A 121,896-nucleotide genomic window follows, 5' to 3' on the forward strand; every position below is an offset into this window, starting at 1 on the left:
TACAACGTCATGTGGCTAGATAGGGATTGATTGGGGGGGGTTGCAGGGGAGGCTAGCTGAGAAGCGCCCTCACAAATGTGAGGCCATCCAGTCATGACACCCTGTAGAGAGCATAGTTGCCTCTTAGTTGTAGGGAGATACAGCATGTGTGGAATGGCATTTAATGAAAGAAGGCATTTCTTCCCGCATTTCTTATCACATCCTTAACCTAATCTGGATTCCACCCTTGAAATACACCTTGGTGATCTGGAACTCATTTTCATTTGCATTAATTATTTTTACCTGGCAGTTTTGTGGGCAATTATTGTCAATAGGACAAAGTAGGTAGACATAAGCTTACCTTAAGTATGCATAATCATTAGATCACATGCATTTTGTCATGTTACTTGTTTTTGTTATATATGAGATGTAAATAAATATAATAATAATATATTAAATTCACTTCTTGATATTGCCTGATTTATCTTAGAATCAGCTGCCAGCTTATTAACTGTTTCACACACAACTCAAAATATGTGCAAGATATACAGACAGTGTACTTATGTTCATGAAGCCGATTCATGAAGGAGCATAAGATTTCTCCAGTGGCCACAGTGTGCTTCCCTTCATTATGAAGTCCGTTATATGGTATATCTTGTTTTTTAATATGGCCACATCAGTGGCAGCATAAAAAAAATTGTAAAATAGGAGTCTGCGAAACATGTGATAATGAACATGAGTCTTCCTTCCGCAGGATACTTCAACCTCTGTCTGTCTGTCTGTTTAAAGCTATGTCTCTCTCTTTCTCTCTCTTTGTGTGTGTGTGTGTGTGTGTGTGTGTGTGTGTGTACACAGCTTGACAAGAAATGGAGAGAAATAAAGGCAATAGAATAATTGGAATTGTTCTCTTTTTTTCTTAGTGAAAGCTACAGTAAACAGTCCAAAAAACTGTGTGCCAGCACATCAGCCCATCAAGGGTAATGACAAAAAAAGCCAATTACAGAGAACAGTAGGCTTGATAATTTTCGATTAACAGCTTTCCTACCACTCAATGAATTAGAAAAACATCTAAAACTCATTAACACTTGAAATCTGAATGAATCTGATTGCACTTAATGAATGAGTTCTGTCCAGAAAGTCAAATGTGGATGAAGCCCGTTTAAAAAGTATTCAGAATTTTTCCCCAGAAACATAATTCCTTATAGGTATTTAAATTTATATCTTTAATATTTTTTATGAATAATAGTTTTTATTTGGGCAACAGGGAGTTACATATGCAACTTAATAACTTTTGAAGCAACTGACATATTCCTTACGTGTCATCGCTGTACAGTATAATTCAGCTATGTTTTTGGCACAAACACAGCCCACAATGTCAATAAATTGAGAGCACTTTTATTTACATTTAGTGCAGAGACGAAGGCTTAGAGGGAAGAGGGATGGTGTGATGAGTTGGCTGCTTACGAGTAAAGCAGCATGTTTGTGTAAAGAGAGAGAGAGAGAAAGAGAGACAGACAGACATGGCCACATACTGTAAGGGTCAAATCAGTGTTAGCCAAGGTCTGCTGAAGTGAAGTGAGCATAGTCTGTGGGCAGAGAATATCAATGGAGCAGGAGACTTTTCCATCAGGTGCCAGAATGTTGCTGGTGTCATGGTGCTTTCTGTGACCTGTGGTCACTCTAAAGGTTCTTTTGTGCTTTAGCCTGTAGTGACAGTGCTACCTGCCAGTACTCTTTTGTGAGATCTAATGTGGTGATGAATCGTACACTTCACAGACAGACAGACTGTTGGACTTCAATACACTGGTGCATTGCCATACAAATTTAATCCCTTCTGGATGCAAGTTTGTAACTTGAAAGTTTGTATAGTGAAGCACATAAGCGAGAATATGCATTAGCCACCCAAAAAAATATTATCAAATGCTCAAATTTTTTATATTGTCAAAGCTAAATTTTGGGTCCCTACCTGGGGCATTTGCATAGCAAAGGTCCATTGGACTAGATTTAATTTCTAGAAGTCATTGTCATTGGGCTGTGGCACCACAACAGTGGGCCAAGACCAGAATCTAGAAACGGATTACAGTGGAACCTCAGATTACGAGCATAATTTGTTTCGGAAGCGGGCTCATATTCCAAAAAACACTCTTAAATCAAAGCACATTTTCCCATAAGAAATAATAAAAATAAAAATTATTTGTTCCAGAGCCCAAAAAAATAAATACATAAAAATAATTAACACAAAATATAAATAAAAAATAAAAAAATTAGCCTGCACATTACTTTAAAAAAAGTAAAAAAAATTTAAATTTTAAATAAAGTAAATTTAAAAATTTAAATCCTGACAGATAAGTGTTTTCATTTATGCGCACAGGCGCTGTGTGTGTGTCTGTGTGTGAGTCTGTGTTATGTGTGTGCGCGAGTGTAATTTGACACTGTGCCGGTTGTGTGTGAGTCTCTGTTTCACACACACACACACACACACACACACACACACACACACACACACACACACATTAAAGGCGAGAGAGAGTGTCAAATTACGCACGCACACACATAACACACACTCTGCAGCGCAAGAGAACAAAAACACACACACATAACACACACACTCAGATGTTGATTATACCAGTAAGAGACGAGCACTAAGACCCAGCGGGGGAGATGAATACCCGCAGCGCAAAAGAGAGAGAAAAACCGTTGGCTCAGTTGTGATGACGCGACGCTTGGTGTCAAAACATGAAGCGCATGCGTTACACATGATACTCGGTGCTCGTAAACCACGAGAACGCTCGTTTTTTAAGTAAAAAATTATTAAAAATCTTTGCTCGTCTTGCGGAACACCCGTAAACCGCATTACTCGTAATCCGAGGTTCCACTGTATTTTATTATGGTTTTTTTTATCTTTTTTTTTTTTTATCCGTAAGCATCCTGGCCATTTCCCCCTCAATGGCCAGGCATCAAGTTTGATGTCTTTATATGAGGTAAGTGCATAGGCGGCAGCAGGTTTTAACAGGTTTACATGCCAGTCAAAAGTTTGGACACACCTTCTAAATTAATGGTCTTTCCTGATTTTTTTATTTCTTATATTTTTCTTTGTTTTTAGTTTAGTTTTCAACATTGTATATTAATACTGAAGACATAACGGTAGTCATGCTGGTTAAGTAAGCCCACAATTTTGAAAAAGTCATTAACAGTGTCACCAGCAAAGCACCTCCAGACCATCAAACCTCGTCTTTTCTCTTTACTTAACTGAGTGTTCCCTCAACGAGTGAGCTGGCCGAAGCCACTAACCCAAACACCTTTCCCCAACAGGGTGAACACCTAACAACCCCTCCCGCAAAGCATGATGGTTACTAATTAAAACCCTGTCCATGCCACACTGCCCCCCCCCCCCCCCGTCCCCGGTCACGATGGCGAACTCAGTCCTGGAAGCGTGACGGTGGTCGGCGCTGGCGTTGTGAACGCCGAAGTCTTTTGCGGGGAAGGAGGGCCGCAACCCTCTCCCTGAGGCGGACCGGCCTCCACAGAGTTTGAGGTCTCGCTGGCGTTGGGCTGGTAGGGCGCGAGACGGTCCCGGTGGAGCATGACCACTCGCGACCACCCCGTCAACCTCACCCGGTAGACTACATCGGAGAGCTGGGCAATTACCGTACAGGGGCCCACCTAGTAAGACATCAGCTTAGGCGAGAGCCCCCTTTTCCTTCCCGGGGAATATACCCAAACCTACTCCCCAGTAGCATAGTCTCGCCCTCGGCTGTTAGTATCATACACACGGCGCTGCTTAACACCGGCGTCCGCCAAGTGTCTACGCGCCAACTCGTGGACACGGAACAGTTTGTCTTTTAGGGAACAAAAATAATCCAATCCAGGCTTCGTGGGTAAATCAGATTGTGGAGGTGGCCCGAACACAAGGTCCACAGGCATGCACAACTCGCGCCCGAACATTAACGCAGCTGGCGTCAGCTGTGATGACTCCTGCACTGCTGTGTGATATGCCCAAAGCACGAGAGGCAAATGTACGTCCCAATCCTTCTGCCGGTCGCTGGTCAGCACGGCGAGTTGGGTGGTAAGCGTCCGATTGAAACGCTCCACGAGAGTCACTTTGTGGATGAAGGGCCGTGGTGCGGGTCTTTTTTATCCCGAGACGCTCGCACACCGCCGCAAACACCTCCGCCTCGAAGTTGCGCCCCTGATCGCTGTGTAACTGCTCCGGGGCGCCGAATCAACTGAACACCTCATCCACCAGCACTCGAGCCGTGGTGGAAGCGCTCTGGTCAGGAACAGCAAAAGCCTCCGGCCACTTGTTGAAATAGTCCTTGGCCACCAGCACATACCAGTTCCTGTGATCGGAAATGGGAAACGGCCCGAGAATGTCCACGCCCATACGCTCAATAGGTGCCCCCACCCGAAAGTCTTGCAAGGGGGCTCGCGAGCACTGGGTAGGGCCCTTCTTTGCCGTGCAGACGTCGCATCTGTGAACAAAGAGTTCACTATCTGTGTGACAGCCCGGCCAGTAGAAGCGAGCGCGCAACTGCCGCAGCGTTTTAGTTACTGCGAATTGTCCCGCACCCGCATGCCGTGAACCATTCCTAACACACATGCCCGCAGAGTCCGCGGCACCAGCAGCTGAAAAGATTCGCCAGCACCGCACGGCTGTTCCCAGTGGCAGTGGAGTAACCCCCCCAGCCACCCCCCCACCCCCCCAGTTTAGTTGATTAAACTGCGAGTGGAGAGCTTTTTCCTCTGGTCCCAGGTGAGCAACCGCGGCATAATCCGGTCTCTGGCCCGCGTTAACCCAACCTAGTACCCGCTGCAGCACCAGATCCTTCTCCTGCTCGACAATTAGCTAATCATAGTCCATCTGTGGCACAGGCGAAACGACTACAGGCGATAGTTTAGTGCAGCCGAGTTAGTTCAGTAACTCGGCTGCACGACGGCTTGGACGGCTGTTTACTGACGGGGCTCCGGAGGACTACCCAGGGAGAATGTTCTGATTCACGGGGGTCGGAGAGTGTTCGATGTCACAACCACTCACGCGCTCTTCAACCCGCTCGCAGTACCGACAACGCTCTTTGCTGCACGGCCGGCGGGATAAAGCATTGGCGTTAGCATGCAGTTTTCCCGCTTGGTGCTGAACGGTAAAATTATAATCCTGCAATCGCACGAGCCAGCGCGCTAACTGCCCCTTGGGCTCTTTAAAACTAAGCAACCACACCAGCGAAGCATGATTGGTCTGCAGCAAGAAGGATTGCTCGTATAAATACGGCCTAAAATGTTTAAGGGCCGCGACGACTGCTAGCAGCTCGCGCCGCGTGACGCATTAATTCTTCTCCGTTCCAGACAATGCGTGGCTGAAGTAGGCGATAGCACGCTCTTTGCCCTCGGAAACCTGAGACAGGACGGCCCCCAGCTCTACATCGCTTGCGTCCACGCTGCTACGCTGCATAAGCTCGGCTATTATTCTCGCTCGGTCTGCTAATTCCGGGTAGCCCCCGCGCGCGAGACATCTTAGGTCCATAGCGAACGCCCCCAGTGGCTCCCCCAGTGGTCCAGTGCCGGAACCTAAAGCGCTGGCCCCGTCAGGGAGGGTTTTTTTCCTTCTTAGCTGTTCTGCTACTCGGCGGCCTACTTGAAAAGTTGTCCTCCAGAAGTCCTCCGGATTTCCTCTGGGGTGCGCTCTAACCCGCTACTCTTCATCCCACTTCTGACACCAATTGTAGCGTTTTCATTGCTACGAGGGAACTTAGAGAGACGAGTGAGCTTCCTTGCTGCCCAATGCAAATGGCTGGGAGTAGTTTATTCAGCACGGTACGACAGTCACCTAAACAGCACATTAACAAATCACACACGATCAACAGGACACACTTCTAACCCACACCCTGGCCGAAGCCACTAACCCAGACACCTTTCCTCAACAGGGTGAACACCTAACAACCCCTCCCGCAAAGCATGATGGTTACTAATCAAAACCTCGCCCACGCCACAATGTTTTAGGTTGTTCAACACTTTTTTTTCATTATTTACTACATAATTAAATGCACGTTATTTCATATTTTAGATATATTTAGTATTAATAAACTGAAAAAAAAAACACTGAAGTGGAAGGTGTTAAATAACCCCAAATATATTTTTTATATTTTCTATTCTTCTGAGTGCCCGCCTTTTGGCATTTTCTCATAATTCTATTTGTTCAGTTATAATTTCAATGTTTTCAGTATTAAAATTCAATGTTGAAAAATAAAAAAATTAAAAATAATAATTGAATAAGAACTTTTGATGAAAATTAATTAGTCAGGGCATTCCAGGAGTACAGTATAATCCAATAAATACTGAAGGATAAAAAAGGCTGATAGACAAGCAGAAAAAAAGATGGAGAAAATTTCTAAAGGATAGGATGAGAGGAGACACAAGAATGAAAGAGAAAAAAGTTTGTAGTTGTGGTGGGGTGGGAGAAGTGTGAATCAGTGAAGGCCATGTGCTTTGTGCAGTGGCTTTTTCTGCCTTTATACAAATTGAATAGGTGAATAACCTCCTGTAGTTATAGGAGGATACACTCTTATTACAGTATATATTTATTGCATCAAAACATTTATTCTGTCTTACCAAGGGGACAAATCATTGCTTACACACTAAAAGACAGTGATATTATTATTATTATTATTATTATTAATAATAATAATAATAATAATAATGATAATAATAATATCACTGTCTCTTAGTGTGTAAGCAATGATTTGTGTGTAAGCAATGATTAGAACCCATTGTAGTTTTACATGGATTGGTATAATATTTTAATATCCTCTACATCCTAAAACCCAGACTGAGGAAGTCTATACACGCTATACCCTTTCAATTTGCTTCTTTGTCAAAATAATTTATTTGTTTAAGTAATACAAAAGATCATGCATTTAATATCGTACTTTATTACCATCATGCAAACTGACAGGTCTAATTTGTGCAATGTTCTTTTTTTGCATTTGAAATAAATATATTGTTTATTTTCTGTTTCATAAAATTTTCATCTGCACTTACACCACGTCTATGACTGCTTTATGTAAGAATCCAAAACCAGACCTGAGGATGGCATTCCACACTATGCAACAAGTAGGGGCCATACCCCATACCAGTTGTCTATGAAAAACTAAGAGCACACAAAAATGAAGACAGCTGCACACCATCCAGCAGCAAGGAGTGTACCTTGCTATTCAGATGGACATTTGCAGAGATACAGTGGTGTGAAAAACTATTTGCCCCCTTCCTGATTTCTTATTCTTTTGCATGTTTGTCACACTTAAATGTTTCTGCTCATCAAAAACTGTTAACTATTAGTAAAAGATAACATAATTGAACACAAAATGCAGTTTTTAAATGATGGTTTTTATTATTTAGGGAGAAAAAAAATCCAAACATACATGGCCCTGTGTGAAAAAGTAATTGCCCCCCTTGTTAAAAATATAACTTAACTGTGGTTTATCACACCTGAGTTCAATTTCTGTAGTCACCCCCAGGCCTGATTACTGCTACACCTGTTTCAATCAAGAAATCACTTAAATAGGAGCTACCTGACACAGAGAAGTAGACCAAAAGCACCTCAAAAGCTAGACATCATGCCAAGATCCAAAGAAATTCAGGAACAAATGAGTACAAAAGTAATTGAGATCTATCAGTCTGGTAAAGGTTATAAAGCCATTTCTAAAGCTTTGGGACTTCAGCGAACCACAGTGAGAGCCATTATCCACAAATGGCAAAAACATGGAACAGTGGTGAACCTTCCCAGGAGAGACAACTCATCCGAGAGGCCACAAAAGACCCCAGGACAACATCTAAAGAACTGCAGGGTTCACTTGCCTCAATTAAGGTCAGTGTTCACGACTTCACCATAAGAAAGAGACTGGGCAAAAATGGCCTGCATGGCAGATTTCCAAGGTGCAAACCACTTTTAAGCAAAAAGACTCGTCTCAATTTTGCTAAAAAAACACGACGAAACAAAAGTTGAACTTTTTGGAAGGTGCGTGTCCCGTTACATCTGGCGTTAAAGTAACACAACATTTCAGAAAAAGAACATCATACCAACAGTAAAATATGGTGGTGGTAGTGTGATGGTCTGGGGTTGTTTTGCAGCTTCAGGCCCTGGAAGGCTTGCTGTGAAAGATGGAACCATGAATTCTACTGTCTACCAAAAAATCCTGAAGGAGAATGTCCGGCCATCTGTTCGTCAACTCAAGCTGAAGCGATCTTGGGTGCTGCAGCAGGACAATGACCCAAAACACAACAGCAAATCCACCTCTGAATGGCTGAAGAAAAACAAAATGAAGACTTTGGAGTGGCCTAGTCAAAGTCCTGACCTGAATCCTATTGAGATGTTGTGGCATGACCTTAAAAAGGCAGTTCATGCTAGAAAACCTTCAAATAAAGCTGAATTACAACAATTCTGCAAAGATGAGTGGACCAAAATTCCTCCAGAGCGCTGTAAAAGACTCGTTGCAAGTTATTGCAAACGCTTGATTGCAGTTATTGCTGCTAAGGGTGGCCCAACCAGTTATTAGGTTCAGGGGGCAATTCCTTTTTTACACAGGGCCATGTAGGTTTGGATTTTTTTTCTACCTAAATAATAAAAAACATCATTTAAAAACTGCATTTTGTGTTTACTTGTGTTATCTTTGACTAATAGTTAACGGTTTTTGATGAGCAGAAACATTTAATTGTGACAAACATGCAAAAGAATAAGAAATCAGGAAGGGGGCAAATAGTTTTTCACACCACTGTAGATCCCCAGCTCAGCATGCAGTGGAATCACTTCTGGAGTTCCAGGATCGAGTTTCTGCTAACCATGAAGCTAGCTCAACTCCATATGGTGGTCAACAAGGTCTCAACCAAAGTTAAGGCCCCTTTTTTCTCAATTAAGACATTATGTCAGAATAATATCATGTTAGCCATGTTTGACCTGAAATAAGTCTTATAGATAAGAAACTTGTCTAAGATAAAAAAAAAAACAAAAAAAAAACTTGCTACTTTAGTCCTATTATCTTGGAGATATTTCTTGTTAGCCCATAGATGCTTCCTGTTAGCTCAAAGATGCTCAATGCCAGCCCTGTTTTACTTGAGCTCTGATCTAATTTGGCTTATCCATATAGACCCAGAACCATGCTATATATGTATGATTTCTTGCCTTAGTCTTGCCTTAGTCTAACTTATCCAAGCACTGTCTCAGCCTAACCCAGTTACAACCTCTAAGGACAACTAAAGACATACTGCACGTTCCACCAGCTGGGTTTAAGAGCAGTGTGCTTCTTCCACCACCTTGCTTCAAGGACATTGTGTTTGCTCAGCTGCCAAGCCTCAAGACTATTGTTCCTGCAATGCAGTTTTGAGAGTGTCATGCTAGCTTCCCTGCCAGACTTTTAAAACATCATGCCTGAAGCACTCCCCAGCTTATAGATCATCATGCTGGCACTCCTGTCTGGATTTGAAGATGTTGTACTGGGAGTGTACCCCAGTTTAAGAGCATTATGCTGGCACCCCTGCCAGGTTTTAATGACATAATGTCTGCAATGTATTCTTGTATCACAGATGTTTTGTAGGTGCCACCACCCAGCTTCAGAAATGCCATGCTGATGCCACCCCTGGCATTGAGGGGGTTGTGCTGGGACCAAGCTTTCCTCAAAAGCTCATTAAGCAAAATCTCAAGTCTTGACCCAGCAACAATGCCATGCTCCAGTGCCATTCCTGTGCCTGTGTCAAGATCTGGCCCCAAGCTCATGCCAAGTTCTGCTGGTGTGCTCCTGCACTGTTCCAGCCCATAAGTATCAAAAGTGCTGTGTGTGATATTAGCTCACAGTAGCCATAAATTAAAGTTTGCCTTAAATTTGAGCATGGTTTCTATATATTCTTTATGTTTTATGTATTACTGTCTAGAAGAATGGGTTTTTAAAGGTTTTTAAAAATGATTAAGCATGTCCCTGATAACAACTAATACTACAATCCTGTACTCCAAAAACCATACACGCATCTCTCTCTTTCACTTTTGACTAAGTGGCCTTTTTAATGATCTATCACATACTATTAAACACATTGAGCACATAAATGCTTCATCAATTATATTTTGAATGCAAATGTTATGCAGTTTCTTTAGGGAATGTAATATTTTATTTTAAAAAAAAAAGAAAAAAGTACTTGAAAAGGCTTTGTTTCAAAGAATATGCTGGTCTAAATTCACAAACTCGTTTGATAAAAAAAAGATTATAAAACATTATATTTTGCATTTGGTGTGCTTCCAGACTCTTTATGCTCCAAAAGCTGGGGTAATGTATGCATGGCTTCAGAGCATTCGTTCTCTGCTCCATTTGGAATCTGTCTGAAGCTGCATAATAAAGTGCTTTTCATGGAGGCACCAATGAAGTACAGCTGAGGTGAGAAAACAGTGATGCAATTTTATCTAGCATCTGCTGCTTACAGTGCCCTCTTCATAAGACCCACTAACAGCTCTATTAATAATTGAATAATCACTATGTACCCTGATTTGTTAAACTAAATATGTAATAGGCTGCATTTTAATGTTGTTGTCTACTGTATGTATGCAAAAATAAAAAATAAAAATTAAGAAAACATTGAAGGTCCAATGTCTGTCAAAGAAAGAAGTCCAGTAAGTACAAATAATCGTAGTGTATTTCTGATTTATTAATTTTTTCTGTCTGAATTCCTGGTCATAACAGCTTTAGTGATTTTAGCACTATGGGTAAAATATTGCTTATTTACAACAGCCATATAAACAAGAAATGAATATTTAACAACTAACATCTCAGAAACAATATGCTGGCCAAATATTTAATGTATTTCTCTCTGTCAATAAAAATAGTTCCCAAAGAGCAATAAATAGACTGACAATTTTAGTGCAACAAGCTATAGCTAAAATTGCAATTTTGTGTAGTGTATATACTATAGACCAGTGAAATGTACAAAACAGTGGTACAAACCATAAAATTTAACTGTTCTAAAAAAGAACACAATTTGTGCACTCTTGTAACTATGCTTGTCCTGTTAAATTAGTGGTCTGGTAATAATTAAACTCACTTACAAATATTTTTTGTGGAAAGCCAAACAAAGCAAGTTAACCTTTTTTTTTGCGTTCTGCTGCAAGATTTATTAAAGACATACTGTGGCACCATGGGTCCCAAGAACATTCGTAACGCTTGTATTAATTGATTTACCGAGATTACACAACACAGGGCTTTTATCTCGCCTGCTGGTGTTAACAAAACCAAAGAACATGAAAGACACTGTTATGGGAACACAGACTCAACAGACAACATCTTAGTAGTGAACCCAACCGGGCGTTTTATTGAAAGTAGGTGAAGTATTGTAAACACAGAATGAGTGAACCGGAAAGTCTTAGCTGTATTGAGAGTGGAGCTGGTGGACGTGAGTCGGCAAACTGGTGGAGTGATGAATGGATCGGGAGCACGGAAAGGGAGGCAGGAACAGGAACCAGGAGACGAGGAGACGAGGAGAAATGGACGACATTTCAGAGATGCTGAGTGAGGGGAAGTGAGGTGTATATACTGTAAAGTGTGGTGCTAATGAGGATCAGGTGTGCGCTCAGAACTCAGGTGATCGGGAACGTAGGGTGAGGGTGGAGCCTGGTGTTTCCGTGACAGACACATAAACAACACTTTTTATACCAAACCCAAATGTGTTTTATTTACAACTATTTACAAAATATTTTGGTGTGTATGTAAATGGATAGTTCACTGTATACTATGTGAGTGTGTGCATGTTGAGGTGTGGGAGTATTGTATAGGCCTCACTGTCGAGTCAATCGGGGAGCACAATGAGAAACAAATGCTGTCCTGTGATACGGTCCTAAAGGTGAGTATTCCAATTTTGATGTATCCGCAAAGAGAGAATTCACAAAGAAGAATTCACAGTCTTATGCAGGTCTGGGGGGAAAAAATGGCGACCGGTCATTTGTTTATAAACAACACTGGACCGTTGGCCTCTTAGGGCATTCACACCTATCCTTTAAACATGTTTCCCTTTGTGATTTGGAGAGAACGTCTTGTGAGGTTAAAAACACAAAACCAAAACAGCTGATGGGGTAATACATCATATGAGAACAGATTATAATGATTACAAGGACATATAAAAAATTATCAGCAGATTTATATATACAGTTAGGTCAATAAGTATTTGATCGCCCTGTGATTTTGCAAGTTCTCTTACTTAGAAATCATGGAGGAGTCTACAGTTTTCAGCATAGGTGCATTTCCACTGAGAGACAGAATCTAAAAAGAAAAATCCGGAAATCACATTGTATGATTTTTTAACAATTTATTCGTGAATTACTGTGTCGAATAAGTATTTGATCACTTGCTTATCAGCCAGATTTCTGACCCTCAAAGACCTGTTATTTTGCTTTTAAATAGTCCATATGCTTCTTATGGAGCCACTCCCAGCCACAACCCATTTTTAGTGCTCTGACTGAGGGAAGGAGGCTTTTGCCCAATATGTCACAATACAGTACATGGCCCCGTTCATCCTCTCCTTAATACAGTGCAGTCGTCCTGTTCCCTTTGCAGAAAAACACCCCCATAGCATGATGCTTCCAGCCCCATGCTTCACTGTAGGTATGGTATTATTGGGATGATACTCATCATTCTTCTTCCTTCAAACACGGCGACTTTTTAAGACCAAAAAGTTTTACTTTGGTCTCATCTGACCACAGGACTTTCTCCCATGACTCCTCTGGATCATCCAAATGGTCCCTGGCAAACTTCAGACGGGCCTGAACATTGGCTGACTTAAGCAGGGGAAACCTTGGAAACGATGGTCCCAGCTCTCTTCACGACCTTGATATTTTATATATAAAAGTATGTAGCTGTGTTACATGTTATAAAGAAAGGTATCAAGAGGAAAACAGAGTCACTTTTAGTTTTGATTCAAACCTGAAACCCAGAAGTTAACAAGCAGCTATTCTATAGCAGAGTAAGTGGAAATATAATGAGAATTTTATGTTATTTATAGGACTGTCCACCCCTATGTTTTATTCTCCATCTTTTGGCTACATCATACTGGTAAGAATTTAAAACTACTTTCACCTGTTAATTGCACCTGTCGGTCGCTAACTGCCAGTCACCAGCTGTGCCGGTTGCAGCCAGTTTGTTCTGCCAGTTGTGGTAGGATAATTATTGGAGGAGCCAAATAACTGGTTAAATAAAAACATAAATCATCTGTTTATAATACATTGTGTATGCTGAACTGTGATATAAAACCAATATCACATTAGAGATTAAGGTGTATTGCTGGATATTGCACAGCTGTGGTGCCTTTGATATCCAGCACTCCCTCTCGTGTGATATTTCTTTAGCTATGCATTCGATATCTGATTGACAGATACACACAGATGGATGACACTAAACAAATGTCTTTTTAGCGAGATACATTTAGAGCAATTTTGAATTTTCTTAAATTACTCCCCCATCTTAAATAAAGTATTTTGCAGCTTGTCAAAGGACAGTTCTAAACTTGTTCAATGCATATTGAACTTGGTATTGGTAGTTCTACTTAACAACCTTTTATTTGGAGCTGGCTATGTGTAAAAAATATATATATATAATAAAACTTTGCTTTGGTCAGAAAGCATCCTGACATCTGCTTTGTGGATCTGTTTCATTTCCCAAACACAAAATCACACACCATTGATTTTAATTAGCAGGGTTCACAAACCCCATTTGTTGCCCTGTTTAAAGATCAGTGGAACACAGAAATATCAATTTATTTTTCCTGATTTTAATTATACTTTTCAGGCTTCATGTGAGGTAGAAATAAAATGTTGGAAAGTCTTCAAAGGTAAAAATAATATTGTCCGATAATATTTTAAGATTACGTGTAATTAATAGTTATGTGACTGCTATATTAACCAGCAGTTAATGAATAGTGATTTATTTAATTAATTAATGTTAATGAAATAAACACATGCATTTAGAATTTATGTGAAAACAGAGTGTGACATTTTAATTATAGTCAAATTTATCTAGTAGTTATATTTATATTTAAAAAAAAAAAGCAAAAAAAATGGGTTTATTAAAGCTATTTCACATTTACCATTTTTAAATGACTTAAACATTGTTAGTCAAAAGAGTCAAAATAAAAGAGCATAAAAAAGACTTGGTATTTGTTATTTCTCTTTTAAAGCATGTATTTCTGCCAATAGAAATGAGCATGGGCATAAAAAAGAGCATAAGAGCATGTTAAAACTGACTTAAACTTTTTATTTACTAATTTTGGTAATAACTGAGATTTAATTGCCTGGTAAAATAAAGTTTATTTAATGGAAACACCAACTACAGTATAACCTGATGAACATTTGCTTAATGCCATCCCACTGACATTCAAACAGAACATAAATAGTACTGAACTCTATAATAATGTGAGATTGGCAGTTATCAAGGTTTATAATACATTTTGAAAACTTTTTAATGAAAAATCTTTTAATAAAAATGGAGTAAGCACACATTTGGAATCAAAAGACATACGATATACTGCAAAAGAAAAAAACCTTATGTAACGTTTTATTGCTTAAGAGTTCCCTGATCGAACCCAAATTCACATCATATGTGTCTAATGCTACTTCCCATCAAATAAGACATCTGTGTGTGGGGAGTTTGCATGCCTAGGCATGTATATGCAAAGATTAGAATCTTTTATTTGTGTGTGTGTGTGTGTGTGTGTGTGTGTGTGTGTGTGTGTGTGTGTGTGTGTGTGTGTAGCAGATAGATAAATTGATAGAAAGACCGAACTATTTCCTGCAATTATGTTATGCAATAATCTAGGTTATGCTAATGAAGATGCCTAGGGTTAACCCTAACCCTAACCCTTCTTGGAGACCTCTAATAAAAAAAATAAATAAATAAATTCTAACAACCTCAAAAGCACAAACTGCATTAATGAAGCTTAGAATTTGGAAGGAGTCACAACTGAATAACTTGACAGTAAATTTAGGAGATATTTCTCATCTCATTTCTACATTACTTTTAAAATTAAATGTGCTCACAGCTGTCCTCAGTGTGCCGATTAAAGGCGCCATTCCATTCGTGCCTTTAAAGTCCCATGCCACTCCTCACGCTTTTAGCATCCGCCACACGACTGTGCTCTATAGTTTTTCCAGGTCTAGACAGACAGACCTACAAACAGACAACCCAACAGACACCAACCTACATTTCCCGCCAGGTTTTATAGTGCGGGGAGAAGCCCGAGATCCATTAACAAGGATTATCCACTAGCCCCCCCAGTGAGCTCTGGAGTGAACGAGAAGCGGTAGGAGATTCAGGCGCACGCCACAGTTTTTATATGTTGCCAAGTGATCAACAGACATTCCATCCAGACTGATTTCCTGCTTTTTTTAAGGCTTCACTGTGACCCTGATCAAGAACCATGGTTACTGAAGACTAATAAATAAAAAACTGGTTTCAAAACCCATCGGGCAATAGAGGTCTCCCCATTGACCTCCCTCTCAAGCAGAGCCAGCTGGATGGTGAGCTCCTGCATCCACTTTACCACATGCTGTTTTGGGAGTGCAGCCCAGAAAATATGCAGCTGTATGACAAGCTATTCAACTTGTTGCATGTTGCTGTGCAGCTGCTGCAGTTGTTCTTTGTCATCTGCCCTCTGTCGTCATTAGTTATGATGATTCTACACACCTTTTTGAAACATGTTTTGTGGTTAATACAGGGAGCCTCTTTGTTCCGAACACCTTTGTGCAGTGTCCTGAATGGCACATGCCTTATAGTGACCCAGCACACTCTGTACTGCTTCTTCTGCCTTTAAGCCCAGATCATAAAGTGGCTGTCTGCGAAATCTGCTCCCCCCACAAAGGTTGTAGCCAAATACTTGTTTAATGGGGGCTGATAAGCTATGCTGAGAGGGAGATCATGCATTTTGTCATTAAAAGTTGTTCTTAAGAATAGTTTAAGTACAGATGATGACATTTTAATGAGTAATAAACAAACAAATCAATAAGGAACCAACAGAAGTCAGAAAGAGAGAGTGAAACCAACAGGAAATGTCCCTGCAAAAGAGATTACTTTTACCTTTCATCTCCATCTCTGCAGTTGATATTTGCCAATGTGTTTTCCACCTCAAGGCTTGGCTATTGTACTGTAGTACTGTTATTTCCATACTTCTGCTCCAGGATCTAAAGCAGCTGCAGTATTGCAGAACACATCATCCCTACACTATAAAAGTTACACTGGCACCTATTTCTGTTCTGATAACAGTATAAAATGCTTCTTCTGGTTAGAGTGAAGTTGCGGCATGTCCCAAGTTGCTGCATGGTTTGGCTCCTGTCTACCTATCCAGCCCCTTTACTCTATACTCACCTGCATGCTCTATTACCTCTTCAGACATAAATCTGTTTGCTGTCCCATCCTTTCAGCTCTGCACCAATGAAGATCGGGTCTTTAGTGTCAGTGCCAGAAAACTGTAAAAACTCTGCATCTCCTTGTTTGCAATTCCCATCCCAATTTTAAAACCAAGTATCCTGCAGATTTTATCTTCTAGTTAATTAAATACAGTATAACCTCGCAGGTATAATGCATACGGTATAATGCATGCAGTTTTACTTTTTTTTAGCTTAATTGTTATGTTTACCCTTGCTATAGCCAGCATCTCTTCTCATTTGCCCATTACTCACTTAACAAATTATAATAAGAGCAAAGCATGCATTTAGCACCAAGACTTTGCTCTTTATTCACTATTTAAATATACTACTATTACAAAATTTACATTAATAAAAAAAAAAACTCAGATGTTAATACTTTTTTCTTTGCTTCCTGATTGTGTTCATTTCTTTCTTTCACTAATCCCTCACACTGCATACAGTATATCTATTTTCTCTGTCTCACTCTCAGGGTGCAATGAAGCAGTAAGTAGATTCGTTCTTCCAGACAGCAACTGTGGGACATAGGCCTAAGGGTGTGAAGAGCTCAAGAAGTGACAGTAAAACTGTTATTGCTTCCTCAAAGTCCTGCCATTTGAAATCCACCCGTCAGCCTTAGTATAAAGAACAGGGAGGATTAAGTCACATAGACAATTTTCCAAAGTTAATTTGTTAGGGCAAAAAAATTTCAATAAAGGCATCCAGCCAGATGATCTTTATTGGAATACTAAATAACACATGTGAACTGCAGAAATGAGATGACCACAACAACTCTGGATCTGCCAGAGTGAGATTTCACTTTAGTAAAAGTCAAGTTACATACATTTGTTTTAGCCTCAGTGATGCACATCAAATATGACAACCTGTCTCACTTAATTTATTAATGCAAGTTAATTATGTCCAAATCAACATAGCAGCAACTTAGTATATTTTTACTTTCTATTAAATGTAGTCAGTTTATGTGAAGGTAAATCTTTGTCACTATTCACAAGTTTGTGAACAATTTATTTGAATTAGAAATATATTTTAAGGCATTGTATTGATTTCAGGACTGCACATATCAATTAATTTACATAATTTCCGTTTCCAGGAAGCAAATTGTATGAGAAGGTGCAAATAGATAATAAGTTATTATTACTATTTAATAATAAGTCAAACAAGTTAATTTAAATTCCCGCAACTACGAATTTCCCACATGAATGTATGGGTGAATCACCACTTTTAAGAGTTCAGACAGAGTGAAGACTTGCAAGGAAGAGACGGCTGCATATAAAATAGGGATTTACCAATACACTACTGTATCTGACCAAAAGTAACATTCCTGGCTGTGTTAGCCTTCACCACATGTGGAAGCAGACAATTGTATAGGGATGTTTTTGTATGCAGTAAGAATTTAATTATTCTTATCAGATTACTGGAGCTAAAAGACCCAGCATCCAACAACATCCATAGAGACCTGGTTTTGGTTGGTGTGGAAGAAGTTGAGTGGCCTAAGCGCAGACATCAATCCCACTAAACACCTTTTGGATGAATTGGAGTGCCGGCTGTACACCAGGCCTTCTTACTTGATATCGGTGCCTGACCTCTCCGATGTTCAGGCAGTAAAATGAGCATGTTTCCACAACCTTCCACAATTTTAAAAAGACCCTAGTAGAAATCATCCCATAGGAGGCTTTGTGGAGTGGTTTAACATTAAAAGGTGGGACCATTGGTGTGTTTGTCAGGTGTCCACATAGGTTTGGATGTTGCGTATAGTGTTTGTGTCTACAACAGAAACGTTAGGTGTGCCTAGGTCGTAAAATAAAAATGTATCCTGCTCTATTTGTTTCTCCTTATTAATATTGTCATAAAGTACTCAGAAATTCATTTTCTCAGGCATAATATATTAACATTTGTAACATATTAATATCATGTTATTTTATGTTCTGTTTCACACAAGCTCCAAAAAACATCATTGTGACAATGAGTTTTGATGTTTTCAATTATTATTTTTTTTATTATTCCCTAAGAGGAGTAGGAAAAAAAACTCATGGGAGCGAGCAGTTATTACTCTCATGTGGGCAGTCAAATATAAAGTACGAAAGAAGGTCAAGATAATTTAGCACGGTGATCATGCGGTGCTGCATGACGCATTTACCGTGTCTGACATAAATTGGGTATTACTTATTCATTCATTTATTCATTCATTCATTCATTTACACAGTATTGCTGACTGCTAAAGCACACACAAAATATGGCTAGAAGACAGATGATGTCACAAACTGATTTCCATATTTATTTATCACGATCATTTGCACATCAAATTACATATTGGGGTGTAAAAGAAAGAAAAGGTTTACCAAAGACCAGTGCTGGGTGTAACACGTTAGAGTACTTGGATTACTTTTTTAATGTCTAACATGTTAGTTCCGCCATTTAAGTACTGTTATTTAGTTATATTTTCAAAAATGCAATCCGTTATTCTGACAATTTATGTAATCCGTGAGCAGGCAGCAGTCATTCCATTATTGTGTGTGTAAAAGTCGTCCTACAAGCCCGGCCCCCAATAACCCGCCCCCCTCTGTTATTCCTGCTGTTAGCAGTTAACAGATTATGGGCCATACTTCGTGTGTGATGATGATTGAATAATTATAAAGGTCTTGACTAAAACAACATGCATGAGAAATCACAAGGAAGTTTTCTTTTTCTGCAATGGAAAAGTACTCCAACTATCAGGAGGTAATGCTGTAATGTAACTGATTACTTTTTAATGACAGTAGTTTTGTAAAGTACTTTAAAAAGTAACGTCCCCCAACACTGCTAAAGAAATACTTTAAATAAATTTTTGAAACCAATTCATTATAATAAATTAATGCATTTCTTTAATTAATGAAGGAAGTCATATTTGGTTAGGGAATGTTATAAGGGTTTACAATATATTTAACTTTCTATCAATATCAAAGGCCAACAAATCTGTAGTAGCAAGTAGTAGAAATGGTTATAGATGGAATAACTCACTTTACTTGTAAATGTTTCTAAGAAGAGAGTTCAAAGCAAAGAAGAAAGTGCATTGCCCAGACAAATAACAGTGGTCAGTAATTAATCAATGATCAATGATGGCTGAAGGAAACTATTGGTGCAGTCAGGCTTCATGCACTTGGGGTGAGTCGAGCAAATTATGCTCTCTCAAGTACTGAAACCAGCATCCATGGTGTGAAGAACAGTTGCTGACCTCTGATCAATAAACTTGCCACTATGCTCTTTAATAATAGTAATAATAATAATAATAATAATAATAATAACTCATTACCATCATTATTATCATCATCATTATCAGTATAGGTATCAAAAAAGCACTAAATTTAGAAACAAATTCTCCAGAATCTCTAAGTTTGCAATATTTCAATCACATTCAGTAACATTCAGTAACTGCTCTGTTTTACTGTTGCAATGGTCTAAAAAAAATGGTATTTCATAGTAATCTGGGAAACAGAGAAAACACTACTCATTAGCGAAGTACTGGAGAAATTGAATTTTGAAAAAAAAAAAAAAAACACAGCATATCTCTACACTTTCCAATAAGCACCCACTCCTATGCCAAATGCCAGAACGTAAAGCAAGACACTACAGTCTGAAGTACTTGCAGGCTATTTCCTATTTAAATTCTGTGTGTTTATCTCAGTCTTCTCACTTACACACACATTCTATCCACATTTTAATTTCTTGTATCACCAAGCCCAGTGTAAGTGATCAGCACTAATGATATAAACTTGCTTTGCTTGCATTTTTAAGACAGATTCCCTTTGATGCTGTGTGCTGTTTCAGAATATTTTATTGTGCCTGATTTAAAAAGAAATGTATATCAGTTTATAATTTGTATACAGTGTAAATAGTTTAAAGCACATTTTATATCCTTTTAATGTTCTATGTTTAGGTAATGTTCTAATTTGTCATCATTCAGTGTAAAGTTTAATGCAATTTTTTGCCTGGGGTATAATAGCATATGGAAGTAATAATCCACTGAACTCAAGCCACTGTCTGCTGATATTCTAAGGTGCTGCTGAGCCAAGAAATATGTGAAGTTCAAGTCTGACAAAAAATCAATCAGCACTGTATGTACTTTATAAAGGCAACACAGTGTGACATTATGGACTGTAACTGCAGAAAAGACTGAGCTATTTATAAAGTTGGGACTGTGAAAGAGAGTAAGAGTGAAAATTAGATCAGACACAGTAGTGATCAAGCATTAAACACCCTTGCCTCTACTCTGCCGATGCAGGGGGCCTGTAGCTAATGCTGTGTATTGAAAACATAAAGCAGAGCATGCTTCAGCTTTCTGTTAAATTATTTCCATCATTGCTGTAATCTAATCTGTGGTCAGAATTCATATACAATAGTTGTCAATATTTATACAGAGAAAGTTAATTGTATTTATATATCAGTTACGTACATTATTAAGTTGCCTCATGCAGCTACAAAATCACCTTTCTTAGAGATTTCTCAAGGTAAAATAACATTTAGGCCATTTATAACACCATTAATAAATGGGGAACACTCCAGTCAAGTCTATTCATAATACTGCCTTCAAGTGTCAATTCAATTGAAAAACATTTTTATAAAGAAAAATTTTAATTGAAATTTTATGCCTTCATAAAATGAATTAAGAAAAATGCAAATTCTCACAAAATTTTTACTGAATAAACTAATTTCCTGTATTGGGAAAAATTGTTGCTCGAAATGTACTCTGTTTAAGTGCAATTTATTGCATGCATTAGCATTAGGAATCTAAAGCTAAAGCCCATAGTTATGACTGAGGTCTGAATAGCCTTGTGCACAGTTTTGGTTTTAAGCAGGTACTATAGGGCTCCAAAGGCAAGAACACCAGGTAATTTTTATTACTATTATTATTATTATTATTATTATTATTATTATTATTATTATTCAAGGGTTTTTTTTTTTTAAGTGCAGGAAAAGTAGATGAGGTAGGCAGCTACCAGCAAGTTAAGTGGTTTCAGGCTGAGGACTCAGGCAGGAAATTCAAGTTGGACTAGGAAAACCTCCTAGAAATATGGAGAACATATAAGTGCAAGGTTTTCCGTAAAGAAAGCAGCTTCTGATTTTCCCAAGATATTAATGGTAACTTAAATGGGCAGGACAGCTAGGAGAGTACTTACTAATGTTATGGCCGGACAGCAAGGGTTGAAGATGTGGAGTCCTGTAAAAGTTCAGTGATTAGGTGCAGGAGCAGAAGTTATGAACACAAGAACTAACCAGACAGGTGGCTACTAAGGGTGTAATCGGGTAGACAGAAGCAATTGTGAGCAAACAGTGGTCACTGATCAGATAGACAGATATACTGTAGGTGATGCAGAGGCAGAATCCAATTCTAAGAAAGAGGCTAAAGTCTTATACAGGATGTGGTGGAAAAATACTCACCAAACTCCACTTAATAGAAACATTAGCCAGGACAGACATGCAAAGAGAAAGAGAGTTACTCACAAGAAGCACGTTGAGTGCAGTAACTGTAACTTGGGGAGAAGCTGGGTAAACAACCAGAAATAGCTCATGACATTGGTATAAAATTTTTACTTTTTTGCAACAGTGATTGAGCATTAAACTGGTTTGAAGAAATGTTACTGCTGTTCATTTAGCAATCATAGAAAGGGCTTGGAGCTAGTGTTACTGTAGCTTAGCTGTTCTTTGTCCTGGTCCTGGTTGGCCACCTGTCCTTAACATTTTAATTTTTCTCCTGCTTTATCAAACTCACTTCAATTCAGAAAAGGCTGTTATTTAGCTGATTAGTTAAATTCACTTGTGCTGGCAGCTGAGAAAACAAAAAGCTGCAGAACAGAGTGTCCTTCAGGACTAGGGGTTACAACAGGCTTTTATTGTGTCCAGGAAAACAAAAGCAATTTATGGTATATCAGAACTTTGAGACTGTGGACAGGCTAGGGCTGGTCAATCAGCATATGTCATACAAAGAGATAAGCAGGCCTTTAGTATGAAAATCAGGAAACTTTGTGCTTTGTAACAAAAGATAAGAAAAACACTTTGTATACAATGCAAGGCATAATGAGTGCACAATATAGGGCGGGAGTGTGCTGGAGAATTGGTTGCATGTGTTAGTTATTAATGAGGGTGCTGGACAGGGTGGAGATGTGTGATGACCATGTTTGTTTGCCACATTGTATTCTGGACAATAAAGTTTGACGCCATTTATACAGTGAGTCTACCACAACTTAAGTGCTATATTTATAGAGCAGGGAAAAATAAGACGAGGTGAACTTCATATTTCTGTGCTGATTTTAATAGTTGTGAAAGCTAATTAAAGGAGACTGCTGTATATGTAGTGACCTAAAAAGACGCTTAAAAAATGTGACAGTATAAAAAGTCTTCTATAATTGAACGAGAGCAGTTTTGTGACACTTTTGATCTTAAATGTGATTTTCATTTGACATGGCCCCTAAGACCAGGAAATACTATGATTACAAAAGTGGAAAAACTACGTCTGTAGAACAGTGCTTAATGTTCTTTTTTTCCAATTTGAGGTGAGCTTGATTTTAAATTGTGATAGTGAATACATTATTGCAGCCATTTTAGCATCTTGGCACAACCCATTTGAAAAATAATCCTTTGGAAGAAACTTTACTTCTCCAGGAGGGAACGTTTAGATTCATTTCCATTTCTCATAGCTCTTTGTACATTTCAAGTAATGGCATTTTGCACATAAATATGTTTTTAAATGATCTAGTAAAGCCACACAGTCACAGCATGAGTATAACCCAGCAGTGAAGTAGTGGTTTGTGTTGGGAAAATGGAAGTTTATCAATTGACCATTTAAAGTATTTGCATGACAAAGAATCAACTGAAATGGCATCACACTATCACTAAATAAAGTGTTGCAGCACAGGCCATATAGTGGGCTGACAAATAAGCTTTTATGGGGTTCTGCTTAACTAAAGGTAAATGTGAAGAGCTCTGCAGGCGGTATTGAACAGGATTAGCAGCACACTGTGTGAGGCTGAAGGTGCATCAATAAAGCAAAATTAAAAGAGCTTAAATGTAGTCTGATATCATCAGCACTGCAAAATTGAATATGTTCATAGATCTGTAGTGGCAGTTAATAAAGTTTTAATTAGGATTAGCAAATGATCATATTTGGTAGAAAACATATTTTTATCTAAAATTTAAAAAGTGTATTATACACATCAATCAGCCATAACCTAAATGCCACTGAATAACATTCACTATCTTGCTACAGAGGCATCTGACAAGGCGTGGGATATATTAGGCAGCAAGTAAACAATCTGTTCTCAAAACATATAAAGCATTAAATGGTCTCGCGCCGCAGTACCTGAGCGAACTGCTAGTGTCTTACGATCCGCCACGCCTACTTCGATCAAAGGATGCAGGCTGCTTATCAGTACCGCGTATTATGAAAAATACAGCTGGGGGCAGAGCTTTTTCTTACAAAGCCCCAAAATTATGGAATAGTCTTCCAAATAGTGTTCGGGACTCAGACACAGTCTCAGTGTTTAAGTCCAGGCTAAAAACCTATTTATTTAGCCAAGCATTTTTATAAATAGATTTGCCATAGGTAAAGGAGCAGATCTGGGGGACTCATGGACGTAGAGTATTATGGTGAACTGGTATGTTTGGATGCTGTCTTCCTCACTCTCATTGATCACTCAGGTTTGCTGACGGTGAGGTGATTGTTTGCTTTACATCTCAGGAAACCCTCATGTTTGTGTTTCCTTCTGGCTCTCCCTTTTAGTTTTGCTGTCATAGTTAGTCCTGCCGGAGTCTCTGCTTGCACTTTACAGTTAATATACATTCACATTATACATTGTGTGACTGTGACCATACCTAACTGCCATCTCTCCTCTTCTTCTCTTTCCCCCCCTCTTTCTCTTTCCTCTCTCCTCCTGTCTCCCCCTTTCACTCTTTCTCTCTCTCTGTCGAGCTACACATGTCGTTCCTGAGCTGCCAGTGATCCAGACTCCCTCTGCCCTCCGGACCAGTCTGACCCATCCTGGTTCCCCGCTTCTGGCTGAAGATCTCGTCACATGGATGCCCCGTGTGTCTCTCTGGGATGCGTCTGGTGTCTGGGGATGGTTCTCTCTACCTAGAAAATGGTTCTGGCCTTGACTGGTGTTGGCAACTGTTTCTCTGGGGACTTGACAGTCGATAGTTCAGGACTGGAACTTCTTACAAGTCTACCTGGGTCTTCAATAACTACCTGGACTCCATATTAACATCAATTAACATCAGCTATTATAGCTGAACTGCCTCCCACTATACACACTGTATAAATGCAGTTCATTTACTGCTTTCTGTTTTACCCAAATGAGGATGGGTTCCTCTCAAGGTTTCTTCCTATTAAAAATGTATAAAAGCGCTATACAAATAAAATTGAATTGAATTGAATTGAAAATCCATGTGTTATAAGCAGGGAAAATGGGCATAAGTATCTAAGGTTTAGAAAAAAGATATAAGGCAGTTTTCAAATGAAATGTTTTGTTACACACACACACACACACACACACTGCTTTGGCTGCAATTATGGTACACATTTGCCTTATGCAGCTTCAGAACATTTATATTCGTCCAAAGTTTATTAATGTTGGCTAGGATTTTTTTAATGTTCACTGAAATGTATAAAAAAAATTCCATAAAGTGTTCTTGGCGTTTTGGCTCTGATGCTTCGCCGACAGATTCTCTGATTTTCGCCCTTCCCTTCCGTCTTCTGACTACACCCCCGTCAACATTGTTTAGTAGGTCTCGTGCCATCTCTCTCCCCTTACACCGCCCATATGACTGCACCAACGACCTGCTTCAAGGCACCACGTCTCCCAAGGGTCACCTGTACTCCCAGTCACTGGGACCTGGAGTCTAAGAGAGCCTTTTCCGAACTTAAGAAAGGATTCAAGTCCGCCCCCATCCTAACCATTCCGGACCCATCAAACCAGTTCGGCGTGGAGGTCGACACCTCCAGTACAGGGCTAGGACGCGTTTTTTTCTCAGAGAGCCACGCACGATAATAAGCTGCAAGGACCAAGGTTCCTTTTTTCTTGCACTGCCTAACCCCCGCTGAAAGAAACTATGGCATCGGCAATCGCGTTCTGCTCCACCCTGTGACAGGTTTCCAGCACATCCCAAAGACTTTCAATGGGGTTAAGGTCAGGCTAAATAATGGCTAAATAATATGTGAATATGATTTCTCATGCTCCCAAAATCACTATTTTCAGAGTTTCAGCCTTAATAAATTTTGGCATTATCATTCTGGAATATGCCTGTGCCATCAGTGAAGAAAAAATATATTGATGAGATAACTTCATTCAGTGCATTCAGTTAGTCACTTGACTGAAGTTTTTTGCCAAATAACATTGCTGAGCCTAGACTTGACCAAGTAAAGCAACCCCAAAACATAACACGTCTCCAGAGGCTTATGTAACACGTCTTACAGTGATTTCTATGCATGATGGGTTCATCGCTTCATGTGGTTTATTTTTTACCCTGACATCCCCATGCTGGCATAGCCTGAATTTGGACATATCACATAAAGATTGGTGTATGAAAAAGTTAATGTCCCATAGCAAATTAAGCTTTTTAATTAATAAATACTTTTTAATTATCCATGCAAATAGTTTCACTAACCAGTGATATTTTTTATGGCCTCACAGCTGTTTAGTCACAATCCTGTGAGTTCTTGCTGCATTGCACATGCGGAAATGCAATTACTTAGCCAAGATATCTACTGTAAATGTTTATGATGCAACGAAAACCTTTACAAAAGTGATCTATAAAAATAGTCATTAATGATTTTTTATTTCTTCTGAGAAAAAAAGTTGATGGTTTACCATTATTCTTTCAGGTTTGTATTATGAGTTTGGGCAATTCTTATTCCAATTACAGTAATTCCATTTATCTTGTTTTCTTTGCTTGATGCAAGCCAAGAATTTGACCCTTCTGAAACACAGTAATACCTTTTTCAATAAATGAGGAGCTACCCACTGCATTAATAAGGGTTAAAAGGATTGTTGTACGTTGTAACATAACTCTTAATTATTTGCTTATTCAAATCTAATTTAATCTGCAAGTGTGTGAAGGGGTGGGGCCGCTAGATTCAGCACGGCTGGCGAGGATGCAAGGTAGGGAACTTTGTCAGGAGTTCAGAGTAACATCGATGAGAGTTTAAAGCTCTGTGCCTAATGTGGTGCAGCAAACAAAGGTGGGCCGAGCGATGTCATGCACTCCAAGGACTTGAAGGTGAGTAAACTTAACACAATTGTTTGATTGCTGCATGGAAAAGCGTGGCCAAAGGACTGCACACACTACCATGGCACTTTCATCAGCACCAAGCAGCAGATTTTTTTTTTTTTTTTTTGCAGTCCAGTTAGGACTTTGGAACTCAAAAGGGTTCATGCATTGGCCGGACTCTATAGTAAAAGTTAACCCTTTTTAAATATTAAAATAACCCTTTATCCTGCTATGGTGTTATTGCACCAGCTTGAGCATACTATGCTGTAATCATACCAGAATCAGCACGCTATGCTGCCATAGCACCAGTCTGAGCATGCAATTCCGCCTTTTGACCTGTTTAAGCTCGTTACATTTGAGTGCTGCCATTTTACCAATTGAGCTCAGTGCATAAAGGTGAGAGTACTGAGGGTCGCCATGTCAACTGTTAGAGCTCGCACCTGTTTAAGCATGAAAGTGGCATGTAAGGAGGGTAATGTCACATACCCCAAGAACTTCAAAGGCAGAAACATTGAATGTCATGTTGGAAACGGCAGAGAAAAGGCCTGCACGAGGCCGCTGCAACACTTTTCACTTATGCCAAGAGTCAGTCAGGGATCAGTTGACCCTGTCTGTAAAGCTGCATCAAAAGGCTATCTGGAGCTGCTCCCCATGCTAACACTCACTATCATTCTGTTGCTGCCAATACTCACCAGCTAAGTGCCCCTCTGCCAGTGTTGCCTGGACCAGCACGTGCAACCCTCGCTACTTTCCTCTCCATCTGTCCTTACTCCCTTCTTAGTTCCCTTCCCTTTCCTTATTTATCCAAATAAAACTACCCTTTTTTTAAGACCTCGGCTCATGTCTGTTGTGCCGCCTGATTCACAGATCTTACAATATATACATTATCTAAGGATCCAGCAAAGGGCTGACATGCATAAACACAGATGCTGGAGCTTTGCTGAAGGAAAGTGCTCCTTTATTTAAAATGTGAGGTGAATGGGATTAAGGAAGAGAATGAAAAGGGAGTTTGTAAAAGTGCAAAGTCTCTTTTTGAAGGTGCAGGCAGGTGCTCAAAATGTCCAGCTGAAGCCTGGTGCCAAGCTGGGGGGATGAGTGAAGATGATGAATATGGCAAGTTGGGAGTATAGCCAAAGTAAGCTGGAGCTGGGAAAAGAGATACAAAGCATTATTGTCATCATCTTCTTTTTCTTCCTCCTCCATCTTATCTAAGAAACTTAGCAAGTGGATAAGGATGAGTATGCCACTCCCCAGCCCTGTAGCGATGTGCTGCAATGTTCTCCAAACCAGTGGACCAAAGAAGTCCTCACCCTCGAGCCTTCAGCACAATGCGATGTGCAAGAGATTCATTACTTCTGTCAAATAAGAATAAGAAAAAAAAGGCAAAACTAAGTGCCCTTAATGATTCAATAGCTTGGAAGATCAGTCTTTCACATTGTCATGGAGGATTTTTTGTCCATTCACCATGCTTGACAGTGGGTATGACGTGTTTCTGCTGAAATGTAGATTGATGAGCAGCAAAAGAATTTTTCTCTAAGACCATTTCTTATGTTTTTCCTTCCTGACATTGTCTAAATACACACCTGAATGCTCTAGACTAGAAAGCTACCAAAATTTCTGCTTCTGTAGAGGTCTGTACACCTGCTGATAATTAATTAATCAAGGGGGAATGATGAGCAGCACCTGGTTGCAACTTTGATTTCGTCAGTATTGCTCTACAGTGTAGAAAAGTGAGCATTAAATTATAAAGTGTATTGAATCTAATACTGTACACATAGTACACATACTGTATATTTCCTGAGAGAAATATGAATCTTCATATAAACAGTTCATTTCTATGGTTGTAATAAAATCTAACATAAGATTTGCAAATAACTTGAAACTACATTGTTCTTATCACGTGTAGACTTGTGTATTAACCTAGCAGCACAGAACACAGCAGACGTGACCTCTGTAACCTCATGGCTCATTATAAACCTTATTATGCTCTTCTGTCAAATTAGAGATGCTCTCACTAGCACACCTGTTCGGGGAAATGGTAATGCCAGAGGCCTTTGGAACGCATATCATCCCTGACAAGTAAAGTATTTTGTTATAACTGATTGCAGTTATGTCATTACCTCTCTGCAATGAAAAGTGGACAGCTGTCATGAAAGTATTTTTTTTTTTTGGTCATTTGCAGGTGCAAACAGATGTCTTACTTAAGTCCTACTTCTCTTTTTATTATATATATATATATATATATATATATATATATATATATATATATATATATATATATATATATACACTATATACATATAGTGTGTGTGAGAGAGAGAGCGAGAGAGAGAGAAAGTGAGAGAGAGAAAGCGAGTATCATCTATGTTCTTTCTCAATATAATTTTTCTCCCCACAGACTCAAGAACAGCACTACCAATAGTAGCAAGTTAAAATACAGTATGCAGACATTTCAGTCCTAGTTATGTCAAGTTATTATCAGGATATCAGTTGTTTTGGGTCATTTGCAAAATGCAATCATTTTGATATACTCACCCTAGGGGATTTAAATGATCGCCACCAAACCAGGCACATTCGATCTCAAGACATTGAGGATGCAAAATTGCCTTAAACTTATGCCAAAAAGTGGTGAATAACTTTGTGTGATATCATATTGAGTAACCTTATATTCAGTGACGTCACTGAACCGCTATTCTACAATGATGTCATAATGTCATTGGTATGTTAGTTTTAAATGCTTGCGTCCACCAAGGCCACTGTCATTGTTGCTTGCAACTATACCTATTATGATTATTATTGTTACTAATATTATTATTATTACTACTAATACTAATTCTACCACCACCACCACTTGCAGTTGTAGGTAAAGGAAACTAAAAGTCTTTTCCCCTATATTATAAACATTCAAACAGCATAACCAAATGTACTTTTAAAACAAATATTTAAATGAAAGATTTGGCCTGTACAAAGTTTTTTTTTTATCATGCTTGTTATTCAGAGGAATCATGGCATGAATGCAGGTGCAAAACATACATAAAAGCAAAAACACCCGCAGTAATGTTGCAGATATAGCCTATACTTTAATGTGTGTATTCCTATATGTAATATTACACATGCTCTTATATGTAATATTGTAGTTTTATATCTATGAGTGCAATGAAGCTCAACCATACCATTTTATAAGATTACCTATAATTTCTGGTTTTGCTTTGCCTCGTTTAGAAGGCAAAAATAGTTGCAGGTTGGTCAGATTTACAGAGATTGAACAGCAGTCACTAGTCATGTTGACTGCACACTCGTGGGACCTTTATGCAATTACCACCATGATTTAATTATTCCTGTATCTATTTATCTGTTTCTGCACTCTGGCTGGAACACATACTATCTAGCATTCCGCTTCATTACCCTCCATTAGGAGCAAGGCAGAAAACAACATGGCGAGGTTAATGTCTCACATGCTGCTCCCAAATGAGAGCTGATTGAGTACTGAAGCTGAGCGGTGCGATGACGAGTGCAATGCACCGTCCGCCAGTGTGGCACCATTACTTCAGAATATTATGCATTATATTCTCTGGCATTTTAAACAACTGGCATGGACACCATTAACCACATTTTTTTCTGTTATAATGGTTGCAGTTGATACTATATTATGCTTCTATAGTTTGAAGATATCTGCTGATCTTAATACTGTGCTCATAGGTCATTTTTGGGGTTGGACAACTCAAATGAGAGTTGCAGACAGCTCACTCCCAAGACATTTACAAGAAGAAACATACACAGTTACTAAGGCCTTGAATTTAAATTGGTCATTCATGTTGCATATTTCTACAATCCACAAATAGGTTACATGCTTTACTTTATTATAAACCATAAAAGCATTTCTTTGTATCTGTTCCACAGATTTGGCTGAATAAAAACTCATATAAATGTATGATAGGTCTTTTAAATGGACAAGAATTTTAGATTTCCATATCCGGCAAACATGCATGAGCTGTCGATGTGGCAATGGCTAGAATAACAGTATAAAATATCATTAAATATAAATTTCATGTAGTGCATACAGGAAGCCCACAATAACTGTTGACAGACAAATCATAGGAGCTGTGAAGATAAACTATTGTACGATGGCCCAAGACCAGAGTGCAGTAGTGAAAGAGCTCAATGTTCACAGTCAATTTTAAGAGGAGAATTACAGAGGCTACACAGCAGGTCGCAGACCACTCATTAGCATCTAATACCAAAGTGGAATGTTAAAAAAGTACAAAAAAGAAAGGGACAAGGTTTTTGAATAAACTTAGATAATAGGATGAAATACACAGACATGCTTTTGTAGGTTTAAAAAAATGGGGTGGTGTGAGGCATGCATTACAGTAAACCTAAGAACACTGTTATTGATGATACAATTATAAAAGCATGATCATAGACTATTCTTTTAAAAAGCTAAAGTGGTTAAGCAGAAAGTGCATCTGTGACTGGGTTTTAAACAGGTTGTATTATAAATATATATTTTTTATATTCTGTATAGCTTGTGATGTTTTGGTACGATCTATTATAAATTGTCAAATGCTGAATAACCAGTTATTTCTTTATATCTATGAATGAAGTAATAATGAAAGGTATTATGGAAGGTTACCCTAAATTTCATTAATATGCAGCAAAAATAATCAATTTTATTTCACTTCTCAGTACTTTAGTTTCTCAGCATGTTTGTCAGCTCTTATCACGGCTGGTGTACGCTGAATGGACTTCTCACGCCAAGGTGATCAAAATATAATTATATTCCAGTAGCCTATTTCAAACTGTGAATACTCACGGTCCAGTTTAGAGTACCTAAGGTTTTTCTTTTATATTGACATGTTAATTTAACTTAATGTTATGGGACTGGATTGTGAAACTACTTCAATAAAATTACCACAAAGAATGTAGATGCATTATTCTAGTTTAAGCTGAAAATTAAATTAGGATTTTATGGCAAAGCTGTGCTTACTCTGGAGTGAGACATCGGTGCTATAGTTACTGAACTAGAAAGAACCAGCTGTGTCTGTGTGGTTCATAAGAGGCATTGAGTGCATTGTAAACAGCTTGGGATTAGAGAGTTTGCAACAGAGCTAAAGTGAGCAAAAATTAAAGTGGAACACCAGTTTATGTAAACATCCACTCTTCAGCTTATGCATTTACCAAAGACTGCTCAGTAAGCCTTTTTTGCATCAGACCACAACAGCAAATTCGTTACAGCTGCAAAATTACCCCATCTACAGTATCATATGCATAGATATCCAAGGAGTTTAGGCCTTGAATAGCCTTGTTCTCTTGACACCAGATTTCAAAGGTTTTAATCCCTACTTAAACAATTTTATAGAAAACAATTCTTACAATGAAGAAAAAGAACATAATATTCTGCTTATACTTTACTATTGACCGGACAGTAGGTTAGTTGTTAATGTCACCTCGCATCTCCAGGGTTACAGGTCTGAATCTTCCCCCAGTCTGTGAAAATTGAGTTTACTCACAGGGAGCATGTGCTTCCTATGCTTGGGTTTTCTGGGTCCCTTTATAGTCCAGAGACATTTGTATAGGTTTACTGGCATTTCAAAAATGCCTGTAGTTTAGGAGTGGGCGTGTGACATTGTGTGCATGGGGTTGCAAAGGTCCTGACAAACAGCGTGAAGTCAAAGGTTATTGTAACCAACAATGCAATGATGGCTAATAAAGCAGATGTTTTAAAATAATAATAATAATTTTTATTTTTATTATTATTATTATTATTATTATTATTATTATTATTATTAAATGTGTATATTATTACTTAGCATTTAAAAGAAGAAATTATTTTAGGTCCCTTTTTTACCAAATTAGAATGGTCTTTTCATTGATCCTTTTAAAAAAATCCTTTTAATAATAACTTTAAATATATATATATATAAACGTTCAGGAATTGTATTAGTTTATAATCTGCTGTAAGTTCCTCATTATGCACAATATAGTTAGATCTATAGTTATTAATGGGTCTGAATATAAATTCAGCCAGAAGAAGTGTTAAACTTCTACCATAGTAAAATATTTCAGTATGTTGGACTAATCAGCCTCATTGCCTCCCTAGAAGAAATGAACTTGCTGCCAGAATTGTTGATGTGGGATGTCTTTGCCCTCAACAACATTTGACCTTACTGTGTTCCAAAAAGTCATTAATTAATAAGCTGAGTACACTGATAATTCTATATAAATCCTAAAAACCCTTCAACCACTTCTTCCTTTGGAAATATGCTTACAAAACTCACAGAAAGATGCACAGATAAACTGACAGATGGACAATCAGAAAATATCTGTGTTTAGTTTAAAATAAACTAAAGGAATTAAATTAATTCTTGCTCAATGGGTCCACCACACCTTAACATGCTTACTGGCAGGCCCCTGAACTGGGAGAGAGGAACAAGTAGGCTACAGTACACATTATCAGCAAAATAGGCATATTTAAGGCTTTAGCTTCATGGACATTAAAAGAAAAAAAGTCATAACACATAAGTTGGATGAAGACAGACAGATGATAGGAAGCATATTATCATTGGTTAGAGAAAATGGTTTTAGTGAGCATTTTGCATGAACACTCATCTGGACGTGGGTTATAAGTATTACCATATAAGGAATGAGAACGTGCAATGATGGGATTGTTTATAGGTGTAGAGGCATGGGAATGTTTACACAATATCAGAAAAACTTAGCAACAGGCTAATGCCCAATTCAAGGAAGAGGAATAATAAAGCTTTTGGATAATATAATTGAATTTTCTAGGAAAGATTAGCAAAATTTACTTAATATAATTAAAATTTTAGGTTAGACTAGCATTAAGTAGCTTACGTACTTGACTAAGAAATTGGTCAGATACTAGCAAATGATAAGTATTAGGTGTTTACAGGATTTTTGACTTCTGATTAATTAACAATGAAACTCATTTTCTTACAGTATTAAATAAGTAAAAATCTTCAGATAATTGCGAGCTATTTAATTAAAAACATTCTTTTTTACACATTAATACTACATGTAAAACTTTTGGCTCTTACTTGAGCACATTTTTGGCTGCATATTTCCAACATTTAATAGCGTAAGATATTATCTCATTATCTAGAATTTTACTTAATTATTACTTGTTATAACCATGATGTGTGGGTCAACTCTGTCCCTTGGAGTGTTTTAGTAGTGCTTTTGTTTTATGAGGTATGTGTTACTAAGCAAATAAATATGCTCTTTCTTTCTTAATTAGTCATAAGATTCCTCAGGGACCCTTCTGAAATAAAAATATATTTCTGCTACTAATTATAGAACACAGAATGTCCTTTATGGAGGCACTTGACATGAAACAATCGTCTGATTTTCTCAGATGACTTCTTTGTGTTAAAATATTCATAGTTAAAAATATAATGCTGAAAATTATTATAAAATAAACTAACGGCTCCCAAAATGGATACAGATTAAATAAATGTGTGGAAGATCCACATGAGTGTAATTAAAAAAAAAAAAAAAAAGACTCTGCAAGCCCAGCTGTTTGCTTTCTATGTTGCAGAAACACCTTGGCTCAGGAGATTGCTTGGTGTGTTCTGAGTTGGAAAAATTAAGACTTTAAAAATCTTTTTTTTTTTTTTTTTTTTTTTTTACAGTTGCTAACTTTTTTAACTTTCTGTTTCTCTTTATTATCAACTGCTAACTATGAATTTACTCAAATTCTTTTGGCAAAGAAATTTGGTACAAGAATTATACCCTGTGGTCCTCAAACAAGGATTTACAGTACAACATATACTGTAAACAATGTAGTTGGATGGAAGTTACATGTTTCTACATGAGAACATTCAGGACTCAAAGACTCAAAAAAAAAAAATTAGTGTTCAGATTGCTAATAAGCCTTTGAGTGTAATTTAATTATAGAGAAGGATCACAACGTTTTGCAGTGCTATTAGAAGGAAAGCAATCATACATATCACGTGTAGGCAGTTGCCTATTTAAGCACATTTATTCCTGCGCCCGCACTTTTCACAATGCTCATGACCTACTTTATTTCTAACTAAAACAATTGGTTGTCTCGTCCCTCTGGGGCAATAAGCTCTTTTAAATTTTACTATCTTTAATATTGTATTAATTTAAATAGTAGAAGTAATTCAACATAATTTAGTTTTGAAACATATTGCAATTTTTGAAACATAAATTGGTACTTTCAAGAATAAACCGACCATTTTAGAATATCTGAAAAAATATCTAAAAAATTTAAGCCAAAGTGATTTAAACACCAACGAATTACAAAAATCCATTACAGGACACAGTGGGTGGGTGAGCATTGCATACAATATTGTCTGACATTGAGCTCGAGGACCCATGGGTCCATATAGAGAACCAGAGACCTCTCATCCAAGGACGGATCACACTTATCACAATTAGATATGCAAATTGAACACGTCATGCATGGACAAAATAATGAGTAATTTAGTGCTTGACTTCTCTCCCACAGCTTTTGACATAACTAGTACATTCAAAGGACAAAGGACTTAATCTAGCACATCATCTATGTTACCATGGTAGCTTTCCTTGTGTCAATGCAAAAATAAAACAACAGCGGATGAAAAGATGTTGTTAAAGTCTTCTCATGTATTTTTATGAGAATCAAAATGTTATTTAAATAATGATATATTATACAGTGTCCCAAAAAATAAATATACACTTCAAAATGAAATATATATGCCTTTCTTCTGACAGTCACATGATAACAATAACGATGGTGCAACTAGTCACATCTTTAGCAGAAACATAATACTATAGATTGCTGCCATAATACAATTATTTTGAGTTTTTAAAAAAGGCAATAGATAACAACTGTTAAAATGTGTAAACATTTTTGGTCATCTTTGTTCTTATATATATTATTTATTTACATTTACTTATAACAGTAATGTAAATAAATTTACATTCCATATTATAGTAAAACTGCTGTTATGATTATTATCTGATTAATTTAGGCATGGCATTTGAATGGTTTTATTAGCCTACTTCAAAATTGGATAATGGTGCTTTATAAATAATGTTACAAAGGCACAGTGATAATAACAAGACATCCAGGACTCATTACCATGTCTGCTAGGGCTGTAAACCATACAAATACATAATACAAATTTAAGAATACACTTAAATGTTTGACTATACTAGCAAACCTGCACCTATGCAATATGATATAATTCAATGTAATAGACTTTGTTAATAGAGCGAGGTCTGGATACAAATACTGTAGTATGCATGCATTTTGTCTGCCGAGTGTCATGTGATCACAACTGAGCCAACGTTTTTTTTCTCTCTTGTGCTGTGGGATTGTGGGTAATCATCTCCCATGCCCAGTCTCAGCGTGTTCGTTACTTGTATAAACAACATTTGTGCGCGCATGGAATGTTTACTATAACATTGTGACCATGTGTGTCTGCATGAATAAAGCAATTTTTTAATCTTGTATCCAAGTGAAGTGACTGTTCTTAAGTAAGTGTACTGCAACAATGGCCTCCGTTAAGAAAAAAAGTTATAAAGGCTGTAGCAGTGTTGCATAGCAGTAGAGCCATTGCTCCTGCTTCTGCTCTAACACCAGTCAAGATTCTTTTTAAAGATAAAGTGCAAGTTAATCTTTTTTATTTTTACTTTATATTTTGTATTAATTATTTTAATTTCTCGGCTGTGTAATAATTCATCTGAGTTTCCAATCTTTTTTATGGGGGAAATTCACTTTGATATACAAGTATTTTGATATACAAGCAATCTTCCGGGACAAATTATGCTCGCAATCCATCTTCTTTAATCTTTTTTATGTTTACTTTATATTTTGTATTAATTATTTTTATTTCTGGGCTGTGGAATGAATCATCTGAGTTTCCAATCTTTTTTATGTGGGAAATTCACTTTGATATACAAGTATTTTGATATACAAGCAATCTTCCGGGACAAATTATGCTCGCAATCCATCTTTTTTAATCTTTTTTATTTTTACTTTATATTTTGTATAAATTATTTTTATTTCTGGGCTGTGGAATGAATCATCTGAGTTTCCAATCTTTTTTATGTGGGAAATTCACTTTGATATACAAGTATTTTGATATACAAGCAATCTTCCGGGACAAATTATGCTCGCAATCCTTCTTTTTTAATCTTTTTTGATTTTTACTTTATATTTTGTATTAATTATTTTTATTTCTGGGCTGTGGAATAATTCATCTGAGTTTCCAATCTTTTTTATGTGGGAAATTCACTTTGATATACAAGTATTTTGATATACAAGCAATCTTCCGGGACAAATTATGCTCGCAATCCATCTTTTTTAATCTTTTTTATTTTTACTTTATATTTTGTATAAATAATTTTAATTCTGGGCTGTGGAATGAATTATCTGAGTTTCCAATCTTTTTTTGTGGGAAATTCACTTTGATATACAAGTATTTTGAGATACAAGCAATCTTCCGGGACAAATTATGCTCGCAACCTTCTTTTTTAATCTTTTTTGATTTTTACTTTATATTTTGTATTAATTATTTTTATTTCTGGGCTGTGGAATGAATCATCTGAGTTTCCAATCTTTTTGATTTGATATACTTGTATATCACTTAATATACAAGTATTTTGATATACAAGCAATCTTCCTGGACGAATTATGCTCGCAATCCAAGGTTTAATTGTAGTTTAATATTTAGTATTCTTGACAGCATGATGTTACACTCCTGTATAGTAGGTGACAGCATAGTTTACATCACCCCTTCACCACCATGCTTGACAGTGTGTATAAGGGGTTTCTGCTGAAATGCTATGTTTGATTTTTGCCAAACATGCTGCTGGGCATTTAGGCCAAACAACTCCAAATATGTCCATTGGTCATTGTTACATAAGTCTTGTTTGTTCAGATGCAGTTTTGCAACTCTCAGTCATGCTTCCATGTTCTTTTAAGTCAGAACAGACTTTCTCCTGGCAACCCTTCCAAACAAACTGTAAATTATAATTGTGCTACGATGGATTTTAACATTTAAGATTAACATTCTCCATGAGGCTTGTAGGGTCTGAAATGTTGCTTTTGGCTTTTTTTTTATTTATTTCTCTGAGCACTGCATGGTCAGACCTCAAGGAGAATATGCTGGGATATCCACTCCTCAGAAGATTGGCAACTGTTTTGAATGCTTATCAGTTGTGAATAACCGTCTTACTGTAGAATGTTGAACTCCAAATTGTTTGGAAATTGTTTTATAACCCTTTACAGATTGATATGCAGCAACAATTGCTTTTCTAAGCCAATTGCTTAAGTCTTGGCATTGTGATAACACACACCTGAATGCTACAGACCAGCAAACTGCCAATACTTCTGCTTTTATAGAGGCCTGCACACCTGCTGATTATCAATAACTCAGGGCTGATGATTAGCAGCATGTTACTGCAGCTTTCTCTCTAAAATCTCACAAAAGGAGGAAGGGGGAACTGAGCATTGCCCACATTTTTTTTTTTTTTTTTTTGGAATGATCAGATTATTTTTATGATCTTTTTTTTTTTTTTTTTTTACAAAAACACAGAATTAAAAGAGGACATACTAACTTGTACACACAACTGTAAGTGGATTTCATTCTAAACAGAACATCATATATAGTATATAGAAGGTCATAATATTATGGCTGATCAGTGTGTCTGTGGTGTGTGTAATGTATATGTAATGTACTCTATGTATATGTAATGTTTATATGTATATATGTATATGATGCATAAGAGACAAGCAGAAAGAAAACAAATGGAACAGAAAAAATATGACAGTGTCTGTTTTCCTCCACCCCATGGTTGTAAAGTAATGACACAATAGCAAACATGCCTTATGGGTATTTTTACCTAATGTGAGTTTGATGCAAATCTGATGTAGGTCTAATGTAAATGTAATCTTTATATGATAGAAATGCAATGAAGCAGAGGGGTACCAAAGGGATTTGTAAAGGAAGCATGGTCGGGGATATATTACATGTAAATCATTTGCTGCAAGAATCGCTCAGCTAGCTGCAAAAAAATTGTACCTGAGAGACTGCTCAGTGCCACAAATTTGTATTCCAAAAGCCTAAAATGGTTCTCTACAGCATAGCCAGCAACCAAATCCAGTTGTCCAGTTCATGTGCATAAACACACACAAGCATGCACACCTTCACTGTAGCCACATCCTTACTAGATCTAATTTTACTGTTTTCTCTGCATGATAGTGCCAATATAAAAAGATTACAAGCATGCCAAGCCCAGTGTCTGGGAAATGGGCAGGAGAGTACAAACCTGAGGAGGCTATTGCTGTCAGTGCAAAGAGCAGCATGAGGCTTTTATGAAGTTGGCAAGTGACACATTGCATATTAAAAGCCTTGCCTGTCAGGTTTGTTTCAAACAATCAAGGAAGAATGTATTATTCATTTATATTTGTTCATGTCAATTTAATTTAACTTGTATATCGCTTTTACCACAAAGCAGCTTTACAAAAATATAGATGTAGATTTATAATGAGATCCCTACTTAGTAAACAAAGGGGACAGTGGCAAATCCCAGAGAAGACATGAGGAAGACAATTTACAAGGACACAAAATGAGCCCATTCTTTAAGTTTCATTATAGTATATATTTGTAGAATAGTAATGAAAAGCAGAACTGTCTTAAAATTATGGTCTGAATTATCATTTTCTGAATAGGAGTTTTTATACTTACAGCAACAGTTTTTTAAATAAATCTGCAGATGAGGGTATTCACATAATCAAGAGTAAAGCCTAGCGAAACTGTTTTTTGGAAGTTTTAAATTATTAGGGCATACATGTGAAACCATCCATGCATGTCAGGAGAAGATGAGTCACAAGTGCAAAAAGTTGCAAGAAGCAGTATTGTTAGAATAGGGATGAATTTACTTTGAAAGCATTTAAATACTAACCCCTTTATGATCTTTTGAAAAGCTTGTCTGATTATTATACTCGGTGATGTTTACTATATTTATTCAAAATATCAGTATTAAATCAAGTTAGGGGGGTCATGAGTGCATCCTCTGATTTCTCTGCTGAGTCTAATGTAAATTCAAATTATGCATAAAGCCAATGATTACTAAGTTTGTAATCTGTTGTCAGTTTTTCTGTTGCCTGAATTTTTAAAATTCCTGTATAAATTCAGAATAAAAATCTGGTTACCTATCAATTTTAATTAAAGTAAATTATTTACTCCTTTATTTCTTTTATGTTAAAAAAAGTACTTAATTTTATAAGCAAATTTATATCCAGATTTCTAGATAATGTCCAAAGCAAGAGTATTCAAATACTAATGTTGGAGATCCCTTTACTTGCAGTAATTTGCAACTCCATAGAGGACAAATATGCGAAACAAATTACATGGATTTAATAAAGTAAAGCTAAGGTAAATAGAAAAAAGGCTGATCTTTCCTGCTATTAAAATTTTTTGTTGCATCAAGTATCATTACACATTTTATCATCTAAATTTTCTTGTGTCTGCCTAAGACCCATGCCACTCAATGTGAAGTGTTGGTTGACTGCTCTTGCTGTATCATTGTTTTAAACATTATTCTGTTTGTTGCCTGATACAATGATTTTACTTGATTTATTTATGTGGTTCTTACCTCTGTAGTCTGCAGGTAGTTCAGTTTAAAAATTGGTGACATTCACAATTTGGTCCACAGTTTCACTACAAATTAAGCACAACTTCAGGAAGAATAAATGTGTTCCTCTTTATCCACTTTTCTTAAAATAAGCATTTGTTCACTGTACATTTTTACTTTCCTGGTCCTGAGCGATTTTTACGCATCAATTTTGGTGATTTTAAGTTTGAACATATTAGCTTACTGGTGTGGATTAGCTAGTCTGGCATTAAACAGTCAGTTATATTTGTTGTCACAGAAGCTGATTCAGAGACTTTATTATTAAGTAAAAATAATAGAAGGTCACAATTTCATACATGTTCGCATGGTTGCAACATTTTTTCACTCTTCATTCTTTCTTTACAATTTTGAACTCATTTCATAATACAATGCAGTATTCCAACTATTTAGTATCACTGGCCTAGGGTATCATTGTGAATAGTTTTGAGGCCTTTTTCCTGATCTGAAAATTGCAAAGCTTTGGTTGCAGCACACATATACTGCCTGGCCAAAAGGAAAAACTCACACATAATATTTCATTGGACGGCCTTCTGCTTTGATTACGGCATGTATTTGATTTGGCAACATTTTTGATCAGAATGTGATGCGATGTCACAACATTTATTTCCGTATAGAGTCATATTAATTTCTCTACAAAAACTTGAGAGCGTCAGACCGCTGTGCAAAGCTTTTTCCAACTCTGCCTGACAGGCTTCTATGGTAGGCACTAGCCATGATGGATGATGAAGATGATGAAGAGCCACTTCATCTGCCTCTTTTCTTACCCTGATGCGACATCAATCTGGAACAAAGTAAATCTGGACTCATCAGAACCACATGACCTTTTTCTAACGCTCCACAATAAATTCTTAATGCTCCCTAGCAAATTGAAGCCTTTTTTCCAATTAGCCCCACTGATAAGTGGTTTTCATAAGACTACATAGCAGTTTTGCCTCAATCTCTTGAATTCTCTTAGCATGATGCATTTGAAAATGCTCTTACTTTTACTATTTAACGACCAGTTTGGTTGTTTTCTTTGCTTGAAACAGGCCAATAATTTAAACTTTTTGAAACAGAGTAACGTCTTTACTACAACCACAGGATATGTCTTCTGACATGGCTGTTAAAGTAAGAAAAAGCTATTCACTACATCTGTTAGGGTTAAACTACTTGTTGCCGGCTGAACCATATTAATCACTGCAGTAATTAGTGAAAGGGGATGACTTTATTTGGTATATGCTACAGTTGAAGTATATGCTATGGGCATGTGATTAAGTTCAACCTGTATAGCCACAGCCGTCAACAAAGTGCCTATAATAAACAATCAGTTGAAAATTAAAACAATAAGTTTAAAAAAGTGATCAAATGTGCACAAAACAATCAGTAAGTAATGTGTTTAACATAATGGGATTTTTATTGTGTGTGATGATTATGCATACTTTGTACGATATACATACAAAGATTTTTTGTCTTTGTGCTTTGTAACAGTTTTTATTGTTTTATTGTTTGTTTGTAATCTTCGATGCCACTTATCCTATATGGGGCCACTGGGGGCCTGGAGCTTATTCAAAAATACTTGCTTTTCTGGTCACAATGATTGTAAAGAGTGAATATATATTAATATTTTAATATTAATATATTAAGGTACTGTATCCTTCTTAAGTTAATGTATCCAATCTGATTACTTTCATCTGATGAAAGAATCAACAACAAGAAATTTCCACCCACAGAGCTATGTCACTTGATGTTTTTTGTGTTTGTTTGTACAAAAAGATTAATGATTTTGCTAAATGTTATTTCAAATGGGTATGTTTTACAGCCATAAGAGTTACTTCCATGTGTCAGGGTTTTTATTTCCACAATTTTGTAGAAGAACAGTTCACGCTGACTCATTGGATATGAATCACAGGCTTTGACTGTATCACGAAACCTGTCTATTTCACAGCACTTTAACTTTGAACAAAAGCACCATAGGATTAGTCAGATCAAATGGTATTGCACCATCAGCCTTTAGTGCTTTATACTGCAGAGTATAAATTATTGAATGAATATGAGTATTGTTTGAATTGTATGAGTATGAATTATTACATTGAAAATCTAACAAAAATGAATTGCTGCTATATAATATAATACAATATATTTTAAGCACATAGAATATTACAATCATTCATTTATAAATTTTTTATAGTGTATATATAGTTTTTATTCAAGGTTTATAGTGTACAGGGACACAGATAGCCTTAAGCCTATCCCAGGAGACTGGGCATAAGGCAGGGTATACCTTGAACAAGCTTCCAATCCATTGTAATGCACACACACACATACACATATACTTATTCACACAGGTAATTTGGAAATGGGAGAACATGCAAACTCCAGGCACACAGACCTGAGGTGGGAAAAGAACCCTCGATCCTGGTGGTCACTCGATATGTGAGCCCTAAGTGCAAACCACTATGCCACCCAGTAAAATCACATAGTAGCTTACTTTACATAAACCATACCCTGGAAAAGTAAGGGGTATCATGTATTTGGCCCTATTTGTGCTCTATTTGGCTAAAAATTAGCTCTTAATAAAATTATTTATATTGTAAAATTTTTACATTCCTTTTTTAAAGGCTACTCCGCACAAATACCTGCCCTATTAAGCATCGTCCTGCATCATAATGCATAAAGTCATGGTTATGCTAATAAAGAGGCAAAACTCATCTTTAAAATCCTTCATTCCATTCCAGTGGTGTAAAATAGGTTAACCAAAGTAAGGCTGCAATGTGAAAGAGAATAACCTATCTCTTCCATGGATAAGCAATGCACCAAGCCTTGCAAGCCCACACATACACATATGATGTAAAAAATAAAAAAATAAAACTTTTCTTCTGCTTTTATTATTTGCTTGCCTACAAAGCCAAAAACTTAAGAAATATCTGTTTCTTCAGTACTTAGGCTACCCCCCTCCCTTAAAAAACGAACAAACAAAAAAGCACTTTTGTAAGTTGCTCTGGATAAGAACATCTGCTAAATGCCTAAATGTTATCAGTATACTATTATGCATGACTGCATGAGAGTGAAACCTGCATTGTATTGCAGTTTTGCTCCTGAAAGATACTGACACTATGATATACACTACCTGGCAAAAAAAAAATAAAAAATCACCACCTGCTTTTTAACTAAGCAAATAATTAAAAAACCTTCAAATGGAAAATTACTACACTGACTAATACGGTTCAGTTGGCAACAGATTATTTAAACAACTAAGGAGATTGTAGAAACTTCTAAAATTCTGGGGAAAAAACATCTTTAATGAGTATGATGGGAGATCACTTAAATGTTTAGTGAAATCAAATCATTAAAAAATTAGCAGTAGAACTAACTGCTACGTTATATAGTAAAAGTAAGATTATTTCCAAATGCACAATGCAAAGAGAACTCAAGAGATTGGGACTAAACAGCTGTGTAGCATTCAGAAAACTACTTATTAGTGAGGATAATTAGGGGGAAAAAAACCTTAAATTTATGAGAGAGCTTAAAGAAAGGACTGTGGAGCATTAGAAAAAGATCACGTGGTTTGAGGAGTCCAGATTTACCCCTGAGTGATGGGTACATCAGGGCAAGAAATAGGCACATGAAGTGATGAAACCATCCTGCGTCGTACCTACTGTACAAGCCAAGGGGCACTGTTATTATTTGGGGTTGCTTCTGTTGGTCAGATCTGGGATCAGCAACTTTATGTGCCCAAAAGTGAGGTCAGCAAACTGAATATACTGAATAACCAGGTGTTTTTTATCAATAGATTTTTTTTCTCCTCTAATGGTATGGGCATATTCCAAGATTACAATGCCAGGATTTATCGGGCTCAAAAAGAGTGGTTCAGGGAGCCTGAGATATAAGATGCCACATAGATTGGACTCATAGATTGAGTTCAGACATTAACCTTATTGAGTATCTTTGGAATGTGCTGGAGAAGACATTATGTCTTCAATAGAAGATATTGGGGAAAAATTTATGCACTTTTGGACTGAAATAAATGTTGTGACATTGTATAAGCTTATTAAAAAAAATTATGCCTAAAAGGTGGTCTAACCAAATATTAGTGTGTTTTTTTTTGTTTTGTTTTTTGGCCAGGCCGTGTAATAAACATGTAACTTTTCTCATTTATGACTATAATATTTTTACATTCCAATATGCTCATTTACCATTAATCTCTTCTAAACTATTTGATATGAAACAAGAGGTAAGTGCTCTTAAATTTTTACAGAAGAAGACATTTCCATTGACCTAATCAGTTACAGCCCACTTTTATTAATTAATATTGCTATATCTGCACACTTCAATAATATACAAGCTTGGCGTCTTTTATCTGTTAATTTTGCTTTTCCTCTGCACTCAGTGTTGAGCTGAGTGCATTGTAAAGTCCCTCATGTACTGTCGTTCTGCATGATCAAAGCATCAGATCAGTGAGCGAACGGGAGGACAGACGTTTTGATGAAGATGGATCAGAGACCTACTGCAGATCAGAGGCTCATGACACATGCTGTGGATGCAGACTTAACAGTGTCGCAATACAACGCAAATTCCTCTTCCCCTCATGTTGGCCATTCTTAACAATTCTTAACTTATTTTTAATTGAAAGCACTGCTGAAATAAACAAATGCCAGAAGGAGTAAGTGAGCAAATATATAAATAACCAATAAAATAAATAGCTAAATGTGTTTTCAGGTGTCTTTTTGAGAGTTTTCTGTGATTTCAATTAACTTTCGATCACCTTGCCTTGCATAAGCAACTTTCTTTTTTTGCTTTTTGTTTCTATTGCACCATCAGAAAAGTGCATGAATTAGTGATTGAATTGATTGAATTGGATTAGCATTTATATAAAAATGTTTCTTGCTGAGACAGAAGCAGACACTCACTCTTAGAAGGCCCAGTGTGGTGCCCACAGATGAGGAACAGGGTAGTCAGGGTGGCACCCCAGAGAGGAAATTTGTACCTCTGTTGCCTGCACCAAAAGATAAGACAAGAGAAATTAACATTCACTATTTTGAGGATACCATTAATTTCTAGAAAAAAAATGTGAAAAGATATCTATAGGTATCACTCAGCAAAAAAGGGAAAAAATAAGAAATTAAATTCTAAAAGACACTGAACCGCTTTCTTTTCTCTGCCTTTAATAAGAACAAAAGACCATAATCATTGAATTCTTTCAGCTGATGAAACATTGACTTAAACCCATGAAGTTGTGCCAGACAGGTTGTAAGTAGTAGGCATCAGGCTTGGCTGTTTATTACACAAAGCATTCAAGCAATTTTTTTAAAAGGACATTTACTATGACGTAGTGGTTTGGAGTGAGCACACTGAATAGCAATCAAAAGTGGCCTGAGAGAAAGCTTCCATATTAGAGACTTTAAAAATTCATAAATAAAGGTCACCGTGTGACCTTTAAGAATGTAGTGAAGAATGCGCAGCTCAAAAAAAGAAGAGTCACTGACCTTCCTCTCTGCAGTTTTGGAAAGCTGGGCCATGCTGGGCTAGTCAGGGCAAGAACACAGTGTAATGAATTATTCATACATAATGTAAATACTTTTTACCTAAAAAGGGCCATTACCAGACACAGTGTTCTTTTGCCAAATTACATGTCAATTATCTGATCTTTACCTATTTGGAAAAAAACCCTCTACCCTCAAAAAGGGTTTTAAAAGCATTTTACTTGTTACCGGTGCTAGAAAACCTAGGTAATAGTCTGCATGTTGTAACTTGGGCAATATATAAAATCCATATGTTCATCCTGAGCATATCAACACTTTAATGTTCTACTTGTATGCACTATATACAGTACTGTATACCCAAAGTTTATGTAGATACCTGAGCATCACAGCCATTATTTTGCCAATTGCATTTATTTATTTATTTATTTATTTATTTATTTAACACATATACTGAAATAATTGTCTTTGCATATCCAAGCTTCTTAATAAGTTTGGATCAGAGCACAGGGTCAAAAATGATATAGCAGACCTGGAGCAGAGAGGGGGTTCATCTTTTCTTAGCCACGTTTTCAAAAAGATTGCAGAGAGAACAGTGGAGCCAAAAAACGAACTATGTAACTACTGTATGTAACGTGTGTGGACTTTTTATTTCACAGTAATGTCTGTGGTAGTAAATTGAGAACAGTTCAAAGTTTTGGTGCCATTTCTTGGTGGCCCAAGCAATTAAGCATTCAATAATTAGGTGTGTTTTTTTCCTTTGGCTAAAGTATTCCTTTTACAGTGATAATTGGGGTCAGCTAGTAGATGGGTTAAATAAAAAGTAGATCTGATTTAAATCTGTGAATTTAATGCTTGATTTTACCAAGTGACCTGGGAAGATGTCTTATTTAAGCATTAAGCTGTCTGTTTCTCGCATCCACTAAGAGAAATGTGAATTAGAGAAGGAACAGAGAGTCACTAAAAGGACATTAGGGTAGTGCTTTAATCTCTGCATAGCCAAATAAAGAGACAGGCTAGTGCAAAATGAGTGCTGTGGCAGCAAGATGCACTAATGCAGGTATCAAAGTGACAAGCAGCCTTTGCTAAAAAAGGAGAGTGAGCGAGTGAGTGAGATAGAGAGCGAGAGACTGTGAATAAGGATTTATCTTAGGTGCATGCTATACCATTTGAGCTCTGGGTATTTACCTGATCGATGAATCGCACTAGCTCATTGTGCATTATAGAATATCCATAACTACTCCAAAGCTTTTGGGAGGTTGTTGTCTCTGGCTTACCCTTCCTTCCCAATAGGCTTATCTGATCCAAGATGTTAAGAACCTAATACTGTCTCTAATTGGAATGGACGGAGAGGGCTGAGAATGCTATCAGCAAACCAAATTAGCTTTAATTAAAGCTGTTAAGCAGAAATAGCTGATCTGTCAATCTTTGCACATTCCTCTGTCAGGTTAGAGGGTGGGAGAGATGAAGGGGAAGAGGGGTGGGGGCACAAGCTTGATGTAAATAGTGATCCGTTAATTACACCTGTCTACCAGAACACTCCTGAGAAAAACGGGAAAAGATAAAAGGGGAAGTCGGGGCAAATGCATTTTAAATATTTTCACCCAAGGCTATGGGTTAGTGTTTGTAGTGTGCTGCTGCCCTCTGTGGGTCAATTGCTCTTTTTATCCACCCCTGGCTTTGTGTGGCTGAGCACTGTGAAGCCTTTTGAAGAAAACTGAGATTTGGTGCTTAAGGGAAATTAGTGAGCCATGGAAGACTAGCACACCAAAAAGAAGGAGATTAACAAAAAGTAATAAATATCTCTTGCCCATACCATCTGACTGGTCTCTCTCTCTCTCTCTCTCTCTCTCTCTCTTACTCAATCGCCCTGCTTCCAGGCAGCCAAGGCATTTCAGTGCACTGCCATGACTGTATCATTGCACTTAAAACCCACACAGACACATACAGACTCATAGAACTGAACCTCACTCCAGGATGTGTTATGTATAGCCACATGGACTGCTAAAATAATTATTCTTATTATGGGTTTATGAAATATTTATAATATAACCTCTCCTTAGAGTTATAAACATTAAAACCACCCAGGTTTTGGCTTCATCTTGCTCCAATGGGGTCCCTCTGGTCCCTCAGGGTGTACTTCTATGGGTGTGCTGTGGTGTCTGGCACTGTGGACCAGATTTTTTGTCTGGTGCATTCCATGGGTGCTCGATCAGATTGGGATCTGGGGAGTTTGGAGGCCGGGCCAGCAGCCTTGGGTTCTTTGCCTGCTAGGCAAGCTGTGGTGCACAGGGTGTTTTGGGGCCTTTCTATTGTGACCAGTATTGACGTTATTTGGTGATTCGTGCTGCATTAACATCTGTGGGATCAAAGCAGACGGACAGACTTAGGTTCCCATCTTCATACAGCTTTCATACAGACAGGTGCAAAAGTATTTGTACATACAAATGTACGGGGGGGGGGGGAACCAGAGACCCCAGAGAAAACTCACCAAAGCACAGGGAGCACATGCAAACTCCATGGTCACAGACAGTTCTGACTTAGGCACCATGCCTTCTGGTGCAAATTTCTGAGGAAATTGCTATCTGCTCCTTCCGCTTGCGAGATCTCCTGATTTGCTAAAATCGCAATTGATGCAAAAGCGCTAGAGTGACAAAGAGACCAAGAGGTTAGCATTCTCTAGGCTCCTCGGCTGCGGATTCAAACTTGCAATGAAAGGCGAGCTCGTTATTGCTATGCCACCCCAGAGGCCAAGGTGAAATTAATTAAGGAATATGAATAAGCTTAAAGTGCAGACTCAAATCAGCACAAATTTGTAAGTGTCATGGGAATTACAAAGCATGTAATATTTAACCTCCCCTTTTTATTTTTTTGAAGACGACTGACTGCTCAGTTGGCAGCTAAGAAAAGACAAAGCCAGTTTTTTGTAACATAAATAAGTAAAAGTAAATGTGGCATTTGCATTTGCTATCTGTTGCTAACTCTCAACTTTATCTTTAATTTTGCTGATCCATCTTCTTAATATTCTTTCTTATGCTTTCTGTTCCAATATCTATCCATTTCTTAATTTTTTTTTAATTTCTTAATTTTATATGTTCTCTTATTGTTTGTCCTCCTTATTTGTTATGTCAAGCACTTTGATCAACTTAAAATTATTAATAAGTTCTATATAAATAAATTATTGATTAATTATTGATTGATCAAAAAAACAAAAAGCTGTCACTGCCATTAAAGCAAGCCATCATTAGGCTAAAAATGTAAACAAACCTATCAGAGAGATAATAAAAACATTTGGTTTAGTCAAAGTAACTATTCGATACATTCTTTAGAAGAAAGAATGCACTAGTGAGCTCAGGAACACCAGTAATTGGACAAACTAACAACCATAAATTAAAGTGTCCATTTTAATACATGGCTGCAAATCCTTTCAAATCAATGACTGCCTAGAGCCTGGAGTTTTTCTGCAGCTGGCCGGCCTCAGTTTCTGTTTGTTCTGGAGGTGTTTTGCCTTCAGCTAGTAAAATGCATGCTCAATCAGATTTAGGTCAGTTAATTGACTTGGCCATTGCAGAACACTGCTTGGGTTGCTTCGTGTTTTTGTGCAACTATACTATTATGAACTATCCAATTTACCTGAATCTGGGCAGGTGATTTAGTGAATTCAACCTTCTGCTTTAGTTAGCAGTTGCATCAATAAATACAAGGAGACCAGTTCTCATTCCATAAGATGAGGTGGTTATGCTTTGTAAAACATTCTAATGGCATTTTGCCTTCACAGTATCATGTCCCATTTGGACAATGTTAGCAGATTGAGGTTCATCAGAATGCTTCAGTTTGGTGCAATACAAACAGACTTTGTCAGACGTTTTGGAGTTGTTAGAAATACCAGGTTTTGGAACAGATTCTGAACAACTGGTCTAATCGCCCTAGGTCTAGGAAGCATGTGTGACAACACCAAAACAAGACAGACTAATTAAGAAAAGACAGACTAATTCAATTGCGTCATTTGGGAAATCGTACAGAAAATCCTGCCTGCATTGTCAAGCTGTGACCGATAACAGGGACTCATTAACTCGATATTGACTTGGTAAACATGGATGTTGAACACATCAACTCTAAGCTATCAACCCCCAAAATTTTTATGATCTCTAGTCTAGAGCCAAATTTAAATTTCTGGTGCTAATGGGGACACAGATTTACCTTTATATATATAAAATTTAACTTTCTTATTTATTTGACAGAAATAAATGTTGGAATAAATTTATATATGCAACATATCTTTGGTCCATGCGTATATTTCTCTGATAGAGTTTATTTTAGCCCAATAATGGCTTGATTCGGAGCAATGCAACAAAATGCAAATGCCACACTTGAAATAAGCACTAAACCAAATAACACACCATGGAAAAGCCAAGCAGCTAATTATCAAATTACTTTTTGTCCTTTAAAGTAAAGTGCTCTAATTTTTACACTAAATGAGCTTCATGAAGTTTGCATTTTTACCTCATATTAATTGAATAATTTCAATTACTGTACAATATTCTATTATAGAAAGTATTTAATTTATATATATATATATATATATATATATATATATATATATATATATATATATTTTTTAGTATTTTCCAAATCCTACTGTATATTTACCTGTCAGTATGGAACAATATTATGAAGAATCGACAAATGAAATGGTTACATGTTGTGTTTACTTCATTTCAACTGAAAAGAGAAATTAGAGTTTGAGATTGCCATGCAAAGAATATAATTTTAGAAGACACAAAACCTGACAAAAAAATCCCTGTCGATATCGAAAGTCATTTCTTAGGTGATGGCATTATGGAACAAAGCTAACAATCAGTCCTAACAGGTGTCAGACGTTTTTGTCTGAGTATGGTTTTAAAAAATAGAGTAGCAATTAGCCATCAATTACGTGTCAAAATGTCCTCTGCAACCTCCTTTAAGAAAGAAAATCATAGGTTACAGCCGATGTGCTCTTCCTGAATCTTCTATTTGCATCCAAGACTAAAAAGCAGATGTACCTTATGTCAGATTTCTAATTGTCTATATATTCATGTAGCAATGTAGCTCATAACAAACAAATTAAACTATCGGACAGTTTATTTCTTACTCTGGGATTGACAGTTATTCATACTATTCACAGAAACATTTAACCATACACCTAAAATCTGGTTAAAATCCCATTATAAATCCCTATTTAAATTCCCTGATGCAATTCTATACAGAATCATTAACAAGAAGCTTTCCTGTTCCCTCATCATTGAACCATGGAAAAAAATATCCTGATTTGTCAGACAATTTTCTTTACAAAAGAATGATTAAAAAAAAAACTTCCTCTGATTAAAGAACAAAAGGTAATTGTGAATTATTTTTAGATGAGGGACATTCTTTTAAAGATGAGTTTAATCAATTGTAATTAATTCTTCTGGTTATAGGCAGCAGAGCCTGACAAGTCAGAGATGAGGGTGAGGTTATTGAACTGTGTTGAAAACCCATTAATAGCTAATAAGGCCACCATAAAAATGGATACAAACGTCTGAAGCTGAATGTATCCTCCCTGATGATTAAAAAAATGAGCTAAAGCCTGGCAGTCCCAACTTTCAAAGTGTTTTTTTATCTTGACAGACAGCTTTTATTAGGTAGAATTCGAAACGGGTTTGTGAATTGAACTTGCTATCATTCCCAGTAGCTGTTTAACCATGCAGAAAAGGGCCACTCTTCAACATCTGGTTTTAGACAATGTGTCTGCAATACCAAAATTCTGTGACCATTCATTTATTCATTCATTCATACATTTGTTCATTTATCTTCTATACTGCTCATCCTGTGTACAGATTCATGAAGGCCTGGAGCCTCTCAGAAGAGTTTCAGAAAACTTAGGGCATGAGGAGGGTGAGCTCACACACACAAAGTACAGGGCAATTTGGTAATTGCAATTAACCTAATCTTCATATCTTTGGGCTGTTGGAGGAAACTGGTACCCAGAGAAAATCTCCTAAGCACTCTGGGTAAAATTACACAGACCAGAGGCAGGAGTCTTGCCTTCGACCCTGGAGGTGTGAGGCCACTCTGCTAACCACAATGCCACCATTCTGTGATCATGCATCATAAAAAGAAATGATATGCAGAATGTTGGAAATTAAATCCAAATAAAACCTTCAACCAGCTTCTTACTTCAAATTCCACAGCCACCTTGTTCCTATTCATTCTTTTCTGCATTTTACAAAAAAATGCACCAGAAATAAAATGCCATCTGATTTCATTTCATTTTCAAGATTCTGTCTCATAACGCTGCCTGTGCAATGTAGCGATGAATCTGTGCTTTAGTACAAGAAATCAATACCTGAATATACTGTATATAAGGTACATCATTTAGTTTAACAGGCCTGATTCTGATTTACATTAAGCCCACTGATTCACAGACTAGACAGTTAAATTTTTGCCAATGTCATAAATCACTACTAAGCACAACATATTTAAATAATCACAATAAAATGTTTATGCATATAATGATGAACAGGCTACTCCTGCACCAAATGGCACCGTACCACTGCAGCTATTGCAAAGCATCATCCCCTAAAAGATGGCATCGATTTCTTTCCTTTCCTATGAGCGCCATCTGGTGGTGATTTGATATTAATACCACGCAGATTCTGTGGTAATAAAGAACACAAAAATCAATAGATTTTTTATAAAGGACGTAGCCAATATAAAGTTTGATAAACTGCAGCTGCAATCATAAAGACCGTCCTTTGCTTGTTCCAGGATTTACAATATATTTACACTTAATATTGTCTTACAAACCTAAGATTTATCATCTGAAACAGAGCTTCTTTATATTTCTCAAACAATATACAATAAACAATATTACAAAATAAAAACATCCTCATTTTTTACCCGTTGTTCAGTCAGCAGGTCAAAATAACAGTTCTATGTCTTAAAATTAGCGGAAATATTTCTCCATTTTATCTTTCTTTCTCCCAAAACATAAACCAGCCTTGGATTTTAATAAGGGTTTTTTGTTGTTGTTGTTGTTGTTAAGAAAGATAGCACAGGTACGTCGCGGAGACGTCTGCTAAAGAGCGTATCACCTGGTAAACATTACTTTCGTTTTTTTATAGTCGTATTTTGATTGTCTGTAAATCGCCTGTTTGAGCTGTTAGGCCTTGTTCACACGGGCGTTAAATTTTTGGATAAACGAACGTGCTCTGAACGTCCTAGACATTAAGTTGCGTTTTGTAGTGGTGATCGATTGACTTCTTTTAACCTGTGGGGGCAGTGTGTCGGGAACTGGATATGAAAGCCCGCCGCTACTGGGTTCACTCTCTGACTGCACAACGTTGGATTAAAGGAAGTTTTTTTGTGGTTTATGAAGAAATGCGTAAAATTTTCGCGTATGTTTTTCAACAATTTATTTTAATTTGCCTTTTTCCACATTTCCCTATGTATTGCATGTAGAATCATGGGATATATCCGGTCCTCCGAAGCGTAAAATGAACGTGAAGAAAACGCACTAGAAGCGATTTCCTTGCGTTCGTTGGGATTTAAACGCCAAGAAAAAGCTGCATGCAGCGTTTTTTTGAGGCCGTATAAACGCGCAGCCAGACAAACGCACGTCACCAAAGCCCGTGTGAACACGCTCATTGATTCCTATGTGTCAAAAACACTCTGCGCTTGATCCGCGCTAACCGGACGCGTTCACAGGGCGTTAAAATCGTAAGTAGCGTCCGGTGAGCGCGGATCAAGTGTTTTCATAACATAAACGTCTAGGACGTTCAGAGCGCAATCGTTTATCCAAAAATGTAACGCCCATGTGAACAAGGCCTAAATGATACATCGTCTTTACGTCTATACGATGTATCTTTATCATCCGAAATTTGCTGGTATGTGGACGGGAATGATTTAAGGGAAAATACGTGAATTTTTTAAAATTATTATTTAGTGGCGTAAACGGGCTTCCATAGGTTTATTCAGAAGAACTACATGAAGAAAAAATATCTGACGTTAATTAAGTGTAATTGGGAAAAGACTGGTTTATATTTATTAAATTATTGTAATTGTTTCTTTTAACTTACAGCTTCAGCTATGAGGAATCCAATCCTTCAGTCTCCGACAGAATCGGATGCTGAAAAATTCATCAAAGATTTCCTTCGCTTGGCTCCAGCAGGGATGTAATTTTTTGTTATTTGTTATGCATGTACACACTAAAAAATGCTGGGTTGTTTTTTTCTACCCAAACGCTGGGTTGCCGCTGTTGGGTCATTGTCTGGGTTATTTACAGAGATAGTTTTTGTGTAACCCAGCTGCTGGGTTAAGGTTTGCTTGGTATTCAGTGGCTGTCAGTCAGCTTCGTGTCTCTCTTGAGCTCCCACACCGCTGATGACTGTTCATCCTTCTCGGGCATTTAAGGGAAAAAGACGTTAAATACAATTTTTTATACGGGTCATTTACGGATAAGACTTTTTAATAGGCCAATTTTAAAATACCAAAAATATGGATATGTTTGGCCATTTTCTAAACATTTGGAATGTAGTGTACACATGGCCTTATAAAGAAAAGTGTTTTTACACTTAAGTTAATAAAACATAGCCTTAAAAAGTCATCTGGGGCGACCGTAATATATCTCAGAATTCCCATTTTTATGCATCATTAAGACTAGTTGAACTTATATCAGTAAGTAGATAAACTGATGAAAAAAGATAAACTTTGGTGCCCTTTCATTTTATGAAAACCATTATTTCACAAGTTTATTCTATAATATCAGAGTCTCCTTCATTATCCAGTTAAAATAAATGTTTATCCCTATAAAAGGAATGGAAAATGGCTGAATTTAGAAAAAAAAAGATAAAATATACAAATAATTATACTTAAACAATTAACTATATATATATATATATATATATATATATATATATATATATATATATATATATATATATATATGATGTATAGAATATGAAAACTACAAATATAGGACATATATCTATCATTTAAAACATTTAGCAGTGGTCGCCCCACATGATACTCGGTCGCCCCATATGATGTTTTCAAGTTTACTCAAGTATAACAGGCTAACAGTTAGCCTCAGAAACCAAACTAGCTTCTTCTAGTGACAAAGCACTATCAAATTTATTATCAAAATATAGATTTGTGGAAAAAAATTATAATTCACAGTTTTGGGGTGGTCCACATGATGACCAAAAGTGACTACGACATCACAGCCGTTAAAAAACAGCTTTTTCTTACTATATGAGAGAGACTGATTTACTATACAGTTGTTTCCAGGGGGTCTTCACTTGTGTCTGGCTGATGCAGTATCCCATCCTTGAGATGTTTTTTAAAATAAAGGTCCCAAAATTGTGGTTTGTTGATGGTCGCCCCGGATGAAATGGATAGAATCAACATAATTCGGACAACATTCGTTTGTATATCATGATAGAAATATATGAGCAAATGCTTTATAGGTTTGTCAATGGATGTAAAACATGTTTAAAATTATGCCAACTAGGAAAAGGGATATATTTAAGTTGATTTAAAGTGTTTTTAAACCAGTTGTCCTAACTAAAGTCAAGGCCGGACGGTCGCCCCATATGGTGTTTTGGCACTTCGGATAGCAGAAAAATGATGAAAAACTTAAAAATTTGGAGAAGTTAAAGTGGTTTAGTAGGTAAAGAAGGTATAACAAGTAGATGAGAAATTTTTATGTATTTTTTAGTTTTTTCTGCAAAATAAAATTAACCCGGACAGAAAAAGGGGGCGTCACGTCATTGACCCATACACATGTTCACTCACCTAAGTCACATATGACTAAAAAATTATAACTATATGTAAGATTTATTACTGTTACCGTGTTAAGGTTACACACAAACTTTCTGGCTGGTCTAGCCAAAGGACCCCACCTGTGTATAAAAGAAACGGCTAACATGTCTAAGCTTTTTAGCTTTCTCTGTAAAATGTTTGCAGGGTGTACGAAGATGGTGAAGTGATGAATGAACGCTAAACTGTTAAATGTAGTGCTAGCATGATACAGGCATTTAATTAGGTTGCTAGCGTTAGCAACCACATATCTTTCTAAATAGAAAGGAAATACTGAACATAAATGTCACCTGTTGTTTAGTAATTTTTAGTCACGTTATTTTAGTTTAAGCTATTTCTTGTATTTTTAATTACACTTAAAATACAGACGGTTATATGCGCGTGCTTAATCTGCGGTTCGGTTCTGGTTTCGGTCTGTTCTCATAAGTTGTGAAGCGAGAGGAACAAAGTATAAATATTGTTCATTTGCTAAATTATGTATCATGAATTTTAATTAAATATCTATCTCTATATTTTTTTACAGCAGTTTGTGACTGAAAGTGTCCTGTCTGCATCTGACTTCAAGAGTTTCCTGACCAACCGTATCTAACGGTCATATTTAAAAGTCATAATGTACAGTTAAGTACAAAACATTTCTGTTGGTTTAAAAAAAAAATCTATGATTAATACCTATTTGTGGTGTTTTGTTTTGTACATCTTTTCAAATTGAGACCTCATTTGTAAGTTGCTATCTCGTTTTCTCATTTTTGTAAAAATTAATCAAATGTTTGCTTGTTATTAAATGTATTTTTTATAAAAATAAACGAATGTTGTGTTGCTGTGTTTTATTATTAGTTGAGAGTGTGGTTTATTTATTTATTATCATATTTGGTCATTGTAACATGGATTAGGGAGCATTATAGACGTGCCGAGGGTATTTAATTAAAATAATGGGAGGGGGTGTTTTAATAAAACGACGTCTATCCAACATTTGGCAGATGTATAAACATCTGATTAACATTGTCTAAAGAGAGGATCGTTTTAATTCATTTACGTCTTAAATACGTAGTCTAAGCATCGTTCTAACATCGGCACGGACGTCTCGGCGACGTCTGCCAGATAAGCAAATGCCCTCTGCAAGACATCTGCCAGATGAAAAAGACGACATCGCATAGACGTCTCCGCGACCTGTGTGTGCTATCTGGGTTTTTTTTGGTTGCAGTAAGCTAGGACTGGATACTTTTTAAATTCTCTCTTGTAGTCCATTTTTTTCCAGCCTGCACTGCACTGCATACATGGACTAAGGGTTGATATTTTTGTGCATGGAACCTTTTAGTTGTAAGATCTGACTTGTTTTATTATAATGGGAGCTGAAATGTCCTATGTAGCCTTATGACATGCCTCTATAGCTAATGTATGCTTTTTTTTCTTTTCTTTTTTTTTTTTTTTACAACATATTAGATTAGAAGGGTCTAAACTTTTTGTGCCTCTCTTATGCTGTGTAACTTTAAAAAAAAAACTTTTACTGCAAATTAGTAAAAAAGTTATTCTGTATTTCTTTTAGAAGAATACTTTTCAAACCATAGATCTAGAAACTTGTAGAATCTATGCCAAGATGCATAATAATGTCTTCGGTATATTCAGTGTCCTGCAAAATCACTGGCATCTTTTTTGTTATTTAAAATAAGCACAGCTAACTGGCTAAAAAAAACATGACACACAACCGTTCCAATTTTCACTTTTTAAAGGGAAAATAATTTTTTTAATTACAATTTGCCCACTACTTGAAATTAGGTTAGAACAAAAGAAGAACACAAAAGACACAGAGCATGTTGCAATTTCTTATTTATTATTTTAGTAGCATGTGCCCTCAGCTTGTTTTGCAGACTTGAATTGTCAGTAAACACGAAACTAAATGTATATATCGAATGTACCGATCAGGTTGTTTTGCTGCCTGCACATACTTGGCATTCCAATTGACCAACCCAAAATACACCACACTCCACCTGCTGCACAGTGTTTTCCCTTGGATGTAATTGCTGAAGGTGCACATTGCCAAAATTACAATTTAAGAAGTGCCAAACTCAGGACTTTTTTCAAGCAACTCCTGTAAACATCTTTTTGTTATAGACTGTCTGTGTAAGGCATTTACACTTGCTATAGTACTCACACTTTTTTTTTCTTTAAACGAAGTGCTTCAAACTAAATATCTTAATCTTTTTTAACTTCTAAATAACATCTTTTAAATATTGGTCTAAAGAATTTACAATAATTTGGTGTTAAAAACATGTTATCTTGCTATAAAGCATCACATAAAAGTTCATACTGCAAATTTTAAGACAAAAATATGTATAATACTGTTTTAATACTCTTTACAACTTTCACATATCAACTTCACCTTACAACACTGAAAGTGGTAAAATTTTCAGTTCGAACCAGCAACCCTTGGTCATAACTTTTGAAATCCCAGTAGTAAAGTAAGAGCTTACCTTACTATTGACCTCAGAACATGGCAGACAACAAAGATAGAAAAAAAAAATCACTTAATTTAAATTAGTCCTTATAAATTTGTATGTGTAAAAACCATTAACAATGTTTATCAGAATCCACTAATACTAGCTTAATCAATAAAGACACTGAACCTCATTTTCTTACTAGATGAAATTCAACTGGCTCAGATGGTAGGATCCACAAGGTGATCTTGGTATAATATTATAGCTTGGACCTTCGCAATTGTTTTTATCATATACTATCAAGCATTAGCCAAAATTGAAGCCACTTTTTCAAAACTTTTCATACGGTCTATCTTACCAACATGCATTGCGGCCAAACAGGTAGTCTTTTCCCCAAAACTCTCTCAGACCACCAAAACACGTCACGCTGTACATTGTCATTCATAATCTGACCTAAAAAACATTAACAACAGGAAGTACTTTACTGACTAAACAGAAAAAGAATGAATCAGAAAAAAAAAACTAATAATTTACATGCGAACAATAAAAAGATGAAACAAACAAAATAAATCTGCAAATTCCACGACTGCTATCACAATAACAAGAGGAAGATCACCATGTAATCATTACTGTGAGGGTTCTAGTAATCTCTCTTTCTCTCTCTCCCTCTCCTGCATTTGGCGCCTTTTTTTTAACATCACTTCTTATGTTTTCTCTAGTGATGCATCTTGGAAACTATCACCTAAAATGTGCAATCCAAATCTGTAAGTTTTCAGGAGAAATTACCACATCCTGAATTCACTGCATCCATCAAAGACATCTGGTCATGTGGTCATAAACCATCCACCTCCATGTAGACAGAAACTCCTCTTTGAGGTATAAAAAGATTTAGGAATCTGGTTCTGGTATCTGGCATTCTGTGACTGCAGCAGAGATAGGTAAAGGAGTTTCTTGGCCAATGAGTCAAATCAATGAGCTTCTATGTATTGTAGGAGTAAATGAGTGGTTTAGGTAAAATAAAACCATCAATAGGCAGTGCTGCACACAGCATAATGTTGCCCATTATGCCTACAACATTCATGGTTGTGCTCTGTCTAACCACATTTCTTCCTCTGCAATGGGTTTTGTACACTTTACACTATTCATGTATGGTTCCTGAACATACAGTATACTGACGTCAGAGTTCTTTCACATGTTCACTCAATGATTACAATGTACTGTATATTGCTCTCACTCATTGATGTGGAGAGTTGTGAAAGTGTGACTTTAGCTTTTGCCAATGCTTTATATCAATAAAAAAAGAATAACAAATTAAATGAAAACTGACTAGTGTTTTAAATTTTTGTATTTTTAATTGCCTTAATTTTTGTTCTTTTCTAAGTTACATTTAAAGCTCCAGCAATTTCCTTGTCTGAGACACTTAATAGTAATTGCCCACCAAAACTAATAATTCTGCTCATCATCGTCATTGGTAAGTTACTAAAATCAGTGCAATGGTAAAAACTAGACTGCACTATGATGGCCCTGAAACAGAACAATCTGGCTAGTGATTGGACAGAACATTCTGGCTAGTGATTGGGCAGAACATAAGTCATTTCATAGTTTTATTTTCCAGCTTCCTATTTCTTGCTTGGATGCTGTGTAGTGGTGTCTAGTTTTAAACTATAGAAAAAGAAATTTAACCAATTAGAGAATATTTAATTGAATGATTTTCATTTGAAATAACTTGATATGCTGTCAACAAACCACAGGCTTCAGACTCTGATTCTTGAAAGCAACAGGACTGAAGAGACATGGCAGCTACTCTTTAATAAGGAACTTTAGGAAAGCTATCATCAAAAGTCTGTGTAATTCACTTAAAACCAGACTATCAAGTTCCATGAAGAGGAAATCTCACTGTAAACTCACTCAATAAGGCTTGTGGAATAAATACACAATATGTTGGGAGAAAGGACCCGAACACTTTTGTTCATAATAAGTTACTCAACCAGTGGAAGTTTCTATGGCAGCTATACTGGTCAATAAAATTCTAACATGGCTTGGGTTCTGTCCAATAAAAAAATAGGAATAGGGTCCCTAACTTTTCCATAATGTTTCAAATTGATTGTGTTTTGAAAAACATTTTTCTGTTTCGAAAAATGTTTTTGTGCTTTGGGAAAATTTGGTTGTGTTTTGAAAAATGTTTTTGTGCTGTGTGAAATGTTTTGTGTTCTGTTAAATGTTTTTTTGTTTGTTTGTTTGCTATGGAATGTGGTAGTACTCTTTTGTAAAATTATTTTGTGGTTTAAAAAATGTGTGAAATATTTTTGTGAAGTTTGAAATTTTGGCTGTGTTTTGTGAAATGTTTTTGTGTTCTGTTAAATATTTTTGTGAACAATTGTGTATTTTGAAAAAGAGTATGGAAATGGAGACATTTGCTTATGGGATTGTCAGGTTGTTTCTCTGAGGGAACATTTAAAGGTACCATTTAGGTCCTTGCAAAAAAAAAAAAATTATAATAATGAAAACAAATAATAATAAGAGATTGCTTCATCGGTTTTTTTTAGGAACACTGGGCGTGAAGCAGAAACACAGATCAAAACAAATGGGACTGTCTGAGTTTCTACATTTTTAACAATGCAGATGTATTTGATTGCATGGTGCTGTCACACTCTGGCGTTGTGAAATGTACTGCAGTTATAGTTGACAAAAATAGTGCCGTTAAAAACAAGAAGAAAGAAAAAAATAATAATAACAAAATAAAATTTATTTATGTGATTTTCTATTTAAATGGCAACGTCTGCGAGGCAAAGGTGGCCTTTATTTTGAAATGACATACTTCCGGAGTGGTTGGTTGATGTGGTTTCTTTACGTCAATGTTTGTTTACTGGTCCATTGACCGTGTTAGTATGTGTATATTGCTCTTTTGCTTTCAGGACATTCTTTTAAATTTATTATAATTATGTACAATGGCGTGTCCTGCCCATGACATTAGTCAGAGACCTCTTCAAAATGCGATGCGACTCGTAAAAGTGGCTATTCAGTTGGATTCGGGTAACAGACATAAGGTAACTGGGACGACTCGTTTACAGGTTACAGCGCACTTGGACATGTGCACTGCGTCCAGCAAAAAAAGAAATGCATAATCTCTATTAAATAATGTTAAGGAGTAATGTTTTATCACGGTAGAATGCTGCTGGTGTAAATGCTATCTAAGTCTGACATCTCTACCTCCAGTGACACTGCGTTTTATGGGACTGTTTTAGTGTGTAAATAGTGTGTGTTTGAGTAAACACAAAGCTATTTGTAGGGATGTGGCTGGTGTTTTTAGCTGGAATCATTGTCATGTGGATACACCAAGACCAGCCATGTTATTTCTATTAACTTATTTTTCTGAATTAGTCCCTGTCACCTTTACACTGTCTTAAATCATGTGCTTTAGGAAACACGTCATTCATTTAGCCTTCTTCTTTCTTTCTCTTTCTCTCTCTTCCTTCCCCCTTTAGGAAGCTTATTGTGAATACTTAAAGAGTGTCAATTACATCTCCCATGCATTACTCCAAGATGCAGCATTTAAAGGTAGTGTTGGTGAGTTTTAAGTCTGAACTTTTTTTTTCTCCAAATATTCTGCCAATCACTAGAATATCTGCTCAGATTTTACATTTTACACAATAAATATTCAGGCAGTGTTAGGCCTAAGAGTGTCTAAATTGTTAAGTTTTAAGAGAAATTAAAATAATAAGAGTTATTGCTTTTTATGTCCGCCTCCCAGAACACTTACCAGGACAAACATACACGACACTTACACATGATGTTTAAAGAACTCTGTTTATTATTAGCAAAGAGAACATATTTAGGCTTTTAGGTAGGTGCTGTGTCACATACATGTGTCCTGACACCAAAATAACCATGTAAGTAATAGGGAGATCCAGAGACAGACTGACGGTAGGAAATAAATTTACATTTTCTGATTAAACAAAAAGGTTCCAGCAGACATAAGCTGTTTGGATGCATATTCGTCCACATACAGGCTATAGAAAGTGTTCCCACATAAGGAGTCAGAAAGTACAACGAGGGGGTTGTTATATGCTCATAGAGCCAATGGGAATCATATTATAATACCTTACAGACAGCGTGTTTTTGGGGTGTGGCCTAGGAGGGAAAAGCAATGTAGCCGCCTACCTCCAGGGTCAAGAGTCCGATTCCCGCCTCGGGTCTGTGTGCATGGAGTTTGCATGTTCTTTCTGTGCTTGGTGGTTTTCCACCAGCTACTTCAGTTTCCTCCCACAGTCCAAAGACACGCAGATTAGATTAATTGGCATTCCCACTTGGCCAATAGTGTGTATGTGTGTGCGCTGCGATGGGCCAGGGGTAGCTCAGTGGTTAAGGCATTGGACTTTGGTTCGGAAGATCCCAGGTTCAAACCCCACAATCACCAAGTTGCTACTGCCCTTGAGGCCCTTAACCCTCAACTGCTATGAGATAAAAAAGTAAGTCTCTCTGGATAAGATGTAAATGTATTGGCACCCTGTCCAGGGTGTACCCTGCCTTGTGCCCTACATCTCCTGGGATAGGCTTCAGGCCCCCAGGATATGGAAGATGAATGATTAAATTCCTCTACCAGGAATGCTGTGCAGAAATACCCCCTGATCTGACAGAAGTGCAACACATAAAGTTAGAATGAATAAACAAAAAAATTATGGAATAAAAAAAAGAAAAAAAGGCTGTTCTGTATGAAATAATCATACTATATGAACGTGTGGTGTACAAAAGCATGTGGAGTCGTATATAGGATTAATTTGGAGAAAAAGTTACACAAAATGGTTCATGATTGTGAAGGGTCCATCTTTTTGTTTTCTTTTCATATCCCTTGCATTTTGCATTTTTGCACTGCCAAACTGCAACATTTTAAATTGTATACCATATTTGGTTTAAAAAAAAATATATATATATATATATTTCTTTGACAGCTGTGGGAGAGATGGAGGAAGTGGAAGTGGAGAAGATGGTAAAGTTGGCTGAGCAGTGCTTGGAGAGAATAAAATCTTTCATTGGAAAGAGAAATGAAACCTCTCTTTCTAGTTCTTCTATAGTCCCAGAGCAGGCTTCATCACTTGCACAGATAACGCCTCAAATTTTAGGTGATTATTATTATTATTATTTATTTTTTATTTTTTTGCTTCGCTGATACTGCTGAATACTACAAAACAAATGCATGTGAATTTCTTGCCCCCCTTTTTTAGGGACGTCCAATAAATCAACATTGGTGTCAAGTAAATCATACACGATCGAGCAGAACTCTCAACATCAAAGAGGGCTCTCGGAAGGTATGGGGGAGGAATGTCCTTTTCTGCCCCCTGACCTGTTCCAGAAGCTCCAAGTTGTAGAGTCACAAGACAGCAAAAAGTAAGTTAATCATTGCTTCATAACCTTTTCACTAAATAAATTTGAAGTGCAGAGTCCCTGTATTGGACTGTTGACCATTTACTATGACATGTGACCTTATGTTTCTAGAGTACCTAAAAATGCCACATAAAAAAAAAACCGCAATGTATGCGCAAAATGTTTATGGCACATTTGTAAGATATTCACATACAGAAAAGATGTTACATGCAGAAATGTTCATCTTGTCTCTGTATTTTAGTTAACTGAGGGCATTGCGTATTGATCTTAGATTTGTGTCTAATCCTACTTGCACAAATTATTGATCCCCAATTATGACCAGTATATTTATTTTAGGGGTACGTTTGTTATATAAAATTCAGATATAAAAATATTTATATTTATGTATATAAATATCTGTCCACCTATTTTTCTATCTGTCTGTATACATAAATATTGTATACAGCCTGTGTTTGTATGCACCGATCAACAAACAAACTGGTGACAGGATCATGTGCTGCAAGTCTCATCTATGCCATGTCCACGGTGACCACAGGCCAACCCATTTGGTCCTATCCTAAACAAGTCCTATTTATGGAGGCCCCACCCCGCAACCCACAGCACCCAAAGAATCCACTGCCAACATCCTGAGTGTACTACATTTTGTCATATTGATGGGTAATTACATCAAAGAGTTGACCTATTCTGTGTAGAAAATGCAAAAGCCTGTTTCTATTTTTAAGTACTTTTAAATGGTTTCTTTACTTTTTCATTACTTAGTAATCTTCCTGAGATTGGTTCAAAATCCCATATGCTACGATGCCTATATGTGTCTTCGATCTATTCATGTATATACGCAGACCTTGAATCAAGAAAGTCCTAGCTCATTAGCGTCATTGTTTAACTATTTTTATTTTATCGACTAAAATTGTACAGATCTGTTCTGAGAATACTTACTTGACCTGTTGATGTAAAAAAAAATTATTTGTCATGGCCGTCAGGTTTGTGATGATGGACAGATTCGTGTAGCATGCATGTGACAAAAGCATTCTGTGGTTTAATTCCAGATGTCATCAAAATCTCGTTTTATTTTTTCAATATGACAACAGCAATTCCCAAAAGGAGGAAATTGTAAAAATTATGTAAAAGAGAAGTTGAGTTTCTGTATTAAGTATGAAAATATGTCCATGTTCTGTCCTTGAGTTCTAGTTTCTGTCTGTGTGGAACTTCACATGTTCTCCGTGTCTGGGATTCCTTTGCATTCTTCAGTCCCATTTCACTTTACAAGACTGTGTCCCTTCTCATGCGAGATATTCCTAGAATCGGCACTGGATTCACCAGAAAAAAATTAATAATGAGTGCGTGCTCATTATTATTAAAATTAAGGGAAGAATGCCTGTGTACAAGCAAAGACATGTTTCCTCGTGGCTCTCACTTTAGTGGAAGAGCGAATAAATAAAAGTGCTGATTCAGCCGTTATGCATACTAATTTTTATTCATTATACCTTTTTCACAACAGACTTTGATCTCACAACCCTGTTTTGTGTTACAGGGAATTAACACCTATTGAGGAGGCTTCATGTCTGAACCAGAAACTAAAAGCTAATTATGAGGCACGTCTGGCACGACTTGCCCCTGGTCAGGCCACACAGAAAACGTCACTGGTAAATGCATCTCCTCAAGCCATTATCTTTCTAGTCTCTTTTTGATCTTACTTAAAGTTGTCTGATTAATTTAACACCTCCATTCAGATTCTTTCACCTGTCCTCACCCTCAGTTTTATACTGTACCCAATCATATGAAAAAGCATCCTGTAAGCTGCCAAAAAGCTGCCTGTATTAACTGACTTACAGTACTGTGTAAAATTCTTGAGCCACTCCTTATTTCCTAATATTACATTTAATTGAAGAAATTTAAGAAATTGTAACAAGTGTTTTACTGCAACAGACAACAAAGTGCCAAAGAGGCTATGAAGGCCTAAAGATAGAATTTGAAAAAATTGTCCAAGAAATTACTGTATAGCTCTTTAGAAGCAAAATGCGAGGAAACAATGGGTGTCTCAAGTTTTTTTTTTTTTTTTTCAAGCTCTCAAGTGCAACCAACCGCTCTTTCTCAATGTGGAAAAAGAGGAGAGAACTGAAACAGTTTTTGAACTCAGATTTTATATACATATTAAATATATTTCATAAATTATGTTTTAGTGTTTAAGTTTTTATGGCAGTAGAGGGTTTCAATATAATAAAAAGAAAGCTATATAATACTGATAATATTCATGTAAATTTTTTTTAACTACTGTTCAGTACTCTATAACACATATTGTTGGCACAAATCATACAGTCATCTGGTGAATGGGTATGAATAAGTAGTTGTGTACAAAATGTGTGAAGGCATCATTAAAGCAGTGGTTTTCGAAGTAGTGTCTGTTCGAGCCGATGTATGTATTACTGAGCACATTTAGGCAGTATACAGCCGAAAGTATGTGCACTGCTTCACAATCACACCCATTTGGCCTATTGTCATAGTGAGGGAAAATGTTTTTGGTACTTTGAAATTTTAATAGAATAGCACAATGATCATACCTACATTTTTTTCATATAGAGTAGTTATTAACCTATTTCCTTGGTAACTTGAATTTAATAAGTTTGATTAAAAAAATATTAGGTTAAATAAGTTGTCCCAAATAATATAAATGTTTTTATAAATGTACGAATTTAAATATTTACCAGGGCCTGATGTGTTGCGTTGTTGGACAAAAAAAAGACAGAATATTACTGTACATTGTTAAATACCAAGCCTAATATTTAAATAGTTTGATTGTTTATTAATCCATGCTGTGGTGATCCATACACCTAAGTCTAACACAAATTGCATTTTATTTTTAATGAATGTTATGTCTGTCACATTAGCACGTATTGTATTTAAGTTAAACGCTCTTACTTTTTTTTCTTTATTAAATTGGTGTTAAGGGATTCACACCATAATGGCACACAATAAAATAAACAACAACATAGCAATTTGGTGTTTGCATAAAAATGTGTATTTATTTATAACCAAGCCACCTACTGTTTTTCTCCTAAACTACTTCCAAATTAGCTGACTTATGTTGCATCAGTTCAAGACTAGAACAAACTATAAAGTAAAGGTTTTTCTTACACATCTTAAAGTTTTTTGATCTCTTCATCTCAAAATGTCTAAGTAGTGACAGATACACTCACTCTCCCTTCAGTCACTTAGCCCATTCAGGTATTTAGAATCAGAATCATTTTTTATCCAACACTTTTTCTTGGATGTTTGGTTATAAGATGTTACATTCAACACACACCTCACAGACAACACTACACAAGTACTATCCAAATATGCAAATATTGCACCTAATATAGAAATATTACACCTTAAGTGGAAATGGTAGGCTCAGTTGCAATTTAAGTACAGCAGAGGTAGAAATCATAGCAGGATGCAGTTCAGTGAGCATTGAACATAGTGTAACAATTATGAAATATAATAAATAATAGCAATAATACATATTGACAATATTAATAACTTGTATGTTTAAAAATTAGGAACAAATAGTACTATTTATTAATAATATTTAAAATAGTAACAGTCATTCGTCTGGAGCGAAGAGGGATGAGAAATCAACCTTGTTCAAAAATCCTTTGGCCGATTCTCAAAACCTGATTTCTGTTAAAAGGGAAGTTTCTGATCCATATACAGATTGAGCCAAATACTAATAAAGTGATGAGCTTCTTGTGAAGAGGGTACTATAAAGTGAGCTCTGATTTTAACTTAGTCTTTCAGTACGTGTCCTGAGTGACCGGAGTGTTTTACCAGATGGCAGCCACTGAAACAGATTGTGATTAGGAATCTACTGACGTGTCATTTAGTGTTCCTTGTAATATTCAGACATAATCTACAGACGTGCCATTCGGTGTTCTTTGTGATAACAGAGGCAATGGCTACTTTTCTGTAATCTTTTAAGCTGATTATCTCTGTTTATTTTGGAACTGGGATGGTAATCGTTGTCTTGAAGAATGTCCAAAGAGTTTATAACTTTATTGACCAATTGAATGCCTTTAAAGATGTGGGACAGCTAATCAGCATAGTGTTTGAGGTGTGTCAGCTTTGATTACTTTTTTAGTTATTTAAATTGTCTTTTCACCTCTCGTTTTGTGATGGTGACGGGGGAAGGGAAAAGCACCTAATGGGCCTTGTGTCTTAAATCTGCAGTAGAATTTGTTTAGCCGGTTTGGAAGATGGGGGTCATCAGTGCAGGGGCGGCGCTTCTTTCTGCAGTATGTGATGGTCTGAAGACCCTTCCAAACAGACTGAGCATCAATCGTCAGCAGAAATGTATTGATTAAACTTATCAGCATAGTGTGGCTACTCTGATATTTTTGTCAGACTTGTGTTTTGCACTCATTATTTCCTTGTCTCCTGTCCTGGATGCCTCTTAATTTTAGTGGTGCAGCTGTCTAAGCTCTGCATTAAAGCGAGTGTTATTTTTCGAAAAAGCAGTTAAAAGTTTTAGTGGGGATAGTTTTCCTGAACAAAAAAGGTGAGGTAAGATGTAATTGTGTCATACATGCTGTGGGTACGTGCTTGTGTCAGTCTGAGGTATTGTTGTAGTTCTTCAATTTCTTTAATAGTGTCTAAAAGAGTCTTAGTCATCCACGTGAGGTTACATTTGAGTCATGTCAAACAAACTTCTATTTTGTTAAGTTGAAACGTTTCACTACTCATTCAAGTAACTTCTTCAGTCTGAGAAAGGTTGGTATGATTCCTCAATTTGGATCGTCCGGAATTGAGGATCCTCCCCAGAATGAAAGGGCTAAAAAGGTGAACAATAAATATGGTTAATGGATTAGAGAGTTGGGAAGGGGGAAAGGGCTGTAACATATAAGCACCAGAAAATGTGAGATATAGAGAGTTCTTAGGTGTGGCTTATCTGATTAATCTCTGAAGAGTTCTTGATCTTCCTGGGGATGGGTGAAAGGGCAGCATAAAAAATAGGAAACCTAAGACCTCCATATCTGTTGATTTTTTTCACTTGCACATAAGTAGTCTATTTTTTTATTTATCAATGTTAAGTAGTCCAAGTATTCATGGATTTTCCCCCCAGACTCAAGTGTTTTTAGTCTCAATTATTTTACAGGGATTATATGTTGAATCATAACTGAATCATAATATGATCAGACAGTCTAAGGGGGGGCATGGGTGGTGGCATGGTATGCATTCTTGATCAGCAGTGGTCCAGTGTTTTTTTTTTTTTTCTCACAGTGGCACATTCAGGAGAGATCCAGAGTTAAAGTTTGTTTGAAATTACAATTACCACAGAGTGCAGATGTTTTTCTTTTTCTTTTTTTATCTGTGTGACTATGTCTGCTGGAAGTTGTTGTGTCTGGTAAACACTAGCAAGTTCAGAATATAAATTTGTCATGGTCTTTGGACCAACCTTGATTATTATGCTCCTTTCATGCCTGCCTATTTCAAATATCAGGTTTTTTTTGTTATTTATGTTTGTTTATTTGTTTATTTTGTGCGTGCAAGGATTTAAATTTAGACGCACTTATTAGAAAATGAGTGTGCAGGAATATTCCCGGGAGTGGAGATAAGCAGTCCTTTCTTGATGATTTTGATCAATGCTCCAGCGTTCACCTCTCCGTCATATTTAGGGACCTTGGAGAGCCGCGCGGGCACTTTAGAAGCAGCGCGGGCAGGGTTAAATTTAATCTTGTACATTTTAATCATATTAAAAAGCATGTTTCTTGAATATGTTTTATCCGAACTGGATCGCCATTTACTTGAATTACACAAAAATATATCTTTAGATTAGATTATCACATGCAACCACGTGCTCCACCAGTCCGAGGGACTTGTCGATATTCACGAAATATTCTATTCAAGATTCAAAGAACTTTATTAATCCCAGAGGGAAATTGTTTAAATAGCGCGTAAACATTTGATTAATCATAAACACGTTGTTACAAACTCCATATTCGACTTGAGAAACTTTAGAACTAGAATTCGTAGACGCCCTAACGAAAACAGTTCCGAGAACAGCCCTAGAATCGAATACCACTGATTCAATCGAAGGCCCCGATTGTAGAACTGTTCTCAGAATTGTTTCCGTTTGCGCGTCGAATGCGCCCCCGAACTCCCTTGTTCACGTAGCTGCGCGCCGTGTTCTGATTGGCTCGTTGTGTAGTGCACTCTAATTGGCTTTTGATGTTGCGCGTGGTGTTATGATTGGCTCTGTGGTATTTCGCGATTGAAATAATTCTGGATGGTTCCCAGCGTCATGTGTGAATCGGGTCATGTGCACGGTGCAAGGTTCGGTTAATGAGTATATATCGTGTCGCTCTGACGCGTCTGAGAATAAAACGTTGAAGTGGGATCGCGAGATGAGCACTCTCTTGTAACTCACACCCTGGCCGGAGGGATAGGAGATGTTAAATCTGTTTTTAGCCAGCATTATAGGAATAACGTCAAACCAAACAATGAAAGCGTCAGTATATAATCCTGTTTATTTAACTGTAGTGTTTTAGCCGCGTGTGGGGTCGCGGGCCTGTGTTTTCTTATTCTAATTAGCGCGGCTGTTCTCCCCTCAGGTGACTCCCTGATTTGGTATCGATTTAGGCGTTGATTCACTCAGTGAGAAGATCAAAAAATCGCATGTGTGTAGGGAAATAAAGTGACGCTCCTTAGGCGGATGTCCAGCTAGTCTTAAGTTTTATTCGCAACCCTGTAGTTTTAATGTAAAACAACAGTTTAACTGAGCTTTATCTGTAGGAGATTACGTTTAAAAGCAAACGTGTTTACTTCCAAACACCCTTAAAAATGTTTCGAGGACGCGGTCAGACTCCACTGGGCCTTCCCAGCTACTGGAAAAAATTCAAAATCTTTCTCAAGGTATTATTTCATTTGATTCATTTTTTTCCCTCATGCTTAAATCAAATTTAAATCTCCAACATGTTTGCGTTAAAGCGCACTAGTGCGGTTGTTTGTTATTGTTGATGTTTTGACAGGGTTTGCAAACTTTCACCTCTTCACCTTAGCATTGGTTAAATGTTCTGCTTATCTGCAATTGAGATCTGCTTATTTGCCTGTTTAATATTTTTGTGCATGAAGTAAGACACACAGGATGCCTTTATGGGACTGTTAAGGTATAAAACAAATACGATGAGGACTGAAATATTTTGTTTTGAGTCGCACAAGTTTGCAGTCGAAGATAAATTAAAGCAAATGTTTGCGAAGCGTGTTTGTCGGTTTTAAGAGTGCTGTTCTGTGTGCATTCTTTAAAATATTTAACTTTACTTCTCTTCTGTGCTCAATCTCTTACTATTTGTTTGCGTATCTTTTTATTCCCAACTCTGTGTCAGTCATGTTTGACCCCTTTGTCTTTCGTGTGTTTGGGGTGGATGCAGTGGGGAGGGGGATTTGTCATGTTGTGTAAATTTTGATCACATATTTAAATCGGCATTTAAACATTCACCAATTTAAATAATTATGCATTTAATAGATTCTTTAAGATGAATTGTATAGAATACATCTTCAGGGGTGGACCAGCGAAAGTATTTATTTATTTTCTTTTTCTTTTAAAGAAGAGATTTTGCAAAGGCTCTAAAATAAAATATAAATGTAAAAATAAAAACTCGTTTTGGGGTTACTTGTGTGGCCTTTGTGTATCTCATATGATGTACACTGGGCCCATTGCTTTTTAAATCACTACTCAGCAAAATATTAGCTGCATCCAGATTTGTAGTCTCAAGTGTTTGCTGAATGGCAACAACAGTTACCTTTTAATGCTTAACCAGTGATTCATTGATGCTGTAAATAAAAACATCTCACATGTCTTATTTGGCAGAGGCACTTTACGGTTCTGATTTCCATTAGTGCCGTTTGGCTTGAGCTTGAATCAGTAAATAAATTCATACTTCTCTGTCAAGTGCATAAGAAGCATGATGCCACGGCAGAGGATCTGTTAAATATTACAGTACTCTGCTGTATCCACACCCAAACCAAAGTTTGCCAGTTGACAATGCCTAAACTAGTATTCTTGAATGATGTCTCTCTCTTTCTAAAACTGTCTAGTCATACTTACTTTAGACTTCGCTTTATTGCCTGATATTTGTGCACTGCCTAAATCTTCTGTTTCTAATGTTTTTTTTCCCGCCCAAACCAGACACTCTCTCTTCAGAGACAAATGATGGAGAACCTGATTATAGCCAGAGCACGACAAGATGCTGTATCCTTTATTTATGTGCGTGTCAGACTGCAGATAGGTCCAAATATCACTTCAACCCAATTGAGTTGAAGGTTGCATAACTATGGAGAACTATTTAGATAAATTATTAATGTTACTTGTTGCCAATCACATTAGTCTCTACATATTTTGTCAGGGACTCCTGTGATTTATCATTGATTTTGACTCCTTACATCACCACTAAAATATTTTAGTCATATGTTTGAAATTTGAGGTGTGCAGTAGCAAATTTGTTGACTTAGGTGGCAGAAAAGTGATACATATTGACATGTTGGAAGGAGGACTTTAGCAGAGTTATAATGAATATATCATTGAAGGAAACATAAAAATGTAAAGGCAGAAAGTAAATTTTGCCAATACCTGAAATGCACATATAGTATTTAACTATTTCAGTGGACTTAACAACAGTCTTATTTTGTGAACCATGAAACACTGTAGATCTATGTTTTGTCTGAATTTGAAACAACAACTGTTGGAGTTTTTCCTTAATAATTATAGCTCCAAAGGAAGATGGAAGAGAGAAGACTCAGGTTACAGGAGCAAGCCAACAGGTGAGCCTTTTATCTTTGATACTATGATTAATATCAGAGATCTCTTTAACTATTAATTTTTAAAGGTTTACCTGTAAAAAATGTCCTGCTTCCTCCTTATGCAGATGAAGCTATATACTAATATTACTAATTATTTTTTTATATATATATATATATATATATATATATATATATATATATGGGTCCTTCCCCCATAATAGTCACATTACTACTGTTGACTGGTGATTTGGGCCTTTGTGAAAATTCTCTTTATTCTGGTGTAATTTATATCTCTGATAAGTCTCTGATCTGACTGGTTACCTTCAGCACAAAAAACAACAACATTAATTTAAGCAATTGAGGAAAATCTGCTGTGGTGATGAACATTTAAGACAAACATTTTAACACAATTCACTTGTTTCAGGCCGGGTTGTGTGCATGTTCAATTATCTCGAAGAAAAGAAACTGGAATTGATTTTACATGCTAAAAATGTTCATTAGAAATTGTTCAACAATCTGCCTGCCAGTGGTGGCAGCAATTGAACTTGCATTTGATGATAATGTTATTCTGACATAATGAACAAATATTCAACACTGTATGAGCTTACTATTTTAGCCTATAGCCATTTTGTAATACTACATGTTCAGGTGTCAATTCAAGCCTACCCAAGACAGTTTAGGAGAAAACAAAACGATTAATAAACTGTGACAATATTATTGGATATACTGACAGATTCATATATTTTCATGTTTTTTTTTTTGTTTTTTTTCCTGAACCACTGAATGAAGCATTTAAATTGGGCATGCAAGGGCAGCATGTGGTGGAGTGTTTTGGCAGCTTGTCAATTTTTGTGTAAAATGGGCTTTATCTGCGAACCTGAATCATTTCAAAATCTATTTTAGCTTTAAATTCTTGAAGTACTTGTCCTAAATGTTATTGGAAACTTTATCTATCCCTATGTATTTATATCTTATCTTTTATATTTTAAAGAAATAAATGTTAAAAAAAAGAAGAAAAAAAAGATATGACCATATGTTAGGAGAAGGGTTTTTAAGTGAAACACTTTTCTTTTAACAACTTAGAACAGCAAGTTATTTAGTTTTAGCTGGCCTTTTTTTTTTTTTTTTTTTTTTTTACTATGATTGTCAATGGGGCTTGAATTTGCTATGCAAGATCTTTAAAAAAAGCTTTACAAAGATTGTATTTTTATTGCAGGAAGTTTTCTTCTTCTGTGATTATGACACCTGAAGAGCAGGAGCAGAGGGTTCTGTATGCAAGTATCTTGGAATATGAACAAGATCATGTGAGTGTGTCTTACAATTAAGTTTAGAGATCTCTGTGTGTGATGTTTTAATACGTTTTCTGTTTTAATGCAGTACATTATAATACAGAACATTTTCTTTTAAATTATGTGTGGTTCTTTAGGAGTGGCCTAGAGTATGGAAAGCTAGCCTTAAGAAAAATCCAAACGATGCAGGTTTGGTTTCAGGCCTGGTGAACTATCTCCTTGGGTATGAAAAACTTATTTTATGTTGGGCAATATCTTTATTTTATGTCCTTTTTTTATTATAATTTGGGGGTGGGGGGAAATGGTTTATGGTTAGTAAATAAGGATTTTTTTAATAGACCTTACAATGTTTTTTTTTTGTTTGTTTGTTTTTTTTAACAAACAATTTTTAAAAGCCCATTCATTTATCTTGACAATGATCGCGATTACTATGTATAAATATAATAAATCAATCTTTTTAATTCATTTTAAAGTTGTCCAGAACATCCTGTTGTGAAGCTATTGAAGAAGCTCCAGTATCAAGTTTATAACAGGCTGTACCCCATAATAAGCCAAGCTGTTCCTTCAAGCCCATTGCCTGGGCACTCTGTACGCTTAAAGCCTTCACGCAGCGCACAGAGCCTGGTAATCCCTCAGAGTCCGCCGAGTCAGCTCAAGTCTGGTCTAATCCACAGTCTGTCAGATGCCTCCATCTCACTCTCACCACTCCCTGACCTCAACGCTAACAACACGGCATGCAAAATAGACTCTGAAGAGCTCCCAACTCCAGTTCCTCCAGATCGGGAGAACTCTTTTGAGGATCTTGAGCAGTATATGACTCAGCTGGACTGGGCTTCAGCATGTGCAGAAGACACAGTGTCTGATATGACCTTTGACTTGACCCACAGTGACATGGAACCTCATATTCAGCACTTGGAGGAGCGAGCTTTAAAAGAACACCTGAAAGCCACAGTCAAGGATATCCACAATGCCATTGGTAAGCAAATATGGATACAATTAAATGAAGAGTATAATGTAACCCTCATTTATAAATTGAAATGTCAGTACCTGTAGAATGTCTTAATTATTGCCTTAATTTTTCTCTGCTTTAGATCGCCTGCTGTCTCTGTGTCTGCTTTCTTTTGAATGTCTTAACACTGCAAGCTCCAAGGACCAATGTTTAGCCTGCATAGAAGAGGTGTTCTTCACCCCAATATGGAGCCCTCTACTGGCACTGTTTAGGTATTTCATTTTGTAGTTCTTATTCTTTTAGAGATACTAAATATTATAGCGTTATTCTATGGATCAGGTTTTTCTTTAACTATAGTTGGAATGTAAATATTCATTACTAACAAATGTTGTACAAATACACTTGTAGGCGGTTTAGACAAGAAATAATTAAAATTGGAGCAATGTGCAGGGTTTAAATAAACATAGTAGCTGCAGCTCTTGCCTAACACTGAGTATGTGTGGGTTTAGACAGCATTTCGCAAACAAGTGAATTGGCATGTCACTTCTGATGTGATTGAGTCAGACGAGTTGTAGCAGTTCTAACACTAAATCCAGGGGAATTGGATCCTCTCCAGGAATCAGGTGGAATAAGTTCAATAAGTCAGATTAATTTAGGTTTTTTACGGTGAACCTGCCTGGTCTTGAATGGTTTCTTTTGAAATGAGCATAGTTGCATCAGTAAGAAGTAGTACTCTGGTTTGTTGAAAAATTTAATGCCATGTGGATCAAGACCACAATGTGAATAGCACATAAAGAATTTGAAGAAGAAAGAAAATCTTACAGATAATGGCCTAAAATGCTTAGTTAACAGATTTTTTTTTTCTTCTTTTAAGATATTCGCAAAGGTTGATGATTAAACTGAAAAAAGAATCTCTTAATTTATTTGTCACATACACAGTCATACACAGTACGATTTGCAGTGAAATGCTTACAAATTCATTTTGGTGCAAGTATTTGCTCGGTCTAAACAATAGATGGTGCTCTCAAGCTAAAAGCAAAATATTCACTCCGAATGACCTTTTAAACTAATATGAACCAGAGGTTGCAAACACTTTCCATGGCACATCCTTTTCGTATTCGTGTTACTTGTAAATTAACAGCTCTGTCAATTTACAGCTCGTTCTGTGTTCGAGCAAAGTACAACAGGACCAGGGTTGGGGACCTGTGATGCAAACCATTAAATTATACACCCATCAGCCATAACGTTAACAATGATTATCAGTTATATACCAGTACCTTGGTGATACAATCATGGGCAATCAAGACTCGATTATGTTTGTGGGGAGCTAAGGCTAGCCTGTCTGGTCTGATCGCATAGAAAGCAAATGCAGCACAACTCAATTAAAAAAAATCAATACTGACCCTGATGGAGAGGCACCAGAAGTAATCTAGCCCACAAGGTTGCTGACCTGGCGGCCAGCCTCCTCAAATTCCAATCTGATTAAGCTCCCATGGGATGCTCCAGACAAACAAGTCTGATCCATGGAGGCCCCATCCTGCAATGCTCAACCCCCAGATCCTCAGAAGGATCTGCTGAGATCATCCTGGTGCGAGACACCCCATCACACCCCAAAGGTCTTGTAGAGTCAAGCCAGAACTGCCCAGGTGTCATAAAAGAGCATTTCACTCTAGAACATGAGTATTTGTAAATATAAAAATTGTATGTTCTGTTACAGTATGCCAATAATAACTTATTTGCATTTCTTTAGTTTTGGATTAGTTAATTTAGGTTTTTGTAAGGCCAACAAAATTTATTTTTTCTTCAGCTTAACTGTATTTACACATGAGATGACGCTGTGTTTAATGTCTACTGTTGACTACATTAGGAAGGTTCATAGAGATCGAGAGCTGGCTTTTGAGAGCAGTGTTCTCCTGTACCATGATGTCTCGCCTGCTGATGTTGGTGTAGCAGACAAATTATTTCCCAAAGACCCTGCTGTTCTGCAGGGCTCCTATCCATACGAGTGTGCAGTGCAGGAACTAAAACTCCTGTGTAAAGACTGCTGTCCACAGAAGAAGCTAGAATGCATAGGTAAGATCTTTTGACACAATAAAATCAGTAGTAGTAGTAATAATTAAATAATGAGCTGATCTAATAATTAGTCCCTTGTTGCTGTGTTTTATCATGGAAATAATTAGATTCAGATTTCATGGACCACATTAAACATGCGTTTAATTTGAAACCCTTTTTTTTTTTTTATTGCAGTAAGAACTTTGAGACTTATTTGTGCCTGTGCTGAGCATTACCGTCTTCATCAAGAGAAGGATCCCTTACCCAAAACAGCAGCCATGTAAGTAGGCCAACTTTGACTTGTGCACTAGTAGTTGCTTGGCTTGTTTTCTAATTGTTTCAATTTTTTGCCCTTGTTTAAAACAAAAAAAATGTTCGAGATAGATGTGAGGAGGTTGGCAGGGGAGCTTTTTTTTTTTTTTTTTTTTTAAGGTAGGTAGACGACCTCCTGCATGTCAATTTTAGCAGTCTGTCAAATTTGATCAGGCCCCACAGAGGCCAAGGCATAGCAGGAGGGCTGTCTCGGCCTTAGGCCCTCAGCGGGATGCTCTGAACTGGTTTGCGTGCTACGCGGGTCGTCCTGTCTGGAACAAACACCAGTCTCTCTGTGGAGTCACGGGAAAGTGACAGTGCTCTTAGAAGCAGACTCTGAGGAGTAGTCAATTACGTGCCAGGGAAGAAGTATACAACTGTATGAAATAATATAATTTACGTAATGTCTGAGGACAAGAACTGTTTTTATTTAATCCGTTATAAAAGTATGGAAGTTTGCATCATATTTTCTGAACATGATTACATTATTCTTTAGTACACTCAAACAGTGTCCTTAATTGCTCTAAATATTTATGTGATGCATGTGGACACAGCAATGCTTAAAGCTTCAAACGACACCTTTTTTTTTTTTTTTTTTTTTTTTTGTTTCTGCACTGTGGAATTTGCTGGTTTGGCTGCTGAAAAGAGCCTGTGCGTGCAAGATGGTAGTGAAGTGGTATCTGTCTATTAAATCTAAGCAGCTTGCACAAGCTGCATTGCTGTGTCATTGGGATTTCAAATATTTTCATTAAATCCATTTGTAGTCAGCGCTGTAAATATAAGCTTACTCAGACTTCAAGGGAGAAAATGACTAAACACAAGAAATTTGCTTAGGGTGTGTTTTTCTTTTTTTCTTTTTTTTTTTTTCTTTCTTTTGCAGGGTTTTATGATTCTTTAAGGGTTATTTGGCTCATGTATTTGTGTTTAGGTTGTTACATTTTTTTATTAGAATCTAGAGTTCATTAAATAAGAAATGATTGAGTGGTTTGTGTCTAGTTTATAACTAGTTTTATTTACTATTGAGTTGAAGATATCATTTCTAGAACTTTTTGTGACTTTGGCTTGTAATGAGGGATTAAATTTAATTTTGAATATTTTTTTTATATTTAAATAATACATGATTTTTGTGCTTTGTAACAAAAGTTGGGTTGTTGAATTTGATTTTAAAGTGGTAGTAGAGATTGGTATGTGCATTGGCCTTTTTTTTAATTGAGGTTCAGTTTTTGCCTGACTGTTAAGGCTTATAATTTGCTCATGCATGTCTGCACAGGAACAATTAAAGTATTCCAATCCTTTCTTGTTCTCATGCATTGTCTCATTTTTTTTTGTCTCTTTATTATGCAAAGAGACTCCTTATTGTACTCCTTTACGGAGCTTCATTATTCTTTAACAGTAGTTGTTGCCTCATTCTTTACTTCATTGTCTCTTTTCCTTTTTTTATTCCTTTAAAATTAAGAGGGAATCTCATGATGTGTTGTCTGTTAATCTGGGTTTTTCACCTACATAACATGCTACACACTCTTACCTGAGGACCTTTTCACCTTGCTGTGAACTCATTCTTTTTCCTCATCTTGTGTCTCTGGTGGATTTTTGACACATGAATGCATCCTTATGTATTTTGGCAAAAGCATCATGCTCTGCAAAGTTCAACTATTCCTCCAGGATCAAACTTAATTACAAATTCTGATCACATTTAGTCATTCAGGCAAAAATCTGAATTTGGATATTGTTAAATATTATGTGAAAATTCTATATGCCTGGAATTGTTGCTATTTTGGCATGCTATGTGGAGCTCGTTGCTCTGTCCACGCCTCACTTGATTAGCCGAAAGATATCTGGTGTTTTACGGGCCAGCAAGAAAGGGGACACCCAGGTACTTTCTCACGCAAGCACTCCTCAGCTCGTTGAGCATGTGAATGCTTGTGTTTTTTTTTGTTTTTTTTTGCCAAGTAGAGCCTTTTAGAGGGATTTGCACATTGCATGAATATGCCAGCTGAAATACCAAGCAACGCCATTGCCTCTAGACATAAAGTATAAAGTCTTATTGCTCATAAGAAAGAATTATCTGATATTTTTCTTTTTTGTTCTGTTTCTTACAGTGGAGCAGATGATTTGCTGCCTATTTTGTCATATGTGGCCCTGCGCAGCGAACTACCTCAACTAGTCTCTGAATGTGCTGCACTGGAAGAGTTCATTCATGAGGGGTGAGTCCCTAACATTTAGCCTTTAACACACCCCTTCCCTACTCTGCAATATGTACAGCAGTATGCCTAGATAAAAAAATTAACAGCAGCAAAATATTGAAGACAGGGTATTGAAATAGATGGTACAGTATGTGTCACTCGTTCAAGTATTCCATTCCCTCCTTAAGTAGTGCTTATTTCAAACTGCAAAAAGATTTTACCTTGCCTTCCTTCTTGAGTGCTAGGGTGTTATAGCGTGCTTACTGAGACCGCAGACAAGAGCTTTGTTTATCTGCGTGAAAGCCACCCCTTTTTACAGCCTGGTTAGATTGGCAGTGACGCGGGAGTTTCCGTCATACTCTGGTTTGCCTTTCCCTGTCTATAAAATACAAATAAAATTCCTTTCAATGTTTGTGTAACTTGGTGGTTTGGAAATATCTGAAGACAGAGCAGTTGGAGCTCCATGTGCTGTATGCTACAGAAGATCACATGTCTCCTCTTATTTATTCAGCATTTTTTTCCCCTTTCATTTAAATTAGAAGCTTGACATTTTGCTTCTTGTCCTAACATTTTGTCTAGAGGTGACAGAAGTTTAACTTGACTGCATTCATTTTATTATTCAGTGTCCTGACTTATCCACATTTACACGCAAATAATCTGTTAGGAAAGTGGTACTCTGTAAAATACTTCCAATTAGTATTTAGGCTATGGTCATGGTGGGTTAGTTGTTTTTTCCATAAAATATGTTGGATCAGTTTTAAAGAAAATGTGAATGCTCCCTTCAGGTATTTGATCGGAGAGGAGGGCTACTGCTTAACCTCAATGCAGAGTGCCTTGACGTATGTGGAGTCACTACACTTGGGTGGAACTGTGCAGCTGGCTGCCAAGCTCACCTGAGTCAGGTAAGAGACACTGCACACTTTCTTCATTAAATACATGTACAGTGAGTCAAAATAGGTGTGGATGTCATCCACAGACGCAATTTTATTTAACCCGAACTTCAGGTTTTAGTGTTACCATTACAAACTCACTCATTTATTCAATACAAAGTTTCATACATTATTTACTAAATAATTGAATATTCAGTGATTTGTAATCAAAGAACGTTAAAGCCAAGTTATCTGTGCATCGGCGCGTTAAAAGAGGGGTGAGCAAGTCAGAGTTGCCCAAGTTCTCCACACAAATATAAAAATTTGTTAGTTGGAGACCATTATAAGCCAAATTATCCAACCCCAAAGTGCACTATTATTTAGCTTGAGGGGGAAAAATACCTCCTAAGTGGTAAGTAAGCCACAGGAGGTGGAGAGAGAAGCTCATGCCATGTGCAGTGTGCACACGGTTTATAAGCTGAAGTGTGTGCAATGTTAACAGAAGTTCCTGCTACTTCATTAATCACTCCGAAGTATTTTTTTCCGTATAATGGCACATCCTGAAGTAGTTTAGTTTTAGTAATTTTCTAAAAAACACAAGTTTATGGTTACTGTTTAATGTTGAACAGGTTACAGAGGTGGCCACCACCTCCAAAGCATTTCAGTGCACACAGTGAATACATCCAGAAATGTTTAAATTTATTTAAAATAATAACAGCTTAAAATAATAACAGCTGAGCATATAAGCAAACTGTTGCAAATAATTTCTCTGCAGCTGTTGTAAAATAAATTTACCATAGATAAAATGATTTGTTCGCACCTGTCTTTACTATTAATACTTGCAATTTTTTATTTTAATATAAAGTGCTTATCCTGTTTGGTCAGGACTGAGAGAACTACAGTTAAATGTTTATACTGTATGTTGGCCAATATGTACAGGAGTATGATTAATGATTATTAGAAGAGAATACTGACTGTTTACAAAGATTAACATATTTTCCAAGGAACAAAGCATGATTATAATTTGATTATGTAGACCATGTTTAAATGTTGTCATCTGATCTTCTTGTGTGACTGGCTTGTTTTTTGTGTTTAAACAGAGGTAAGATGATGCATATTTCGCCTGCTTTTTTCCTTTATCCTTCAGTCCAAGGCAGGAATTTCTCATTATTCCCTCCTCGCCAGGGCCGCCCGATTAAACGCCCATCTTCCATTGAGCACAGATTGTACAAGAGGTTTACACAAAGTGAGTCTGGAGTTTTCCAGTCTCAAAAGCGTGCAAGCTCTGAATCCTGCTGTGTTGTAGAGTTACGTCCCAAATGGTCTCGGGTTAAAGGAGCGGAATCAGATTGATGTTATGAGGAATGTATGCTGAAGGTGTAACTCATTTAATGGAAAAATGAAATTGAACAATGTGCCTAATTTTATTGCCTTTTCATCCTGTTTTGTTTTCCTCATAATGTAGTGCTTTGAAGTGTTTCACTTTGAGTGAATAGAAGGCTAAACTACTACAACATTTTTTTTTTTATGCTCAGGCTAGTATAGAAATCCTTCTCCGGAACTAGAATGGCATAATTGTACTGTTTAAAATGACCACTGGGCAGTCATGTGTGAAAAAATTGTGATGACTTTTTTTTTGTCATTTTCTTTTTTTTTGTTTTGTTTTGTTTTTGCAAATTGTGCCAATTAAGTTTGTTTTATCATTAAACAAACCCAATGTTTCAAGGAAAAAAAAAAAGGAAGTCTCTTCACTTTGGCACAGTATAGTTAGCTCAATTGATCACATTTCAGACAAATATTATCTATTTTGGAGACATATCTTTAGTGATTGGTGTGCAAACAAGTCATTGCTGGTTGGATATGAAGTGGATTCTCACACTGTCCACATCCTGATCTTAAAAACAGCCTGGCAGGAGAGAGAGCCGCTATTTGATTAGCTTAACTCCTGGTTTTGGACAACTTATTTAAACATGTATTGAATATCATATCATTTTTAACACTCCAGCAGTACACATATTATATATACATATTATAATGTTGCAGGTGTGTGTGTGTGTGTATGTGTGTGTGTATGTGTGTGTGTATGTGTGTGTGTATATATATATGTATATATATATATATATATATATATATATATATATATGGTCCTGATTACTTCATTGCTGCTTTAACTGGTTTTACTAAACTAAAACTATCTACAATTTTACAAAAAAAAGAAAATTGTTAGTGTTTCAATGTTTCAAAAAAAGTTGTATATAAAGAAGAAGATTTTGAAACTTTGGTAATTTTGGCAACATCAACCTTCCACTATACGGTTTTATACTTTTTCTTTTTTTTTTAATGTGATGAATTTTTGGTGCTTCAGTATGTTTTACACTTCGTTTCAAATATGTAAACTGAATGGTGATGCAGGAAAAAAAAAGTTTGATGTATATGAATATGAAATGTTGCCATTGCTCTATCTATATAATGTAAATATGTATTTAACCTAATGTAACATCTGTAATATAAATATATATTTGTAATGTTCATGTGAATCACTGGCTACAGTCATGTCAATCAGTGGTACTGTATGTTTGCTGTATAAGTTATGCTAATCTTTAATGTGAATTTATTGAAAAGAATGCATGGGAGTGTATGGTATATCTTGAATTTTCTAATAATAAAAACATAAAAACCTTTACCTTTTAATAACCTTTCTCTCCTACTGAACAAAAATGTTGAACTTTGATGGATTTATTGAAAATGTCCAGATTTTCAGGTTTGTGTGCCAGGAATATCTAAGACACAGGTTTATAGAATGTTGCAAGATTTTTCATGCCAGCTAAAACTGGATAAAACATGCTGAAGTCTTAATCACATGGAGGTGCAGTCAGTAACCTCTGGTATGCCCTCTCTCATGCCTACTGTTAACTCTGATAGCCTGCTCAATTTTTCCCCCTTTTGTTTTCCCTGCTACATGAACACTTCAGTGCTTGTCTAGTTGGTGCCACCTTGCAACATAGTACCCCGACATAACTTGTCATGTAGCTCCTAAATGCTTTAATAGCTCGTAGTAGCAGGACATGTTTTTGAAGTGATTTAATGAGTAAAATAAAAAACAAATCTCAGTGACTTGAATGTCGTTTACACAGGCATGCAGAAATTTTAAACAAGTAAGGTTTAGCCATTAATGCATTATTGGTAATACCTACAGCTGGCCTAGTCAAAAAATGAGCGGTGGCTTCTCAACAGGTCTTTGAACAGGGTGAAAACGCCCAGGTTGTAACTCCGCTGACATTTTTTAAGTTGATCTATGATATGGTTACTGCTAGAAATCCATTTGTCTCTGGAACAGTCTTCCATCAGGTTGACCAATTAAGCCCCTTTAAAAATCAGAAATTTATTTTGAGTTTTCTCTTCTAGGCATGCTTTATACTGTACATGGGTATAAAATGTAAGATAAATTTTTTTTTATATAACAAGAAGGAAACTATCCATCCTAATATTATATAAAAAATATTGATGTCTGATTACTTATTGCAGGTCTGTGTGGCACCATGATTTGGTAGTAAAATTTGAGTTGGCTTTTTTAAGTGAAACTTTTTTTACTGAGAAGCTGATGTAGTTTTTTTTACCCACAATGTCATGCGACCACCAACTGTGAGTGGTGCTGTAGGATTTATGTCAGAAATATTGTAATTACAAGTTGTGTACTGCTGAACATCATCACAATGTCAATTACAAATCAGGAACTTTTTTTCCCCCAAAGCTGGAGACAGGTTATTAACTAAACATGGTGCTAATATGAATGTGATACATGCAGGCAGGCAGTAAAATGATGTGGTCATTTTGCATATTAACAGTTTTATGTTTATACAGTTGATAAGTTTCCCAAGTTTCCCAGTCCATTTCTTCTGCCTAAAGCACTTGAACACGAACTACATAACCTTTAAAGCTGTACACACAAACTTGAAGAACTGAAGAAAGCATCACTGAAAGCATTACTACACCTTGCTTCATCTCTACTTAAAGATAATAATGCAGCAGTGGTTTAAGCTTTGTCTGTCCAACTCTTTCATCTTTTCTTCTGTATACTCAGCCTTAGAGCTGCATGATTTGATAAAAGAATATCACAGCAATTATTGTGACACAGCATGATTGCAATTTAAACCACTATATAGCTATTCAATGTATAGTTTTGTGCTTAAACATATTTATATAAGCTAACAGCAAATAATTGGACAAATGATCTCATTAAACAGATGTTTGTCTATATTAATTATCATATTTAAAAAATAATCACATTTAAATGTTACCTGCAATAAATTGCAGCCTTTTGTGATAAAATATTTGCACAGGTCCACATTGCCAATTGTGCAGCACTTCTCATGGCAAACACGTCAGGATATAAAATTCATACCAATAACACCAAAACATTCATGTCTTTCATCTTCACAGCCAAGCCAAGCCACTGCTCTGCTGTAACTCATCACAGATGTTTTTTATATTTCTGGGATTTTGTGTTTTCAATTCTTTTATTTTGGACTTGTCATTGTCAGCATTTGGAAAATTTCTGCAAACAGTAAATAAACCTGGTCATGATCATTTAAGATTGTTAAAAATATTTCTCCTTTTAAACACATACCGTTATAACTGCACTAGTTAACACAATATCCTCCTGTCTTCCCTTCTTTCAAGAAAAATGATAATATAGTACTAAAAAAATACTGCGCTACAACTAATAAGCATATTTAAATGTTTTATGGTGGACTTTTTCTTTTAACATGTAACTTTGCAATACATAAGTTGTACAGTAGTTTCTATCAGATCTTGTTTATGCCTTGCACTTTGTGTCCTTCTCCAAGCAGAATTAATAGTTTATCTTGTTTGCAAATGAAACATCTGCAAATTTGAAATACAACCAATTTCTGTAAATCATGCTTTGATCAAATGTGCAGTACATAGCGTGACTTGACTCACTGCCCCTTGTTGACCTCTAATAAAATGAGACACACTACTCAAGTATGCAAACAGTCAAGTCACACCACATCTTCAAAATTATTTTTAGTGGATCCAATAATTAAATAATCCATTATAACAAATCAAATGTGATATGGTTTGAATATAGCACAATAAGATGTTGCATATATATATTTTAATCTGATGTTTATTTTCAGAAACTAAAAAGCAGCCATGTGTTTTTCTGGCACGAAAACCACATTGTCTCATGAAAGGTCGAGCATTGTGTTTTTTGGGATAATGTTTAGTTTTCAAATCTGTTCCAATATTTGATTTCCTATCCCTTTTGAGAAGATCAAAAATCTAATTTTTAACGATATCCAGATGAGAGAAGTAAACGTCACACCCTCATACCCTCATCAGGCACAGGTGACTCACCCTCTTCAAGATCAAACATGTGTGGGTTTGCAGAATTCAGGCACTTTTTCCTATCTCTCTCTGGACTGTTCTCTGTATTGATGATAAACAAAGGGTTGATATGGAGATGAACAGCTACAGACAAACTGCTGCGGGAGTCCTCACACATTCTTCTGCTAATGTGTTTCAGACATTTTCTTTTCTATCAACACAAAACCTGCCTTGGAATGCCACGTACATCATTTTGTATTCTTTTGTCTAACGATTTGGATACAGAATGGGATACAGGTTAGCAGAAATGGTAAAATTGGATCAAGGATCTGGTCATGTTTTATCAGCCATTAGCCACTTTTATGAGTTAAAATTATTTTTATTGGAATGACAAATACATATTCAAGCAAATGTGTAAATTACACTATGACAGTAAGCAAACAAACAAACAAACATCTAACTTCTATGAGGCCTTCTTTTTTGGGCCACTTTAACATTCTAGTCTCACATCTTAGTTTATTTTCAGGCAATGTAACACAGGATAACTAGAACCACACAAGCAGAACAGATGTAGACTGAAGGATATTTGTGAGCAGGGCAGGAAGTCACGCCAGGGAGATCAGATCCCTCCTCCAGTCTTAACAAGCTTCCATCAACCTGAAGCACGGATTTAACTATAAAGCTGGAGCACAGTCCAAGATATTTCTTCTCTTTCATTGTCACATTACTAAGTAGTCTGGCTCTATGCTTCCTGAGTCACATTGCTATTTTTTTAAACAAAGTGTGTTTTTTGAAACTGTGCGGTTCTACTGTGCATTGTGTTAGTCCTACCTACACACTATGGAAAAGCATTGAGGATGAAGCTTTGGGTATTTATTGACATGTGAAGTAAAAAAAGACTATGATAAATGGATGCTAACTAAAACCAACATGCTGCATTTCTGTTTATGGCATTGCTCAGATATAGATGGAGCCTGCTGATCCCACTTATCATTACAGGATGACAGTTTTTAGGTCGGCAGGGCAGTTTATGTTGTAGATAGTGTGAGATTTATTCTTCTTTTCCACCAGTGTAGTCACGGCCTCACCTAACTCCACGTGATTTAGGTACCCAGGGCCCATGTGGTCTGGAGTACCAACTCCTGTGTTGATCTTCACCTACGAGAAGAAAAAAATTACACAGCGTTTTTTTTTTTTTTCTCGAATAGAAATGTTTTGAGTAGCACAGAAATGAGACATTCCCAAGTTTGTGGTCATGATAGTATTTACAAGACTGAAAGACAGACCTGATTAAATTTGCAGGGAATATCTGGGTATTCTTCTCGCAAAATCTGACAAAATGCCAGAGTGCTGGCTGAGCCCACCGTCAAGAATCCTGTGCCTGGCATCAGCAGCTGATCCCCAGCGCCCCCTGGAGAGGAGAAGATTTTCCTCAGTATAATTGGATGCACGAGATATAAATAGACAAAGAACTTTATTATCCCCAAAGGAATATTGTAAAATGTAAAACAGGTAAAGTAAATGTGCATATTCTTCTATGGCATAAATTTGTTACTTAGCTATAAAATATAAAATAAATAAATATATATATATATATATACTTGTTTGGCATGCATATTAAAGTGACCCACCTGTAATAAATGTGTATGTGCAATTCGGATCATCTTTAACAAGGGGGAAGAAAGTTTTCCATGATACAAATGTGCTGAACAGAAGTGTCTCCATAACCTAATGAGCAGAGAGGAGAACCAGGGTCAGGCAAGGATTTTTTGCTTATCCGAAATACTATAAGCTGGTACTGTTGTGAAGAAAAGTCTGTTGTGTTTTGTGTATAAAATGTTAATAATAATAATAATAATAATAATAATAATAATAATAATAATAGTAACTTCAGTACTTGCTTACAAATAATTGTGTAAAGGAGTAAAGGAGTATATTACAGGAGTGATGGTTAGTACCCAGACAGTTATTAAAACTCACTGACTTTTTTTTCACTGTATACTCACCCAGATGAGCTCTTTGAGAGGCTGAGTGTGTGGCGGCCCCCCTTGCCACCAGCTAAAGCCCAGCGACGACACCACATCTGTAATCTTCCCCACTGACTTCAAAAGGGTTTGCTTCACCTCTTCAGCTTGTTCCTCTGAACCTGTGGACCAGCATCAAGACAATCCCACCCACGCTGACCAAAGATGCCCCAATTGCAGAGACACACTGGCATGTAAGATAAAATACTTACCAACATTTCCTACCAGAGTTGTGAGATTGCCTTTGGTGGAGGGTGAAACAAAGTTTCTGAGCTTGTCTAGTTTAGTCTTGTCTCTGGAGATCACGGCAACCTTAAAACCTTTGTGATTACAAGAGGAGTTTGTATTTGTATAGCACCATTCACACTCGATAAAGCAGGAGAGAATGCTTTAGATCAGTTACACTTATTGGCAATTAACAAAGTAACTTCTGTTTGCACATTGAGATCTCTGGAAAGTTAATGATCTCATCTCTTCGGAATAAAACTTTTGTTTAGCTGCAAAGGTCCTTCTTTATTTAAAAGTGGACATGCACTCTTCTTTTTCTTCCTAATATTATTATTAAAAATAAAATATTAGTTTTATAAAACATTTATTACATGAGTGAGATGAGTAACCTTTTTATATTGTTCTTCTTTAGTAGCTCATACCCCACCATCAACATGGCAAAAAATCTCAGATCTGAATTAACTCTCAATTTATAAATTTCTGCTGAAATGACTCTCACTGTTTTAGGTGCTTGCATGTTCTTACCTCTGTCCAAAAGCGCCTTCACCAGCCCGGAGCCCACAGTGCCCGCTCCACCGAGCGCCAGAACCACGCGCTCCCCGTTCGACATCACCAACACACACACGCACACACACACCTGCTCTATACTTAAACAATCAACTTTGCGGTGTGTCGATGTGTAAATGGTCATGCGGCGACGATCAGAGTTTTAAAGAGATCGCGGGTAAAATGTCCCGCCCATCTGGCACTCTAACCACGCCCCCGCGGGGTGGTACTGCCCGCCTAATGGTCTTTAATACAGGTCTGTACAATACACTTAGGAAAGGGTAATAAAGAACATGCCCGTTCATCAATGACCATGTAACCTTAAACATATACAAAATAAGGTCTTGTGAGTGGTGTATGACCGTATATTATGAGCAATTAATAATCTTTATGTTTTTGTGCTTTTCATTCTTAATATTAATTAAATTGGTGCCGTAAATAATTTTTAAAATGTGCAAAATTAAAACAAGTAAGACCTCAGAATTTACACACACTCAATATATCAAACAAGTCAATTTGTATATAAGTTCCACATTTATTATTTAAAAAGATATATACATCGATGCGAAAGACCTTGACAGGTCAGGGACGAGACAGCGATAGTCTGTGCCTTCTTTTCATTCCTCTCTTTGTTTGAGTGTAAAGTGTTACTGCGGGACACCTTATGTGGTGAAGGATCTTCACTGGGTGGAATATAAGGAAGGCTCGGTGGGGAAGCCATGTGACTTTGATCTGCCAGATACTTATCAGTGTACAGATCTAGATTCGGATCTAGCGCTGAGGGTGTATGACAAAACCTTGGATATATACAGTGAAAGGGAAGGTTCATGAGGTGCAGACATGTAGTACTCTTCAGTGTTTTGGCGCCATCTAGTGATTTTTTACTGTAATTTATTTGTACACTTGTACCCTTGCAACTTTCATGGATGCATCTTACTTGTGTATAATCTGTGTAATCTGTGAGTTAGAAATTGAAACTAAACCACGTCTGTTTTATAAATGTAGAAAACGAAAAATGATCATATCTAAAATTGTTAGATATGATCCAACATGCTATAATGCTGCTTTGTGAAAATGTTCATTATTAAAAATAGGCATTTGGTAGACACCCTTATCCAAAGCAACTTACTTTTTTTTTTTATCTTATTATACATCTGAGCAGTTTTGGGTTAAGGGCCCAACAGGGACAACTTGGTGGTTGTGGGATTTGAGCCTGGGAACCGTAGTCCAATGCCTTAACACAGAGCTAGTTACAAAATTTTGATTTTGATGGTTACATGTAATACACATAATTAACTAATTTTTTGTGATAAACATTTTATTAATTTTCACTGTCTCATGCCATTATAACTAAATTCGCAGTAGACTAATCTATGCAACCATACATTTATAAACTGTACGTGGGCACCATGGTGGTTTAGTTGTTAGCACTGTCGCTTTGCACATCCAAGTTCTGAGTCGATTCCTGCCTCGGGGTCTGTGTGCATGGAGTTTGCGTGTTCTCCCCATGCTTGGTGGGTTTACACTGGTTTCCACCCACCGTCTAAAGACAAGCATATAAGGCTAACTGGCATTCTTAAATTGCCCATAGTGTATGTGTGTGTGTGTCCTGCGATGTATTGGCGCCCTGTCCAATGTGTACTCTGTCTCGCGCCCTGAGTCTCATCCTGGGACAGACTCTGCCCCCCGCGACCCTGTTTAAAGGGTAAATCCGTGATCGTTCAGATTGCCTGTGATTGACGTAACAGGAGGTCTTCAAACTTGTAACTCCTACACAAAATTTTCCTCTCCGAGTTTCATTTCTGTGACATCACTTCAGCACGGGGGCGCTGTTAACGTATAATAAAAACAAGAAATAACTGCAAAGTTTAATTAAGTTGTATAATAATTAGCCCTATGTTTTAGGTCGTGTTATTGTGTTTTATAAATCCTTCTGAGTTTTTTCTTTTTTAATCAAATTGCGATCCACAGTGAATTATGACATAAATAAAAAAAACATTAAATTAAGCATTAACCGAACAACTTTTTCATTTAGGCTTACAGAGAGTGAGAATTGAAAAAAAAAATCAGACTTTTTGACCTTAGAATTCGGATGAACGCTCTACTGTAGAGTTTAGAAGTTGGGAAATTCCGAGTTGCGGTGTGACGTCATTTGCGGAAGTTGCGTCTAGTAGAATCTGTTTTTCGGATTTCACTTTAGACTCGGTTACCGAGTGAGACGCGCTGTCGGTCAAACTTTCTGTGTTTTAATACAACTTTGCTTGAATCCATAAACCCGAAGGAAAGTTACCGACATCAGGTTTGTTAATACGTTTTATGAGTTGAAATGTGAAAGTATAGTATTAGTCTGGTCTAGAAAAGTTGTTTAGTCGACTCACAGGAAAGTATTGACCGGAAAAATGACTCTGTTTTTACTATAACATTTAGAAACGTAACATTTATATGGCAAACTAGGTTGTTTACAAATACTGTTTTATTTTTAGTTCATTACCTAATCCAAATTTTAAAACGGCTTTCGTTTTCACTTTGTCTGTCGGCAAACGGTCCTGAGTTTATATCGTTAACTTACAGGACACTTGGCTAAACTTCTTATTTTCTTACTCTTATCATTTTTATGACGTCACATCATTTTATATAACTGTAATTTAGCTTATTGCAAAGTTGCATAGTTGAGTTTTTTATTAAATGTTACAGAAAGTAATACAAATAGATAATTCAAATTACCTATAATATAATATCTATAATTCAAAAATAGAAAATTTATGATTACTGAAACGCAGAGTCTATTATTATAATAATATATGTTTTGTCAAATCTCTCTTAAGGGGTTGTACTATCTATATAAAGAATCAGCCCAGAGGATGCTGATACGTTTTTATATGTATTTGTTTAAAACGTCTTTTTTTTTCTTTGTTCTGTTTTCAGTATGAGTGCTGGCATGAGAAAAACTGGGATTGGTTGCTTGGAAATTTATCAGGCCAACCTGGAACATCGAATTCAACAAGGCGAGTGGGATCTGGTGTGCCGAGAGGAAGAGCTGTGTAAGGAAGTTGAGACGCTTCTGTCAGAATGCAGTACACAGAACGTCTACTCTCAGCTTGGGCTAGACACACTGTCTGTGATCGAAGCCTCACTCCAAGCATCACAACACACATTGAGCTTCCACAGGCTTAACAGCCTTGTTAAGGCGTTCGAGGTTCTCGAGCTCGCAGCACTAAATCTTTATTTATGCCCATGGCGGAAGGAGTACAAGGTGGTGAAGGTAGGCCGATTTAGTTGAATTTGTGGACATGTTTGAAATGGGATAAAGAAGATTGATATTACAATTTATTTTATGATATGTAAAGTCTAATCTGAGAATCCAACTTTCTTCTTTTTAGATGTTCTCAGGTATGTTCACTCACTGTGTCAAACCTGCTCTGACAGCACAGCAAGCTCAAGAACTGTTCGCGTTACTTGGTTACCAGCCAGCAGGCAACGACGAGGAGGAGCTGAGACTAAGCACAAAACCAGTTCCTTCACATGTCCTTCTCCAGCTGGCATATGCCTTTTTCACTGCTCGTATAGAGTGCCAGCTGCTACTTACTGCTGTGGCTTCCTTGGATGGCAGCATGGCGTGCATGCTCCAACTCATTCAGGAAAGAAAGCGTGGCTACACTTTTCAAACAGCACTGGACAGCGCTAAAAGAATGCTGGAGCCTGCTCCCTGTGATACACCCTCAGCGCTAGATCCGAATCTAGATCTGTACACTGATAAGTATCTGGCAGATCAAAGTCACATGGCTTCCCCACCGAGCCTTCCTTATATTCCACCCAGTGAAGATCCTTCACCACATAAGGTGTCCCGCAGTAACACTTTACACTCAAACAAAGAGAGGAATGAAAAGAAGGCACAGACTATCGCTGTCTCGTCCCTGACCTGTCAAATCAAATCAGTGCCAAAGAAGATCGATTCAGGTCTAAAGACATGTGAAAATGACAGACAGTTTACAACAATGTGTAATGCCCAGCTTAGTGCAGCAAATGAAGGACACCATGTGTGTAACTGTTTGTCATATGACCCGTGTCCTAAACAATGCCTCCGCTGCCAAGAAATTCATAGTGTGAATTGTCCAGGTTTAACGAGCTGTATTGAGCAAGATCATGAGGTTGTTTTTGCACAGCAGCCCATGATGCCTACAGTATTCCAGTCCAGACAGGACCAGACACAACACTGGGAAAAACCAGCAAAAGATGGTCTAAAGCAACACAGCTGTATAAACAATCCCAGCAACGATTTCTTCTCTGTGTGTCATGATTGTCATTATATCCATGACCTACAATGTGAGGAAGTTGTAAGTTGTCTCTGTGCACATCATAATGTGCAAAAAACAGGACAGGTGCAGCCAGCTGAAAGCAAAGTGACCACACATACATGTATTACGGCAAAAGATACAGACTATATAGTCTGCCATACATGTAACAAATCCCACAGTATCTTCTGTAATGAAGCAAACGGCTGCCAAATATCTGAACACAATGTGGAATATCTGCTTGACAGCAACAAAGCAATTCAAACCAAGCCAATGCCTTTTCACCAGTGCTGTACATCCGCAGAGAAAAAGTTTGCCTGCCTAACTTGCAGAGTTTTTCATGCCTTTTCCTGTGACGATAATCAGTGCCAAAGAAAACATGAAGTGCAGGATCTTAAGTACACATGCTACACATGCTCAGACTCTAGGCTCTACATTCTATGTAGGTATTGCTGCGCACAACTTTGCAAAAACTGTTGGTTTAAAGACCCCCTGGACTGCATATGCGGCATGCCTTTTGTGAACACCCCTGTTTAAAAGAATAACTAACCACTTTTATATTTATCTAGCTGCTTTAAAAGCACTTTATCAGAGTTTCACTGTTACTATGGCCAAATTTTAGTAGCTGAATTTACTAGACAGACAAACACTGACTTATTGGTATTTTAAAAAGTGTGTTGCTTCGTAGTATATTTGTTGGAAAAAAAAAGGTAATATTATCAGACTACTGGTATGCTTCTTAACGGCTCTGAAGCTTAAGTTTAATACAAGACTGAACTGTGCATTTGCTCCCTCAATTAAGATACATCTTAATGACCCTTTTTTTCTGTGTATTCTAACTGCTCTCCTGAGCTTGAGGAAGCACACACACACCCCTCACAGTGTTGCATCCCCCCCAATATCCAATCAGTAATTTTCAACTTAGCTGACACCTTAAATCAGGCTTTTGTGTGGTTATGGATTAAATTGTCTGGTGGTGTAAATGTCTAATATTGTTGGATTCTTCTTATAAATTTCTATAAAACTTTAATTGCACTTTTTATAACATCAGAAAGTTAAATGTTATCTAGTTATGTAATAATAAAATAAAAAGATTCAAACAATAACAAGTATGTAATTTTTTTTTATGCAGTTATTCATTGTATTCCTCCCAGTTAACATTAATAAACGTTTTACTGTCCATGCGGTCAACATAAAGAATTCCATCGAGGTGATCCATCTCGTGCTGTAATATCCTTGCTGGCCAGCCACTCGTTTGCCAGGTGACAGGCTCAGCTTTTTCATTCAGACCTATAAAAAGAAAAATTATCAGAGGGTTATGTTGCTAGCTAGATTAGTGCTGTAGTTGTACAGTTACAATTCATCTGTTCATCTTTATTAAACACTTAACAAGCATTGACCATGAAATGAGATAGATGAGACACCAGTCTATTAGTGATGGTGAGGTGAAGCCTCATTTAGGTGTCGCGGCTTCCCAGCCAATAGTTTCACCAAAAGGTTAGTTTCATGAAGCTTCATTCAAGGCCTCATTGTTCTGCCATCTAGTGAACAAATTTGTGTAGCAACTAGATCAGAACAACTCAAGCAGCACAATGTGGATATGCAGCTGCAAGTACTGTAATGTTGCATTTATCATTGAAAGGCGTGTCAGTTGTGTGTGTGTTGTTTAAAAAATCCATTGTTCAAGAGAGTGTTTGTGCATATGATGACCATCTCTAAATCTTTACAAAAATAGCTCAAGATCTAGAATGAAAAGGAAATATAAAGAAAAAAATAGCGAAATCCTTTTCTTACCTATATATATATATATATATATATATATATATAATATATATATATATATATATATATATATATATATATAATATATATACACAGAGTGGTGTTCAAAATAATAGCAGTGTGTTGAAAAAAGTGAGTAAAGCTTAAATCACATAAATGCATTGGACACCCTGCACGTTCTATTCTGAATCACAACATGAAGAAAAATGTGCTAAATGTATTATTAGTTTAATGTAAGTAAAGAAAAACAAATATTAGTCTGTTCGAAAAAAAATAGCAGTGTGGAGTTAAATTAAAGAGGTAAATTATTCCGTTACCTGTGAATACTGTTACTATTAGAAGACGTCTAAACCACTGTATGTGAAGTCAATCTATCAGCAAGAAGCCCCCGCAAAGTCCCATTGTTGAAAAAAAGACGTGCTGAAGAGGTTACAGTTCACCAAAGAACACATTGACTGGCCTAAAGAGAAATTGTGCAATATTTTGTGGACTGATGAAAGCAAGATTGTTCTTCTTGGGTCTAGAGGCCGCAGAAAGTTTGTCAGGCAACCCCCAAACACTAAATTCAAGCTACAGTACACTGTGAAGACAGTGAAGCATTGAGGCACAAGCATCATGATATGGGAATGCTTCCCGTACTATGGTGTTGGGCCTATTTATCACATTTCAGGGATTATGGATCAATTTGAGTACATCAGGATACTTAAAGAGGTCATGTTGCCTTATTCCGAAAAGAGGAAATGCCCTTAAAATGGGTGTTTCAACAAGACAACAACCCCAAACACACCAGTAAGTGAGCAGCATCTTGGTTCCAGACCAACAAAATTAACGTTATGGAGTGTCCAGCCCAATCCCCAGACACTAATTTAATAGAAAACTTGTGGGCTGACAATAAAAATGCTGTTTCTAAGGCAAAACCAAGAAATGCAGAGTAATTGTGGCATGTAGTACAATTGTTGATTCTCAGAAACCATGGTTATACAACTAACTATTAGTTCAAAGATTCACAAGAAAGAACTTCAAGCATTTTTGTTTAAATAATAAATTCATCACTTTATAAAGATGAATGATGACACTGCTATATTTTTGAACAGACTAATATTTGTTTTTTTTCACTTACATGAAACTAATAATACATTTAGCACATTTTTCTTCATGTTGTGGTTCAGAATAGAATGTGCAGGGTGTCCAATGCATTTGTGTGTGATTTAAATTAAAAGTTATTATATGGGTGTGGAGCTTTACTCACTTTTTTCAACACTGCTTTTATTTTTAACACCACTGTATATATATAAAATGTATGTATGTATGTATATATATATATATATATATATATATATATATATATTAGTGCTGTCAAAATTAGTGCGTTAACGCATGCGATTAATTTGAAATATTTAATGCATTAAAAAAAATTAACGCGGTTGCAGTTTTTTTTTATTTCCTGTTGTGGCCGACGTGTGTTCAACGTGCAAAGAAGTATGGATAAGAACAATCTCTACAGGGCCGAAACAATCTCTACAGGGCCTCGCCAATGTAAATTGCATTGATTGTTTTGAAATTCAAATGACACAAATGGCACATACCTGTGTTTTTATTTCTGTAATAAATATGGCTTTCAAGCCAACAGTTAATTTGGAGAATATTGATGGTTTATTGCAGGTATGTTGTTTACATGAGAAAATCTGTGTTACAAGTTAAACAAAAATTCCAATAAACAATCATATTTGAATTTAAATAGTTTCATTGTCTTGAGTTTACATTAATTATTTACATTTAAATATCCAAAAAGTTTCAGTCTTTTAATTGTGATTAATCGCGATTAATTGCAAAAAATTGTGCGATTAATTAGTTACTTTTTTTTAATCGATTGACAGCACTAATATATATATATATACACACAACAAAAATATAAACGTAACACCTTTGGTTTCTGCTCCGATTTTTCATGAGATGGACTTAAAGATCTAAAATTCATTCCAGATACACAATATTACCATTTCTCTCAAACATTGTTCACAAATCAGTCTAAATGTGTGATAGTGAGCACTTCTGCTTTGCTGAGATAATCCATCCCACCTCACAGGTGTGCCACATCAAGATGCTGATCTGACATCATGAGTAGTGCACAGGTGTACCTTATACTGCCCACAATAAAAGGCCACCCTGGAATGTGCAGTTTTGTCTCACAGCAAAATGCTACAAGCATTGAGGGAGCGTGCTGACAGCAGGAATGTCAACCAGATCTGTTGCGCGAGAAAAAAAACTCCAAATCTACATGGCCCTGTGTGAAAAAGTGATTGCCCCCCTTTTTAAAAAATAACTTAACTGTGGTTTATCACACTTTCAGTTCAATTTCTGTAGTCACCTCCAGGCCTGATTACTGCCACACCTGTTTCAATCGAGAAATCACTTAAATAGGAGCTACCTGACACAGAGAACTAGACCAAAAGCACCTCAAAAGCTAGACATCATGCCAAGATCCAAAGAAATTCAGGAACAAATGAGAACAAAAGTAATTGAGATCTATCAGTCTGGTAAAGGTTATAAAGTCATTTCTAAAGCTTTGGGACTCCAGCGAACCACAGTGAGAGCCATTATCCACAAATGGCAAAAACATGGAACAGTGGTGAACCTTCCCAGGAGTGGCCGGCTGACCAAAATTACCCCAAGAGCGCAGAGACAACTCATCCGAGAGGCCACAAAAGACCCCAGGACAACATCTAAAGAACTGCAGGCTCACTTGCCTCAATTAAGGTCAGTGTTCACGACTCCACCATAAGAAAGAGACTGGGCAAAAACGGCCTGCATGGGAGATTTCCAGGCGCAAACCACTTTTAAGCAGAAAGAACATTAAAGCTCGTCTCAATTTTGCTAAAAAAACATCTCAATGATTGCCAAGACTTTTGGGAAAATACCTTGTGGACCGACGAGACAAAAGTTTAACTTTTTGGAAGGTGCGTGTCCCGTTACATCTGGCGTAAAAGTAACACAGCATTTCAGAAAAAGAACATCATACCAACAGTAAAATATGGTGGTGGTAGTGTGATGGTCTGGGGTTGTTTTGCTGCTTCAGGACCTGGAAGGCTTGCTGTGATAGATGGAACCATGAATTCTACTGTCTACCAAAAAATCCTGAAGGAGAATGTCCGGCCATCGGTTCGTCAACTCAAGCTGAAGCGATCTTGGGTGCTGCAGCAGGACAATGACCCAAAACACACCAGCAAATCCACATTGGCTGAAGAAAAACAAAATGAAGACTTTGGAGTGGCCTAGTCAAAGTCCTGACCTGAATCCTATTGAGATGTTGTGGCATGACCTTAAAAAGGCGGTTCATGCTAGAAAACCCTCAAATAAAGCTGAATTACAACAATTCTGCAAAGATGAGTGGGCCAAAATTCCTCCAGAGCGCTGTAAAAGACTCGTTGCAAGTTATCGCAAACGCTTGATTGCAGTTATTGCTGCTAAGGGTGGCCCAATCAGTTATTAGGTTCAGGGGGCAATTACTTTTTCACACAGGGCCATGTAGGTTTGGATTTTTTTCTCCCTAAATAATAAAAACCATCATTTAAAAACTGCATTTTGTGTTTACTTGTGTTACCTTTGACTAATAGTTAAATGTGTTTGATGATCAGAAACATTTTGTGTGACAAACATGCAAAAGAATAAGAAATCAGGAAGGGGGCAAATAGTTTTTCACACCACTGTATAATGAATACAAACATGAATACAACTAACAAGCCACTGTTTAGAATATTTAAACTGAATATATAAACCTGCCAGTCAGTTTTAAGGATTCAATAAACAAATCAAAGATTAAAACACAATAAAGAAAACAATACAATAACACTAGATAAATTGAGATCATTAATATGGTTTAAATGGTAAATTCATCACCTCATAAAGATGTATTTCTTTACATAGGAGAAGTGGTATGGAAAACAACTGAGTGAATGTTGCAGTAGAAGAAAGCATCAATAAAGTGAGTAAATGTTCTACCTGTCTGTGAGGTGAAGTGAGTTTCCAGTCTTTAATAAAGAAGACAAACATTAAACTGCCCTCTTGGACATAATCTAGTAATCTAGTAACCTCTGTGGTCAAACTAGGGACTGTAGAGGCCAATGGTGACCATTTTTTATGACCTCTGGTCAACACACGCATATTCACACACTACAGGCTATTTGGAAAGACTAATTAGCCTAAGCCACTCTGCTGCCAGACTGTGTGCATGCGGACATGGAATGGACTGGTGTCCCACTTAGCCTGTGTAAACTCTGACCAGGGTAAAGAGGTGTGAACAGAACATTAGACTTGTCACCTGAAACCTCGACAGAGGTGTAACGTGGGACGGAAGCCGAGAAGCCCGAGATGCTCTCACAGGCCTCCTGGAAGGTGACAGTGTGTCCACTCAGCACACGGAGCTGAGGATTAATGAAGACCTTCAGGGGCACTGCGACCAGACCGCGGGCTTCGATGGCAGCCGGAGGGTTCTCATGTAGCATGTTCTCGGAATACTCCAACGCGACGATGCGCAGAGGAACCCCGAGCTGCGGCGCGCTCAGTCCCACACACTTCAGCCTGCGCATCACCGTTACCATGGTGCTAATGACGCGCTGCACTTCCGCTCCCTGTACAGCTTCCGGCTCCACATCTGCAGCTCTGCAACGCAGCACCGGGTCTCCGACCTGACACACGTGACTGTACGGGGGAGCTTTGGGTGCGATTATTTTCCTTTTAACATACTGCAGATACGAGCGCGTTTTCACTCCGGTGGACTGAGCCCGTATCGGTACAGTGCATCTTTGAGGACACGGACAGGAAGTCCTGCTGCTGGAGGACAAATCATTTCTGACTTTTAGCATGCAAGCTAGAAATGTCCTCGTATGTCTGTTCATTATCAGCGCAGCTTCTCAGCTCCTCGGTCTGCCTGGGGAAATGTATAACACCCATAAACACAGTACTCGAACGAGTAAAGAATATTATTTATTTATTTTTTATCTTTCAAAAATCAAATTCAGAGCCTACCTCTTCTCTCCTCACTTATTCGTCCACACTGTGATCCAACATGGCCGTTAAACATAAACATTACTTTCCCCTTCAAAATAAAAGTGCAGGAAATACGGTTAGAAAATCTATAATCCTGAATAATCCAAATAATGAGATAATAATTTTAGCGACAGTGATGTATATTCTAAAATGTTCTCTATACACACATTACAAAAGTGTTTTGAAGTTAAGCCCTTATTTGTTACATATACACTACTGCACAGTGATTTTTTTTTAATCTTTTTCACATATTCCAGAAAGGCAGCACAGTGGTTTAGTGGTTAGCATTGTGGCCTCGCACGTCCAGGATACAGTGACAGATAGACTGGGTTAAGGGGCCTCACTCAAGGGCCAAACAGCGTCAGACTGTTAGAGCTAGAGCTTGAACCACAACCTTCTGATCAGCAACTCGGATCCTTAACACAAAGAGCTACCCCTTAACACACCGCCCATATATGTATGTACAGTATTAGTGCCTATTTTGTACCTATGTCTTAGTGCTATGGACAGCAATATGATAATATTGTATGTACAAGTTGTCACAAAAATCTCTATATGGCTTTTATTTAATCATGGAAAACTGCTTCATGAAACTGAAAACATAAATTGCTTTCTCAAGATTCTCCTGGCCACTTCAGTCACCAATAAAGCTCCAGACAACACAATAAATTACATGCAATACAGATAGTATTACACAACATACAACAAAAAACAATAAATCAGAACCATATAAAACATATGAAATAAGAGATAGAAAATAGAACTATTAAAAAACACTAACATTTACCAAATAAATGCAAATAATTGATGATGCACAGACTCCCTTTAATAAAGCTTTAAATCTGCTGAAAGAAATCAGTCACATAATTTTTATTAATACATTGGGGAAAATTAACAGCAAATTTTACCATGTTTATAAAAACAACCATATAGAAAGAGGAATTTGTGCAAAGTAATGATTATGGTACAACCACGTTTCAAAGGAGTGCTTTAACATCTTGAAGTTCCTCAAGATGTCACTTCCATAGTTGTAGTAAGAATATGATTGTGTTTTTATATGCTGTTGTCAGAGCTTCTCCAATAGTAAGAGTAAATAAATGGCTCCTGGTAATTTATTTGCTAGTCCCCATATTTATTTTGTTTCCTAAGCTACTTTAAGCTTTTTTATGTTTGTTAGGGCTTAGGCATATCTCTGAAGCTGTTCGCGGTTGGTGTTGTGTTAACGTCGAGCACTTTAACACAACACCACTCCAACTCCCTGTTTCAGAAGGATGTATGTTACCATACAAAAATAAATAACCCACATGAAACCACCTTTCAAATTTTACAAATTCTCTGTTGTGCAATTTTTTTTAACTGAGACCAAAACCAGGGGCCATGTCCTTTAGGTACAAAAATGTTTAGATTGGCTTACAGTAAGTTTCAGAATAAATTTTAGCCTGCTGCTGCTACTGCTATACAATTCATTTAGTACCGATGATACATTTTAAAAGACATCTCAGATATGCTTAACGAATATAAAGTCCTAGGGTTAAGATAAAAAGAAATGCTGATGTCATACCCACTTAACATATTTTACCCTTCTATATTTTTATACCTTCAGTTAACAATCACATTTTCTCCTGTGTAACTTACCACTAAGCCACCAATGACTTGGTGACACCAATTTTTACTTATTTTTTATTGGAAATTATGCCCATATTTCAATGTTATTCTCAATTGTAGTGAAAACTTTCTATTCTATTCTATCTTTCCATTTTATGTCACAGACAGTTGTATAAGCATTTCACTGCATGTCATACTGTGTATGGTTGTATATGCAGCAAATACAGTTTTTATTTAAGATTTATGGGAACAGATTACCTAATAGTGCACAGAGTTAGATCCAAACCGAGAGGAGCAACATTAGCTAGTATGCTACCCATAATTAAAAGCAATTTCCAGAGAACAGAACATCCATTCCAAACATAGTCAGCCTTTCTGTTTTCTTCTGCCTTTAAATGAACCCTCAGGGTTAGCATTGCACAATACTTTCACTTTTACTTTGTACAAACTACCCCCACACTATCACAAGCACCATTTTCTTCTGCTTTTCCTTTAACATTGCTATGTTAATATGATCACTTTATTTTTTATATTTTTTTATATATTTTTTTTTTTTTAGGTTATACTGCTTTGTCTTTGTGAAGCACATTGTGTTTACTTGGTGTGTTAACTGTGCTATATAGTTAAATCTAGTTTACAGTTTGTATTGGATATATACGATGGCTTAGGGTTTGCACTAAATCCTTACACCGCCAGGGATCGGGTTCAATTCCCACCTCGGGGTCTGCGTGCGTGGAGGTTCTCCCTGTGCTTGGTGGGTTTCCACCAGGTACTTCGGTTTCCTCACACAGTTCAAAGACATGCAGAGTAGGTTATCACTTTTGGCCTCTATTGACGGTGGATGAGAGGGGGGAATATATATATATATATATATATATATATATATATATATATATATATATATATATATATGAATAGAATATATAACATAATTTGGTAATATAATTTGACCACTGATGTCTGTCCAATTATTTATTTATTTTTTCGCACTGCAAACACAGTTTTTATTGAAACTAAAAAATATATTAAAAAAAAAATCCTTGGCAAAGCTGTTTGTTCTCTTTTCTGTGATGTTTTGGTTTGTACTGTGATTGCACATACGGTGGATTATTGACTAGAGTTGATCTACGTAAATTGAACGCACCTATAAACGCCTCGATGGCGCGTCACGTGGCTTTTAACCGTGGTGCTGTTGTGAGGAGACAAACATGGCGCAGGTGGCTTAATGCTGTTGACGATTTGGAGGAATACGCAACCCAGCGGGATACAATTTTTTTGGAGAAAACTCGATCCTGTACAATGCAAGGGTGAAATGGTCTCAATCTTGAGTTGGATCCCCTCTACTGCTTCGTTGATGACTAAAAGGCGACCAGGACGCAGGAATACTTTCAACGCCATTCATAAACATTTCTATAGGACTTCAAACCCCTGAGTGTTATTGTTGGATATTTACAAGGATTTCTCAACCAAGGCACGGCGGGTAGAGTGAAAATGAGCAGTGATTTACCTAAAGGCATGGATAGATTAAAAGAGGAGCACAGAAAGGTAATACATTTAGCAATCGTTAAGTTTGCGGCACGATTGCGTGTGTGTACAGGACTGGATATCCTACTTGCACGTCTACGTGATTTGTTTAGAGGACGGTAAGGTTATAGCACTAATCTGTTTATCTGCCTTTACAATAATAGGCTACAATTTCCGAGATTTTGCACGAAAAAAACAACAACAAACAAACAAACAGAAATGTTCCTGCTTTCTAGAGTGTTCTATACGATCACGTGCTTTCCTGGTTGCCTGACTGCCTGGGTCGCCACATGTCGACGCCAACGCTATCCAGGCTTTCTTTCAGACAGTTAAATAACTGTCATGTAAATAACCCTTCAGTTATTTACATGTAAATAACACTACATTCAAGAAATGTTATATATATGTATATAAATATATTTTTAAAAATTAAAGGTACCACCCCATTGTTTCAGACTAGCCCTCATGTTCTAGTTTGAAAAGTCAGGCTTTGTTGGACTCTCATGCCATATTTTAACCAAGAAATAAAATCACTACGTAATTAAAGGAATATATAGAGTTCACGTTATTGCAATTGATCTAACTTTGGTTGTAGCCACCCACTAAAAGTTTGCCTAGCTATTTTTGTTTCCTAATGGAAGAGTGACCCCATAGGCATATGGCGAAGATTGCCTGCCACAGATTTTGCATTCACACTAGTGGGGGGGGGAAATGAAATTCAGTTCAGTTTTATTTATATAGCAGTTTTTAACAGTGGTCATTGTTGCAAAGCAGCCTTGCAGAATCAAAAAACAAAAATAGGGAAATCAGTATGCAATGTGTAGGCTCCAAGGTGGCATAGTGGTTGGCACTGACGCCTCGGAACCTTCAGGATCTGGGTTTGATTCCTGGCCAGGTTCGAGTCCCGCCTCTGTGTACATAGACTTTCCAGGTTCTTCTAGTGCTTTGTAGGTTTCCTTCAGGTACTCTGGTTTCCTCCTACAGTCTAAAGACATGCAGATTAAGCTAATTGACTTTTCCCCCCAAAAATGCCCATAGTGTGTAAATGAGTGCGTGCCCTGTGATGGCTTGGCACCCTGTCCAGGGTTTATCCTTCCTCGTGGCTCAAGTCTCCTGGAATAGGCCCTGCGACCCTGTATACAGGGTAAAGGGGTATAGACGATGAGTCAGTGAGCGATTGTAGCCACCCACTAAAAGTTTGTGTAGCTATTTTTGGTTCCTCATGGAAAAGTGACCCCATGGACATATGGAGAGGATTGCCTGCCACAGCTTTTGCATTCACACTAGTGGGGGGAAAATGAAATTCAATTCAGTTTTATTTATATAGTGGTATATAGCATGTAGGCAGCATAGTGGCTGCCACTGTGGCCTCGCACCTCCAGGGTCGAGGTTTGATTCCCTCGGGTCTGTGTTCTTTGAGTTTTCATGTTCTCCCCATGCTTGGTGGGTTTTCTCCGGGTACTCCAATTTCCTCTAACAGTCTAAAGAAATGCAGATTAGGTTATTTGGCATTGTGTGCGCATGCTCTGCAATGGAGTGGCACTCTGTCCAGGGTGTACCCTGCCCTGTGCCCCATGTCTTCTTTTTTAGGCTCCAGACCCCCCACAACCCTGTACCCAGGATAAGAGGTATAGAAGATGAAGTAGAAATTAATTATAAAATGTGTGACAAAATATGTATAAATCAGGATGATTAGATTGTCTCTAATGGGCAAGTCAAGGGCAACAGTGGCAAGGAAAAACTCCTGGAGTTGGTTGGCAATGGGAAGAAACCTTGAAAAGAACCAGACTCAACAGTGAATCCATCTTCATTTGGTTGATCTCAAATAGCAGGAATTGATCTGCATTCATAACATAAATGGCAAAATAAAATACACAAACATTGGGTCATGTCATGAAAAGTGTGACAAGCTAAACTGTGTGATGAGGTAAAATTACAGAAAAAAGAAAGGAATTTTAAACCACACTCCTACCCTTATGACATGTTCAGAACAAATGGTATATTAGTCAAAAGCTAACAATATTTCAAGATGTATACAATATTAGAATATTTCATGATAACTCTATCAGTCTAATCAAAATGCTTTCAGAATACCTTCTCTTGGTTACACCAGAAAGTGCAACAGCAGCAAGCTGAAGTAATACAATTATCAGTTATTTTAGCTTTTATGATAATGTAGTTGCATCGTATATATAAAAGTGACTTCTTACACCCTGCATGAAAACACTGCACTGCAAGGGAGAAATGGTCACAATTTTCAGGAAGTGACCCTCTAATCAAAATATCACCCTGAAAAGCAGAAGAATCATTGCATTACTCTTGGAGCATTTGATATCTTTAATGTTAAACAATCAGCAGAGGATTGCAAAGATGGGAAAACCAGTCAGAGCAGGAGGAGACTGTGATATGTACCGTGATAAACATAAACAGTGTTGTTCATCAGTGACGAGCAGAAAACATTCCACACTTTATTGAGTTTTCCTTTTATCAGTGCGTTGCAGGCAGTGGTGTTGTACTGAAATGCAATCACCGTCTGATTTGCTTGCACAGTAGTTGGAGAAGAGGGGGAAAATTTTTAATTTCCAAGAATATTTACTGTCCACCTAAAGAAATACCCTTTATTATTTCTTCTGTGTTTTTTTTCTTTTGTTTGTTTTTGTTTTGTTCTTAGGTCATCGATTATTGAATCTATATTTTCAGAATTGCTGCAGAAACATAATAACAGGACCATAAAGTTAAGTCCAACAAACATATTTACAACAGGAGCGGAGATATCAGTCATAGGTGTACTGTCAGTTAGATTCTATTTGATTTTAGGGCGTTGATATTTTCTACTTGATTCTATAGTTGCACATTTACAGCTTTTGGCAGACACCCTTATCCAGAGCGTTTTGCATTTTTAACTATTTATTCATCTGAGCAGTTGAGAGTTAAGGGCCTTTCTCAAGGGCCCATCAGTGGCAGCTTGGTGGTGCTATGGTTTGAACATCTCAAGTCCAGAGTTTTATCCACAGAGGTGCTCCTGTAAATAGTTATAATGTTTGTCTAAAATGTTTGCCTGATTAATCTCAAGCAGCTATTTTTATAGGTTTTAAAGTATTAAAAGTAAGTATTTAATAAACATTGAAATACTGTGTAACGTGTTCATTTAAACAAAACTTAAAATGTCATCTCTTATTATATTTGCTATCTCTTATTATTATTATTATTATTATTATTATTATTATTATCTGGCATGCTCTGATTTACACTCCATTAGGTGGCAGTTTTGCACAAACTGCCCACAAACTCAAAATAAGAATCTCTAAGACTGTAAAACACTTTTCCGGCTGTATTTCTTTTTTCTTTTTTTAAGGAATTTCTCTAGACCATTCATTTAGACCTTTGGTTCAACTGTTATAACAGCATGTGTCTCTGTTCCACCAACAGGTGGTGAAAGACTGTCAAAGTCAAATAACACACTGGTGAGTGTCATTCCTATTGTCAAAGAACCCACAAGGATTATATATTCCAATTAAATTTTTTTATTTTGCTTCTTTAATTACCCTGATTTTATATACAAAACTGATGAACCTGATTTGATATATAACATAACTAAAACTATAAAGTATCATTAATTATGGTATTGCTTTTTTTTATTTGTCACCATCAGGAAAAAACTGGAGAATGATTATGAAAGTCTGCAGGATCGCCTCAGCACTTTGCCTGATAAGCTGTCCTATGATATTATGGTAAATAAGAAAAATCATAGTTTTTTACTTTTTTATCTGATTCTGCTTTAAGATTTGACTCATTTGTAAGGGGGTTAAACATTTTTTTATGTATATTTTCTCTGTTGCTTCCTACAGGGTTTTGGAATAATTAATATAATCTCCATCTGTCATTTTAGGTACCGTTCGGTTCTTTGGCCTTCATGCCTGGGAAGCTGGTTCACACCAATGAGCTCACGGTTCTCCTCGGAGATAACTGGTTTGCAAAGTGTTCAGCTAAGCAAGCCCAGACGCTTGTAGAACGCAGAAAGAAACGTAAGTTGCATTCCAAATAATTGGTTCTTCTTTGTTTTTACACATTTGCAAATTTGTTAATGTTAATGGGGTTTTTTGAATGACCGTTGAATGAAGATATTTTTATAGCAATAACAAATGGGTCACATCATGTTGTTATATATATTTTATCATCATTGTCCCCCCCCCCCCCCCCCCCCCCTAGATGTCAAGAATAAACTTGATGATTTGCACAAAGTGGTGAAGAGCTTTCAAGACAGAGCTGGCTTCACAGAAGATCTTAAAAAGATGGCAAGTGTTTCAACTGCTTCAATTTTTATACAGCTCATTAAAAGTTTCTCAGTAACACATCTCTGTGCTGTTTACAGGGTAGAGGAGATTTTGTTGACATCAAAGAAGAAGTGGGAAAAGAGGAAGCAATTACCAAAGGTAAATTTATACATGAGAATACTGCCTTAGATTGTAGCCTGTTCAATGTAATATAATGTAATAAGACTTAATGGTAAAAATTCCTGGGAGACAGGTCAGAACTATACAGGAGATGTTCCTGTAATCTGCAGGTTATTTCCATGAAAGATTGTGTGTACAGTTATCTCAAAATTTAAATCTTATTAAATGTAATTAGAACTCAGAATAGGGGTGGGAGGGGATGACCGGGACCAGTAAATAATACACATGTAGGCTACATGATCATGTACACTCAAATAACAACAAACACTGTGCTATGCAACTCGTTGACATCTGGGCAAATCATTATTATTATTATTATTACACTAAGTCGGATTTTGTATTTGCAAAACTATTTGTCGATGTTTCTGCACTGATGTGATGTCTGAATTGATCTTTAACCAGAGCATACATATAAGAGCCCCTGGTCTTATAACAATTTATGCAGTCAGATGAGTTTAATGTGAATTTGACAGGTAAACATCGCGTGGCCCACAAGCCCAAATCCAGGCCTAAGGAGGAATATGTGGTGCATTTTGAGGAAGAGGGGGAGGAGGAAGAGAGTCTAGATGGAGGAAATGGTAAAGGAGTGCTGACAGAAGAGGAGCTGTGGGCACGGCTGGATGAGCTGGAGCGTCTGGAGGAGGAGCAGGATGAACGAGACAGGTGAGAGGAAATCGGTCTCCTGTGTATGTTTTTTGTACAATTCTTATAACATAAATGGGACTGGGTGTGCATGCATTCTCAGAGAGAGCAAATGAACAGAGTTAGTAAAACATTCTTCTTTTCTATTTAAGAGCATTAGCAGTTAGTGTTGCATGGTATACCGGTATTTTAAAATAATTGATAATTTAGCAAAATTCCTTTGTGTATGTGGTTTGTCCGCAGAAATGTAGTGATGTTGAAAGAACACAGTATGATTGTAATATGAGCTGTGGGAAGCTTTAAGTGCATCAGGAACAATGGTATAAAAAGTGGCAGAGCATTTGTTTGTTCTGTTCAGAGACTAGACTTAAAGAGCCTAATGTTGGGAGAAAAAAGGATGATATTTCGGTTGAGCCCCTAAACACAGCAGCACAGTTTTAAAGCTGGATTTAATTTAGAAAATTCACTGAATGTTAAGGATTCTCTTTTCTACTTCTTAAACACACAAAAAGAACAAAATTTGTATTTTACTTTCTGTTAAACTGTACTGAAACCACCCTCACACAGCCCTTCCACCCAGCATGCCTGTACTGCGCTGTTGTTGAGCTTCGTTGTTCTCTGTGAAAGGAGCGTAGGCGGAATCGGGAGTCTTTGTTGTCATGCCTTTAATCTGTGAGCAGAGGTAGTTGCAGGCAAAATGAGACGTGATCCCATTGGCGAACAGGGTCCCATGTTTTGACACGTTTGAGATGTGCGACATGCTGTCCAGAGGTTTAAACATCAGTAAACAGTTAGCAGCTAACACACTGATCTCCTATATAGAATGGATCAGATGTATACACTGGATTTAAATAGTGATAAAGACATACTGCGTTAACAACAATGGACTGGAGGATGAGCTGAGATTGAGACTGGTCAGTAATGTCAGGCATTTATTAAAAATATTGTTTAAAATGTTGGTGTAAATATATCTTGATTCGTTTTCAAAGTGACTATTACGTTTAAATGCGTATGTTTTAGCATCACAGAGAATGTAAAACAGTCTGATTTAACATCTAAGCCTTTCTAAACCATCTTTGTTGAGATTATTTTGCTGCTTCTGAAGTATTTGGAGGTAAATTAGCTTTTTATGTCTGAATATAAATAAACAACAATGCTGTTTATTAATAAAGTTTCCATTGAACTAAAACGTTCCACCTTAAAAGCCGCCCATTGCCCTTTCAGCAGCACAGAGAATGTAGCTGTTACTAGCTCGCATTAAGTAATAAAACAAAGAGGCATCCAAACATTCTTAAATTTTTTTTAAAAGCTAAAAAGATGATTTTTAACTTCTTTCCTGCTAACCAGAAATTCCTGATTTGATTTGAACGTACCTCATATTAATGATTTTGTGAAATCTAAAACAAATAAAGGAGTAATGTGGGTATGAACATATCTCAAACAAAATACTTGCTGACCTTTTCCCCATTGCCATTTAGCACAATTCTGTCTTTGCTCTCCATTTAGAAGCTTTCTTAGTTTTATGGCAGTTGCCGATGCTTGTGTATTTTAATAAAAAAAAATATATAAATAGTTGCAACTTTTAAATATCTAAATAAAGATAATAAAGAGCTATCTGTAGCTGTTTCAGTATGAAATTGGTAACGGTTTTTATTTCTGTCTGTCAGACTGGACAGCACGGATACCAACGGTGATGACACGACTTCCTCTTCATCCGAAGAAGAGAAGGAGGCAGATGCTGGCAGCATGGTCCAGGTTAATGGGCATGACCAACACGAGGACCGTGTTTCTGCCTCTCATTCGATCCAGGTCAATGGCATCAAACCAGAGCTCGATGAAGAGGAGCAAGAAGGTGAAGAAGAAGGCAATGGTCTACCAACAATCTACTTTAGTCATACGGTAGAGCCCAAAAAAGTAAGATGTCACTTCTTCAACTGCTGTTGCTTCTTTTTAATTAGTAGAACATTTTTAGACAGAATACACTGTGTAACCTGTTTAACAGTATGTCTTAGTAACTCTCTGTCTCTGTGTCTTCTGTGGTTTAGGTGCGAATAAACACAGGAAAGAACACTACCCTAAAGTTCAGTGAGAGGAAAGAGCAGAAAGAGCAGGCCAAACGTAAAAAGAAAAATGGCAAATGCAATGGGCATGCCGTTCCTGAGCATCACAAGATCATGACGCCTGCTGATATCTACAGGTAGCAGTCAAATGCCCTGGTTTTATTGAGTCTGATCCCAAAGTCACCCCATTAAATGTGCAGTCTTGTACTAACTTGACACACAAAATTGCTTTCCATGAGCTTGTGCCAACCAAACATCTCATGGCTACTTTAGGTTTACATGAAACACAGCACATTGTTGCTGAGCGCATCATAGCATACATGTCCATTCTTCTTTGTGAATGAAGATAACTTTTTCAACCAACAGGTGGCAGCATATGAACAGAAGCTAACAAATATCATGGACACTTTTATAAACACTTGTTAAGGTTCTTGGCTCACATTCTGAAGACATTTGTTTTACTGAGCAGCCATTCTAAGCAGTCTCTCTCTCTCGCTCTCTCTCTCTCTCTCTCGCTCTCTCTCTCTCTCTCTCTCTCTCTCTCTCTCTCTCTCTCTCTCTCTCTCTCTCTCTCTCTGGCTGGCTGGCTTCCAAAGACACTTTGCTATATACAGGTATCCAGACGGTTCACAAGTAAAAAGGGCAAGATTAACTATAGCCTTGGTGTGTCGGTGCATTAGACAGAAATGCTGGACTTGATTCCTGTTGTTCTTGCATAACAGTTTGACATTGCAGAAATTTGTATGTGTGTTTAGGGTATTTGTGGATGTAGTAAATGGTGAGCCCGTGCCAAGGAAATCCATCCTGAAGTCACGCAGTCGGGAAAACAGTGTGTGCAGCGACACCAGTGAGAGCAGCACAGCAGATTTTGAAGAGCGCCGTGCTTTTGTTAACCGCACACACAGCCACGATGAAGCCACTCACAGTGACACCAGCGATGGCATTACTGAAGAGGACAGTCCAACAGGAATCAGCCTTTACCCTAATGGACGCTTTGAGGTACAATACCTTTGTCTGAAACAGTTCAAATGTCTTTTCATTTGATTTGTCTTTCTATGCGAGTCACAAATGTGCTCACTCTCTCTTTTTCAGGCTTTTTCAGGAACAGTGATTGAGAAAGATCCACTGCCCTCAACAATCCCTCACCTGACCATCACCCCTCCTGCATTACCCACAATCCTTGAAAGAAAGCAAGAAGAGCTGGGCTCGGAAATGCCCCAGGAGCCGCCCAAGAGAGTGTCAAAGTTCAAAGCTGCCCGGCTGCAGCAGAAATGAGACTCTAAAGGATCTGATGGGTTTTTTTTCCCCTTTTTTTTTTTTTAAACTCACTTTTGTACGACAATAATTGGTGGTCTTGCATACTTCTCTCCTGCCTCACTCTCTCTGTCTGTTTTTTTTTTTTGCTGCCGTTCAGTGCTGTTTTTCTTAAGCCAGTCTGGTCACTTTTACTTTTCTGCTATGCATTTTCTAAACATCTGTTTTATTCTGTCCTATCCAAAGAGTAGGAGATACACATCTGTATAAAAATGACCAACCTTGTCACTGAATTGGCAAGGGACTTAATTTTGATCAAGACAAAGCTGCATCTTTCACCTGTCCATATATAACTACTGCCTTTGCTTTATGTCTGTGAATTCGAAGCAGCACTCTAGAAATACGTGCTGCCGTCCCACACAGCAGGTTATTGTCTGTCATTTTACTAGCTGCTCTGGAGGCCTTTCTGTTAGGTGTTTAGAACCGTATAAAGTATCTCACCCTTACAAACGGTCTGCTTTAACTTCTAAATCTTTCTAAACCAGCTTTAAGATTATTTTGCTGTTTCTTAAATATTTGGAGGTAAGTCAGCTTTTTATGTCTGAGTACAAATGTTAACCAGAAAATAAATAATTTTGCCTGTACTGAGTTCAGTGCTGTTTATTAATCAAGCTTTTTGAAACATGCCTTCGGTGTGCTATTTAAATATATATTTGATATTGCGATAAAGGGCTGCAGAATTAATGCCACTTCCATCCTGCCACTGGACATAATTGGATATATGCATTATCACTTTTGATTTGTTTGTTCAGCGTGTAAAGCAAAATTTAGGAAAGACCCATTATTGTGTGCTTTATTGTTATGGGGAGGAGCTACAACCACTAGGTGGAGATAAAGTGCAATTCATTGATTAGTATTTGCCCATGGATGATGTACAAGAGTTGTTCAGGTTAATCTGGGACTTAAACATTCTTGTAAATTAAGCCATAAAACTGATTGACATTTACAGAAGGCTACACTGTACGGTGATGAGATTCTTAGCCACAGAAAAAAGCATTTAAATGGTGCCAACGTTTTAAAGACGGATGTACGTACGTGATTATAGATGCCGGCCAAGGTGGCTCAGAGCCTACTGGGACGCCTTATCTTTAAAAACTTGTCACCAAATTGTGAGAGAGATGCATCTTTTTTTTTTTTTTTCACACAATCATTTAAAAACACAACTTCCACATTACAGGAACTTGGCTGGGAGTTATTGCTACATCCCTTGTACAGTCCTGATCTGAAGTCATTCCCCATGTTTAAGCCATTAAAGGATTTCCTAGAAGGCCAGTGTTTCGGACGTAAAGCAAGCAAATACAATAATGTCTCCAGCATTCTAAGAAAACCTACTTTTATAATATCAAAGCACAAGTTAAATGCAGGAATAAGTGCATCTGTGAGTTCTTACATTAATAACTCACTCTCTCTCACTTATTATCTATACCGCTTATCCTGTACAGGGTCATCTGAGGCCTAGAGCCTATCCCAGGGGACTCGGGGCACTAAGTGTGGTTCACCCTGCATAGGGTGCCAATCCTTCACATGACACACATGCACACACAGACCTCAACCAGTTAGCCTACTCTGCCTGTCTTTGGACTGTGGGACTGTGGTCGGACTTTAAAGTGCACAGTGAAAACCCACCAAGCATGGGGAGAACATGCAAACTCCACTCTGACACACCCAAGGGGGGACGCGAACCTTTAACCCTGACAATGCAAGACCACAGTGTTAACAACTACACCAATGTGCATTCTCAACTGTGTTTTAGTGCAATCAAACATCCCAGTTTGACTTTGACGCCCCTTGTACAAGAGCTAGAAAATCAACCCTGAGCCAGCTCACTGCAAAATAATTTATTGGTAATGATTTAAAACTTGTCTTTTGCGTTCCTGAAAGTGGTCTGAGTTTTTAGTTTGGTTATTGTTGTGATGCCAAAGGCACTTTTCGGAAATGGGCAAAACTATATATATAACAACTGGTTCAAACAAAGCCAGCATTGGTTTCAGACACAAACAACTTGATGATTATAAGCTATTAAATTTTTTTTTGTTTTACTACTGATTTGTCATGAAGTACACCTCCATATAAAGACATGTATTAACAGTATGCGGTATCTTCTAAGGACGATGCCTTTATGACAATATGAGCGATGCATACGTCTTATTACAGTATTGAGGACATCAGTTTCTGTGATTTGTTCCTGTATTGGTAGCTTGTGTTTGTCAGATTGCAGTTATCCATCAGAACATGAGCTCATTGACATTTAGACTTGGCAGGACCTGAGTCAGCAGCTGGACTCAATGGCATGTAGACCATGCAGAATGTCTGTTCAACATACTTTAACTCAAACATACAATACTTTATTTTAAGGCATTGTAAATGGAATAGAACTGAAATTCATTTAAAAAGTAGAATTTTTTTTTCTATTAGAAAAGCATTTTTAGTCTCTCTATTCTCTGCATCATCCAAGGCTGGGAAGATCTTAGATCGCTAAAGCTATGAAGATTACACTAATGAATTCACTCCTCTTTGAGATTGGTATCTGCAGCCTTGTTCAATTTTTGATTTTTTTTTTATTTATACGACACATTTACAACTAGCATTGTCACAAAGCAGCTTTATCCATATTCAATTGTTCATTCATTCATTCATTTTCTATACCTCTTATACTGTATAGGGCTGTGTGGGTCTATTCCAGGAGTCTGAGGGCACAAGGCAGGGTGCAAATCCATCTTAGGCAAGCTTTACCCATATACTCATATATACATCTATAATTTTTAAAAACAAATAAATAAATACAATATATAAATGGATAAATGGTCCATACATATACTCATTTTTATTTATATACTATACAGTATATACTATATATGAGTGTATATGATATATACTGCATATAGCCAAAAAATGTATACACACATATATATATATTAATCCCTAAAATGCAAAGCAGAGGTAATAGTGGCAAAGAAAACCTTGATGAGGAGGCAGACTCAAAAGGGAATCCATCCTCTTCTGGGTGACACCAGATAGTGTGATATCATCCAGCCATCCATCTAGGACCTCTGTACTGTGCACCATGGAGGCCAGTGGTGACCATTGCATTTATTCCCATTTTTACAACCTTGATAGTACCTCCAGTCAACATTCATACACTCAATTACACAATCCAGGCAAATTGGGGAACGCCAATTAGCCTAATCTGCATGTCTTTGGACTGTGGGAGGAAAGTAAAGTACCTGGAGGAAACCCACCAAGCACGGGGAGAACACGCAAACTTCATGCACACACACCTGTGGCGAGAATCAAACCCGGACACTGGAGGTGCAAGACAACAATGTGTGTTACCAAATAGTGTGGTTATAAATTATTTATCGTCTATAATTGTGTATTATTGAGTCAACTGGTTTTAAGTGTAGTTATTACCATCATTATAATTTTATGTTATGTTTATGTGTTATCAAATAAATGATCAACTGTTAGGTGATGGAGACTTGAATGTAAGTTGTTTTGTTCTAGGCTCTACATGAAGAACATTCACACCCACAGCAATCTTCAGCGTGTCAATGTGACACCTCTTCTTACCACCGCACTGAACCTATTCCTTATGTCGACCTTACACCTTAAGGAGTGTTCTCTTGCTTTTTCCCAATGAATGTGTCATATGCATAATGTCCTACCTCATGAACTGTTAAAAAACACACTTAAGAGAGATTATTTCCTCATATAGATAATTAAAATATATGATACCCATCGTGAAGTAATTAGCGATAATTACACGCTAATTAGTAAAGTGGAAAACATAACAGAGATTAACAAGAATCATTTGTCTGATGTGGTTCCTCTTCATTCTCAACCCCAGTATTCCTATCTGGAATCATAAACCCAACTGTATAGTTACATATTCTGTACCATATTTTGTGTATATTGTCCTCAGTATATTGCCCTTCTGAAAAAAAAGTCCTCCCAAAGTCCTAGTTTATATTTACTTGTGAATTTCCTTCACATGTTCTGTGTGACATCAAGCTAATTAATCACAAATACACAGCATGTCTTTAATCCTTAGCATATACTATTTATTCCCCTCTGTGTGTTCTTTTAATAATCCTCTGAAGTGAAATCTTGACATTTCCAGCCGCACAGAAGACATGCACACCTGTTCTCTCTCTTCCCCTCAACTGTGAATTTTTATTATCACACTGCATATGTACGTATGCCTGCTTTTGCCTTGAAAAACAACAGATCACCTTGGACAGCTGTGCTGCCTCCCCCGTTTCTGAGGCAGAGCTGATGATTGACAGTTGGTCTGACAATTCCATTCAGCCACCACCTGCTTGCTGTCAATCAAGCGTGCCATCCTGGGGCTATTGACAGAGCTGTCAGCCTGTGTGAGACATGTCTGTCAAAGCCCCTCTACACAGTTGTAAATTGGGTACTTTTTTTCTCTGTTCTTCCAGTTTCCTGGTTCCTTTCACCTTATTCCTGGTTGAACTATGAGGTGATCACTCTCTTATTTTCTTTCTTTCAAGTGGCTTGGTGGCATGCATGGTGGCAAACGTGCTAGGTGGCATGTTTGGTTTGACTATGCAGAAGATATACACCAATCAACCATAACATTATGCCCACCCACCTTATATGGAGTGGGTCATCCAGACAATGACAGACTGGGAATATCCCACAATAGCTGTAGTTTTGGAGTTGCTCTGACCCATCACATCATTCATCACAATTTGGCCCTTGTCTCAGTAGCTACTTTTCACACTACAATGGCACCTGGAAAGGGGTGGGGTATATTACGCAGCAAGTGAACATTTTGTTCCTGAAGTTGATGTGTTGGAAGAACAAAGATTTGATTGACTGTGACAAGGGCCTTTGTAAGAGCTAGATGACTGGATCAGAGCATCTCCAAAACTGCAGCTCTTGTGGGATGTTCCTGGGCTGCAGTGGTCAGGACATACCAAAAGCAGTCCAAAAAAGTCACCAGTTCGGTGGTTTTCCATCATCATGGATGGCCAAGGCTCACTGATGGACATGGGGAGTGAAGGCTGGCCACTATAGTTTGGTCAAATAGAAGAACTACTGTAGCTCGAACTGAGGAAAAAGGTTGATGTTGGTTTCAGTAGAAGAGTGTCAAAGCACACAGTGCATCACTATTTTGGTGGCAAAAGGGGAGCCCGAGTTATAATGTTATAGCTGATCGTTACATATCGGAATATTGTATTTTTGCCTTTCACTCATGTCTTATATACGTTTCCAGTTGAAATTCCAAACGGAGAAACTTAATCACTTTGCGTACTTTGTGGTTACAATTGATTGAGATTACTGAATTAAATTCATATGCAGGAAACAATTCATGGAGGTTTAACAACTATAACTTATATCCCTACTTGACACGCTACGCTTGAATTATTATAGTTGCGGTATATGCTCCCCTGGAAATCTACCATCACTATGTTAAAAACCTGACAGTTATTGTGACAAGGTACTGAAACTGTCTTCATGTGCATTTATTTCTGCCAAGTTCCTCTGCTCCATAGTGTAATAATCTCATAATTTATCCTTGATGGATCCCTCTGCACTGAGCATTTATCATAACATCAGAAGCCTTATGCTATTATTTGGGCAAAATCATGTGAACATACTGTTATATCATACACGTAGCATCTGCAAAGCATATCAGTTTCAGCCACAGCTGCAGAAATCTGTCCTTTTGTTAATTAAATAAATATGTTCGCAGAAACTGTAAAGCTTCTCAAGAATCTTAAATGGTAGGAAGAGTTGCATGGCTTATACAACTTTACGTCTAAATTCACAAATCTGACAATCCTGACTCAGGCGTATAGTTTGAGGGGAAATTAAAGGAAAGCCCAACAAATCCTTACTATGGTTGCAAGGTGCCAAAATAGCATTAATACACCTTGTGCAGAGATTCTACAAGTTTTTGGAAATGTACTAAACATTGTCTGTCTTCCCTGATTTGTGTTATGTTGATGGTGCTTTACAGCATTGCCAAGATGTCAGTCCAAACTCTTCAGTTGGGCTTTATTGGGTCTCCTCACTGTGAAAACCATGCACAGCTATCTTTGCTTCTTTATCACAACTGAATCTTCATCCTTGTGGACTGAACAAGGATGAGAGCTGCTTTCAGAGGACCAAACAGGTCAGATGAAGCAAGATTAAGACTATAGGAAGGATGATTAAACACCTCAAAATAAAGTTTTCGAGTGTTGACAGTATGGGCAGAAGTGTGTGGATGTGTTGATCACAACACCTTGGATGGCAGTCCTCTGCATTAATACGAAGTTTGGGCTACAAATCTTCAGTAAGCATCTTACTGTAACAAGCGCTGTTGATTGTTGAACCTTTTTCCTGGTTTCCAATACTGGCCCTGCAATCATAACAAGAATAAAGGTTAAAGAAGACGTAGGCAGAATAAATTAAATGAATTCAATATACCCACTACCTCTAAATGTGGCCAAAATATCAATGGATAATTTGAAGATTTACTTTTTTATTGTTCACAAATGAGCAAATCTACCAATGAATCAGAACACATTTTGAAAAATGTCATTACATTTTCTTTTCATTTTAAAATGAAAAGCACACCCACAAACCAAAGCACACTGTACAATGCCCTTATCTGTTTTGCTATTCTTAAATTCCTGAAATAAACCTGGATATTATCACATAATTTTGAAGGAGGATTTCCTCTTCTATAATGATCCTAGCTTTCTGAGTAATCATAGATGAAACCTGACACAGAAATCATATGTTGTAGAGATCTTCAAGGGGTTTAATAATGGAGATATTTAAGGCTTCCTATTATAATTTCATTTATTCTATTTAGGGAACTACTTACCCTTGTTAGGGTTGTAGTAGATCCAGATTCTGTTGCAGGGCACGATGCACACACATGCACACACTGCCTTACACCGAGGGGCAATTTTAGAGTAGCCAAATTTTTGGGAGGTGAAAGGAAATTGGAGAAGCAAAAGAAATTGGAGAACACAGACTAGCTCAGAATTAAACTAAGGCCTTTGTGTGAGGCGCCAGCGCTACCTACTGTGTCGCTTGATGTAACTTTTTCTATATTAGTTTACCTTGAAATCTGGGTTAAAGCCAGTACAAAAAGGTTTTATTTGATGGCGGAAAAACAACGGGAAAAATATGGAAACTTTGTCCTGATTTGCTTAACATTTTAGACAATGTTTACAAAATGTAATCAGATGATGTGAAAATTGAATGAAAACCATTTGACTGTTGTTTTGATTGCTCATTCTGGGTTTGAAGCTGCCACTAGTTTGACTTGTGTACAGTGGAATGCAGAGTGAAGTATAATGATTTAATGATTCGTCCCCTTCCCTTCACCCTATCTCTCCTCAATGTTTGCGCTTGCCATCAGCCCAGCAGAGCTTAGCCCAGACTTGACAGATGACGAGCCGCAGCCCCAGGGCTGACGCTGTAATCAAAGTCCTGTCACACTTGTCAATAGTGTGCTATCACAGCAACACTGGTTGTGACTGATGTAAGGAAAGGTGGTGGAGGGGGCTATCCCATACTTAGAAAAATTAAAAAAATCACGTTGTTTAGATGATGAGTAAACCACACAATTTAAACTACAAAATACAGGAAATGTGAGGATTTTTAGTAAGTCACCATGAGGCCAATGTTCCTGATTAAACTTAGTAGTAGCTACTTTTACAACAAATTGTGCACCAAATTCGAAACACCTAAACTTAAGCATACGCCACTGGCCGAAGTTAAAAAAAAAAAAAAAAACATATCATAGGCTGCTTTCACAAAAAACACGATGCGTTATATGCTTTGCCTGAGTATGATTTGCTCTCCCTCCCCTCTCCTCTGCTGGAGTATTACAGTATTAATTCTGTTGAATTCCTAAGTACACTGGCGTATTTACAATTTCTGATACCGTATGTGGCAGTAGGCAGCTAGTTGGTTTGCTGGGGTCAGAGGTGGAAAGTAACAAATTACATTTACTCGTGTTACTGTAATTGAGTAGTTTTTTTTGTGTACTTCTACTTTTTTAAATAGTTTTTAAAATCTGTAATTTTACTTTTACTTAAGTATGTTTTGTTTTTGTAGTATTGTACTTCGCTACATTTGAAATCATATTCGTTACTGAGTAAAAAATAAATAAATAAAAATGAAAAATAATAAAAATAATGCAACGAGGAGGGAAAAATTGCACCCCGAAAACCACTGCACTGATTGATTGATGGGCATGGAGAAAAAAACGCGCTAAGCTCACAAGAACAATGAAGACAGACAAAACAGATGCCAGTGATGCAGACCCAGTTGAAAACGAAATGCCATCAAATTCGTATGAAGCAAACCCCTGGTTATATATAAGCGATCATTTCGATTTTAAGTGCAAGAAAGGCAACAGCTTTATTATGCAAAGTTGTTCCGTCAATTAAAAACAACTAGCTTGAGATTTATATCCTCTTGCCTTTTTTGAGCTACACTAGAATCTCTCATCCCACCCCCGCTGTTTAAAAAAAGTAACTCAGTAACTTTTTCTTGTACATGCTAAACAGCTATCCACCTCTGTGTTTAGGCATGATTGACTTTAAGATTTTATTACAACCTTGTTATAAACCTGCATACAGACTTTGGATCAAGCACTTATCCATTTTTACAGGATTATATACAATCTGGGGCTTTTCTATTTAAAAGTGCAAAAAACAGGGCAGTATGTCATCCAGTAAGATTACTTTGGCACACACAGTATGGTTTACTAAGTATAAAAGTCCCTTCAGGAATGGAGACTGAGTAGTTTAATGCAGACAAACATGCAGGTATATTATTTGCCATTTCAAGCCATTAATAATGAAGAAGGCACTGACGATTGTGATATGCAATACTATAATAACAAGAACATTTCCAAAAATGACCATATATCACTACAGCAAAGTTTCATGTTAATGTCAAATATTTTCTGTGTGTCGGATTAAAACTTGCAACAGCAAAGGTACCATAAGAAACAGAACAAACACATTTGAAAGAAACATTTTATTTCCTTTATTAGGTATTGTACTAGACCACTGGTTTTTAACCTTGATCCTGAAGGATTCTCCCTGTCCTGCAAATTTGAATTTTTTCTCAACTTTTAACACATCTGATTTAATCAGGACCAAAATCATGCTTTAACTGATTCATACAGGACCCAGGTTGAGAACCACTATACACTTAGACTTTAGTTTCAACTTACAGGAGTCTCTTAATATAACAAATCCCTTTTCACTAGGTGTTTATTAAGATCAGGAGTGTCGTCTTATAAACATGATTATAATATAAAAATATATAAGCATCATATTTGTCTATATTTAATGCAACCCTTTTTGAAAAAACAAAGAAAGATCTCGTAATGAATCTCGTATACTCTTTTTTTCTCTAAAAGTTTGCTAAAACAAAGCTTTAGCAGGAGTCATGTTTTTCATCAATTTCTTACAAAAATAGAAAAGACGAAAGTTAAAGGTTTCAAAGTGAAAAAAATCCCTGCATATCCTTCATCTCAGATAATAAAGATCATTAAATTATAGGTTTCTATCTTAGAGTACAGAGATACAGAAGCTGTCAGAATGTGTGGGAAGTTTGATGAGGAGTTGACAATATCCTAACTAGATGACAGGTTATTCATAGATCATTCCAGTAAATTTCAGAAGCAAATGAAGTGCTTAGCAAACTTTATCCAACTGCCATCTAAACTTATTGAGTTTTAAGCAAAAAAAAAAAAAGAAGAAGAAGAAAATTAAACATATGTTTGTCAAGAAAGAATATACACTTTCTAAACATGATAAAAAAATCTTACAGCTCAGTCCTAAAAATGCACAGATCTACAAATCATAATGTGTCCTAAGAGGTAGAGCTTATTAAGAGGAAATGTAAAGGAAGTCCTTAAAGGACAGAGCGGAAGATATACTTTGAAATGAATTGAACGTTCAAATTAATTCAAATTAAATTAATTTATAGTCATACTCTCATAATGAATTCAGAGTATGCCTCTTTATGCTCCTTTTTAATTACAGCAAAGAACTAATATATATAATATATATATATATATATATATATTTTTTTTTTTTCAATGTTACTTTATTCCGCTTCATTCCGTCTCATGCTCACAGTAATTATCCATGCTCCAACACACCTGATTCTCATAAACCACTCGTCAGGCCTTTCATGAATTTATTTTTCAAACATAAGTGACAGCATAATTGGCTACTTCTGTACAGATTTTCAAGTGGTCATTGTTAATCTCAGTGACAGTTTTCTCAAATCAGATTGCCATAAAAGTTTTATCCCTAAATAAGATTCTTCAGAATTTATATTTATATTTAGATTCAGATTTGCATTTGGCAGATGCTTGTCTCCAAAGTAATTTGTAAGTGATGCAGAATACAGTCTGAACATCTAGGCAGTAAAAAAAAACTGACAGTGAGACAAGTGATGCATGTTCACCAATTGCGCAAAAACAAGTGCAAGATAGATCGGGGGGAAGAACAGAGTGGAAGATACAGCTGAACACAAGCGTGGCACTGAACAAGTACTGATACTCAAAAGTGCTACAAGACTGTAAAGTTGACTAAGAATGATCTAATGAGATAAGGGATAGAAGGTTAACTTGCATTATATTATAGTGCTGTTGAATACTCAGTTCTGATTGGTCAGATGGGTTGAGAGTGGAATTGGATTTAATTTAATTTAATTTTAGTGTCACTTGAACAGTTATTCCAGCTATAACACTTAACTGTTATTAAATATATTAACAACTTGCATGAAAGAAGAAAAGAGTGAATGACTGTTGATAGCTGATGAGGTTTTAAGAGATAAATTGTCTCGCATTCTTAAACTTAACTCCAAATTAATAAAAAGCATGATGCCTAATTTTTCTGTGTGCTGTTATTAGAAATGAATCAACTTTGAATGGTATCAATATTTCACTTTGCCACTTCACGCTGACAATTATTTCCTATTACAACACATTCCATCATTTTATTTAAACATGATAATGGCAGTGAATAACATAATAAGAAACTTAATATAGTCAAATATTTAATGAAATATGAAATGAAATGGATAGACGTCGAAACTCGAAAATGCATACAGTTGTCTTTGGATGAATTGTTAACACACTTAGCTTTTGATCCACTTGCAGGTAGGACAGACACAG

General features: G+C 37.0%; 5 protein-coding genes across 8 annotated transcripts; 3 read left to right on the top strand and 2 right to left on the bottom strand.

The window, feature by feature from the left end:
- The first annotated feature begins 60,893 nt into the window (after window positions 1-60,893).
- On the top strand, window positions 60,894-81,893 carry vps9d1 (VPS9 domain containing 1). Of its 4 annotated transcripts, none has more exons than XM_053501085.1 (16): window positions 60,894-61,093; window positions 61,532-61,613; window positions 62,996-63,166; window positions 63,269-63,431; window positions 64,960-65,071; window positions 71,590-71,652; window positions 72,169-72,221; window positions 73,417-73,504; window positions 73,627-73,712; window positions 73,963-74,465; window positions 74,581-74,710; window positions 76,306-76,511; window positions 76,686-76,770; window positions 78,902-79,006; window positions 79,771-79,887; window positions 80,955-81,893. In XM_053501085.1, exons 1-15 carry the CDS (start codon window positions 60,995-60,997, stop codon window positions 79,880-79,882), a joined length of 2,058 nt encoding a protein of 685 aa, XP_053357060.1. In that variant the 5' UTR covers window positions 60,894-60,994; the 3' UTR covers window positions 79,883-79,887; window positions 80,955-81,893. The 4 variants fall into 4 exon arrangements, with proteins under 4 accessions (XP_053357060.1, XP_053357061.1, XP_053357062.1 ...); XM_053501086.1 differs by having other exon boundaries at window positions 81,002-81,893; XM_053501087.1 differs by having other exon boundaries at window positions 81,040-81,893.
- Window positions 81,894-85,561: 3,668 nt separating this feature from the next.
- On the bottom strand, window positions 85,562-88,127 carry si:dkey-238o13.4 (uncharacterized protein LOC560780 homolog). Its single transcript, XM_053499751.1, has 6 exons — window positions 87,981-88,127; window positions 87,440-87,547; window positions 87,210-87,349; window positions 86,835-86,931; window positions 86,490-86,614; window positions 85,562-86,361 (listed from the first exon to the last, which is right to left on the bottom strand). The coding sequence occupies exons 1-6, from the start codon at window positions 88,063-88,065 to the stop codon at window positions 86,197-86,199; spliced, it is 720 nt and encodes a 239-aa protein (XP_053355726.1). The 5' UTR covers window positions 88,066-88,127; the 3' UTR covers window positions 85,562-86,196.
- A 2,029-nt stretch (window positions 88,128-90,156) lies between these two features.
- spata2l (spermatogenesis associated 2-like) lies at window positions 90,157-93,330 on the top strand. The gene is made up of 3 exons (XM_053501071.1): window positions 90,157-90,300; window positions 90,927-91,263; window positions 91,382-93,330. Exons 2-3 carry the CDS (start codon window positions 90,928-90,930, stop codon window positions 92,828-92,830), a joined length of 1,785 nt encoding a protein of 594 aa, XP_053357046.1. The 5' UTR covers window positions 90,157-90,300; window position 90,927; the 3' UTR covers window positions 92,831-93,330.
- Window positions 93,331-93,418: 88 nt separating this feature from the next.
- On the bottom strand, window positions 93,419-99,147 carry pdf (peptide deformylase, mitochondrial). Its single transcript, XM_053501072.1, has 3 exons — window positions 99,101-99,147; window positions 98,394-99,002; window positions 93,419-93,583 (listed from the first exon to the last, which is right to left on the bottom strand). The coding sequence occupies exons 2-3, from the start codon at window positions 98,968-98,970 to the stop codon at window positions 93,426-93,428; spliced, it is 735 nt and encodes a 244-aa protein (XP_053357047.1). The 5' UTR covers window positions 98,971-99,002; window positions 99,101-99,147; the 3' UTR covers window positions 93,419-93,425.
- A 2,737-nt stretch (window positions 99,148-101,884) lies between these two features.
- Window positions 101,885-111,304, top strand: uri1 (URI1 prefoldin like chaperone). The gene is made up of 12 exons (XM_053500102.1): window positions 101,885-101,920; window positions 102,143-102,271; window positions 105,680-105,714; window positions 105,903-105,981; window positions 106,140-106,275; window positions 106,460-106,551; window positions 106,623-106,683; window positions 107,178-107,367; window positions 109,014-109,260; window positions 109,392-109,543; window positions 110,162-110,405; window positions 110,499-111,304. Exons 1-12 carry the CDS (start codon window positions 101,885-101,887, stop codon window positions 110,679-110,681), a joined length of 1,584 nt encoding a protein of 527 aa, XP_053356077.1. The 3' UTR covers window positions 110,682-111,304.
- Window positions 111,305-121,896: the final 10,592 nt, after the last annotated feature.

The sequence above is a fragment of the Clarias gariepinus genome, chromosome 7 (assembly GCF_024256425.1).
Source record: "Clarias gariepinus isolate MV-2021 ecotype Netherlands chromosome 7, CGAR_prim_01v2, whole genome shotgun sequence".
In the NCBI taxonomy this organism is placed as follows: domain Eukaryota; kingdom Metazoa; phylum Chordata; class Actinopteri; order Siluriformes; family Clariidae; genus Clarias; species Clarias gariepinus.

Bases quoted from the DNA above. Each gene is read 5' to 3' on its own strand.
- vps9d1 (XM_053501085.1), top strand. From the start codon at position 60,995: ATGGCGTGTCCTGCCCATGACATTAGTCAGAGACCTCTTCAAAATGCG. The intron at 63,432-64,959 runs GTAAGTTAATCA...TTTGTGTTACAG, and splicing joins GAGTCACAAGACAGCAAAAA to GGAATTAACACCTATTGAGG. The intron at 79,007-79,770 runs GTGAGTCCCTAA...TGCTCCCTTCAG, and splicing joins GAAGAGTTCATTCATGAGGG to GTATTTGATCGGAGAGGAGG.
- si:dkey-238o13.4 (XM_053499751.1), bottom strand. From the start codon at position 88,065: ATGTCGAACGGGGAGCGCGTGGTTCTGGCGCTCGGTGGAGCGGGCACT. The intron at 87,548-87,980 runs GTAAGAACATGC...GTAATCACAAAG, and splicing joins GAAGGCGCTTTTGGACAGAG to GTTTTAAGGTTGCCGTGATC. The intron at 86,932-87,209 runs GTGAGTATACAG...TCTGCTCATTAG, and splicing joins CTCTCAAAGAGCTCATCTGG to GTTATGGAGACACTTCTGTT.
- spata2l (XM_053501071.1), top strand. From the start codon at position 90,928: ATGAGTGCTGGCATGAGAAAAACTGGGATTGGTTGCTTGGAAATTTAT. The intron at 91,264-91,381 runs GTAGGCCGATTT...TCTTCTTTTTAG, and splicing joins AGGAGTACAAGGTGGTGAAG to ATGTTCTCAGGTATGTTCAC.
- pdf (XM_053501072.1), bottom strand. From the start codon at position 98,970: ATGAACAGACATACGAGGACATTTCTAGCTTGCATGCTAAAAGTCAGA. The intron at 93,584-98,393 runs GTGACAAGTCTA...TTCTTTTTATAG, and splicing joins CACCTCTGTCGAGGTTTCAG to GTCTGAATGAAAAAGCTGAG.
- uri1 (XM_053500102.1), top strand. From the start codon at position 101,885: ATGGCGCGTCACGTGGCTTTTAACCGTGGTGCTGTT. The intron at 105,715-105,902 runs GTGAGTGTCATT...TGTCACCATCAG, and splicing joins CAAAGTCAAATAACACACTG to GAAAAAACTGGAGAATGATT. The intron at 106,684-107,177 runs GTAAATTTATAC...TGAATTTGACAG, and splicing joins AGAGGAAGCAATTACCAAAG to GTAAACATCGCGTGGCCCAC.